The sequence below is a fragment of the Panthera leo genome, chromosome A1 (assembly GCF_018350215.1).
Source record: "Panthera leo isolate Ple1 chromosome A1, P.leo_Ple1_pat1.1, whole genome shotgun sequence".
Taxonomy (NCBI): domain Eukaryota; kingdom Metazoa; phylum Chordata; class Mammalia; order Carnivora; family Felidae; genus Panthera; species Panthera leo.
This window is the reverse complement of record NC_056679.1, coordinates 160,841,134-160,985,312: the sequence shown is the minus strand read 5'-3', so window position 1 is coordinate 160,985,312 and position 144,179 is coordinate 160,841,134. Positions and strand designations below refer to the sequence as shown.

Here is a 144,179-nt window from a genome sequence, read left to right as displayed (position 1 = left end):
ATATTCTGTTAGTAATTTCACAGTTTAATTGAGCTGTATCCAGAGGATAAAGTTTTAGTTCAAGAAAGTTTTATTACCACAATCTTTAGTCATTTAGTACCCAGGCCCCCCCTTTTTTTTTTTTTTTTTTTTTTTTTTTTTAGAAATATGAGCACAAAGGGTACCTTAGTCTTTTGAGCTGAAAATGTTGGTCTTGGTGTTTTTTGGAAAAAAATATATGATAGTATTGCTGTTATGATTCCTTTGGGTGAGATAATCTGCAAATGGTGGCAAATGCTGTTAAATTTCTCCTATAACTGCAGGGTTTGGATTCAGTAATCGCTGCATAGAAGTTGCCTTAAATCAAAATAAGTGGTTGTTTGGCAACAGTGTCTGGCCAAGAAGTTTGTTCTGGCCCTTTTGCCAGTAAGTTATTTTAATAAATGCTTCTGATTTTCTAATCAAAAACTAAAAAAAATGAAAAAAAATAGAGTTTAAAGGAATGATTGGAGTTAATACAATGAGTGTGTAAACTCAGGATAATTAAGAGAAATTAAGTAGAAAAATTCCAGTTTTTCTACTTCAGCTTATTTTAATGAAAAAGATAGATAGGTAGACAATAAATCATTAACTGGTTTTTGATCTATAGAAATATTAAGAAAACCTTATAATTGATAATGGGGATAAAACATGTAAGCATAAAACAAATTAGGATTTAATAATTTATGTAAAAGATGCATTAAGTACCAGTAGTCACAGGAAAAAAACAAAAACAAAAACTTCAACTGGGTATCATGGAAAGCTTCAAGAAGAACAAATTATTTGTGGAAGTAAATAATTGGTAGGATTAAGTCATTTGTAATGTATGAAAGGTAGGTCAATGGACTTCAAAAGATCAAGTGTGATGATATTCACAATCTTGTTAATTTAATCCCTTGTAGTTTGCTCCATTTCTGTATCAGTGATTATTGCAGAACTAAGGATCTGGGCTGTGTATAGATGATGATCTTTATTTTTGCATCCATAAACATGGTGGCTCAGTAGGTTAAGCATCCAACTCTTGATTTCGGCTCAGGTCATTATCTCACAGTCATGGGATCAAGCCCCCAGTCTGGCTCAGCACAGAGCACAGAGTGCAGAGCTTGCTTGGGATTGTCTCCCTCTCTGCCTCTCTCTCTGCCCCTTCCTGGCTGGTTCTCTCTCCCTTTCTCTCAAAATAAAAAGCTGAAAAAAATAGAAGGAGTACACCAAAAATGTGATGCAGTAAAGCAATTGCATTTTAGGAAAATATCTAGTATTTAGGTAACCCTATATTTTGGGATCAAATTGATATCCAAGTGAATTTACTGTATGCAATCTCTAATATATAAAGAAAACTTTTCTCCTGTAATCAAAGAGAAACAGATTGGCACTGGTCAGAAAATCACTGCTGCCCTCATACCAGATAGAAATCTTTCACATTTTAATTCTTTACCACTAATTAATTTTATTTTTTAAATAATAATAAACATAATTTAATGCAATATACTGTTATCATACATGTTATTGATGAAGGCAAGGAGGAATGAATTTGTGGATAATGAATAAGTTCCACATTTAGGTATCTAAACGTTTTTAAGATTTTTAATGGTCTTATTTGGCATTCAGGTGAGTAATTCTGAGTCATATTTGACAGTTTCTCCCTAATTTAGTTGATGGTTTGAACTTTCTTCAGAAGCATTGTTTTCCTGGGAATGTTTATCTTCAAAATTATTTCACGAATCATGAAGCAAAATTCTGTGCATTTCATAGTTATTAGGTGAAGCAAAATGTGACCACTGATACAAGAATCAGTCACAGACACAGAAAAGAGGCTGTCTCAAAACTCAGACTTCAAGGCATCTTCAATAGTCCTGTGGATGTCAACCACATTTATTAGCAATTAGTTACCATATCTAGACATGGCAGATGGCAAATTGTTCTTCAAACAGCAAATAGAAAAATAATTTTAAAAGTTGGTGCACATTAATAGGAATAGAAACAGTCTTTAGAGAAGTTTTCCAAGCCAGCTGAATTCGCTTTTGGTTTTGAGAGGCCCATTTCATGAAGACCAGATTAACTATAATCATATGCATCCACAAAAGACATTGTGATATTGAATGTTACTATATTGTAGGGACTTTGCCTTTTTTATATATTATTTCAGCTAGGTTTACACAATCACTGAAGTTGATATTTAATTTATAAACTTGGTTTGCTGATATGAAGAAAAGTAAATTCATTAATGCCATAAGACAAGAATGCTAATTTCACATGGTGTTTGTTTAATTCCATAGGCAATATATGGTGTTTTAATAGTTAGAAAACCAATACATAGCATATTAGAAAACCAGTACACTTAGAAAATTAAAAAAAAATGATTTGGAAAGGAATTAATTATAGTCAGGTGGCCCACTCTTATTTCATCTAGTTGTTTTTCACAAAACAAAAACATGTATAATTTATTAGAATCCGTTGTTTTCTTCAAATATTCATTCTCAAATGAAATCAGAGTGAATGATTTTAAAATAGTGGATCTGCTTTAATCTGGTACAACATTATTACAAATAATAAAGGAAATACTCCTCATGTTGTAAAACCTCTCTGTGAGATTTTTATTTCATGGAACACATCTGAACCTAAATTAGCCTGTATAGTGTACAACGTCTTCAGATGTACTAGCCTCTGAAGACGTTGTACACTATCTCGTTTTTGTTTCTATTAAAAGTTTATCAGAGGACACGACTACTTTGGAAATTAAGGAAGGGTCTAGAAAAATAATACAGGTTTTCAGTTCAGAGAACTACATCACTGAAAATAATAACTTTGGAGGTGAGGTCACACAACTGAGCTCTTTGGAACTACACCTCAAGAATGGTACTCCTGATACAGCAGAATTATTTCCTTTAAAATAATAGAACAATAGATAGAAGGCAAGCAGCACAGGGAAGATGCTATAGCTATGCACTGGTGCATAAAAATGGGGCTGGAAGGAGAGATTCCAGGGGCCGTCCGAACAAAGTCTGGCCTAGAGAGTGACAGCCACTTAGCACTGCACCTCCCGATTGTAGAAACCTTATGAAAGCCCTTCTGCACCTGCACATGTAGCCACAGAATGTGGATTCATATCCTGGCTCTGGTCCTGAGGTGCACACTTCTGTGGGATGCCCACTCCCATAGCCTTCTGTTTCCTTGTCTGTACTTTATCACAAATCCTAGATAACAAAACCTAAATCATACAGTGGCATTATAGAACAACATTCCGTGCTCTGGGTTGGAGCCACAAATTTCACAGCTGAATCTCAGTCCCACCATTTTAAAATTTGCAACTGCAGTCAACTCGTTTTGTTTTTCCAAACCTAAGTTATTTCATTGGTAAAAGGAATATCGTAAGCTGTGATACTGAGTATTTGTGAGAATCAGATGAAATAAACAATACAAAGTGTTTAGCAGAAAATACACACCCAACGAATGAAAAATAAATGTCAGTTTTCAGTGCAAATATTTCTGAATGATTTCCACTTCTGCTGCATGACTATCTCATATATAATAGAAATTTAGAAGAACCATTTCAGAAAGTGAAATACTGACATAATGTAGATATAATTATCTTTTATATGTTAGAGACAGAGCTAGATGCATTTTACTATGCTTTTCACTTCTTTTGAGCATATTTGTGCACTGCAAACTCTCATGTCTCTGACACTTTATTTTCTCCTTGATAACTCATTAATGCAAGAAAAGGGCCTCTCCTAATATAAAGCAAACTTAATTTCTTACACACTCTGTTGATCCTCTTTCCGACGCTACCTTTTCTTGGCCTAAACTTCTAAATCGGTTCTCAATCAGTCCCCTTCTTTAGGCCCTTGTTCCTAGCCTGGATTTTTTTTTTTTTTTTTTTGCACTTTCTTATGAATTAACATTGGATAGCTTTTATTAATTATGTTATCAAAGAATATCCCCCACCCTTCATATTTGGTAAAATTCTGGCTACTTGCTTGATGGCTCTCATTGTAACTGCAATGTGTCTTTCTTCTCATAGTTTAGGAAGTGTGTTTACTGTGTTGGTGTGTGAGTGTGTGTGTGTGTGTGCGTGTGAGAGAGAGAAGAGAGAGAGAGAGAGAGAGAGAGAGAGGCAGTTATACAGAAGGGTTTTTCCTTATTACCTTACTAATATTGTTTTATTATGATCACACAAATTATTTTCCCATTAGGCAAACAGTAGCACTTATATTGAAATACTACATCAGATATTAGAGACAGTGGTGATAGTTTAATTTTTAACTATTTAATATTCAGTATAATTTAGAGAGCCCAAATTGCAGTTTAGAAGAACAATTTTTATTATAGCACTTAGAAACTATTGATTATTATGATCACTATTGTTATTTTGCTCTTGGGTGATTCTAATTCACATTCATGATCACGTTATCAGTTTCCACAGTAAATATGGGAAAACACAACATCAATCATAAATATTAAGAGGTCTGTGCAACATGAATGCAGAAATAGAACATGAAGAATTGTTGAGACAAATTAACATAAGCTGTTTCTGAAACTAAAGTAGAATAAGACATTATTAATAAAAATATTTACTTTTTTCTCTCCATACTTATTTTCTTCCTTTTTGCCAAACTTAATGTTATATTTATTTTGCATTACAATTGAAGAATAAAGTAGCAATTTAATTAGGAGGAGAAAAGTAATGTCACTTCAACATAATACATTCATCATCAGAATTGCCATGTAACAGAATAAACTCTCAAGATCAACTGTGGATGGCACATTAATACATGACTTCTCTGATTTATTAAGTCTATTACCAAATGAAATTTCTCAATTGTTCAGTCAACTGAGTGTGAAGAAAATTCTAAATAGTTCATATAGGTAAAATACAGGTTTTAAGTTGGTACTTTAAGTATAGAGCAGTATAGATTCATCTCAACACATTGTAATCTGTAAAAATTATCCCAGAAACATTTTAAACAAAAGGAAAAGGTAACACACATAAAATTATACTGTATGGATGCATTATGTATTGAATTATAACTAGTAATATAGTAATTTCAAAGATATCTATTTATTTATACCTACATTCAAATAAATATAGTTCCTATCATAATTTCAATTATATATGCATATGTATAATATATACTGTATTGAAATCTGGGGTTTATGAAGAGTATGTCAACTGTATCTTTGAGGAATGGCAACACAGAGAGACTAAATGATTTATTCCTAATATTTTAGCAGTCAGAGGTACAGTTGGGACACAAATTTCAGTCTCTTACTCTAAATCCTGTATTCTTCCATTATGGAATGGCACGTGTGTAATTGAATCAAAGACCTTGAAAGGGTCCTTTGAGATCATCTGAGTTAGACTTGTGCCTTCATGCAAATCTAACTATTCATAACTGATAGCTTCAAGAAGATATCTATGACCTTCCTTATGCTTCCTCTCCCAGCAGAAATCTCCCTTCTTTCAGTTCCAATTCATTTACTTATCTATGACTCCCAGTGGCCATGATGAACAAAAAGAGAGAAGGAGAGAGGGCAAACACTTCTAGGTGTATACTCCCTAATTGGTTTTGTTCCCTTTGTTCTTTTCCCAGGATCTAACTATTTTAAAGACCAGTCAAAATGTTAAAAATATTGGTATGTTGATTTTTTCTGATCATTGGCTATTAGGCTTTTGACTTTTAAAATTATGTCAATTCTTAGACCTATTTTTATCAAATATAATCAAATATAATTTCTAGCTTGTAGGTTGTCTTATTTAGTTGCTCAGACTTTGTTATACTTTTCTCATCATGAGTAAGCATTATTAATTCTTTTTCATAGGATTATCAGTTATATTTTCTCTAATAAATTACTTTGTTTTGTGCAATACTAATTTTATAGTTTTTCTTCCAAAATATTCAGTATATTTATTTTGTCAGTGCAATAAAAAAAATAATATGATGAGTTCTCAGCAAAAAATTGTATTGGGACACTAATTAGTACCTTTCTACTTAAATTATGAGAAACAGGTGAGATGACCTAAGTGATTTTCAGCTAATATTTCAAGCATTTTATTTGATTGGCATTTTAACAAATATATTTAATAGAAAAATTGTTAGATTTTGCTGAAATGTGACCTTTATTTTTCCTTCGTTCCTTGTTTATCCAAGAGTTAACAGTGACAGCATTTGAGGGGTACCTGGGTGGCTCAGTAGATTAAGCATCCAACTCTTGATTTCGGCTCAGGTCATGATCTCATGGTTCGTGAGGTCGAGCCCTGCATCTGGTTCTGCACTGATAGCGTGGAGCCTGCTTGGGATTCTCTCTCTTGCCCCTCCCCTGCTCTCTCTCTCTCTTTCTCTTTCTCTGTCTCTCTGAAAGTAAATAAATAAACTTAAAAAATAAACAGTAACAGCATTTGAGAGGTTTATTTTTTTATATATATTCACATAAACTTTTCAGATACTCAAAGTTACATTTTACATTGCTGATTAAATTTTTTTCTTCCTATTAGTTGCTAATTGCAAAGGAAAAAATCATTACAGTGAAGATATCTGTCTTTATCTGTGTAAATGCAATTGGCTCTTTTAATAATGGGACACTTTATTCACCTATGTTATGATGAGAATAAAGTACACAGGCTCATGTATGATTTATTTCTTTTAAAACACAGATATAACTTCTAGAGTATAGGAAATAAAAGGATAGAGGAACAAAATAAATTATGTTAGAAGAATACCATTATATAACACTAAAATGTGGAGCAATTTAAATGATAACTGGCAGGGACCCTTCAAAAAGTTCATTTTATCACTTCTTGGCTCCCACAGAGAAATGGCGATCACATTTTTGTGAAAGGCAAATGTCAACAAGAGGAGCAGATAGCATCACCTATTTCCCACAACTTTCCACACAACTGGAGTGCAGAAACTATCACAAACTTTAAAGAACATGCAGTGAATGGGTGAAGAAACCAGAGAGTAAATTTCTAAACTTAAACCCTTTCAAAGAATTACTTTAGAACAGATATAACAGAGGAGATGCTGACAAGGCCTTCATAAAGAAAACACAGATCAGGGGCTCCTGGGTGGCTCAGTACATTAAGCGTCCGACTTCAGCTCAAGTCATGATCTCTCTGTTCACGAGTTCGAGCCTGAGTTCGAGCCCTGCATCGGGCTCTTTGCTGACATCTCAGAGCCTGAAGCCTGCTTCAGATTCTGTGCCTCCCTCTCTCTTTGCCCCTCCCCCACTCATACTCTGTTTGTCTGTCTCTGTCTCTCTCTCTGTCAATCTCTCTCAAAAATAAATAAAAACATTAAAAAAAACCACGCAAATCATATCAACTGGGATTTACACGGGAGGGGGAATATCCTATCTGAATTAGAACTTGTTGGTAACAGGTCTGAACTTTGGAGCATCACAGCACTGGCTGTGGAGGAGACAAAGTAAAAGGACTTGGAAAATGTGTAGAAAGAAGAGCCACGGTTTGGGGTGTATCCACAAAGGCATATTGTATTAGTAGCCATCCTTTAGATGACTGTTGGAGACAGAGAGAGGGTAAGCCCTACGGGATCTTGGCAAGTGTCAGAGGAAAGGGAGGTACTGCTAACTGATTTCATTAAAGGTTTAATTTATGTAAAAACACAATTTAATTGGAAAAAAGTAAAGAATACGCGTTTAAGCTATAAAACAGAATAAACAATGGGATGTTAAAAGGTTTAGGGTAATGACAACCATACATTGTTAAATTGGGTAGAAACACTTTTGACTTCCGTCTTCTGATCCATTGTCCTTAACTATGCTATGCGTTTTATGTTATGCAGTCACAAAAAACTAAATACGAAATCTGAACTCTTTTTAGGGTCTTTTTCACCAATAAAAAAATAACTAAATCGTATCTTCCAAAAAACTGGATTTTTTCCCACTAATTCTCCCAGGTTTATTAAACTTCTCCTTTAATATTCAATCCTTGTTTTTGGATGGGAAACTCATAACACAGAATAGTGGCTAAGGAGACAAAGGTCAAAAGTGCCTTTACCCACTTTGAATTGAATGCTATCTTCAATAAGTCTTTTAACGTGCCTTCTTTGTTTTTTTTTTTTTTCTTCCATTAAGAAGTGTGTTGGAGAATATGTTTAGCACCTTAATTGTTGTGATGATATCATGGGTGTATGCATAAACATTCAGATTGATCAAGATATATACATTTAATTGTGCAATTTTTCATATGTCAATTATACCTCAATAAAGTCTTCTATGACATTCACTCTGTCCTATAATTTAGGGTTGATATTCTGTTGATCACACTAAACTATAAACGTCTTGGTAAGAATCTTTTAATTCTTTAAAAGCTTTTAAGGCAATTTGTAAGTGTATTATACTGTGGAAGTCACTCCTCCTGGTATTCTTACCAATTGCTTCATAAGAATTATTTTTAGAGAAAAGGACAGGATTATAACAGAGCTTTTACTTGTTTAAAATAACATTATTTTGGGATACTGGTAGTTTTTGTGAATATAATACACAATTTATTCTGAATTTTTGTACAGCTGAACATGCATTAATTATTCTTTGTGCTTCATCAGAATGAAATGATTATGGGCTCTTAAAATAATTCTAGAAGAATGTTTTTAAAAGAGCTAAAATTTTATGCCAAAATCTTCTTTAAAGAGATTTATAATCAGTATTTAAATTAGTGCTTATCAATTTTTTAAATGTCAGAATTTTATAACATTTTATGTTCTCTGTAATTATTTGAAAATGTAATGAATTTTCCTTATGGTACCTTCATTAGGAGACGTGGTTGTTACTATATAATCATAGATGAACTTCACATTTGTAAAGCTGTGTTTTATTACTTCATCTATGTTACAGTTAGCTCAGTAAACCTTATTCGGGCCCTAAGATTATTATTCCTACATTATGCTAAGCATGGTTCTTGAATAACTGAGTTGTGAATTTCTGAATTCAAGTATTTGAAATGCAAAAAATCTTTCAGATCATTTAATTCTCTATTCAAACTTTTAGATAGTTTGGGAACTATCTGGAAAAATACTATCTATTCCACATAATGAAGGAATTATGAGAATTTTGGTCATTTCTAAAATAAAATACAATAAAGTCCTTGTGAACCTTATCTCAAATTTCCTTGTCTTTCTGACTTACTGATTTATGCTGAATATAAAAGCAGTGCAATATTAGGCAATGACTGAGCCTCATAGCATTTTTATTTATTCTTGAAAGTATTTAAGAATCATGGTTTCTTTTTTTATCTCCAAAACACTATTTTTCTGGGGTGTGTGTGTGTGTGTGTGTGTGTGTTGTATACATGTACCCAGTACACTCAAGTGTGTGTTTACTTTTTTTGTGCACATTGTTCTTCTTGCACCTTAGATCCTTAGATAATGGTGATGATAATGACGATTTCTCTTCCTCTTTGTCATTGTCGTCTGCTGCTGCTGCTTTTTCTTTTTCTTCTTCTTCTTCTTCAACATACTTCAACTGTTGCTCTAATAGGAATCTTTTAATTTGAAAGTCTAGGTACTTGCTTATGTGAAGACTTCTGTCTTAAAACGTATTTTTGAAGAAGTCATTTCTGCCAAGCTACTATTTAGAGCTTCCCTTAATCTCCAATATTCCAAAATTTCACAACAATATGTCTGGATATGGATTTGCTGTGCCTTATAGCATGATTGGAATATGCTGGGTTATCTCTTCTCTGTAAAATACTACATCTTTTCAGAAATCAAACATTCCTTAAGACGTCTCATTGTATTTTTAATGTTTCATAACCATCTATGTCAAATGTGATGTCTTCTTGTCTCACGTTCAGCAAAACCATCTTTCAGTCAGTTCATTTTCTAGTCTTCTGTATCTAGCCCATTGTTTACCACATTCATTGAACTTCTAATTATTTTCCCTCTTTTGTTTCTTTGGAAATGTTAAGTGTTGTTACTTTATATCCCATAGTTGCTACCCTTAGTATCTGTTAAATTTATTTTTTCTAGTGATTCTGGCTCATAGTGTCTCGTTTCCATGAGTTTATATCTGTGTTTGTATGAGATGAAGAGGGAAAAAGGGGAGAATAGAGATTCTTGTTTTTGCATTTTATAGGAATATAATGAGGCCTGGATTAAAAGTCATTGCTAGATAGATACTTTGCATTTGTTTCCATAAATATTTACCTGAGGAAATCAGTTTAGTCTAAGTCCTTGGCCCAAAGTAAGGGCAGGAGTTTAACATCACACAGATCTTAGGAATTTTAGGCATGTGCCCATTTGAAGGCTGGTTTTGATGATAGATTCTGAGGACATTCTCTTGTGTTCCTATCCTGCAAGTATGATGGCCACAATAGACATATTTTATCACCTTCCTCCCTGTTTCTGTGAGCTTTCTTCTAGTTGCTGCAATCAATTTTCTGGGAGAACCCACCTTTATGAAGATTCTCTTGGTTTTGATTTCTCGGTTTGTTTGGGCCCCACTTGTGCCGCCTCCTTTCTGTGTTTTGTTACAAAGGAAAATCTAGGCAAGTGGGATTTAATACATGTTCCTTGGTGGCCACCACCTGCACATGCTTGATTTCTTCCCTGTTTGCATGTGATTTTGGCTTCTGGATATTTCTCTCAATTGTTGCTATTGTACAGGATAACTACATGGCATGTGGCCAAAAACTGAAGGCTCCATTGTGATCTTACATTTATGTTGTTAGAAGATAAGTTCAGAGAAAATGGGTGAAAAAAAGCCATAGCAATTATAGCATCTGATTCAATATTTATGTTTACTAACTTAACAGCTTAAGTGAAGTTTGTTATTTCTCCCTGCTTTTAAAACTAGCTGTGAAAGAAAATACCTTTAATTTTATTTTTTTAAATCCAAAGTTACTACCATCATTGAGAGTTAAGCACGAAGAAGTGATAAACTTCAATTTCCACCTTATTTAAGTTTCCTTCCTTAGATCATTTTTAAAAAGAAAGTTTAGAACAAAATGGAACAGAGCTATGACTACAGTCATTTAGTTGGTGTTGATCACATAATGTACAGCTATTTGAACTGTTTTCTGAAATTGCAAAAATAAAAGCAGTTTTCTGTTACTTGTTGAGTTTTTAGCCTGTATAATTTTGCATATTTTATGTTACAAACAGATGAATAAACTTAAATGTTTGAATGGCTACAAAATACTTCTTATAGAAGAAAATATGTTTTCATTTAGGGAATGAAAGTGTTAATTTAATTAATGAGGCCCTTTCTTTTCCTATATTTAATTTTCACATTAATAAAAAGATTCTGAATTTATCTCCTAAAGTTTTCCAATTCTCACACACATCTTCGTTTATGTGAACATATTTACCCAGTTCTTAAAAAATGAAATTATCAGGCAGTTGAATGGGCTTGGGTTTGCTTCATATTTCACTAGTGTCCCATTGTCACAGATTTAGGTAAGTTCTACACAGACACCTAACCAGACAATGGTAACAATTAGCATTTAAACTGAGTCTTCTTACCTTAAAAGGGAAAAGAATACTGTAATCTCCAAACCATAAGTTTGCCGACTATAATACATCATCAACTTCTTGAATCTATCTAATTGGTACTCAAAATGTTTACCACGACAAATGACTATATTCATTGGCTGTCTTTATTTTCATTATGTTAATGTTTAATTCACTGTTGATGTTTAATTTTTTTATGTAACATCAAGTTGTTAACTATGGAAAGTCAGGCCCAAATTCCTAGAATTCAGCAAAGAAGCAGAAAGTGTTTCAAGAACAATGTAGGGAGAGACTCTAGATTAGAATTAACTGAACATCAGGGAAGAATAATTAAACTTCACTGCTTCTGAGGCAGTTGGAAAAGCACAGAGAAAAAACTCTTTATTTAACTTTACTGAATATTTAAAAGCAGGTCATTTGTCATATAGTTTGAAACATTTTGGTATATTTGTGAAGTTTGATGGAATGTACACATTCATCATTAGTATAATTGTTATTTTAATGCTACTGTTTTCCCTCTTTGTGGGATCTTGTACTTTGCTGAGGAAAACGCTTCTGAATTCAATCATTAGTCTTCATCCTGCTTTATTATTAGAACAAAACAGAGACTAAATTTAGGAATAACTCAAATCCAAGCTTCTTGTTATTAGAGATCTCTATACCTATATTATATTTGTATCTATACCTTTATCTATATCTATATTCTATCTACATCTATGAGATAAGTGGACTCCCACTATGACATTCTACATTGTGACCTTGACTGGCACATACCCTGACTTGTCACTCTGAATTAGCTATATTGTGTTTTTTTTTTTCTTATCATATTATAAGGTATCATGTGATCAAGTTTTGGACTCCAGATCCAGACTACCCAAATTTGAAATCTGAAACTGCCACCAACAAATTTCACTCTCCTGTATCTCCCTGTTGTCATCAGTGGCAGTGACCATGATAGTAGCTATCTTATAGTTTGTTAGGACAATTAAAGGAGTAAAGCTCTTTGACTAAAACTGTGTCTGTGGTAACTGCTATTTGTGTCGTTTGTTAAATAAATGAACATAAAAATCCTTGGGACTCTTGGCCTAGTTTCAGCGTGAATGGCATATTCCCATTTTTAAATGTATGTATAAAAATGTATAAATATTTTAAGGGAATATTCAAAAATACTCAAGAAGCATGGAAAATGAGATTAAAATGAAGTTTCACGGGGCGCCTGGGTGGCTCAGTCAGTTAAGCGTCCGACTTCAGCTCAGGTCACGATCTCATGGTTCGTGAGTTCGAGCCCCGCGTCAGGCTCTGGGCTGATGGCTCAGAGCCTGGAGCCTGCTTCCGATTCTGTGTCTCCCTCTCTCTCTGCCCCTCCCCCATTCATGCTCTGTCTCTCTCTGTCTCAAAAATAAATAAACATTAAAAAAAAAAAATTTTAAATGAAATTTCACTTCAGAAATTATACCGAATAATTCAGAAATTATTCAGAATAATAACCAATATCAGTTGTGGGTATTTTAATACAAATAAGATTTATATTATTTTTTCATGTACTACAGACATCTAGAAGTACTTTTTGAATTTACGGAAATGTGTTTTCCCAATTCTGCATACTATTCTGTCATATGGGTATATTTTAAGTTATTTAATCTTACCCTGTGTTAAATTAGATATATATACATCAAGTTGTATAAAGTTTATATATATAAAACTGTAAAATCAGGAAGAAATGTTCACTTTGAAAGGCAAACAGCTATTCCACTCTATGGATCACTGCAACTCGGTTCAGGAGAGAGGAATGTGCTTTTAATGGGAGAAGAAGTCTCCTTATGGGGCTGAGTACCAACTTAGGCTGGCCAAGCTAGTACTCCAATAGGTCCAAGCTAGTACTCCAAGCTAGTACAACCAATAGGTTGTGAAGTTCAACAAATTTTTATATATTTATTTTGTGTCATTTCTAGTGGGAGTTTTTTCAGCTGTTTTATTGAATACTAAGTTATTTTAAAATCAAAAGGAATGTTGGGGCACCTGGGTGGCTCAGTCGGTTAAGCACCCCACTCTTAATCTCAGCTCAGGTCATGATCTCACAGTTTTGTGAGGTCGAGCCCCATGTCGGGCTCTGTGCTGACAGTGCGGAGCCTGTTTGGGATTCTCTCTCTCGTCTCCCTTGGCCCCTCCCCCACCACGCCATTTCTGTTGCTCTCTCTCAAAATAAACATTAAAAAAAATTAAAAGACTTTAAAAAAATCAAAAGGAGTTTCATTTAGAGAATGTCATAGATGTCAACTTTTTGAACCAGACTTAAAATAGAAACATAGTTAAGAAGTAGAGAAAGAAAAAGGAAATGAAAGTTTGTCACCCCATTATGTTCAATTTATTGTATCTTTCCAGTTTGTTATAAGAAATAATATGCTTTTAATGAAGGGATTTAGAAAGGATGATTTTGGTGCTAGGTGTACCATCATAAGCCTAATTGATCACAAGGCAATTATTCATGTTTATTCCAAAGTTTTATGCTATCTCCTATATTTGACTTTTTAGTAACCTACATACATCACGGTATAAAGAAACTATTTATTACCTATAGACTGAAACTAATTTATGAAACTTTGCAGCCTTAAAATTTTCTTTATGATAAACACATCACATTTATATGTAAGTACACATTACCAATAGCATCACATATTATTATTACCAATAAGATGTTACTGCCACATAAGATTTTAATAAATATCAAATATTTTTGTACAATTAAATAAATTATAATAAATTAGACATAGGTAAAATATTTTCTATGTGAATGAATTCAAAATGAAAACATAAATTAAGAAATTAAGTCCAGACAACAGTTCTTATGTTTGCTATCAAAATAGTACAATCATGACAGCAGGCATAGGTGGGGAGGGGAAAATGACAGAAAGAAATCTATATGTTGAGTGTCTGTGGTTCATATTTGATGTTAAGAAAAGTATTCAAAACTCAAAAGACAAATCAGGGCATATATTGAATTTTGTGGTAAAAACCAAGTGGTTTCCCTAATAAAATTTTACAAATTATAATTACCGTAAGCCCAATATTTCAGTATGTCTTAAAAATCTAGCCCTAAATTGTACAAGAAATTATTCACTATTGAATTCACTTACACATTACATATGCATTATACATTAATGATCACTTAGGTGTTGAGGAATTCTCTTTCTCTCTTTCATTTTTTTCCCCTAGACTGAAAAAAGTCTAGATGAAGCAACAGTCTTAACAACAACTGTCATTTTGAATAAAGATATATTTGTTTAACTTGGAAAATAGTAAGTAAAATAAGAATTAGCTGAGGATAGTTGAATTCATGTTACTGAATGAAAATTATTGTTGGTTTACTAAACATTTAAATTTAGAGATGAAAAAATATATAAAAACTAATAGTTTCCTTTAAGGTTTTATATTACCTTTGAATCCTTTCTAAGCAACTGATTAAATTTCATGACCAAATGTATACCTAAGAGAATTGCCTTGTCTATTTCTGCTCAGATTTGGTCTTCCTTTCCTGCTTTGATGTATGTGATGCTGTTTTTAATCACACACTAGTCTAATTATTTTATTTGTTCCATAATGCATAAACATTCTGATCAAGAATATTCCTCTAGTCTACCACAGCACCTAGTGAATCTGATCACATTCCTAGAATTCCTAATATTAATTGCTTATTTAAATTTGTGGCATTTGTCAAGAATTTTCTGTAAGTTTATATAAAATTAGTTTCTCAAGATTTCAGAATGTTCTTAACTGATTAGGTACACAATTATTGATCACTTATTATTCAACAGACACTATTAATTTATGGTATAGTAGCTATAGAGTCCCTGCTTTCAATGAGGTCACTATTTAGTAATCTATCGGAATGTGATATCCACTGGCTGTTCTGCAAGCAGAGGATAAAGACGGTTTAGACAGTAACTGAGCCGATTTGATGCAGGATTAGCAGGGCTGTAGTGAGGACTTTCTGAGCAAAACAGAGAAACTGAAGTTAGTCCAGCAATGTTGAAGAGAAGGCTATATGTAAGCATGTCTCAAGCAGCAATGTAGAGGTGATTCAGGAAAGTTCTATTGTATTGACCTCGCTTTGACAGATGAAGAGAAATAAATCAGATGGCTGCCTGTGCAAGTGGAATTATCCAAAAAGTATTATTTTATTTTATTTTATTTTATTTTATTTTATTTTATTTTATTTTATTTTATTTTATTTTTAAAAAATTTTTTTAACATTTATTTATTTTTGAGACAGAGAGAGACAGAACATGAATGGGGGAGGGTCAGAGAGAGGGAGACACAGAATCTGAAACAGCCTCCAGGCTCTGAGCTGTCAGCACAGAGCCCGACGCGGGGCTCGAACTCACAGACCGTGAGATCATGACCTGAGCCAAAGTAGGCCGCTTAACCGACTGAGCCACCCAGGCGCCCCCAAAAAGTATTATTTTAAATAGAGACTAGTCACATATGTAGTGAACAATTAAGCAATAGCATGTCTCATGAAATCTGTGAAGGAAATGAACAGGGTGCTGTAATAGAAGATAATAGGTTAGAGGGAGATTAAGAGGTATAGCTTTCAAAGAATTGGGGCTGTGGCTGTGGGAGTTGAGTATAGTCCTAGGGAAAAAGGTAAGTAAAATTGCTTTCTGGTGGAAAGAGTGCTTGTCACAGTCTAGGAGCTGCTAGAATGTTGCTAGAGAGTTGGAGTCAGATGAGTTTAGAAGAAAAGTTACATGACTTGGAATTGCTTATAAACATTGGGACTGGAGGAAACAGGAGAAAGTGCAGGGTAAGGAGTTGGATGTGATTAAGTGCAGTTGTCTGATAAGTGGATGAAAATATGCTCAAACTTATTAGAGGCTATCAGGGTAAAGCTCCGCGTGTTCTTAAGAAAGTAACAAAGTTCATTGTTATTAAAACTGTGATATATATGTCCTTTCTTGTATCCAGTTAGTGTGCATGTAATTGATATTTGGAGGAAAATTCTTGTAGTTATCAAATGCACATTTCTCTTGACCCAGTTTTAAAAACTCATGGAAACTAACTAGGAAAAACTTACAACTTCTCTATTTAACCTATTAATATTACTGAGAAAATTTGTCTTAATCTATTCACATGTATGGAAATATATTTATAATCCATTTATCTTTGTTTAATTTATATTATTTCCCTACATAAAGACTATCATTTGACTTTGTTTTAAAAAGTATATATTTCTGTTGGATGACTATATCGTATACCTGAAATTAATATAACAGTGTATATTAACTAACTGGAGTTAAAATAGAAACTTAAAATTTTTTTAAATTAAAAATTAGATTTCTTCATGTCGCCAAATAATATAAATAGTATCTTAAGAAAATATTCACAGTTAGCTTAAAATGTGTTTTGCTACTATAATACATCATATTGATTTAGTTTCTTTAAAATAGTAGCCTGACAAGAGCAATATTAAGACATTTCTCATGTGTTGATTAGTTTATATTTCTTGTATGCTATGTTTATTTCTCCTTGTGGTTTTCTAACTTTTCATCAGACATGAGTTTATGATATAATAAATTATTATCCTTATTTTCCAGAACTGAAAGCATCAGATTAGAAAAATGGGAATTGACTCAGTGTCATAAGATTTAAGGATTCTTTGGATGGTGGGACAAAACATCGTGGCGCTCTGATAAATGAAGGGCAGAACTCTTTGTTTCTTAAAGTTTCAAACCAGAGACTGCTGCCAGACAGGGCCACACACAGAAACAGGGTATAACAGAAAACTGGAACTTCAGAAGTAACTTATATATGACAAGGGGTTGGGTTAGCAAAGTTTCCCAGGCTTCCTGGTAAATAGCTAATTTGAATAATTTTGCAGGCTCCTGGGGATAAGGATAAGTCCTTCCTTGTCTGATACCTGGCCCCGGGCACATAGGACTGGTGAATAATGGCTCTTTGAGTATAAGAGCCTGATAAGGGAGGTGTTTAGAGTGTAAACTTAGTTGCTTAAGACCAAGAACTGACCAGCTTGCAGGCAAGACAACATAAAAAACAAAAACAAGGGGAGCCTGGGTGGCTCAGTCGGTTGAGCGCCCAACTTCGGCTCAGGTCATGATCTCACAGTTCTTGAGTTCGAGCCCCGCGTTGGGCTCTGTGCTGACAGCTCAGAGCCTGGAGCTTGCTTCGGATTCTGCGTCTCCCTCTCTCTGCCCCTTCCCCGCTCATGCTCTGTCTCTCTCTGTCTCTCAAAAATGAATAAACATTAAAAAAATTTAAAAAAAAACAAAAACAAAACATAAAACACAAGAATAACATTATTTGCTGAGTTTAACCTACCTACAGACTATGTATTCCTGAAGAAATGGGGTTCTATCTTTCTTTTCTTTTGGAATCAGCTATGGGTGATCCATCTAAACTACAAGAGGGAAGGTTCTCTGGTGAAATATAGTCATTACTCGTGAAGAAACACTGTAATTATTAAGCCTCAGAGAATTACACTCAACTGCTCTACGGCTTATCTTGAGGCTTTATGGAAACATGGATTGATTCATCAGGCAAGAAAATTGTGAATAAAATTGGATAAAACACCAACTGGAGACTATAGGGACAAAGGGTGGATTTCTTCTTGTCCTGATTCTTAACAGTTACTCTCTCTTACTAATAATTTTTTCAGAAGGAAAGAATCTAGAAGCTTACTTAATTGTTTCCATAAAAGATAGTTTATTTCCATCATTTTTAGAAGAAATCATCTTTCTAACAGTTTCATTCAAGTCATGTGTTTGTTTTGTAATGATACATATAGCTTCATAAGTCTTTTAGAGGTAACAAATCTCCTACTTATTTATGGGAAAACTCAGCATAAACAATGAATTAGAGTTGAGTCTGACATATAGAAGATGGAGTCATGCGCTGTATGGATGTAGTAAGTAGAAATCTTCATAGAGGGACTTTATGTAGGACAACTGCCCTGACTTCTTTTTTTTATTTTTTTTTATTTTTTATTTATTTTTATTTTTTCCTGACTTCTTTATCAAATTGACCGTAAGGAAAAAAAATAGATAGACAGTAGAAAAATACAGATTAAAATAAATATAAGATATAAGTAAATCAATCATAACATGTAAAATCATTTAGATCATGATTCAAGCAAACTGTGAAAAAAAACAATAACAATGGGACTTCCTTTGGAATTGGATAGTTGAGCCCATTAATACTTTATCTTTTTTTAAGTTTATTTATTTATTTTGAGAAAGAGAGAGAGAGTGGGGAAGCGACAGAGAGAGAGAGAGAGAGAGAGAGAGAGAGTGAGAGAGAATCCCAAGCAGGCTCCACACTCTCATCATTGAGCCCAAAGCAGAGCTCAAACTCACAAACCATAAGATCATGACCTGAGCCAAAATCAAGAATCAGATGCTTAACTGACTGAGCCACCCAGGTGCCCCTATTATTTGATAATATTAAGTCTTACGTGTGTATTGAAATGATTGTCTTGTCATGTTGAAAAAAGTCCTTATCTTTTGGTGATATTTGAAATATTTGAAGGTTAACTGGTAATGATATCTAAGACTTACTTCAGATAATGGCTACACATACAGTACAAGTAGGTAATAGTGACTGTATCTGAGTGATGGGGTTTCATTATGCCAATAGATCTACATGATATATGCAGTTGAAATTCACCATAATAAAAGTATTCATTGCATTTCTAGTGCAAAAGATCAGCATAGATGGCAAAATAATCTGATAGGAGGAAGAAGTGAGGAATGAAGCATTGATAAGTGAACCATAACTGACTAGTTAGAAGCCAGCCCCAAACCTCAAATATAGCCATACTGAATAGCCAGGGAGACTCTAAAAGGAAGTGAAATTTATTTCCTTTCTATGGGGAATTTTATAATTAGTTCAGCTTTAAAAGGACAAAGCTTAGATCTAAATGTCCATCAGGTAATTTTCTTTTGAAGAACTTGAACAGAATTGCTAGTTATCTAAGAGCCCCCAAAGTGTGTGGGAGATAGTATAATGCCTTCCTAGCACCTGTGACATTACCCTATCTTTGTGTACCATTCTGAGGTTTGGAATGTTTAATTAGGCTCTTGGGATGTTAGTTACATATTCTGACTCTACTGCTGTTGTGTGAGAGTTTAAAAATTTTCAATAAAGAGTTTTATTAAAATAATGTAAGGCCTGAAATAGAAGACAGGTTATACAAAATAACTTTATTTAAAAAATAAATGTATTAAATTGTTTCAGTTTAGAATAAAATTCTGGTCTAGCCTGTCAGTAGCTAAAGGTTAATGCATTTTTCTACTACGAATGTTCATTGTATTTTGAGAAACTTCTGCCAGCCATCAGTGTTACCTGTGCACTAACAGCACACTGTTCTGCCTGGTATCATTAAATCAACAATCCAAAATAGTGTCTATCTTTAGTAAAATCAACGCTTTCACTTACCCTTCTCTAATTGTAGGTTTTAATCTATGACTATGGTCTGACTGATTGTGGGTCCTTGGTAACTTACAAAGAAGTTTTAAACCTTCTAGAAGATCAGTGTGAATTTTGTATGGAATTTTCACCTTATTACAATACCATATTATCCACATCCCTATTAATATTAGCAAAAATATAAGTCCTTAATTTTCATAAGATGTCTATTTCAAATAAGACTAAAATGAACGATTGTTATTCAGAAGAAGAATTAGGGAAAATTGTTATTTTTCAGGATAAGTGTTAAGATTCTAGCTTCTGCTTTTTTAGTAGAGTAAGATGCTTTCAAAATAAACACAGATGAGGGGCGCCTGGGTGGCTCAGTCGGTTGAGTGTCTGACTTTGGCTCAGGTCATGATCTCGCCGTCTGTGAGTCGAGCCCCGCACTGGGCTCTGTGCTGACAGCTCGGAGCCTGGAGCCTGCTTCAGGTTCTGTGTCTCCCTCTCTCTCTTCCCCTCCCCTGCTCATGCTCTGTCTCTCTCTCTGTCTCAGAAATAAATAAACATTAAAAAAATAAAATAAACACAGATAAGAATACACTCCACCTTATTTCTGGAGAAAAATGTGGAGGATAAGAAAAATAAGGTGTGTAGTAGAAAGTTGGCATGGCAACCTTCCATCACAAATCTTCGCAGACCAATATGGGTCCAGTTGCATGGGCTCCTCCTGCATCTTGGTACCATGAAATCAGCAGCAGATGATTTTAAAGTGCAGCAGCATCACGGCCTATTCAACAGCTACCTTTATACAGTCACCTTCTTGAGTTAAAGTGTCATGTACTACGTAACTCTTATGGACTTGACATCAAACAACTCAAAATCTTGTTCATGGGGTGCCTGGGTAGGTCAGTCAATAAAGCATCTGACTCTTGGTTTTGGCTCAGGTCATGATCTCAAGGTTAATGAGTTCAAGCCCTGTGCTGATGGAGGACCTGCCTAGGAGTCTCTTTCCCTCTCTCTGTCCCTCCCCCACTCACACTGTCTCTCTCTCTCTCTCAAAATAAATAAATAAACTTAAAAAAAAAAACCCACAAAATCCCGTTCACTATTGTAAGGGCAAATGCAAATTAAAAATAAGAGGTTAATTCTCCCTGTTGAAAATAACAGAAGAAATTCCAGATTTCTCCCTTTTCCTAGAGTATTACATTAGAAAATATTCTTTCTCTGTCTCATTGAAATGTATGTAAGTCTTTTTAGAGCTCAGTAAGCCTTTTGTCAGAATTATGATCCTCGAATGTCTTTCTCAAGAGCTTGGGAACTATATCTTTAAAACATAATCGTTAAGAAAGTTGGAGTCCCTAACTGCCACTTTCTGTTGGAGGGTCGGAGCCTAACTTCTTCGGTCGCCTTTCTCCGAATTGCAAAACTACCTCTCATAGTAAAAATAGGAGTAGTTTATTTTTATTTTGGGTAAGGGCTCTTGGCTAACAGATAGTCACTTCAACTACTAAGTGAACTGAGAATGAATAACATATGACAAACCATGCTGTCAAGTCTTCTTATTTAAGGACTAGTTATTTACTTTGAGACAATGTATAGAATAGGTTATATCCGCTTGGCTGTGTAAAAGGGTGAGATTTTTTTTTTTTTTTCTATCTCTGCAGTCTCTTACTGCACATCATGTTCTGGTTTAATACTTAATAATTGTTTCTTTACCACTACCTTTGTAGAGAGGTTTTCTAGGTTGGGAGATTTTGTTTTTAATTGTATTTCTCTGAACACCATAGATTTCTTTTTGATTACTTTACTTCACTACATCTTTTGTCCATGCTTCATTCTGATCTCTTTTGTGTTAATATCCTATCTTTCCTTCAATCCATATCTAATTTTCTTCTGGATTCTAGTGACAGTGATTCTTAATTATTTGAACACACAGTCGGAGTAGAGGTAGAAAGAACTCAAATCCAGATTGTCTGGCACGGTGGGGTGATTAGATCCTGATGCCTTCATGCCCACTCCCTAGCACTCAAGGTTCCAGCCAGATATGGTGCAGGGATACTCTAACCATGAACTCTGTCATGGGTTGTTCATTGCAAACATAAAAAATTATAGGGAAACATTTTTGCTGCAGTTTTATTCGTGTCCTTTGTTTCCCTTTTGTTCTTTCTTATCTACATCTAATTTACATTTTCTTATATTTTATAATTTATTTAAACCACTTTAGTGCTCGCTTCGGCAGCACATATACTAAACCACTTTACATGCTTCTGGGGAACAACATAGTTTATAGATAAATGAGGAAGAAATAAAATGTTCTGTAATGAGAATTAAGTCCCCCAAAAACTTTGGCTGAGCTCCATACATTCTGAAATACAAATTTTGAGAGGTTTCTAAATAAAATATGTATTAACAGATTTTACATAAAAATCTTCATTGTTCAGTCCACTTATGTGTCAAAACTAAATGGCCAAAGTAGATATTAAAGCTGTAAGATGGATTGTATGTAAGTTATATACTATATGACCATTCTTAAAATATTTCTTAGCAATCACATTATTTTCAATAACCAGAGATTTAAAAGCAAATGGCCCTTTTTTGTTTCACCAATATTTAATATATCAAGTCCTCAATCTTATAAATGTGCTAGTTATTTAAATGTATTAAAATGCAGATACCATAAAATCTTAATCTGGAAAGATTCAGTAACTCTGTGTTTCCCAAAAACCCACATCCTAAAATTAAGGTCCCCTTTGCTCTAAATTGATTTTATTATATATGCATAACATTTCGTTTTTAACACTATGTCATGTACTCTTCTATGTTCTTTCCATATATCTATTTTCATTTAATTTTTGCTACGACCCTATGAAGTAGTTATTAAATTATGCTCAATTTTGCAGAAAACAGAAGTGACAAGCAGGCTACTGTAAGGAATGTGAGAAGGTCAAATAAGCAAAATGTGTCAGGACCAGAATTCATACCCAGCCTATCTAGCTTTGGTACCTTTTCTTTATGCTTTAAAACACCTAGGCACTTTATAGTAATTGCTAAATATGTCCTAAGACATGGAAGTAATGATGAAGCATCATATAGGATTTAGGCTCTTACAAAATTCTTAATTATAAGTAATATTTACACTGGTGAGGCTTAGCATAGTATAGAAGTCATATAACTTTTAAATATGCATAGTCACTTCTATTTATACTTTATCTAGGTCTAAAAATGGAGACAAATATAGAATATCCCCAGGGGATAATAAGCAGTTTTATAAAGAATATGAATTTTCTAATTACTGCACCAATTAATATATTGACTTTTAAGGAGTGGCTCTTACACGGTGGTCCATGGATCCTCCAGTGTTACTAAGGTCATTCTAGGGGAGTGCAAGGTCGAATTATTTTCAGGACAATCCTAGGATACAATTTGCCTTTTGTAGTGTATTGACATTGCACTGTTGGCACAAAAATGATGGTGGGTAAAACCGTTGGTGTCTCAGCACTAATAATGCCAGCAGCATCACACTGTATTTGTGGTCATTGTATTCTTCACTTGTACACAGTGCAGTTTAAAAAAGAAAAAGAAGAAATATTATCAAATTGTAAAAGAGAGCTAAAAATTCTACATAGAAGATACCCCTGGTGAATTAGTATAGGTTACTAATTTCACTGAATATTAGGATTTGGATGTACATCATTTTAATTTTCTATGTGGTAAGTTGAGAAGTAGTATTACATCATCTCTGCTGCATATTGGGGGTGTGATGATTGCTTGAGGAGAAATCACATAGGTGGTAGATTTGTGAGCTAAATTAGCTGAGTTTTCATGGAGTGCTACTTTCACTTAAAAAAAAGAACCTGGCAAATTAATGTTACTTAAAGTTGCATATTGGGGTGATATGTTTTTGTAAACAAACAAAGGAAACTTCCACTTCGAGAAAACCCACTGATAGCATTTGTGGCCAATAATAAAATCAAAGCTTTCAAGCAGAATTTAGGTAATATTTTATTCACCACAGAACTTTACTACTCCGAGTATTCAGACTTTTTGAATGAGATGGTGATGTTAGAGAGTTTGATATTTTGATAACGTATAGTGAAATGTATCAGCATGTTGAAGAAATGATCACTGAATAGGAAAATTCCAAATAACTAATGTATGATGTTATGTAGTATGTGTAAGTGAAAAATTCATTCAAAGTGAAAAATGGGTGAAGGTAAAGGAGTAATAAAGAAAAGTTTATTTTAAATGTTTAGATATCACATTGCAACTAAGCTTTAAGAATCTTCCACTTGTTGAGTTTGGGTGGAGTATCAAAGAACATCCACAATTACATCTGAAAAGGTTGTTGAAATACTCTTCCATTCTCCAACCATATATTTCTTTAAGCTGTATTTTCTTCTTATACTTCAACAAAAAACAACATGTCACAGAAACCTGAATGTAAAAACAGATATAATAGCTGTTTCCTATTAAACCAGACATCAATATTTTAACATATTTAAAACAATGCCTCTCTTTTGAATATTTTTTTACTGGTCTTTTATAATGTCTAATTTTTCAGATTAGAGTTTTCTTTCTCTTCCTGCAAACCTTCCACTTTGTTGAGAAACATGGTGAATCATTTAAAATAGGAATAGTAAATATGAAATCATTCATTTGCAATACATATTATTTTTCCATACATTTTTCAGTTTCAAAATTTTAGTGATTGTGACTCTCAACCTCATGGGACAACCTGGAGACTTGTTCGCTCCTTCCTTCCTTGTTTCCTTCCTTCCTTCCTACCTTCCTTCCTTCTTTTGCCTTTCTTTCTTTTTCCTTTATTGAAATATAATAGACATACATCAAGGTATAAGATGATTAAACATATATCTTGTGAAAAGATTACCACAATAAGCTTAATAAAAACCCATTTTTTTCATATAGATGCAAAAAAAAGAGAAGAAAAAAATGCTTTTTCCCTTGTGATGAGAACTGTTATGATGTGTTCTCTTAACAACCTTCATCTGTACCATATAGCGGCATTAACTGTAGTCATCGCACTGTACATTACATCCCTAGTATTTATATTTCTTATAACTGAGAGTTTGTACCTTTTGACCACTTAGATCTAATTTCTTCTTCATCTATCTTCCACCTCTGGTAACCACAAATTTGATCTCATTTTCTATAGTTTTTTTTTTTTTTTTGTAAGATTTCACATATAAGTGAAATCATATAATAGTTGTTTCTTTGTCTTATTTCAGTTAGTAGAGTGCTATCTAGGTTCATCCATGTTGTGGAAAATGACAAGATTTCTTTTTTACAGCTGCGTAATGTTCATATCAGATATGACAGATATGACTGTGTATATATACCATATTTCTTTATCCATTCGTCCATTGATGATACTTGTTTCCCTGTATTGGCTATTGTAAATAATCCTGCTAAGAACACAAGGGTGCAGATATCTCTTCAACATAGTGTGTTTGTTTCCTTTGGGTATATAACCAAAATGAAATTGTCAAATCATAATGTAATTTTTTGAAGAACCTCCATACTGTTTTCCACAGTGGCTGTACCAATGTACATTGCCACCAAGAGTGTACAAGGTCCACACTTTCTCCACATCCACCACAGCATTTATCATTTATCTCTTCTCTTTTTGATGATAGCCATTCTAACAAGTATGAGGTGATACCTCACTATGGTTTTGATTTGCATTTTTCTAATGATTAATGATTTTAAGCATCTTTTCATGTACTTTTAGGCCATTCATATATCTTCTTTGGAAAATGTTCATATCCTTTGCTCATTTTATAATTGAACTGTTTGGTTTTTTGTTAATGAGTTGCACGCATTTTTATATATTTTGAATATTGATCCCTTACAAATTGTTTGCAAATAACTTTCCCATTATAGGTTGTCTTTTCATTTTGTTTCTTTTGCTGTGAAGAAGCTTTTTGTTTGATGTGGTCCCTCTTGTTTATTTTTTATTTCATTGCTTGTGCTTTAAGTATTATATCCTAGAGGCTTCTTTCTTGATGTTTGTAGTAGTTTCTGTTTTATCTGGAACCTTATACTACGGTACAATAGTATGCCTCAGAGTTATGTAGGTGCCAGCTAGAGTGCTTTATAAATTTTGTTTTGTATATTTGTTTTTATTTAAAGAAATATTTTTTTTAAAAGATGCTATCTACTTTGTTGGTAGGTAGTAAGCCTTTTTTTTTTTTTTTTTTTTTTTTTTTTTTTTTTTTTTTTTTTTTACAAATTGTAACAATACTCAACAGAGATAAAGAGATGCTGGCAAGAGTGGTTACTCTTCTAAGTTCTTTAAAAAGTATTTTTAGTACTTCTAAAATGATTCTATTTCATTTTGGAGGGAATAAGACTAATTTATATTTCATAAGGTATATAAAGATTCCTATGTGAGCAACTGAATTATGCAACATACATGTCTAATTTATTGTAGGGCCTTGGCTGGCCAGCTCTATTACCTAACTCTATTGCTTTGTAGCAAATGGAGATTTACTGTTTCATGTTTATTGTTCAAATTCCACTCTCATACTTTTCCATCTTGGTACAAACATAAAAACTCTATAATAATTCTGATCTATAGTCAAGTAAATATTACTTTGGAAAGAAAGATAATATTCAACTCATTTAATTCTTGATATGTTTTATTAATAGTAGATATTGAGACATCATTCAAATATTAGCTTTTTTCAAGTAAAATGATAAACTTGGTAACATGGCTTTTCAGTGACAAAGAAAAAAATATTTGACAATAGGATACTGTCACTTACATTGTAAAAATTTCTATTAAGTCAGATTTTCTAATGACAACATTTTGAGTACAGTAACATGAACGAAAAGCTATATATTTTAACTCTGATATAAATGTTGCCAAAATGTTATTAAAGATAAAGTTTTATTCAGAAGTATATGTAGACATTTAACCTTCTTTCATAAACTCTGTATCAGCTCAATGAATTCTTTTTTGATGAATAATTATGCAAAATAAAATGTATAGGATAATGAATATATAAAACAGATGGTCCTGCCTGTCTTCTGATATTTTATATCTTTAAATGGCTTCATGCACTATCAATCCATTTAAAGCACGGAGAGGGGTAACCATTAAACAGTTTTCCATTCTTCTTCACTAATGATACTTAAAGACATTTAATAACATTTGCTAATTGTGTAATGCCAATCCTCCAAAAATAATGTATCAGTAGGGAGTATTTCTGCCTCATTCCTTTTGTTTCCAGACAGCATCTAATGAACTGGAATGATCATAATTGGCAGAGTACAACACAATGGAAAACATGTTGCCAGGGGAATTCTTTAAATGTCAAAAAATTTACCTTCTGCCTGGGGAAATCAAGTAAGTCCTTAGAACTTGTATTAAAATTGAAATAGTTAAAACATTATGTAGACTTGCTTTTGCCACATTGTGCAAAACATAATAGCCTTGTCAGGATGATAAGATTTTGTATTTGCACTGTTATGTAACTATTGGTGTTATGTCCAATAATCAGAGGGATATTTTATTAGACAAAACAATATTCATCATTTATAAAGGTTAAATTGAAAAATTTTTGAACCAATAATTTAAATTTCCTTTCATGACAAAAAAGGCCAATAATAAAGACATTAAAAAATTGAGAGTATTGAGGTGCCTTTTAATAATCAAAGTGAGGGACACCTGGGTGACCAGTCAGTTAAGTGTCCGACTTCAGCTCAGGTCATGATCGCACAGTTTGTGAGTGCGAGCCCTGCATTGGGCTGTGTGCTGACAGCTCAGAGCCTGGAACCTGCTTCAGATTCTGTGTCTCCCTTTCTCTCTGACCTTCCCCTGCTCATGCTCTGTCTCTCTCTGTCCCAAAAATAAATAAAAACATTTAAAAAAATAAATAATCAAAGTGATAAATATAATATTGTTATAAACTACTACTCCGCACTTAGGCTATGTTTCTATATTTTGTTTCAGTAAAAAATTAGAAAACCACATTTAAAAAAATTCTACAATAGAGTAACTATAAAAATCTTTGTGATTAACATTTTAAATACTGTTTGACAAAATGTTCCCAAGAATTTTTCATTTTCATATAATAAAAATTCAGTCGTAATTCATATTGGTGAAATAATTAAAACGTTTTTGGCAAAAAGAAATCTCTGGACAAAATTACAACTTTCTGTTTTTGATATTTATTTTTGTCAAATGTTAAAGCACATCAAGTACCTGTTACCTTTGTGAGTAAAAGCATCACCCAGTGAGGTCATAGGCATCTATTGAATAGTCTTCTTATTTTAGCATATCTGTCATTAGCAGAATCATTCTTTAACATTCTTGATGTACAACTAGTAGTAATCATTTATCCAGTACTTGCTTCCATAGTAATACCCTTCTAAAAGAATAGCTATCTTGAACTAAAATGTAAATAAACAAACATACAAAATGTATGTCACTGATGACCACATTGGTTTTGCTTTCTCAGATTTTAGATGGTTCATTAGATTTAGGTTTGCACAAAATGTTTCATTACAAGTGAAAAAATACAAAAACTTGTGAAAGTTACATAAATGGTTTGAGGCATTTAATTAACAATTATTTTTAGGAGCATATGTTAGATGAGATACACAATTTTATATAGACCTGCATACGCATACAGTCTCGCTCACATGCAGTTACTTCATAGTTTAAAATCACTTTAAGTGATAAAGAGATCTCAAAAAAAATTAAACAAGGTAGGTTAGTTTTCAGTCTCTATGTAGGACATCTTCATAACCACAGCAGCTGGAAACAACACACATTTATTGTGTCACAGTTTTCAGTTACAGCTTAGCTCAGTCTTCTGGTCAGGTCTCAGGAGACAACAGTGAAGGTATCATCTGGGCCACATTCATTTCTGAAGGCCAGGATCCTCCTCTTTCAGACTCTCGTGATTGTTGGTAGAATGCAATCCCTTGCAATTTTAAAACTAGGTTTCTTATTTGTTTGTGGCTGTCAGTTGCAAGTTGTTCTAAGGGCTATTTGTGATTTCTTGCCACATGTTCCTCTTCCTCTGGGAACTCTCTTACAACATGGCAGCTCGCTTCTAGAAGCCCAGCAGGAGAATCTCTCCCTCAGTAGGCTAAGATGGAGTCTTACATAGTGTAACTTAATCAGGGACTCCCTATCCTATCACCTTTACTGTAGTCCACTGGCTAGATGCAATTGACAGATGATGCTTATAGCGAAGGGGAAAGTATTATGGAAGCCTGTGACACAGTGAAGTTGACTTTCAATTGCATCCTCTACATAAAGTAATGGATATATTTACTAAGTAAATGGTAAGCATTGACTATTTGAAATGAATTAATTTACACATGTATTACTGATGGGTATTGACTTCTGCATCATTAGTGTGATTATAGTTGTAAGTTTTCCTTTCTTTTGATCCAGATAATTGTCAGTTTTATTATAATTTAAATGCTACTCAGTGAGTATTCATGGTAGAAGAAAACAAACTTTCATTTTGTTCTACAGTGTTTAGAAATAAAGGAGAAAAAGTTAATATAAAGTGCATTTAAAGATTTATGATGAACTTGTTAAAAATATTATACATGTTACATAGGGGATAAGTGTCAATAAAAATTTATTTCCTTAAAAATAATTCATTTTATTAACTTTATGCATCAATTTAAATTAAATTTGAATTATTTTTAATATGTTTGAGTATTCCTTTTTAAAGCAAAATTTGAAAATAACTACAATTGTCTCTAAGCAAGACAAAGAATCTACCTTTATCTTTACATTTGAAAAGATGAAGCTTGATGAAATGTGGTTTAAGTGCAAGATCTCTGATGGCTTTTCAACATACAAGCAACATCTCATGTAGTCCTCTATTGATCCCAAATAAGTAGTGGCTGTGTGGTATGAACTGAAAGAATGTGTTTCCCCAAATGTATTTCATAGGTTGAAATCTAATCCTCAATGTGATGGTGTTTGGAAGTAGGGCCTTTGGGAAGTGTTTGGATCATGAAGACAAAGTCCTCTTGAATAGGATTAGTGCCCTTATAAAAGATGCCCTTGAAAAATCCCTTCCCCTTCTGCCATGTGAGGTTATAATGAGAAGACCCAGTCAATGAGAAAGCAGGATCTTACCAGAAATAGAATTCGCCTGTGCATGATCTTGGACTACCCATCCTCCAGAATTGTGAGGTATAAATGTTTGTTTTTAAGCCACCCATTCTTTGGTATTTTTGTTTTAGCAGCCCAGACGGACTAATACATTGTTTGAAACCATTTGATGTATATCAATTCATGAACACATCTATGGTAGTTCTCTGAGAAATTGCAATAACTGCACATAAATCCTCTCATTAGAAAGGAGGACACCATGCATTGTCACATAGTTGCACTGATTGATTTATGTGAGACAAGGCACAGACTCTTGTCAGGAAGCTCACAGAAAATAATACAGGGGTATTTCTTTGATAAAGCAGATTTAAAGTGACAGTTATGTATAGGTGTGGGAAAATTATTTCTCCTGATTGATTTTGCTCTTCACTTTTCTAAAAAATTGAGCACTTTCCAAACTGTGGGTTTATCTTAATAATATATAGTGACTCTGAGTTCCTGTTTATTTCACAGGTCAGTTTTTCTCAAACAAGAATATAGTTGCAAAGCATTCCCAACCCACTCATGATAAAATTTGATATGCCTAAGGAAAACAAGTATATTCTGATATGCGAGACATGGTTGAAATCCTCCAACCACCCATAAACAACACATAGTAACTGTGTAGTGAAAATAACTTTTCAAATATTTAAAGTGACAGGTGACACTGATAAGGAGGAAAAGAAGTAAAAATAGTTGTGATTTATATTTCTTGTAAAAGCTCTCGGTATGATGATGGAGAATGTAATGAAAGATTATAGTGAGGTATTTAGATTACTATTTTTATTTAATCTTCAGAATCTTTCTTGAATCAATAATGGAATTTTGGTTATAGTATTAAACTTATCATCCCTTCCATGGAAGTATGTTATTATAAATTCTATTCTATTTCAATTCTATTCAAAATTGAGTAGTGTTCTTTTTTTTAAAGTTTATTTATTGTGAAAGAGAACAATTGGGGGAGGGACTGAGAGAGAGGGAGAGAGAGAGAATCCCAAGCAGTCTCCATGCCCAACATGGAGCCCATTGGTGGGGCTCAATTTCATGACCTCAAGATCAAAAGTCAGACACTCAACTGACTAAGCCACCCAGACACCCCAAAATTGAGTAGCATTCTTATTTTCACTGGATATATCCTTTGATTCAATGAGTCTAAGAATAAGAAAATTCTAATTGCAATAAAAAGTAATAGGATTTTGTTCAAATCATTTTGTGCATTATAAGAGGAAATTTTAAACCAACTAATAAGCAAAACCAGAAATAGTTTGATTGAAATATTGTGAGAAAGCTGCTTTAATATATTTTCTCAAACACTATATGAAAATTATAAATAGCTTGAATTTTAAAATTTTACCACTTAAATCTGATCACCTGAAGAAGTTCTGTGTCATACAACTTTAAAAAGTCAAGGGCTTTGCCAAAGAAATACTCTAACAATTGTGTTATTGGCTTTTCAACAACACAAGATTTGTTTTTACTCCTTTAGTGGTTACATGAACTCTAGGTAAAGGAAAAGAGCTTTGTTTTGCTACAAAATCAGTGTTGACTTCACCCCTCCAACAATAAGAATATAGTATGTTGGTGTAATTAACAGAAATGTATGAAAATAATGAAGCATGATACTACTTCAGAGTAGAAAATAGTCCAGGAAAGGGAAACACTCCTAGAGGCCCTTACACCAGATAAGAAGGCCAAATTCACTGTTTCCCCTCTGTGGTAGGCCAAAACTTAGCTCCCCTAAAAGATGTCCACATCAAATCTCTGAAAAGAGTGAATATATTTCGCATAGCAAAAAACATGATTAAATTATATATATATATTTATGTGTGTTTGTGTGTGTGTGTGTGTGTGTATGTACATGTATGCATATATATATATATGTGTGTATATAAATATATAAATTAAGGACATTGAGAGGAGAAATTAGGGTTATCAAGTGATATGTAAATGAATCACATGTATCCTTAGAGGCAGAGAGAGTTTTGAGAGAGACACCAGGAGAGGAGGTGATGTAGATGGAGGTAAGAGATTGGAGTGATGTGGTCTCAGGTCAACAAATACTCACCAGCCATAGAAATTGGAAGAGGCAAGTAGCAGAATCTCCCCTATAGTGCCCAACAGCCTGATGTTGATATTCTGCCCTCCAGAACTGTGAGAGAATAAATTTCTGTTGTTTTAAGCCACAGGGTATGTGGCAGTTTGTTACTGCAACCACAGAAAATGAATATTACCCTATATTCGGTCTAAGAAGACCTACTGAATATCACTTGTGTAACTAGTATTCTATATCACTAGATAATACGTGTGAGGTTTCACATTTAACATGTTTTATTATAATATGAGAAGGTGATAAAACAATGACAATAACATTTACAAACATTGTGTAATTTTATGTACTCCAGAAAATTTAAGGGACAGAAGTATAAATAAAAGATTGGTATCTTTAGTTTTTTTTTAAATTTTTTTTTAATGTTTATTTAGTTTTGAGACAGAGACAGAGCATGAGCAGGGAAGGGTCAGAGAGAGAGGGAGACACAGAATGTGAAGCAGGCCCCAGGCTCTGAGCTGTCAGCACAGAGCCCGACGCAGGGCTCGAACTCACGGACTGTGAGATCATGACCTGAGCCGAAGTCGGATGCTTAACCAACTGAGCCACCCAAGCGCCCCCTTTAGTTTTGACAGTAATTCACTGCATATTTTCTAAGTTTTTGGAAGCTATTTAAAAGACAATAAATTTTAATATATTTTTGAAATATTTATTTACTGAGAGGGGGGAAGGGGCAGAGAGAGAGAGGGTGAGACAGAATCCCAAGCGGGTTCCAGGTTGAGTGGAGAGCCCAACACAGGGCTCAATCTCACCACTATGAGGTCATGACCTGAGCTGAAATCAAATCAGACACATAACTGACTGAGCCACCCTGGGGTCCCTAAAAAGGTGATAAATTTAAAAAATGGAAGATGTTACCTAAAAAGATAAAAATGGGCCAATGCTCAAAAATTAAAATCAATATTTAGTGAACATCCTTCTAGATCTTTTCCTATAAAATAAATTTGTATAAACCAGATAGAAAATGATGTTTAGCAACCATTTATGATGGAAATCCCTTCCATTTAGGTCGTGTGAATTTCACATCAATTAATATAGATGCATGCCATTTCTTTTTCCTTTTGTCAATAATATCTTTGGTATGGGTATAAATTATTTATTTTATCAATATGTTATTGGTTTAGTTTTAGATACTTTCTGAGATTCTGCTCTAAAGTAACACTGCAGAGTGCATTTTTACATGTAAAATATTTAGGCTCCAGATTGGCTCTGTAGCCAAAGAAAGCATGCAGACTGGTCTATGCAATGGAAAACTCACAGCAAGTAGGTTGAGATGTTACAGATTACCTGCACCTGGCCTTAAGGAGTATTCATGTCATTCTGGCAGATGATAATGATAATAGAAAAGTGAACACATGTAAGTTACCCTGCAGGTACTGTTGAGCATGTGAGGAATGAAACAGTAGACGACTGAAATTTCCTTCCAAATGACATTTTGGAAAGCAAGACCCTTGTGATTTCTTAATTAAAGGAAATTATTTATCTTTTTAAAAAGTACGTTGTTTTGGTGTTGTTGCTGTTTCATTATTGGCTGGTGGAGTTGGAGCCTAGCAGTGCCCATAAATCTGGAATAAATCTGTTGAGTCTGGTACAGAATGGCAGTTAGGCAAAGCACAGTGATGTTCCTGGAGGGTTTGCCAGTTGGAAGTCGTTCTCACAGATGGAATCATCACAGTGCTGGGAGTAGTAATTGAATATTGAATCCCCTGGACTTGCTCGGTATTTACCCCTTTTATTCCTATGCAGTAGGTCTTTCGGTTTTTTACTTTTCTTTCTAAGAAACTTCCTCTTCTGCTGATTTTTTTTTTTATTTTTCAATTTTTATTTTTATTTTTTGCATTTCTGCTCTGTTGATTGATATTTCCAAAAACTCTTTTTAGGGTTAACATGTTTCACCCCTTCGCTCTTTGTAAATCCTGACAAAGCAAAACCTTTGAATATTCAGTTTTGTTTTCTAATATGGTAAGTATATTCTGCAGCTTTCAAACACACCATGTTTTTAGAAAGTAAACAATCAATAAGAGATAAAAAATGTGGTTCATATAGTAGAAAACCCAAACGTTGCGAGTTTAACTTCCTCCCCTGGTTCAGGAGTTAAATTCTTCAGTTGAAAAGCCAAGTGATTGAAATGCAATATAATATTCTAGTTCTAATTCAAGAACCATGGTTGAAGAGCGATGGAGAAAATGAAGAAAGGGAAAACTGACATTTTTTTCTTACTTCCCAAAGGTATTTTATAAGCCTAACAGCTACAGATAATCTAAAGTTTAATATTTCTGACTAAAGACTTAAAAATGTAATTACTTGTTTTGCTCTGTTCTTCCTAAGAATTGTTTTGGCAATCCACATTTTCTTCAATACTACAAGTTTTGCATTAACCTTTAGGGCAACAGACTGGAATTGTTACAGGTTTTGCAATTAGCTGTGGTTGTAAAGTCAGACATTCAGAAGCAGAACTCAGTGTCAGAGTGAGCATCTGATGAAAGTACTAATGTACGTGGAGAATAAATCTGTTGCTGTAGCAACCAGTCCTCATTCTCTACCAAAGGGTAAAAACAAAAAGAAAACAAGTAAAATCCCTCAAGTTTCAATTTAAAAAGATAGCTATTCCATATGGAATTATGAATAGAATCTTTAAATTCAACATTTTAACCAATAATAAATGACAGCAACTGTTATACTTTTAATTCAATCCATCAGAAAATAACTTGTAAGCCTCGGAAAGTATACATTTTGGGCCAAAAGAAATTTGCTTCCTTTTGACAATGGGCTTATTTTGTTTTAATTTAAAAATGTACTGAAAATTCTTATGGAAGCATTTTTCTGTGAGAATATCTGTGGCTTTCCTGGAGGTTCAGAAACAATCTTCACTGATGTAGCAGGCTGATAGATTTTCTTCTACACTGAAAGACTTTTCATGAGCACCTTCTTGAGAACTAGACAGAGATGGACATTTGTTGAGTTATAGACAAGTTTCCTGGCTTCTAGTAACCCAGTAAAAATAAGGAAGAGAACATCATACAAACACAATATATTTAAAAGCCATATATATCTATATCTATATCTATATCTATATCTATATCTATATCTATATCTATATCTATCTATATCTATATCTATATCTATCTATCTATCTATCTATCTATCTATCTATCTATATGACACAAATACAGAGACAGTAAAATAAGCTTTATGTCAAAGTATGTTTTAGAGGAGAGGAACTAAAAAAGCACTTAATCGAAATGAAGTGACAAGGGAACTGCTATGTGAAATCTTTTTCCAAACAAAATGGTTTACAGGTAGCAGATGTCTGTTTTCTGGTTAAACTAGGAAATGTCCAGAATGATAAGAAATTTGGGTACGTCTGATAAAATAGTAACAGCATGGTGGAAGGAGAAAATAGGTGTTTCCAAGCATATTATCTGGTTTTGCAAAGGACTTGAAGGTGAGAATAGAAAAATTACTGGGTAGATATTTGAACAAGGATATTTGTTGAGAGGCTGGAGTAGATAGGAGAGATCACAGCAGCCTGTCAGTTGAAAGCTTCCCAGTGAACAAATGTGAGACCTTATTTTCTTTATAATGTGAGTGCCTTATTTTCTTTACACAATTAGCCACCTTTTCTAATTTTCCAAGTATCTGTTATTTCTAATTTTCCAAGAATCTGTTATTGCTGTATATGCATATAGTGCTGTTAATCTGAAATTGTTTTGAGAATTCACAATTCATAAAAAATAACTTTTAAATGGCTGTGGCAGAATTTAACAGAGGGAAAAAGTCATAATGTAAACATTCCCAGTTTGTAGTAGCTATTATCACTGTTTCAATACCTTTTAGCCAGATATACCTAACAGAATAACATTTAATTTTTTGTATCATAATGCATTTTTTCTTAGTGCAGCTTGGTTACTTATGAAAATGAGAAGATACTATTTACTCACATGGAAAGAAATATAAGTGGAAATTTCAAATGTTTGTATCTACTTGGATTTCTTTAATGCACATACATGTTCTCTATTGGGGTGATCATAGCACCTTTTGGCACTAGTCTATGTTAAAACGTATCTATTTTCTTTTATGATTGGAATTTAGTTAAATTGGGATGCATGTACTACTCCAGATTTTGTTTTCTAGATTCTATGTAATCTTTTTGTTCATCAAATCTGTTGGAGTGAACATCAAGGAAGACACTCATGACTGAACAAAATGAGGGAATATTTAAATCCAGGGATGAGTTCAGGTGCTGATTGTGTAAGGCTGCCTACCCCAGCCCTAAGAGTACATATGCACGTGTGTGTATACACACACACACACACACACACACACACACACACACACACGTGATCACTGGGTAGAAGATCACAGAATAAAACCATTACATTTAAAGTGAAGAACCACTGCAAACTGGTTCTGCTAATCTTTCCTAATAATTCCTAAACCTCTTTTTGTGATGACGTGGTTGAGACAATTTGAGGCATTTGAAATGAGGATTCAGTGTGGAAATAGGTGTAGTTATATGATCTTTCTGAAAATATCCTTAGTTGAGTCATGAAATCAGTAAACTCTCGTGAGTTCCTGTGAAAGTATTGGTCTGTGGTTTCTCTGTTTTGGCGTAGTTTGTCTAGAAAAGCTATAACGACTAAGCAGGATCTTATTCGATCATGGAATAAAAATTCACATCTATATACATTTTATATATTAAATTGGTAGTAACTGGTTGATTGCATTTGAAGTGTTCTGTCCTAGGGCTAACATCTGAAAAATTCTGTTCTATATATTTTCTTTATTTTTTAAGTTGTTTTAAGTGAGAGGGTAATATGGTTGCTGTTACCCTATCAAGTCCAGCAGCAGAAGCTCCATTACAAAGTTCATAGAGCTATACATTGCAAAGTCCCAGATTTATGTCTTTAAACTTGATCACATACACATACACCTGTGTCACAATTGCTTTAGTATGCTCCAGTGGAATTCTCAGGCTACTGGTAGTGTGAGGTTTTTTTAGGTTCTACCTACCAACATAAAAGCAAATAAAAAAAATGAGGATTAATAAGCATGGCATAGGGGCTCTTCTAAGGTCCTGCAAGGGTGAAAAATATCACACATTTTAAGATTGGTCAGCATGGTTCACAGACCAACTTTTTAAACTCCTCTGAGTTTTATAAATCCCCTGAGACTTAAAAAAATAAGGCTGTAAACTTTACCCACCCAAAGCCAAGCATTCTTATATTATTAAGTCACATTCATTTTCTTTTCTGGATTGCACTAAAAATAAAGGCATTGTAAAATAAGAAAAAAAATGGGAGGCGGCTGGGTGGCTCCGTCAGTTGGGCTTCCTTCTTCAGCTTAGGTCATGGTCTCAACGGTCTGTGGGTTCGAGCCCCGCGTTGGGCTCTGTGCTGACAGCTTGGAGCCTGGAGCCTGCTTCAGATTCTGTGTCTCCCTCTCTCTCTCTGACCCTCCTGGATTGCACTCTGTCTTTCTCTCAAAAATAAATAAATATTAAAGAATTTCAAAAAAAGAAATAAGAAATGGTTAATAAGCATTTTAATTAAAGAATTGAAAGTAAAATATTCTTAAATTATTGTGGTCGAGATTCTTTTAAAACACATGAAAGATGTTATTTTTGATTACAGGATTACAAAACCAAATGAAAATTTATTTCTACTATGACAACAGATGTGCAGGTTCAGACACTGGTACAAAATTTATGTTTTTATTTTCCAAATGAATGCCAGTGAATTTAACTGTACTCACATAAGTGACTTTAAGAGCTGTTAATACAGATATTTGGCAACTATGTCCCTAACATAAGAAACCTGCAACCTATAATTTATCAAAAAACTATTCAATATACATTTATTGAATGTCTACTCTGTTAAAAGTCTCAAAAAGATAGAAAAGTAATGTGAATCATGGATATTTCTATTAAAGAAGTTACAATCTATTTAAAAATGATGAATATGTATACAATATAGTAAATAAGTAGTAATACGAGAAACAAGGGAGAAATACACTTCTCAGAGACTATCATATTTGTTGTGTTAAGAAAGATGTGTTGATAAAGATGGGTGTGTTAAAGATGGGATAGAAAGAAAAAGTGAAGTGTAAAGTAAGATGGTGAGATAGTAACAGGAGAAGGCCTTCAACAGTTGTAGGAAAGAGGCAAAGCTTATTCTGGGAGTAAGGGGTTGCACAATTTGCCTAAAAATAAGGCACAAAAAAGTGGAGAAACATAGTACTTTAGTTGAGTCAGGGCCATCATGCATAGGGCCATCTTGATCCCTAGGTGACTGTGCCCTTGTGATGAAATTAATTCATACCCGTGTCTCCTTAAAGAGTTCACTGTTAGGTACTAGATACAAAATAACAATAATTATCAAAATACCAGCTTTATCACCAATTAACAAGGCCAGGGATATAAGCTAGTCATATAGTTCAAATTGTCTCCTTAATACTCTGTGAATGTATCTAAAAATGGGAGCCTTATGAGCTAACTAATGGAGGGCTGGATGTAAGGAAAGTTACCCAAATACCTACTTAGAAGACACCCTATCATGTGGATGCATTGTCAAGAAAGGGGGGTGACATATGAGCATGGCTTTTGACGAATATAAACATGACTTTTAACACATGTGACTATGACTTTTAACACTTGACCTTAGTCACACTTAGTAAACGGCCTACATTTTGCGAAGCTTCAAGAATACACACACCTTCATTAACCTTCTTTTATTTTAATTAGGTAGCTTTATAGAGACATATAAATTAAAGTCTCTGAAGTTTAAGCTTGATTAGCATCAAAGGAAATCCCCCTCTGTCACACACACAAAATTAGTCTGGGTGGTCTTTGAGGTGTAATGCTCTAGAAATAATTTACATACTCTGTTTTGACATGAGGTAATTCTCTGCATTTGATTTAATATTTTTCTCTTTAAAAATCACCTTTTTTTCTCAAAAGCATCTATAGGGAGAATTTCTTTTTATATGTATTTGATATTTTTCCTTCCTTTATCTTTCTTAATATAATTTCTGAACCCTTGAGCTATAATCTTTATAAGGTAAAACCTGACCATAAATATCAACAAATAAACTCTTGCTTGACTGCAATTACTCATTTCATGAAAATTTCACTGTTTTGTTTCAAGTTTTCATTTAAATCCTGGTTAGTTAACATATAATTTAATATTTGTTTCAGGAGTAGAATTTAGTGATTCATCACACACATATAACACCCAATGTTCATCACAGCAAGTGCCCTCCTTAATACCCATCACCAATCTACCCCCCATCCACCACCCTCCATCAACCCACAGTTTGTACTCTATAGTTAAGAGTCTCTTAAGGTTTGCCTCCTTCTCTTTTCCCACTTCCCCTATGTTCATCTGTTTTGTTTCTTAAATTCCACATATGACTGAAATCATATGGTATTTCTCTGACTTGTTTCACTTAGCTGAATACACTCTAACTCCATCCATGTTGTTGGAAATGTCAAGATTTCATTCTTTTTGATGGCTGAGTAATATCCCACTACACACACACACACACACACACACACACACACGCACACACACACACACATGCATAAACCAGATCTTCCTTACCATTCATCAGTCAATGGGCATTTGGGCTCTTTCCATAATTTGGCTATTGTTGATAATGCTGCTATAAACATTGGGGTGCATGTGTCTCTTCAATTCAGTGTTTTTGTATCCTTTGGGTAAATAGCTACTAGTGCAATGGCTGGGTCATAGGGAAGTTCTATTATTAACTTTCTGAGGAACTTCCATACTGTCTTCCAGAGTGACTGTGCCAGTTTATATTCCCACCAACAATATAAGAGAGTTCCACTTTCTCTGCATCCTCACCAACATCTCTTATTTCCTGTCTTGTTAATTTCAGCCATTCTGAAAGTTGTGAGGTGACATCTCATTGTAGTTTCAATTTGTATTTCCCTGATGATGAGTGATGTTGAGCATCTTTCCATGTGTCTGTAAGCCATCTGGATGTCTTCTTTGGAAAAATGTCTATTCATATCTCCTGCCCATTTCTTAACTGGATTATTTGTTTTTGGGTGTTGAGTTTGATAAGTAAGCTCTTTATAGATTTTGAATACTTACCCTTTATCAGGTATGTCTTTTGTGACTATCTTCTCCCATTCTGTAGGTTGACTTTTAGTTTTGTTGATTATTTCCTTTGCTATGTAGAAGGTTTTTTTATCTTGATAAAGTCCAATAGTTCATTATTTCTTTTATTTCTCTTGCTTCTGGAGACATGTCTCGTAGGAAGTTACTATGGCCAGTGTCAAAGAGGTTGCTGCCTGTGTTCTCCTATAGGATTTTGATGGTTTCCTGTCTCACATTTAGGTATTTCATCCAATTCGTATTTATTTTTGTGTAGGGTGTAGGAGAGTGGTGCAGTTTCATTCTTCTCCAGGTCACTGTCCAGTTTACCTAATGGCATTTGTTGAAGAAACTGTCTTTTTTTCACTGGCTCTTCTTTCCTACTTCATCAAAGATTAGTTGACCATATAGTTATAGGTCCACTTATGGGTTTTCTATTCTGACCCATTGTTCTGTGTGTCTGGTTTTGTTCCAGTACCAGACTTGATGACTACAGCTTTGTAATATAGCTTGAAGTGCAAAATTGTGATGCCCCAAGTTTGCTTTTCTTTCTCAAGATTGCTTTGGCTATTTAGGATATTTTTTGGTTCCCTACAGATTTTAGTACTGTTTTAGCTCTGTGAAAAATTCTGGTGGTATTTTGATAGGGATTGTATTAAATGTGTAAATTCCTTTGGGTAGTGTAGATTTTATAACAATATTTGTCCTTCCAATCCATGAGCATGGAATGTTTTTCCATTTCTTTGTGCCATTTTCAATTTCTTTCACAAATATTCTATAGTTTTCAGAGTACAGATACTTTACCTCTGTGGTTAGGTTTATTCCGAGTATCTTAGGGTTTTTGGTGCAATTGGAAATCCGGTTGATTCCTAGATTTCTCTTTCTGCAGCTTCATTATTGGTGAATAGAAATGCAACAGATTTCTCTATGTTGATTTTGTATCCTGTGACTTTGTTGAATTTATGTATTAGTTCTAGAAATTTCTTGGTGGAGTCTTTTGAGTTTTCAACAGAGGTTCATGGCATCTGTGAATGGTGAATGCTTGACTTCTTCCTTGACGATTTAGATGTCTTTTACTTCTCTTTATTGTCTAACTGCTGAAACTGGGACTTCCAGTACTATATTAAATAACAATGGTGAGAGTGGACATCACTATTTTTTTCCTGACCATAAAGGAAAAGCTCCCATTTCTCCATTGAGGATGATATTACCTGTGGGTCTTTCATATATGGCCTTTATGATATTGAGGTATGTTCCCTCTATCCCTACTTTGTTGAGGGTTTTATCAAGAAAGGATGCTGTATTTTGTCAAATGCTTTGTCTGTATCTATTGAGAGGATATTGCTTCTTATCCTTTCTTTTATTAATGTGTTTTTATTAATATCACCATTGATTGATTTGTGAATATTGAACTGCCTTCACAGACCTGGAATAAATCATGGTGAATAATTATTTTATGGTGAGTAATTATTTTAATGAACTGTTGGATTTGATTTGCTAGTATCTTGTTGAGAATTTGTTCATCCATCTTCATCAAGGATATTGTCCTGTAATTCTTAGCGAGGTCTAAACAGATATAGTCAAAACATTTCACCCTAAAGAAGCAGAATACACATTATTTTTGAGTGTACATGAAACATTCTCCAGAAAGGATCACATACTGTGTCAAAAATCGGGCCTCAACCAGTACAAAAAGATTGAGATTATACCATGCATATTTTCAGACAACAATGCTATAAAACTTGAAGTCAACCATAAGAAATATTTGGAAAGAGCACAAATACTTGGCAGTTAAAGAACATTCCACCAAAGAATAAATGGGTTAACCAGGCAACTGAAGAAGAAATTTTAAAACTACGTGGAAGCAAATTAAAATGTATTCACAATAATCCAAAACCTTTGGGATGTAGCAAAGCGATCATAAGAGGAAAGTATGTAGCAATACAGGCCTATAACAAGAAGCAAGAAAAGTCTCAAATGCAATCTAACCTTACACCTAAAGGAGCTAGAAAAGGAACAGCAGATAAATCCTAAATCTAGCAGAAGAAGGAAATAATAAAGATTACAGCAGAAATAAATGATATAGAAACAAACAAATAAAATGAACAGATCAATGAAACTAGGAGTTGGTTCTTTGAAAGAATTAATAAAGTTGATAAATCCCTAGATAGACTTAGCTAAAAGAAGAAAGAACCCAAGTTAATAAAATCATGCAGGAAAGAGGAGAGATTACAACCAACACCATAGAAATATAATGATAACATAATTTAATGAAAAATTATATGCCAATAAATTTGGGCAATCTGGAAAAAGTGGATAAATTCCTAGAAGCATATAAACTACCAAAGCTAAAACAGGAAGAAATAAAAAATTTGAACATATGCATAACCAGCAAAGAAATTGAATCAGTATAATCAAAAATTTCCTAACAAACAAAAGTCCAGGGCCAGATGGCTTCCCAGGGGAATTCTAAATTCAAACGTTTATAGAAGAGTTAATACTCCTCTCAAATTGTTTCAAAAAATAGAATTGGAAGGAAAACTTCCAAACTCATTCTACAAGGCCAGCATTACCTTGATTCCAAAACCAGATGACACCCTGCTAAAAAGGAAAATTTCACTTTTATCTATATTTCTTTGTTGTAATCCCAAATTTATATATGAAAAGGAACTTTATAGGCTATGTAGTTCAAAAAAAGATGTTGAATGTTGTGTATGATAGCTTTTCTAGTTTCTTTAGCCAGTACTTGTTTACCTCTTCTGAAGGAACTACTCATTTCCTTCTGAGGTAACCCATCACACATTACCACATTTTATTGTAACACAGTGAGTCTACAGACGTTCTCAATCTTTGACAAGACTACCTTCTACTTTAACATGATTTGAATGGTTGTTCTGTGGTCAATGTATATTCAGTTTGCTTATTTAGGGCTGGCTAGATAATTTTCATATGAATCCACTTATCATAAATTTTTACTTTGCATGCTATGCTATAATATTATATGTAATTCCTTTCTGTCTTCTGCAAGTCCTCACTCACCAAATCCTTTCTAATTAATTTCCATCCACCATTTTTCCTTCTCCATTTTTAATCATGTGTGGGAATATTTTGTATAGAATAGCAATATTGATTGATGCAAATAATATACGTTTTATTCACCATGGTCTATACACATTGTTATGAGCCTATATCCTTCTAAGTGTATGATTTATAAACAAGACCCTGTAAGGGAAGTGATCTTATTGTCACCATTTTCTAGTTAAGAAAGCAGATGTATAGGGGTGCCTGGGTAGCTCAGTCGGTTAAGCATCCCACTTCAGCTCAGGTCATGATCTCACGGTTCCAGAGTTCAATCCCCGCATCAGGCTCTGTGCTGACAACTTGGAGCCTGGAGCCTGCTTTGGATTCTGTGTTCTTCTCCCTGTTCCTCCCTGGCTCACACTCTGTCTCTCAAAAATAAATAAAGATTAATTTTTTTTTATATTAGAGTTCCTCTTTAAAAATAAAAGAAAGCAGAGGTATAATTGAGGTTCATGAGATTTCCATATTCCATAGCATCAGCTAATAAGTAGCAGAAACATGATTTGAAATCATGCATGTTGGGGGATGCCTTTTTTTCCTAAATATAATTTTTCAGATTCTTTTTTAAATTTACATGCAAATTAGTTAGCATATAGTGCAACAATGATTTCAGGAGTAGATTCCTTAGTGCCCCTTACCCATTTAGCCCATATCCCCTCCCACAACCCTTCCCATAACCCTCAGTTTCTTCTCCATATGTATGAGTCTCTTCTGTTTTGTCCCCCTCCCTGTTTTTATATTATTTTTTCCCTTCCTTTACGCTCATCTGTTTTGTCTCTTAAAGTCCTCATATGAGTGAAGTCATATGATTTTTGTCTTCTCTGACTAATTTCATTTAGCATAATACTGTCCAATTCCATCCACGTAGTTGCAAATGGCAAGATTTCATTCTTTTTGATTGCTGAGTAATACTCCATTGTATATATATTTTATATAATTTTCTTTATGAATTCATTCATCGATGGACATTTGGGCTCTTTCCATACCTTGGCTATTGTTGATAGTGCTGCTATAAACATGGGGTACATGTGTCCCTTCAAAACAGCACACCTGTATCCCATGGATAAATGCCTGGTAGTGCAATTGCTGGGTCATAGGGTAGTTCTGTTTATAGTTTTTTGAGGAACATCAATACTGTTTTCCAGTGTGGCTGTACCAGCTTGCATTCCCACCAACAATGCAAAAGAGATCCTCTTTCTCCACATCCTCGCCAACATCTGTTGTTGCCTGAGTTGTTAATGTGAACCATTCTGACAGATGTGAGGTGGGATCTCATTGTGGTTTTGATTTGTATTTCCCTGATGATGAGTGATGTTGAGCATTTTTTCGTGTGTCGGTTGGCCATCTGGATGTCTTCTTCAGAGAAGTGTGTATTAATGTCTTCTGCCCATTTCTTCACTGGATTATTTGTTTTTTGGGTGTTGACTTTGATAAATTCTTTATAGATTTTTGATACTACCCCTTTATCTGATATGTCATTTGCAAATATCATCTCCCATTCCTTCGGTTGCCTTTTAGTTTTTCTGATTGTTTCCTTCGCTGTGCAGAAGCATTTTATTTTGATGAGGTCCCAGTAGTTGATTTTTACTTTTGTGTCCCTTGCTTCTGGAGATGTGTTGAGTAAGAAGTTTCTGTGGCCAAGATCAAAGAGGTTTTTGCCTGCTTTCTCCTTGAGGATTTGGATGGCTTCCTGTCTTACATTGAGGTCTTTCATCCACTTTGAGTTTATGTTTGTATATGGTGTAAGAAAGTGATCCAGCTTCATTCTTCCAGTTTTCGCAGCACCACTTGCTGAAAACTCTGTCTTTATTCCATTGGATATTCTTTCCTGCTTTGTCAAAGATTAGTTGGCCATACACTTGTGGGTCCATTTCTGGGTTCTCTATACTGTTCCTTTGATCTGAATATCTGTTCTTGTGCCAGTACCATACTGTCTTGATGATTACAGCTTTGTAGTATAGCTTGAAGTCCAGGATTGTGATGCCTCCTGCTTTGGTTTTCTTTTTCAAGATTGCTTGGGATATTTGGGGTTTTTTTCTGGTTCCATTAAAATTTTAAGATTCTTTGTTCTAGGTCTGTGAAGAATGCTGGTGTTATTTTGATAGGGATTGCATTAAATATGTAGATTGCTTTGGGTTGTATGAACATTTTAATAATACTTGTTCTTCCTATCCAGGAGCATGGAATCTTTTGCCATTTTTTTGTGTCTTCTTCAATTTCTTTAATAAGCTTTCTATAGTTTTCAGTGTATAGATTTTTAACCTCTTTGGCTAAATTTATTCCTAGGTATTTCATGGTTTTTGGTTCAACTGTAAATGGGATCAATTCCTTGATTTCTCTTTCTGTCACTTCATTGTTGGTGTATAGGAATGCAACTGATTTCTGTGCATTGATCTTATATCCTGCAACTTTGCTGAATTCATGAATCAATTCTAGCAGTTTTTTGGTGGAATCTTTTGGGTTTTCCATATAGAGTATGATGTCATCTTCGAAGAGTGGATGTTTGACCTCCTCCTGGCCGATTTGGATGCCTTTTATTTCTTTGTGTTGCCTAATTGCTGAGGCTAAGACTTCCAATACTATGTTGAATAACAGGGGCAAGAGTGAACATCCCTGTCTTGTTCCTGACCTTAGGGGGAAAGCTCTCAGTTTTTCCCCATTGAGGATGATATTAGCATTGGGTTGTTCATATATGGCTTTTATGATCTTGAGGTATGCTCCTTCTATCCCTACTTTCTTGAGGGTTTTTATCAAGAAAGGATGCTGTATCTTGTCAAATGCTTTCTCTGCATCTGTTGATAGGATCATATGGTTCTTGTCCTTTCTTTTATTGATGTGATTAATCACGTTAATTGTTTTGCAGATATTGAACCAGCCCTGTATCCCAGGTATAAATCCCACTTGGTCATGGTGAATAATTTTTATATTGTTGGATCTGGTTGGCTAGTATTTTGTTGAGGATTTTGCATCTATGTTCATCAGGGAAATTCGTCTATAGTTCTTTTTAGTGTGGTCTCTGGTTTTGGAATCAAGGTGATGCTGGCTTCATAGAAAGGGTTTGGAAGTTTTCCGTGCATTTCTATTTCTTTGGAACAGCTTGAAGAGAATAGGTGTTAACTCTTCCTTAAGGAATGTTTAAGGTGTTAACATTCCTTAAATGTTTGGTAGAATTCCCCTGTAAAGCCATCTGGCCCTGGATTCTTGTTATTTGGCAGATTTTTGATTACTAATTTGATTTACTTACTGGTTATGGGTCTGTTCAAATTTTATATTTCTTCTTGTTTCAGTTTTGGTAGTGTATATGTATCTAGGAATTTGTCCATTTCTTCCAGATTACCCATTTTATTGGCATATGATTGCTCCTAATATTCTCTTATTATTGTTTTTACCTGTTGTGTTGGTTGTGATCTCTCCTCTTTCATTCTTGATTTTGTTTATTTGGGTCTTTTCCTTTTTCTTTTTGATCAAACTGGCTAGTGGTTTATCAATTTTGTTAATTCTTTCAAAGAACATGTTTCTGGTTTCATTGATCTGTTCTACTGTGTTTTTGGTTTCAATAGCATTAATTTCTGCTCTAATCTTTATTATTTCCTGTCTTCTGCTGTTTTGGGGTTTTATTTGCTGTTCTTTTCCAGCTCCTTAAGGCGTAAGATTAGGATTGTATCTGAGATCTTTCTTCCTTCTTTAGGAAGGCCTGGATTGTTATATACTTTCCTCATGACCGCCTTTACTGCATCCCACAGGTTTTGGGCTGTGGTGTTATCATTTTCATTGACTTCCATATACTTTTTAATTTCCTCTTTAACTGTTTGGTTAGCCCATTCATTCTTTAGTAGGATGTTCTTCAGTCTCCAAGTATTTGTTACCTTTCCAAATTTTTTCTTGTGGTTGATTTTAAATTTCATAGTGTTGTGGTCTGAAAATATGCACGGTGTGATCTTGATCTTTTTGTACTTACTTAGGGCTGATTTGTGTCCCATTATATGGTCTATTCTGGAGAATGTTCCATGTACGCTGGAGAAGAATGCATATTCTGCTGCTTTAGGATGAAATGTTCTGAATGTATCTGTTAAGTGCATCTGGTCCAGTGTGTCACTGAAAGCCATTTTTTCCTTGTTGATTTTTTGATTAGATGATCTTTCCATTGCTGTTGGGAGGGGGGAAGTGTTGAAGTCTCCTACTGTTATGTATTACTATTGATGAGTTTCTTTATGATTGTGATTAATCGATTTATATATTTGGGTGCTTTCACATTTGGCACATAAATGTTTACAATTGTTAGGTCTTCTTGGTGGATAGACCCCTTAATTATGCTATAATGCCCATCTTCGTCTCGCTAGAGTCTTTATTTTAAAGTCTAGATTGTCTGATATAAGGTTACTCCAGGTTTTTTGTTGTTGACCATTAGCATGATAGATGGTTCTCCATCCCCTTATTTTCAATCTGAAGGTGTCTTTAGGTCTAAAGTGGATCTCTTGTAAACAGCATATAGATGGGTCTTGTTTTCTTATCCATTCTGTTATCCTACATCTTTTGATTGGAGCATTGAGTCCATTGACGTTTAGAGTGAGTACTGAAAGACATGAATTTATTGCCATTATGATGCTTGTAGACTTGGAGTTTCTGGTGGTGTTCTCTGGTGCTTTCTAATCTTTATTGTTTTGGATATATATATATATATATATATATATATATATATATATTTCATCTTTTCTCCCCTCATAGAGTCCCCCTTAAAATTTCTTTCAGGGCTGGGTTATTGGTACAAATTCCTTTAATATTTGTTTGTCTGAGAAACTTTTTATCTCTCCTTCTATTTTGAATGACAGCCTTGCTGGATAAAGAATTTTTTGTTGCATATTTTTCTGATTCAGTACACTGAATATATCCTGCCACTCCTTTCTGGCCTGCCAAGTTTCTGTGGCTAGGTCTGCTGCAAACCTGAACTGTCTTCCCTTGTATGTTAGGAACCTTTTTTTCCCTTGCTGCTTTCATGATTCTCTCCTTGCCTGAGTGTTTTGTGAATTTGACTATGATATGCCTTGTTGATGGTCGGTTTTTGTTGAATCTATTGGGGGTCTTCTGTGCTTCCTGGATTTTGATGTCTCTGTCTTTCCCCAGGTTAGGAAAGTTTTCTGCTATGATTTGCTCACATAACCCTTCTACCCCAATTTCTCTCTCTTCGTCTTCTGGGACCCTATGATTCTGATGTTGTTCCTTTTTAATGAGTCACTGATATCTCTAATTATTAAATTGTGCTCCTTTGACTTAATCTCCCTCTTTTTTTTCCTACTTCATTATTCTCTATAAGTTTGTCCTCTATATCGCTGATCTCTGTTCTGCCTCATCCATCCTTCCCACCACTGCATCCATCCATGATTACAGCTCAGTTATAGCATTTTTAATTTCATTCAGGCTATTTGTTACTTCTTTTATCTCTGCAGAAAGGGATTCTTATCTATTTTTGACTCCAGCTAGTATTCTTATTATCATGATTCTAAAATCTGGTTCAGACATCTTGCTTGTATCTGTGTTGGTTAAATCCCTGGCTGTCGTTTCTTCATGTTCTTTCTTTTGGGGTGAATTCCTTCGTTTGTCATTTTAAAGGGAGAAAAGGAATTAATGAGGTAGAAAAATTGAATTTAAAAAAATATTAAAATTAAAAAAATATTAAAATTAAAAATTAAAAACACACACACACAAAAATTGAATAGATGATGCTAGATCCTGGGTGTGTTTTGGTCTGAGTTTTGAAGCGTTTTGACAGATTAGAGAAAAGGGAGGTAGAAAAGAAAAGAAAAAATAATGAAATTGTTTGAGAATTTGAAAAAATGAATACACTGAAGTAGACTAAAATGAGATGATGGGGGTAAAATAGAATTTCAAAAAAATATACACAAAAGTAAAGAATATAGTAGAAAAAATTAAAGAAAAATATTTTTAAAAAAATTAAAAATAAATATGATTTTTTTCTTTTTCTGTAGTCAAGAAAAAAGAAAGGAAACAAAAAAGAGAAAAAAGTTTTAAAAAAGAAGGGGAAAAAAAGGAAATTGTTTGAAAATTTGAAAAAGTGAATACACTGTAGTAGACTAAAATAAAATAATGGAAGTCAAATAGAATTTGAAAAATTTACATAAAAGCAAAAAATGTAAAAAAATAAGTAAAAATATTTTAATAGAAGTTGAAAGTAAAAATGAAGTTTTTCTCTTTCTGCATTCAAGAAAAGAAACAAAAAAGAGAAAAAAAGAAAAAGAAAAATAATAAAAAGGAAATTGTTTGAAAGTTTGAAAAGGTGAATACACTGAAATAGACTAAAATAAAATGATGGAAGTAATATAGAATTTGAAAAAATTTACATGAAGATAAAAACTTTAGTAATAAAAATTAAAGAAAAATATTTTAATAAAAATTGAAAATAAAAATGAATTTTTTCTCTTTCTGTACTCAAGAAAAAGTGTAAAAGAGAAAAAGGAAAAGCAAGAAAGAAAGAAAACTGAATAGATAAACCTGCTAACAGATTGAAGTAGGACTAAAATCATGCATGTTGGGGGAGGCCTTTTGGGCTCAGTCAGTTAAGTGTCCAACTTGATTTTGGCTCAGATCATGATCTCATGGTTCATTAGTTTGAGCTCCATGTTGGGCTCTGCATTGACAGCATGGGGCCTGCTTGGGATTTTCTCCGTTCTTTACTCTGCCCCTCCCCAACTCTGTCTCTCTCAAAAATAAGCAAACATTTAAAACAAATAAAAAAGTAAATTTATGCATGTTGGGTGCCTGGGTGGCTCAATTGTTTGAGCGACTTACTTTTGATTTTGGCTCAGTTCATGATCTCCTGGTTTGTGAAATCAAGCCCTGCATCAGGCACAGAGCCTGCTTAGGATTCTCGTTACTTCTCTCTCTGTGCCTCCCCTGCTTATGTTCTCTCTCTCTCTCTCTCTCCCTTTCAAAATGCATAAATAAACATTAAAAAAAATAAGATAAAATCATGCATGTTTGTCTTCACATCTCCTTCTTTAGCTCCTATCCCATGCTACCTCTCATAGGCAAATCTGTTTTAAATGAAAAATATGAGCTGTAGTTACTATGGATATGAACCAACATTCTTTCCTCTGTAGATCCAACTACATAATTTGTGGGACTCAATCAAAAAAGAAAAAAATCTTGAATCCCTTTGTTCATATAGTAGCACATAGCAAACAGTAATAATAGCAAGTAGTTAAGTAATTGCTGCTAAAAATACCAAAATATACAGCATTTTCCTTTGTGTGCTCTTTAATTGTTATGTTGTCTTTTATTTGGTATTTAATGCCATTCTAAGAAAAGAAAAACTGAAATTTTAAGTCATTATCAGCATCTTTTAGTTTTCATCTATATTTTAGTGTTCATCTATATTTTACAATGAGAGTTTCAATACAAATATAAGAGTTTTTAATTCATAAGCAGCATCACTAAAAATAATTTTTTAGCTTGCCAAACATGTATATGTTTTGTTGTTACTAGAATATTGGAACTGCAAATCTAACAGGACTTTTTATTTTACTTCTGATATAAGGTAGTATATTTTACTAGTACTCTACCTTCAACTTACTGATGAGTAAGGAAGTACTGAAAAGGAAGGTAATTCTGAGTTGCCTTATCTTTCTCTACTTTTCATTCTGTGTCCTCATTTTCAGTTAAAATGGTTATTTAGCTAATACAGGCAAATAACACAAAGAATATGATAATTTCTCTTGACTCTATGTGTTTCTTTTTTCTTTTTTTAGTTTTTTTTAACATTTATTTATTTTTGAGACAGAGAGAGAGCATGAACAGGGAGGGTCAGAGAAAGAGGGAGACACAGAATCTGAAACAGGCTTCAGGCTCTGAGCTCTCAGCACAGAGCCCGACGCGGGGCTCGAACCCACTGACCGTGAGATCATGACCTGAGCCGAAGTCGGACGCTCAACAGACTGAGCCACCCAGGAGCCCCTGACTCTTTGTGTTTCTTAGAAATCCTTTGCCTTCTTTTTCTTTGTTCAGAGTAAGTTATTGTTGGAATGGAAATCATGACCTCTTGGGGCTCTTAGTGTCTCCATTTGCTTAGTTGTAGACATAACACACTTCATTTATCCTTATTTTGAGCCTAGCTCTACCCCACACATCACAGGTGCACCACATTTATGCGTTCATTCTTGTAGGGCACTGGGAATGCTATGTGTGTGTGAATTGGTGGCAAGAAATGGCAGGAAAACATATTGCATACATCTCCTCTGCTTACCCTCTCTTTCCATTTTCTTACCTGACGTCATTTTCAAAACACATGTTCCAAGATAAAATTGTCAGTAAATTCCAGGAGGTAACAGCAAAAAATTAAACTTAATGTGAGGTCCTATATGATCGCATGATTTATGCCCACAAAGCTGGGTCAGATCTTCTGTAAACTGTTTCATTTGAGGGTGTCACTTCTTGCATATTGTATATATTATTATAATTTGTATGTATAATTTCCAAATCATAGTATACATACAGACTTACATATTAAATTTTTAATAGTGAATATATTTTGAGGTGATGGAGATGTCAGGTGTTTGTTTATATGTGTGATCATATATATGTACATAGATACATACAGATATATGCATATATATGTATATATGTACATATGTATATGCACACCCACAGTTTTATATCTTACAGATATGGGTTTGATCATTTGTTTGTTGTTGATAATAAGCGCCTACTTCTAAAACACTTTGATATACAGCCTTCAAAAACAGATTTTAAGCAACAGCAATAAAAGTATTTTTCCAAGTTTCCAAATATCTACACATCCATTAAGATCCAACTTATGTATAGTCTTAAGGTTGATGCTGCTTATTCTGTCATTCAAGTACTTATTATTTTAATTTTTTGGCACAATAGCTACCTGACCATATTCAAATGTACTATTATGTCAAAAATTTAATTAATTACCAGCTCTTTCTAAGTTAGTCTGTGTACTCAATGAGACAGATTCTTCTTATTTATGGTTCAACTGGTGGAACCTAATATACTTGCTATCCCTAATATATAAGTACTATAGTTTAATATTGAATTAATGAGTTTAGTAAAAGTAAACCCTAATTTTTAGATTTCCTCTTAAATACTATGATAGATATGTTCATGTTCCATGTTATATACCTGGGTTTCAAGAAATGTTAACTAAGAATTTTTCAGAAAAACAGCAGCCAGAGAGTACTCAGAATATTTCTTCTCTGTTGGAAATAGACAGAGTTAGACATCTGTAAGTCCTCAGGCCAATGTAAAGGAAACATCTGTGAACCACACATTAAATTGTTTTCCAGGGAAACCAACCCACACACAAAATCTACATGTTTGAGCCAGAAGGGAAAACAAAATAAATTTACGAAGTCAGAAAATTCCAGAAATGGAGTTGTGATTTATTGATCTACTCCCACCATTGATGTCATGATGATATCATTGGCCAAGTTAATTTATCAAAGTGGATTGCTTAACAAGACAAAAGTGCAAATTGGGCTATTTACCAGAATTTCAAGGTTTGCCAATTTTGTATCAAACTTCAATCAGTTAAATAAATGCAACCTTGAATAGATTAATTCAGAAGCCTATACAGTCTCCTGTGTAAAAATAGCAACACTTCAGAAAGCACTAAGAACAATTTGTTTTTTTTTTTTAATGTTTGTTTATTTTGAGTGTGAGAGAGAGAATGTGCACAAGTGGGAGAGGGACAGAGGTTAGGGAGGGAGGGAGGAAGACAGAGAATCGTAAGCAGGTTCCATGAATGCTCAACCAACTGTCCCGGAAAAATTTGTTTTTGTTTGTTTGTTTTTTTAACTTATAGTCCAAAATCTGGCCATCTCTGTTGTGGCAAGGATAGTGAGATCAGCAAAGGCAATACTGATTCAAAACAGATCACACCCCATCTGAACTTCCATAACCCAATCTGGTCTATTTTTTTAAATTTTTTTAGATGTTTATTTATTTTTGAGAGAGACAGAGACAAAATGCGAGTGGGTTAGGGGCAGAGAGAGAGGCAGACACAAAATCTGAAACAGGCTCCAGGCTCTGAACTGTCAGCACAGAGCCCAACGCCAGGCTCGAACTCGCGAGCCACAAGATCATGACCTGAGCTGAAGTCCGCCGTCCTACCAACGGAGCCACCCAGGCGCCCCTGGTCTATTTTTGTTTTAAATAAATTTTTTTCAATTGAATTATAGCTGACACACTACGTTATATTATTTAAGATGTATAACATAGTGGTTCCACATAATATATGTACATTACTTTTAGCAAACCTTTTGTTTGGAATATTTTAAAGACATATTGTTAACATAGTACAGAAAATTCCCATTCACCTTTCACCCAGTTCTCCTAATGTTAACAAGACAACGGTACTCTTGTCAAAGTTAATACATTAACATTGGTACATTACTATTATTAAATTACAACTTTACTCATATTTTATCAGTTTCCACAACTGTAATTTATCTGTTCTTGGGTCCAAACTAGGATATCACTTTGGCCATAGTCGCTGTATTTACTTAGTCTCTTCTGACTTGTGACAATTTTTTATGCTTATTTTTCGTGACCTTAAGAGTTTTGAAGAGTATTGGTCAGGTACTCAGTTGGGTTTGTTTGATGTTTTCCTCAAAATTACAATGGAGGTATGGAGCTTTGGAAAAAGTCCTGTAGAGATAAACTGTATTTCTCATTTCATCATATCAGAAGGTGCATGCTGTTAGCATGACTTATCACTGTGACATTAAACTTGATCATTTGGTTGAGATCTTCCAAGTTCCTTTACTGTAGAAAACTGTTTTTATTTTTACACTCTATATTCTATGGAAGCAAGTCACCAAGTCTAGAAAACACTAAAGAGGAGGATATTTAATCTCTATTCAAGGAAGGCAATTTTCTTTAAAGATTGTAATTTGTCTGTAAGAAAAATTGGTCATTTTTGCCTCATTCAATAATTTATTTATATAAGTATAAACTTCTGTACAGTTATTTCATACTTCATGTCGTACTCTACCATTTCATTACTTGTTGCTCAAGTTTCTTCAGCTCTCGCTGTTGGGTTGGATGCCCTTCCAGGTTGGCTCTTGGTTAGCTTTGGTAAGTCACCATACTTTCCTTAACACTGTAAAATGTAGATTCATACTAGATTTCTCTCACTCAAACCTGGGGATCAGTTATTTTCTGAAGTGTTTTCATTCCTTTTACTGAAGGAAGGGTATTAGACACTGAAAGATGGTATTAAACACTCCAACCTGTACTCCATGTATGGTTGATGCTATTAGAATATAACTGCTTCTAAGTTATCTCAGCAGGCAGGGCTAAAAATACAAGCATATGTACTAATCCATTTATTCACACATACCCATAATTATCTCTGTGTAAACATATATATGACTTTATATTGATATCTCAGATTCTAATCCAGCATGATGGGGTCATTGTGATTTATTTACAATTTCCTAATCTGAGAGTGAGAAATTTGTCTCCCATTAACTACAACTTAATTATTTTGTTCGGACCTTAATAGTTATAACATAGTTTCAGAATGGATAAACCATACCCTGAGGAGAAATTACCAAATAGAGCAGTGTTTATGTACAATTACTTTGGTCTTTAGTCTTACAGCTGTTTCTCAAAGCAAAATCCTTCAAACTTGCTTATGTCAGCTCTTGTTTTTCCCACTGCTTCAAATAAGATTGTGTCATCTATTTGCAATATAGTTATGTTCATTTTCCCTACCCTACATTCCATCCCTGGACTCCCAAATCTAGTTTAATTTGGGATTTTTTGCATGTATTAAATTTTGCTCTGGATGTGCAGTTGATAAGGGTTTTGATAAGCATACCATCCCGTGTCCATCACTCCAGTAGCACACAGAGCAGTTGTGACATTACCCTAAAGTTTTCTCTGCACAGCCCATTTGCCGTCACTGCTGCCTCCTCTATCCCAAACACTAGCAACTATTGATCTATTTTCCGAGTATGGTTCCCTGTCCCTCTTGAATCTGGCTTCTTTCACTTACTAAAATGGGCTTAAGATTTATTTATGTCTCTGTATGACTCAGCAGTTTGCTTTCTTTCATTGCTAAGTATTCCACTGCACAACTGAAAAACAGTTTGCTTATTCATTTATCTGTTAAAAGACACTTCGTTGTTTACAGTTTTAAGTTAATAGGAATAAAGCTCCTATAAGCTATAAATATGCACATAAAACTGAGAACGTGTATTTTCCATTTACTTGGGTAAAGACAAATTAGTGGAATTGTTAGGTTAAAAACCATGTGTAGGTTCAAGTGTATAAGAAACTTCTACACTGTCCTAAAAGTGATTTAACTGTCATGTATTCCCACCAGCAATCGATGAGAGTTCCTTTTGCTTACCAGCATTTGGTAGGTACTAGTGTTTTGGATTGTAGACATTTGAATAGGTGTATGATGGTATCTCATTTTCATTTTAATTTCCATTTTCCTAATGACAAATAATGCTAGGAAATGTTTAAATATATGCTTAGTTGCCTTCTGTTTATTTCCTTACTGAAATGTTTGTTAATATCTCATATATTTTCAAAGTTTTGAGTTTTACTCCATTTTACTTTTAACTATAACATTCCAGAAATTATATTTTTTAGTATCAGAATAGATTGGGATGATACATTTTTGGGAATGTGCAGTTTTCCCCCTTCTTCTTTGACTCATTAATTAATTTTTTCCCCTTACTCAAACCCCCTTTCTGCCATATATCATCTCTTAGAAATCCTTATTATTATCATTCTCCCTTGAAACTCCTCCATCTATGTGAAACTCAGAATTGTCAGCTAAAACATAAGGAAACTAAACTAAATCATCTATAAGATCTTTTCTAACCAGAATTTTATTATTTTGTGGCGATCTCCAATTTTTGAATGTAGATACACAGATATCATCTACATCTTCTTTCCAAATTCCTGTTAAAGGGAGAAAATACCCCCTCACCCTATCTCACATACAGAATGTGTATAACTCATATTTTTTATGCATGTGGGGTGTGTGTGCAAGTGTGTGCACAGGTATACATATATTTCTAGGTCAGAGAAATTTTTAAATTATTTGAGAGTTTAGACCTTTAGTTTTAACTATACACAGTAAATTTTTTACTTATAGATAATTAATAAAGAGGAAATTAGATACTATTATTTGACATAGAATAGAATCAAATCAAGATTGATAGGATTTTAAGTTTTCCTAGCATAGTCATGCTTTAATAGAAATAATTTATTTGTCTTAAGATCTGTCAGTTGAGAGAAAAGGAATAGCAAATGCTCAAAGGAATATACATCTAAATAGTATAAAATTTGTGAACTAAGAAACAGGGCCATGTCTATTGCAGCACTGTTTTTAATAGCCAAAATGTAGAAATAACCTAAATATACACCAGTAGATGAATAAACAAAATGTGTGTGTGGGGAGGGCATGCACGCAATACTATTTAGAACTGAAAAGGAAGGAAAATTATTTGATTTGCAATAAGGATGAAACTTGAGGACATTATGCTAGATGAAATAATCCAGTCACAGAAAGGCAAATAACTGCCTGTTTCCATTTGTATGAAGTATCTAAAATAGTTGAATTTGTAGAATCAAATCGTAGAATGGTTGTTGCTGGGAGGGGGAAATGGGAAATTACTAATTGATGGCCATAAGTTTCAGTTAAGCGAGATGGATAAAATGAATCTATTGTGCAACATCGTACCTATGGTGAATGATAAGGTGTTACACACTTAAAATTGGTACAAGGGTAGATGTCTAATGTGGTTACCAAAAGAAATGAAAAACAAAAAGAAATAAGGAAAAAGGAGTATGAGATTCTGGATATAGGAAAACATTCCAAAATTATACAGAATTGCTTGATACTTTGTTTTGGCACCTTTTCTTAGGCAATGCTCGTAGACATACTTTTTAGGATTATACTTAACTTCGTTATTTCTAAATCCATAATTACCAAAATTTTAATGGGTTTATCATTACTTCCTTTAATGCCTCTGTCATTCTATTGTCCAAAAGCATGTATTGAAATAATATTCTATGTCTGTTGTTAGTCTTTTGTGGGTATAGAGCAGAGAAGTCTAATAGAATACATAACTAAAAAAGAATAATGTCATTTTGTCTAGTGGCATGTGCGTGTGTTTGGTTGTTTGCTTGGTTTGTAGAGGTGAATACAATTAGACAAAGATAAACTATCCCTACAGTGTGGTGTCTGGCTTATACTGAAGTAAAGTCTCAGACCTAATTCTGCCTTGCCCACAGACATTTATTAAAAGCCAGACACAGTTTTAAAACACTTTTTTTTTAAAGTTTATTTATTTATTTTTGAGAGAGAGAGCAAGCGGGGTAGAGGAGAGAGAGAGGGCAGAGAGAGAATCCCAAGCAGGCTCTGCACGGGCAGTGCAGAGGCCAATGCGGGACATGAACTCACAAACCATGAGATCATGACCTGAGCTGAAATCAAGAGTTGGATGCATAACCAACTGAGCCACCCAGGCGTCCCCAGGCACAGTTTTTAAAACCTGTTTTATAAATCTGTTATATCCTCAACCCTCTGTCATATATATATATTTTTTTGTTTTAAAGGAACCTTTAGTGAAAGCTTTGTGAGAGTATCCAGTGGCCACACTCAAACATCTATCAGAATAAGGTGAAAAACAATCTTCCAAACCAGTGCTGTGACACAAGCTATTTGGGGATCATTGGTAATATGTGAAGGTCCCTTTAGATTTTTATGCCATGTTCATACAAAGGTAGATATCCACAATAAATATTTTAACCTATCTTTAATGCTGTGATATCATAGTTTTTAAAATTAAAACTCCTTTCTAACATTCATTATTTCAATTAACAAACGTTGTAGTGATAGAATGAAATATGAAAGCTGAACATTTTGTAGCATAATATTTTTAGAGTGTAAATAAATGCTAGGAGATCATTCTTAAAGTAGGAATTCCTTTAAAAGGCCACCGACTATCCCTGGTGTATACTTAAACTAACTGAAGACAAATATGATACTGCCTGTGTTGAAATATTTCAAATCAAATTACATATATCATAATAAAAGCTTATTATAATTTTGATTCTAACATGGAAGAATTGAATGATACACATATGTCTTATAAAAACAATGTAAGTACATTTCACAATCTAGAGATCACATAGCCTACATACAAAAATTTGTTTATTTTGGGGTGACTTACTGTTCCTGAAGATCTCTAGTATTGACTCTTTTTCCCCCCAGAAGATTTCTATTTAGTAATCTTAGCTGATAAATTTTATCGCTAATTGACATTTTTACCTGTTAATTGGCTGTTTCACAGAATAACATATAAATTTCTTAAACACAATAATCTTGTCTGGTGTATCATTTAATACCCACTGCCTTTCACAGTTTCTGGACTCTAATTGTCATTCAGTAAGTATGCCACAAATCAGTACTTTTCAGAATCCAATTTACTCTCTTTGCACATTGTCATCTGGCTCTTTTCCTATTTTATGTTACTAAGAATGTACAGTTGCTAAATATTTGCATTTGAAATGTGTCCAACATCCCACAAGCAATTTGTCTGAACCTAGAAATGGGAAGTCACTTAACATGGCCAACTGCTCTCTTACTATCTCTTCACCTAAAACTAATAAAATAGTTGACTAGTTGGAACAGAAGCTGTTATTTAACAACAGGTATGGCCACAGGAGGATATACCAGTTGAACATCTGCCCTGATTTTATTTTTAATGATCAAAGGCTATTTACATCTTTACTTTGATTACACTTACATAATGGAGAAAGTAGAAATAATTAATTAACTCACTGATTTATTTTCACAAAGTTAAAAAAATCCTATTGTCATTTGAATTTTATACTAACATCCATTCATTTTGCTATTTGCTCTCCTGAGATTATTGTCCTGAATTTCTTTAAAATACATGTGTCCTGGGGCACCTGGGTGGCTCAATCAGTTAAGGGTTCAGCTCAGGTCATGTTCTCACAGTTTGTGAGCTCGAGCCCCACATTGGGCTCTGTGCCAACAACATGGAGCCTGCTTAAGATTCTCTCTCTCTCTCTCTCTCTCTCTCTCCCTCTCCCTCTCCCTCTCCCTCTCCCTCTCCCTCTCCCTCTCCCTCTCTCCCTCTCTCTCTCTCCCTCCCCCCCTCTCTCTCTCTCTCACACACAAAATAAATAAATCAACCTTGAAAAATTGTACTCATCCCAGGCATTGCTCTGTGTTGTTGGTATATATCAACTCATTTTCCTTAACAGTTATTCTATGAATTAAGTGCTATTTAAATTCTAGTTTTGCAAAAGGAAAAACTGAGGCAAAGACAATTTGGATAACTTGCCTGGGGTGACAAAGAAAATAGAAGAACTAGTTTTCATAGTTAAGCAGCTGGCTCCATATCTAGTGACTGTGGCCTCGGCCTCTCCGTCCCTATTTTGTAAATGCTCTTTCATGTTCATCCAACTACATTTACAAGAATACTCATAGCAGCTTTTAAGATAACCAAAAACTCAAAATGCTTTTAATGTCCATCAGCAATACAATGGATAAATAGTTGTGGTATGCTAATACAGTGTCCATACTCATTGATAAAAAATGAAATTAGTAACACACTTAAAAATAGATAAATCTCGCTGATATTATGACCAGAAGTCTGGCATTAGGGTGTATACTGTGAGACTCCATTCATATGGAGTTCAAAAACAGGCATCTTTGACTACAATTGAAGTCATACGCTTTTCCTATTTGGGAAAGAGACATTGACTTAAATGGATCACATGCACACACACAAACTCTGATGTAATGGGAAGTTCTATTTCTTGCTCTAGGTGGTGCAGAAATGTTAGCCAAAATACCCACTTAAAATGTTACACTTCATGTCCTTTGCTGTATTTGCTGTATAACTCTATTAAAAGATGATTAGCCATTTCTTCTAAGTGAAAAACTGCCCAACTCTTCTGTCATCATCTTTACACTGAGGAATTACTGGAGTATCTCCCCAAAGGTTAAGGCATAGATCTAAATATAATAATCATTCCCTAGTAAAATTACAAGTGCATTTTAAACTTTTCTGACACTTTCTCATCACCAACCAATCAATTCCTACATGTTAGAACAGTACGTGGCTCCTCTCACTGTCTACTCGGGCTTCTAAGAGAGAAAATTGTCAACACTCAAATAAACAGTGCAGCCACTGTTCTCTTAGGACCGAAATGTAAATTAGAATTCATCTGTATTATTTTTCACCATACCTGGTTTCCTTCGAAATACTCAGATTTATCAATCACAGAAATGTCATCCCTTTATTAGAAATCACTAATGAGAAAAAAAAAATAATGCTTATCATCTATCTAGTCTGCTAATCACATTCACTAGAACTGTCTATTCCTATGTCACGCTTTTGCACTGACACAAGTTTTGCAAACACAGTCTTCCAATCTAACATTTTAGTTTCAAATTGGAGATTTCTTTGGCCATATCAATCTTTTCTAGCTTTAATAACAGCAGTCAGTGTGAGTTGTTACATTTTCCCAAAATTTCTAGTTAGGAACATACTCAGGGAAAGTAGTCAAGTTGGCTCTAAGATTACTTCCATAGCACTCTCAGCTTAAAATCAGCAACTGAGGTCTCCTGGAGGGCTCATTCTAAGCATCCGACTTCAGCTCAGGTCATGATCTCATAGTTTGTGAGTTTGTGAGTTCAGGTCCACATTGGTTGAGCATGAGCCCCTCTTCGGGTAAAAACATGATCCCTGCTTCAGGTGAGCCCCGCTTCTCTCTCTGTCTCTCCCTCACACTCCCTCTCTCTCCCTCACTCTCTCCCTCACTCTCTCCCTCTCACTCCCACCCTCTCAAAAAAAAGTCAGCAACTGAAATTATATATTTGTTCTTTCTGTGTTTTGTAACATAATTTTTTTCATCTTCTAGCATAAGTAAGTCATTTTTATTTGTCCATGGTAGAATGACACTGCTTTAACAGAAAGTCCAAGTTTGTCCTCTTAGCTGTTGAATAATTACTGATCTTAGATGACATTTATATGATTTTGCTTTCATTATTTACTTCTTTGTAACTCTTGGATTTTTAATCTTCTCAAAAATATCCCTGCCAGCTGAATTATCCTTTTGAATTATTTCTTCATCAGTAATAGTTCAGAGACACAGCAGCACCTGAAGTTCTTCCTCTTTAGGCATTGCTCTACAAAGGCCACACCATTGGCAAAATAGCTTGGTAACAGAAATACGTAATGGCTCCTGGAGCTTGTTAGAAAGTTTTCCTCAGTAAGTGTCTTTTGTGGATCTCATATTAACTAGTATTTTGGAGTAATTAATGAGTCTGTCTTTGTCATACCTGCTCAATGTTAGATTCTTTGTCCTTAAATCATTTTCTCCCTATTTATTTAAAAAAATGTTGTAGGGTCGCCTGGGTGGCTCAGTCAGTTAAGAATCTGACCTCGGCTCAGGTCATGATCTCATGGTCAGTGAGTTCAAGCCTCGCGTTGGGCTCTGTGCTGACAGCTCAGAGCCTGGAGCCTGCTTTGGATTCTGCCTCCCTCTCTCTCTTCCCCTCCCCAGCTCACGCTCTGTTCTGTCTTTCTAAAATGAATAAACATCAAAAAAAAATTTAAAGTTGTAGCATAAATAGACAATTTACTATGCAGGCATATGCCATTTCAAATGCTCCTTGATGGAGCTCATAGATTGCTTCTGTCTGGAAAAAAAAAAGTTAATATGGGTTTATATGCACACAAAAATATTTGTATGTATATAGACTATCTGCAAATATACAACTATGAAATGATGTACATACATTTTAGGTCTTTTTAGGATGAATACTATGCTTGTTTAGATGAATGACTTGGTTATTGCTTAACATAGAAAATGAGACCCAACAGTACTGGAGAGAAGCTCATCTTCATTACAGCAAGAAAAGAAATTGGAGCTCTGGAAAACAAACTAGGAAGGTGAAGGGAGAAGTAAAGATTAAAGAGATGTGGAATAAGAGAGCCAATTAAGATTCTTGGATGTCACAAATATTTATTAAGAATCTGCTATGTTTCTGGCATTATTCCAGTGACTGCACAGAGTGACATTTCTAATTCTCAGTGGTCTGACATTCTAGTAGGCAATAAAAGACAACAAACAAGTGATTGAACAGAAACATTTCAGAAGGTAACAGGGACATTGCATAAAATAAAATAGGGCAGTGCAGTGGAGAATGAAAGTAGGAATCTCTTTAGAACAGGTGGGTCAAGATGTATCTCTATGGAGGCATCCTGGGAAGCAGTGAGAAGAGTGTCAGAGAAGGACTAGCTCTGTACTGTGCACAAAAGTCCAGACTGAGACACTCCAGCCTGCATGAGGCTCTGTGCTGACACCTTGGAGCCTGGAGCCTGCTTCAGATTCTGTGTCTCCCTCTCTCTTTGCTCCTCCCCCACTCATGCTTCATCTCTCTCCTCTCTCAAAAATAAACAAACATTAAAAAAATTTAAGAATGAAGTATTTTAATCTAATAATACAAATATCAAATATTCTTAAAAACACTAAAAAAACTTATCATAGTAATTATGATATATAAAATATGCCAAACAGTAATGTGTGATGTGGGTATGTGTCTGTGTGTCTGTGTGTGTATACCTCAGAGTTTTGTCTAGAGCTAAGGAAAATAAAATTGGGAGGGTGATAGATACAAAAACTAATGAAATAAAGGAAGGATACTGGCCTTGATGCCTGAATTACTCCACTACTTGGTAGCTCTGTAACAGCTGTGAAATAAGTTAATATGGTAGTTTCCTCATGTCTAAAATAGATCTAAATAAGTTACATAGGGTTTAGTAAAAAATATATGAAATTATATAGTAAAAGTTGTAACAAAGATAAAGAGAACCACTAAAATACTGTGTTGTTATTTAGAACATATAGTTTGGGTGGGAGTTTCAACTTTTCCACTTAGTAGTTTTGCTGCTTATGAACCTTGAGGAAGTCACATAACTTCTCCAAAATTCAGGGTTTTCAGACTTAACAGGAGGTGATCTTAATAGATCCTATACTTCTATAGGGAGCATGTATTCATTATTTCTTTAAAAGCATGAATTGGAGCCAACCTACTCTTATCAAGGTGATGTTAGTTTATTAGTTGAGTTTATTATTCTCCCTTTTGCCACATCTTTTTTTGAATATTTGATTTTAAAACGTCATTGGGAGAATAAGGAGTTTAAATTCATTTATTTTTTTTTCACTAGCTTTTATAAATTTATTATCAAAGTTTGTCACTTGGGGACAAATTGAATTTCAAAGATTTTCTGAAATTTTTAACCTTCTTAAAAAATCTTCTTTTTGATGCCAAGTAAACTGGCCTTATTACATTTCCTTTATTTTCACAATCTTAGGAAATAAATAGAAAGTTTGCAGAAGTAGCCATAAAGAAAAATATTTCCATAGTTCAAATGTTGACATTCTCTGCCTGTCCAAATCTTTCATCTGTTTTATTTTTTTTTTAATTTTTCCCTTTTTTTAATTTAAATTCTAGTTAGTTAACATGTAGGGAAATATTAGTTTCAGGAGTAGAATTCAGTGACTCATAAATTTCATACAATACCCAGTGCTCATCACAACAAAAACCTTCCTTAATACCCATCGCCCATCTAGCCTATCTCCCACTCACCTCCCTCTATCAGCCCATAGTTGTTCTCTATCATTAGAAGTCTCTTGTGGTTTCCCTCACTTCTCTCTTTCCCCCCTTCCCATATGTTCATCTATTTTGTTTCTTAAATTCCACATGAGTGAAATCATATGGTATTTGTCTTTCTCTGATTGACTAATTTCACTTAGCATAATACATTCTAGTTCCATCCATATCATTTCAAATGGCAAGATTTCATTCTTTTTGATGTCTGGGTAGTATTCCATTGTATAGTGGGGGGGGGTGTGTTTATCATATCTGCTTTAGCCATTCATCAGAAGATGGACTTTTGGGCTCTCACCATGGTTGGCTATTGTTGATAATACTGCTATAAACAAATCCTTTATCTGTTTTAAATGGAGAGGTTAAATGTCTGGTTTCTTTCACGAACTGTAGCCGGAATAGCCAGGGACAGAGCTGTGTAGGACTGCCACCTCTTCTTGGAGAAACCATTCATGTCTGTTAAATGCTTTACTCTTATCTGTTCTTATCAGGGCCTGTTGTTACTCTATTCCAGTGGGCTCCACTATCTGAAATTACAGGAAAAAGATCTTTCTCTTAGCAACATCCTATTCCATTAGGAAATCACCTGGTAGCACACCTTGCACTTTTGAGTTTGCATAGAGAACATAGGAGCACACCTGGAGGCTCCCTTACGGTGAAATACTTTGTTCTTAAAACTCTAACATTGACTGGAGAACTAATCCAGAGGCGCCTGAAGAAGGACATCTTAATGCCAATTGCTGTACTAAATCAAATTCAGTATTCAGTACTAAATATGTACTAAATCATATTTCATTATGATATCAAAGAGCATGCAGTCCCCCGTGTGTATTCCAGCTAATAGTTTACTGGGTAACTGTTGTTTACCAGTAGCTTAGTGCATCTCCCAATATATAAGTGCTCGTATCAAAATGGGAGGGTAATAGTTTTATCTTTGTCTAATATTCTCATCTGAGCTTTTTGTAGCATGATATAACTGAATTTACAAAGAAGACACAGCTGAAGACACCAGTGAAATCTCTATTATACAAATATTAAATTCTATACGCAGTTATTTGTGCAGGATTTGGATATATATTATACACATAAACATTTCCATCTTAGCCATTGTAATATAAATAAAACGGCAAAATGGTCTAAATCCCAGAAATCATCTTAGTAAATTTAACATTCAAAGTACAATCTGGAATTGTATCCCTGAATACAAACATGGGAGAAACATGCATTATTTGCTCCCTGTAAGAAGAGACTGTGTAATGAGCAGTGTCAGTAGCTATGTGTTATGTAAAAGGTTAGAAGATAATGCTCTTATTTAAACCTCATTGCCATCCCAAGTGAAAACAGGATGTATTAAACTATGTATTTTGAGTTTGAATTATGATATACTTGTGTGGCGTGCATGATTGAGGGAAGGAAATAATTAAACTATTAAATCCCATTTTGTTGCATTAACAAAACCCATTTAAGAGCATACACGGAAAATACAGTATCATGTTTCTGTGTTTGAGGAAAAACTTCTGAGGCAACAAATAATTCTTGAAAAAAAGGAGCAAACCAGTTCATGATATAACTGTGCTCACAAGAGAGAGTGGATCATGAGATTGGAGTATGTAAAACCTATGCAGATTCAGAAAATAACAATTCTTAATTGTTCTAATTCTAAATCTACACATAAATTAAAAATTAAGTGGCAATACAAATTAACTGGAAAGGATTCTATTATTTATTTATTTGAAGTTAATTTATTTATTTTGAAAGAGAGAGCACGTGCGCAGGTGGAGGAGGGGCAGAGGGAGAGAGAGAATCCCAAGCAGGCTCCGTGCTGCCAGCACAGAGTCCAACATGGTGCTCGAACCCATGAAACCACGAGATCATGAAAGTAGTAACCAAAGAGCCAAAACCAAGAGTCTGACTTTTAACTAATGAGCCATCCAGGTGGCCCAAGGATTCTATTTAATATCACACTTTGAAAAATCTAGAAGAGAAGCAAAAGTGATACAGTTTGTAATAAATTGCTCAAACACACTCAAGTGACCATATTATTATCTTTTTTTATTTAAAAAAAATTGTTTTTAACATTTATTTATTTTCGAGACAGAGAGAGACAGAGCATGAATGGGGGAGGGGCAGAGAGAGAGGGAGACACAGAATCGGAAGCAGGCTCCAGGCTCTGAGCCATCAGCCCAGAGCCCGACGCAGGGCTCGAGCTCACGGACCGTGAGACCGTGACCTGAGTTGAAGCCGGAGACTTAACCGACTGAGCCACCCAGGCGCCCCAAAGTGACCATATTATTATACAATGATGTAGCGTACCAGAAAAAGATTAGTAAAACCTCATAATAAAAGTCCAGGAATCCCAAAAAAATTTATGTAGTACTATCAAGTAAAATAGCAATTGACTTAGAGTTAACTACTATTTAGAGAATAATAAGTAGATATAAATACCTTTGATATTTATAGAGTTTATATATGGTTTACATTCTGGTAAATTTAAATAATTTTAAATCTAAAATATGGCAACTGTAAATTATTTTGTTGTCTATAAAATTTCAAGTTACATTACCTCTCAAATTGTTGCAAGATTGGTATTAAAATAGAAGAGTTCTTCTGTACTTGTGTGTAAAAAAGTGTTCAGACTAAGTGACTGAGGAAATACACCTTCCAGAGAGAAAGAGATCATTATAGACCTATTTCAAACTATATTTTTATCCTAAAATTGTAATGTTTGCAGCTTATAGCATATTTGTGTTCACTGTGGGCAAATGGGTTCTCTCTTAAAAAAAAAAATAGCACAGATTCCTGACCACCCTTGAAAACTTTTGGTTCATACATTTAAGAAATAAATTTTATGATGGCATTTTTATAGCAGCTAAAATCAAGTCTTATTTATCATATCTTAGCATTTATTTTTATAAAACGAAGGATGAATTAATACTGTTCTCTGATTATTTTTAGAAAACATAATTTGCAAAATTTGTACAAAATGAAACATTGCACCTGTGTGCTTACCAAGCTATATTCCTGAGGGAAAGGGGTCTTATTGTTGGCATACCAGTAAAAAATTAAATCAACATTATATTTTGATTCAAATGTTAATTTTCAGCAGTGCATTTTATATATTTATAGTAGAACAGGGAGTTGCTTTAAATATGTTCTGTTCAACTTGTTTTCAGTCTCAGTGGGTAGTAAAACAAAATAGTAATTTTATGGGAAGAAAATAGAAATCAGTTGGATTCATTAACTATCCTGTACGCTGTGAATTGAAAGACTTGCTTGAAATAATGTGCTTTTCACAATGCTATCTGGTTTTGAGGTTCACTCTTCCTTTACGTGGTCATTTAAAAGAAAACTTTAGTTATATACATGTATTGAAAGGGTGAATGCTATTTATTTAGGTGCAGTATACTAATCTCAAGATAAATCTAAATCCAATTTAAAGATGATTTGATGTTTATAGACATCTGGGTAAGAGAAACAGATAAATCATTATTTATACCAGTTCAGTTGTCATGGAAATCAGCAGATGAAAATAAGTATTTTGCTCATGAACTGATTTTTGGTCCAGTTATCAGTTCTGATGATCTGTACTCAGTGTCTATAGGAAATGGGCTTCATGTGGCGCTTTCATACATTTTTATGGTTTAAAGTGGTCATACCAACAAATATAATCACCATTCTTACATTCAATCAAAAGATGTCTTCTCATATGGCTATCTTATGTATTAGATGTGATTAAATGCTTTAAATCAGAGAAAAAATCTAAAGTATAGGAAGGCAGACAAAATTGGCTTTGGTCATTTCACATGACATCTTAGTGTTTGCTGTATACACACTGAAAAATATATTTAGGCTCAGAAGAAAAAAAAAAAGAAATGGCAAGCATAGTCTTTTTCTGAAAGCAAATTTGCTTTTTTTCAGTACATTTAGGAATAATATTCCATTTACCTAGAGCAGATTACTTCCTTTGATATTCCATTCAGAATTTGGGTATCTGGGTAGATTGTACAGGATTCTAAGCCATGAATTGATTTGGCTATTTCCATAACCATAAACAGAAAAATTACACAGTATAAGTATCCAGAATGTTCTATGACAATGGTTAAGTTTATGATTTCCAAAAAGGGAGGTCTAGTTAAGCCCCAGAATACAAAGAAAAAGAAGAGAGGTGCCTGGGTAGTTCAGTCAGTTAAGCATCCAACTTCAGTTCAGGTCATGATCTTGTGGTTCATGAGTTTGAGCCCTGGGGGCTCTGTGCTGACAGCTCAGAGCCAGGAGCCTCCTCCAGATTCTAGGTCTCCCTCTCCCTCTGCCCCTCCCCCACTCACACTCGTCTCTGTCTCTCAAAAATGAATAAACGTAAAAGAAAAGGAAAAGAAGAGAACTTACATTCTTCATAAAGCAATTTTAAATACATAAAAATGCTGTTTTAAGAACATATTGTAGGGAGACAAGTGAATAGTCAGGCCTAAAGGCAGAGAAAATAGATTTGAATTGGAGAAAATGACTATGGGTTATGAAGCAGGAATGGTAGTTATATTTCGGAAATAAATGAAATTATTTAGAAGCAGTTGTTTCCAAATGAAATGATAAACAGTAATTATATGACAAGAAGAATAATTTGTTGGATGTAGTAAATTAACAGCCGGCACCTACTCAGCTGTAAAATGTACTGAATACTCGGTTGGAAACTCACAGTGATTATCTCAGTCCTCACAGCCACTCTTTAGGAGGTATTTATTCCCATTTTATTGACAAGGATGTTGAATCCCTTTATACCACATTGTCATCGTGTCATGAATCATACTGCATGTATGTGTGAATCTATTCCTGGACTTTTTATTATTTCCCATTAATCAATTTGTCTACCTTTATGCCAATACTACACAGTCAACTATTCTAGCTTCGTAAGTATTACATTTAATAATCTAAGTCTTACAAAGCTGCTTCCTTTTCCCTCTCCTTCTTAAATAATTTAATTAAATTTAAGTAAATAATTTGATTAAATGAATTTAAGTAAATAATTCCTTCTTAAAGAATTATTTTCAGTGCTTTAGAGTTGAATATTCCATATAAATTTAGATTGAGCTTGTCAATTTGAGATAAAAATCTTTCAAGCAATTTCATTTATTTTCCTGTAAATTAAAAAATTACCATTGAGGAAATGGATATCTTTAAACATTTTCCTCCAATCTGTAAATGTAATGTATTTTCCTCTTTATTTAGGGGTTTACTAATTTCTCTTTCTCTCCTCTTTTTTAGTTTTACTGTGGCTATCTTAATATACTTTGTTAGATTTATTATGATATATTTAAATTTGATGCTACTGTACATGACATTTTAAACTTGTTTTAGAGATATATAGAGAGAGAGCAAACGGGAAAGGGGCAGAAGAAGGACAGGAGAGAGAGAGAGAGAGAGGGAGAGAGAGAGAGAGAGAGAGAGAGAGAGAGAATCTTAAGCAGGCTCCATAATCAGCACAGAACCCAACACGGGGCTGGATCCAATGAGAAATACAAATATCATATGATTTAACTCATGTGTGGAATTTAAGATACAAAACAGATGAACATAAGGGAAGGGAAGCAAAATAATATAAAAATAGAATGGGTGACAAACCACAAGAGACTCTTAAATACAGAGAACAAAGTGAGGGTTCTGGTGGGTGTTGGGTGGGGGGGAAGAGCAAAGGGGTGAGGTGTATTAAGGAGGACACTTGTTGAGATGAGCACTGTGTGTTATACATAAGTGATGAATCACTAAATTCTATTCCTGAAATCATTATTACACTACATATTAGCTAACTTGGATTTAAATTAAAAAAAATAAAAATTTAAAAAATCAGCACAATTACCAGTTTAAGTTTTCAGAAAAGCATAAGCAACAAATAGCAGAAATAATATTCATTGAAATCCTGCCACTCAAAGAAAATAATTGCTAATGTCTTGGTAAATATTTTTAATATTAAGGTAAACACGTATAACTTTGCAAATGTAGTATAACATTTTAATTTAACAAGGTCTTATATTTATGGACCCTGCATTTTTCAATGAACAATATGTATTCCTTTCCACGTGAATAGTTTAAATGTGCATTGCCATTTTAATGGCTGCCTAGAATTCTATTATATAAGTGTATTTTAATTTATTAATCCACTCCCCTAATTATGGTTTTTAGGCAAATTTCATTTTTCACCATTGCACTGTATAAATGATAGTATAATAGATAACCATGGGGAGAGAAGCCAGCTGACATGTACAATTAACTCCCTAGTAAAAATTTCTTTCTCCTAAAAAATATTTTTTCATATGAATATAGCTGACACACAATGTTACATTAGTTTTAGGTATACACCATAGTGACTCAAATTTTCTATATGTTATGCTATGCTCATCACAAGTCTGCTTACCATCTGTCACCATGTAATGTTATACAAAATCATTGTTTATATTCCCTGTGCTGTTCCTTTTGTTCTTATGTTCTATTCATTCCGTAACTGGAAACCTGTCTCTCTCATTCCCTTTCACCCATTTTGTTCATCATCCCCTTCCTCAATATAAATTTCTATTTGAAAGACAGGTAGGACAAATGATATACAAGTTTTAGATGATATACATTGTTAAATTGCCCTTCAGAAGCTTGGGAACAATTTACAGTTTTATAAATTGGGCTTCAAACATGTATTTTTTCCATTTTACCAAGTATGGGTTTGTCATTGTTAATAATTTTTAAAAATGCAATAAATCAAAAGATTATATTTTTAAATTGAGAGTTACTAGTAAAGCTGAACATATTCCACATTTTTATTTTTAATGTAGGATTTGTTTTTTCATTAACTTTGCCCATGTTCCTAATGAAGGACTAGTCTACATGAATTGGTAGAAAGTTTTAGAGAATTAGCAATATATGTTCCTGTCACTTTTTTTTTTACCCAGTTTATCATTTGTCTTTGGAACTTGTTTATATTTTGTTTATAGTTCATCTTTAGCATCTCTTTGCCATGCTGATTATGTTTTTTTTTCAAGATCACACCTGTCAGTCATTTTTTTTATTCCATATTTGATTCGGTGTTTTTTTGGCTATATTTACATGTATCTTTTCTACCCCAAGAAAAATATAATTACAAATTATAAATAAATGCAGATAACATTCCAACAGCTTTACATTTTTATCAATTTTCTTATTATATTATTTAATAAAACATCACACATTGCTGTCAAATGATAATTAGTTTAAGCCATTTGAAATATTATATATTTGAGCTTAAAGGCAAAACATGCTATACCAGGAAGATGTGAAGACATGGTTATAGGGAGAAATATGTAAGTATTAAATGCTAAATGCCTAGAAAACTTACTTATTAAATCTCAGTTTTAAATGTGATTCATTTGTATACTATACATAAGAAATAAAATATTTTATAAAAACAAATTATATAATATTAATATCCTTATTTAATTTCTAATAGGATAGTATAATAAAAATTTCAAATTAATAAAATCCATACAGATAAGGGTTAAATATTAAAAGATATGATATAAATATATTAACATACATATCTTCTGTGTATTTTTTTTTTTCTTCTGTGTATTTTTTAAGAAACTTACCATCAGATTTAAAAAGCAGTTGAGGAACTCAAATATTGGAGTATGCAAGTAGGCATGCTTCGCTTTTCAGAAAAAAGTTAAGTATGTTTTATATAAATATAAAGCATATATATATAAACTAGGAAAAGATCATAGTTTAAATTTAATAAAGTCATTATTAATAACAATATAATAACATACATAGAAATATAGCAACAACATGCAAATAACAAAAAACTGTTTTTGTTCTGTTTATTAAAATTATACATTAAAATTATGTAATATTTGACATATTTCTTCAAGATTTCTTTAAGGTACACATATATAAACTATTTTCCAGGTCAAAACTTATCAAATAGAAATGTGAGGAAAAGAGAACATTTACATTGTGTTTGAAGATAACTACATATCGATGTTTGGGAATTAAAAAAAAAATCAGACTTGGAGACTCAGAGAAGGAATTAGTTTCCTTACTAAACTTTAGGCAAGTATTAGAAATGAAATGGCTTATAATTAAGCATATTACAATTTCTCGATTTATAATAATGGATTCCAGAAAAAGTAAAATATTAGCATTAGGGAAGAAATCAGCTGTTTAAAGAAAAAAATTAGTTCTCTGGCTTTCTCCTCCTTATACCTAAGCCTTCATAACCTAAATATAGCTTGACTTTCTTTACATTTTTTGAAAGTGCTTTTATATTCCTCTGTGTCAATTTAATACAAGGAAAATTTATACCTGAAGCTAAATGTTCTAGAAGAAAATTAATGTAGTTTCACATGCTTTTAAAAGCAACCGTTTTTACTTTTTTTCTAACGAGAGCAATGAGTTTGGAAATGAATCTAAATAAAATAAATTTTGTGTTATTTTTAAAGAGAAGGTAAAAGTCTTTATGTAAAAATATGTTTTTTTAGTCTTGTGGTTGATTGGTTTGGAAAAATAATTTTTGTAAGATTTTTAATTTGAAAGTTATATACAATGACCCAAATAATAACTTCCCCATTACCCCAGGGAGTTTATGTAGCATAAACTAAATGAGGTCTCTTGTCATTACTGTCCCTAGGACAGAGACATTTAATGCATGCTGTTTAATCCATGTCAACTTCATTTTTTATGTTTTTCATTTATTATGAAATTATGATCTATAAAATATATACATAAGCGATGCAAACTAAAAGTTAACAAAGTAATTTATATAAAATGCATATATATGTACAGATATGCAGATATACACATTACATATTATGTACAATCTAATAAATAACGTGAACTCTCTTCATCTACCACAGAATACGTAATTAAACATCTAGTCCATTGGTTACCTTCATTTTTTTAAATGTTTATTTATTTATTTTGCAAGAGAAAGAGTACGTGTGAACAGGGGAGGGGGAGACACAGAGGGAGAGAGAGAATCCCAAACAGGCTCCACACTGTCAGCGCAGAGCCCAACACGGGGCTCAAACCCACAAACTGAGATCATGACCTGAGCCGAAGTCAAGAATCATATGCTTAACTGACTGAGTCACTCAGGCACTCCTGGAGTGAACTTATTTTTTAGATAAATAAAAATTTGCACTACGTTCTATTATTTACCACTTATTTTTGTTGACTTGATGATGTGTCTAGTTGTCATCAATGCCAGTTTTTGCAAAACCAAATGGTATGAGCACAGAGACATATTTAATGGCCTTTTTGAAAAGCTCAAATCAGCATAGAGTAAAAATCCAATATTATTGCTTTCATTCCTGTTTAGTTACACCTGCTTCCTCCAGTTATTTCAGCATTATCAAATTAGATAAATGACAGTATGATGAAAAAGAAAGATAAGTGTTATATATTTATTTTCATCATTATGATCATGTAGATTAAAATATTTTTATTGTAGCAAATAAACGAAACAATTATCCACAGAAATGCTACCGAGCAGAATTTATGCAAAAAAATAGGCTAAGCAGTTATCATATTGACAGTAAAAGCTTAATAAATTCTTTCTTATGCCTTTATACAGCTGTCCAGAAAGTGCCGTGTTTTTGTTTACCAGTTTACTGCCTGTTGGAGAAACAGCTGTCTAAACCCATAGGCAGGCCAAAAGAAAACAATAGCATCTTTCAATTATGCAAAGTTCAGGTGAACAATTCCACAGAACAACCTTGACCAGACTGAAAACCTGCCATAAAGAAGCTGTTAAAGGCACCATAGAAATCAGACAATATTTTTTTGAATTTAGTCCTAAAAAGAAGCTTTGTGCTGCCAAACTTTTTAGGATAATCTACCAATCTCGTGTTCTATCATGTATCTATCTATCTATCTATCTATCTATCATCTTTAAAGAAAAGGCCTGGGGCAAAATGTTCCCAAATTGGGAACCTTGTCTTCTTCTAGTTAGAGTTACTTTATTAATAATTATTTGGGGAGTAATAAGCCCTTCTGATTAAGAATGGCAGTTTGGCAAACACGTTAAGAGAAAACACAGATACTAAAGACCTATATCCTAGGGTAGTTTGATAGAATCATCATTTAGCACACCTTGGAACACTTCCCTTTTATTCCTATAGTAAGCATCTTTGCCACACAGTGTTCTCTAGAAATATTTTACTCACAGGGATGTTGTTGATTTGTATTTCATTGTTTTCTTTTAGAAAAAATAAGTCTATTTTGAGAGAGAGAGCAAGAGGGAGAGGGGCAGAGAGAGAGAGGGGGGGGAAGAGAGAGACAGTCCCAAGCAGGCTCCCCACAGTGCAGAGTCTGATGAAGGGCTGGAACCCAAGAACTGCAAGATCATGACCTCACTGAAATCAGATGCTTAACTGACTAGGCCACCCAGGTACCCCTGTATTTCATTGTTGAGGATGTGATTTATTTAATACTATAGCATGAGTATTGATTTTGTTTTTTAAAAATAAAAACAAAACAAAACAAAAAAACCTTACCAAGGATAAGAACAATAAAATAGCAAATAGAGAAAGGATTAGCCAAGCAACTGGGAAATGAAATTTCTAATAAAATAAATAGACCCCTTTACATTTTTTATAAAGTCTTTAAAACTGTCTGGAAGTTCTCTTTTTTATTCACTGTATCAAACCAGGATGAAGTAGAATAGAATAAAAACAAAATGTATTTCTGATTTCCTGTGATAAAGAAAACGATGGTTCAGTAATTCTAAGTATCCCTACACTTGCTAAAATACACTGAAATGTCAAATATTATAAAAACTCTTCCTGACAGTGGTGAAAGATAAGATAATGAAAACCACATATTTTAATTTGCATGGGAGAACTCATTAGCTCAGTGGTAACAAAATTAGTATTCTTAAATAAAGACCTAATGACATGTGGTAAGCAGGCACAGTAATAATAACAGAAAGATACTGCTTTATTTTTTTATGAAATTTGTAGAACAAATTCCATCTTTAATTAATAATCTCATTGTATTCAATTTTACTAATCAAGCTACACTTTAATATGGCATAAATTTAATCATGCCAAAGCACCCCTAAAGCCTCTGCAGATTGCCTGAGAGTGTGCAATAGTGATAAAGAGAAAAAAAGAAGAAAAACAACACATTTTAAAAAATAATTCCGTTCTATTTTAATGAGGGGAACCTTGCTTTTTATTGATGACATATTTATCCTTTCAATAAATTTGAGATTGTTTTAAACAGCTGTAAACGGATTTGCCACTAGACACATCTCCAAAATGAAAGATATGCTAAAATTATGGAAATTTATTATTCTCATAGTATGTAGGTTAAAGAAAAACTTACTTTACAATTAAAGCTAATCCATCAACAATTGCAATAAAATTAACCTACATTTAAAATTCAGCATTCCACAACTAAATGAATACGTTGAATATGGGGGAATATTTTTGTAATAGTATTTTCATCATCATAAATTGATGACCCAAATTTTAATATTTGAAAGACCTTGGTAGATAGATGCCATTTAAATAATGGGATGAATTAGATTGCTTCAGAGAAAAAGTAGAGGAGAAAAGAAGGTCCAGGACCAGTGCTGCAGACAGCCTTCATTTATAGGTGGAACATAGGATAAGACTTAAGGAGATTGAGTAATAGCAGAAAATGAGGCTGGAGAAAAAAAATACCCTCCATTCCACCCCAGTAATGGACTCGTCAATATTTTGCACAGTGCTAACTGGCAGAGTGATATGAGGATAGTCAAGTGACCACTGTACATCTGGCAATATGGAAAGTGAGAGTGCCAGGCCACAGCACTATCAAGTAGTCGAAGGGAATAAATCAAATTAGACTGGTCTGAAGTGAGGATGGGAGATGAAGAATCAATCCTTTAAAATACACCTGGTATATTGTAGTAATTATCTTTGTTCTCCCCTGAAAAATAAAGTAAAAATAATTATACGATTTAATCGCTGGGCAATGGCATCTCTGAGATATGAGAAACAACCTTTATAATACATTTTAACACTATCACTAGCCCTAGATTGTTACATATCTCTAGTAAACAGGAATAGAATAATGGCATGCTTATATATACTAACCAGCTAAAACTATGAAATATGTAGTTCACTTACCTTCCTTCTTAATTCAAATCAATGGTAGGTAAAAAGGAGAATTGGTCTGATTTAATGCAAAATACAAAGAATATTTCCCCAGATAATTCGAATTTTTATTGTTTCTATGAATTCCTGTTAGCTGTATATGCTAAGAAAGTTTCATTGGATGTCCTTTCCATGTATGTAGACTATATGTATCCTAATATGGTCACAAGTAGGAATACATTGGATAGCTACAAAGAAAGTATTGGAGGAAATCATGGAAAGTGTAAAGATGGTGAACCAAAACAGAGTTTGTCTTTGCTCTTGTCATATGGCAATTTAGCTATAGCTCAAGTTTGTTGGAAACTCATTCAAACTTCAGATACCTTCCTTCTTTTACAGATTGTGGGTAAGAAATTGAGGTAATAAATCGTTTATTTATTATAATAATAATGATAATAAAAATAACCACTACCTAAGCAATCTGCAAATATTGTCACATATAATCCTTATTCTAATAATCTGACTCCATATATCTGTGTTGACAGCTGTCACTTTTAAATCTCATCCCTCCCTCTTCCCCTTTTGCCCCACATTTGGACAAGATGGTAAGAAAGCCAGGGTGCCCCTTCCTTTGTCACTGGTTTGAAGCTCAAGCCATGAGTAGGAACCTTCACCCCAGCCCCATCCCAAATGAACACACCAAGCCAGTTTCCTTTCTCTGTTCTCTCATGCCCTTTTTAGACATGGTTGGGAACATATTGGTTTTCCACAGGATGTATCATTATATGAGTGATGAAATTTTTCATACGCTCTGGGTGTGTGAGTGTGTATAATAAGTCTCAACATCATGCCAAATTTTTGGTGTGTGTAAGAGGTTTTCCTGGATCTGCAGTATAATTATAATAATTTAATAGTTGGGCAAAATAATATATATTATTTCATTATTACAGAAAAATAAATTGAAATATGGAGCAGTTGAATTACTTGCCTTTTCAGTGTCTAGGCTGTAGGGTCTGAATTAGGCTACGATTGCAGGTCTGCTAATTAATTATAGATCTGATACTGAAATCTTACTATTTTTGATATAATTCTTATTTAATTCATATACTTAATCAATTTTCCTCATCTTATTATTTTTGATATAATTCTTATTATTTAATTCATATAATTAATGTAATAATCCATTTTTCCTCATAAAATAAACCTTGGTTACCTAATTTTGAATTAACCAAGCTAAAATCAATGAGAGCCACCATCTTTCCAAGAAAGCAGCATCAAAAATCACCATATACCAAACATCAAAAAATAAAAAAATAAACACCAAAAAACTACAAACTTAAAACTACAGTTCTGAACTTATGTAGGCCAGTATTTCTGACAACAATATAAATAAAGCCGAAAATTAATAATAAAGATTAATTCTCTTTTCCTCAGAAATCTCAAATTTATTTTTTTAAATGCCATATTTTATTCCACCAGTGAAAACTACTATATATAAAAAAATTCAACTCTACAAATGGATGAAATAAATAGTTGCAACATAATGTCCCAGGAAAAGATAAAGAAAAAAATAAATTCAGCATCAAAATGTATCGCTGGTACAAAGAAAACTTTAAACTTTCTAATAAATAGGAATAAAATTAAAAAGAATGTCATATAAGCATTAAAAAGAGAAGTAGAGAGATGCCTGAGTGGCTCAATCAGTTGAGTGTCAAACTCTTGATTTCAGCTCAGGTTATGATCTCACCATTGATGATTTCAAGCCCCACGTTGGGCCCTGCTCTGACAGTGTAGAGCCTGCTTGGGATTCTCTCCCTCTCTCTCTGCCCCTCCCCTGCTCTTGTGCTCTCTCTAACTCTCAAAATAAATAAATAAACTTTTTATTTTAAGTAGAAATTCAAAGATAAAAAAAGGAATAAAATGAAAACAACCTTTGGTAAATAAGCAGAATTGAAAGTATAAGATCAAGAGAAATAAAAAGATAAATTGCTGGCAGTCATCAGTGGGATGAGCACATCTGTGCTAATATTACAGACATAATGAGAGAAGACTTGTGACCATAGATAATGAGGTTCTGTGGCGTCACTTATTAAAAGTATTGCCTAAAAACAAGTATGGCTCAAAGTCAGGTTACGAAGGGAGGAGGAATTTTTTTTATTAAAACATATTTGACACACATGCAACAGTGTGTCTAGCAAGTTCATTTGATATAGTTATTTATCATAATATGATTGCTATTGTAGCTTTAATTAGCACTTCTGTCACCTTATGTAATTATCATTTCTTTTTAGTGGATGGAATAATGAAGTTCCAGTCTCATAGCAAGTTTCATGGTTATAATACAGTATTGTCTATATTCATCATAGTGTGCATTAGATCTCTAAGGTTTATTTACTACTCTTAGCAAGTTTTACCCTTAAGCAACCTCACTATATTATCTACTACCACACCATCTCCTTGTAACCACCATTTTCTTCTCTGTTTTTGTGACTTTGGCTTTTTAAAATTGTACATATAACTGATACCATATAATACCTGTCTTTTCTGACTTCTCTTGCTCAGCATAATGTGCTGAAGGTCCATCCATGTCATGGTAAATGGCAGGATGTCTTTCTTCCTCATAGCTAAATAATATCCCACCTCATCTTTATCTATTTATCCCTTGAATGGGCATGGATTTTTCCTATTTATGCTGCAATAAACATGAGATTCCATATATGTCTTTGATGTTCTCTTTTCATTTCCTTTGGGTATATACCTAGGACCATTGGACCATATGGCAGAACCTGGAACTGTTGGATCATATGGTGGTTCTATTTTTAATTTTTTGAGGAATCTCCCTACTGTTTCCCATAGTGGGTGAACCAAATTATGGTCGTACTAACAGTGTATAAAATTTCCTTTTCTCCACATCCTCGCTAATGCTTGATATCTCTTGTCTCCTTCATGATAGCCATTCTAACAAATGTGAGGTAGTATCTCCTTGTGGTTTTGATTTCAATTTCCCAGATGATTAGTGATATTGAGCATATTTCAGTGTACCTGTTGGCCATTTGCATGTTTTCTTTGGAAAAAAAAAACGTGCATTTAGTTTCTCTGCTCATTTTTTAATCAAATTGTTTGTTCCTTGTTATTGAGTAGTTGGAGTTCTTTATATATTTTAGATATTAACCCTATATTTGATACATAGTTTGTGTATAAGTGTCCTCCCATTTTTTAGACTGCAATTTTATTTTATTTATTTTGCTGTGCAGAAGATTTTAAGTTTGATGTAATCTCATCTGTTGATTTTTGCTTTTGTTGTTTGTGCTTTTAGTGTCTTATCCAAAAACTCATTCCAAGAGCAATGTCAAGAAGCTTCTTTTCTACATTTTCTTCAGGAGTTTTATGGTATCTGGTCTTATGTTTAATTATTTGATCCATTTCAAGTTAATTTCTGCAAGTGGTGAAAGATAGGGGTCCAATTTCATTGTTCTGCATGTGTTTTCCAGTTTTCTAAGCACCATTTGTTTAGGATACTATCCTCTCCCCATTGGGTGTTTTTGGCTCCCTTGTCAAATATTAGTAAACCAAATATGTAGGGGTTTTAGTTCTGGGCTCTCTATTCTGTTCCATTGGCTATGGGTCTATTATTTTGTCAGTACTGATACTCTTTCTATTACTATAGATTTGTAATATAGCTTGAAATCAGGAAGTATGATATCTCTTGTTTTTCCTCCTCAGGCTTGCTTTGTCTATTTGGGTCTTTTGTGGTTCCACACAAATTTTAGGGATTGTTTTTCTGTTTCTATGAAGAATACCTTTGGAATTTTGATATAAATTGTGTTGATTCCACAGATGGCTTTCGAAATTTTTAATATACCTATTAAATACTTAAATATGTTTAAACCCAAGATTTTGTATTTGAAGATGGTTTTGAAACTACAAACTCTGGTCTAGTCCTAGGGCATAACATATATGCATTATTTCACCACTGAAATTATAGACTGGGAAAAGAGAAAGCTGTGTTCTCCTGGCACCAGGAATGAAGTGGCTGAGATTACCAGCATTTTAGGCAGCTCTTGCATTTTAACAGAAGGAAAGTATCTGCCCAGAGAGTAAAGTAGAGGAAGGAATTCTTACCAGAGCTTAATGGAAAATAGCAATAGCAATTCATAATAATTATGTTGATACCAAGACTGGAAAGAAAACTTTCCCATAAGACTTGATAGTGTAAAATAAATAGCCTGTCTTTATCAATTTTCACACATTATGTAAAGTAAAAGACGTGAATTTTTTTCCTACTGTAGGCTGTTGACATATGGTCAAAGTAAAAACACAAAACATTTTTTAGGACTAAATACAGCACATTTCAAACATGCACATGTATGATAGTCCAATGTAAAATATAAAAGTTAACTACATAAAATTTTAACAATATTTAAATTATGGACATTATCTCCTTCATAATTTTTTATTTATGTTATAATAATTTATAATTTTTTATTGTTAATGTACCCTCAGGGCATCTCTTACATTTTGAAGAGGAAGACAAAGTATATAAAATAGTCTGATGATATCATGGTAGTCTTTATGACAGATCAACTTTTTTTTCTTTTTAGGAGAGAAAGAGAGCTAGCAGGGAAGAGGGGCAGAGAGAGGGAGGGAGATAGAATCCCAAGCAGGCTCCAAGCTCAGTGGGGAACCTGATGCAGGACTTGATCCCATGACCCAAGGATCATGACCTAAGGCAGAATCAAGAGTTCTGGAATCAAGAGTCTGGGTGGCTCAACTGACTGAGTCACCCAGGTGCCCTGACAGCTCAGACTTTTTACAGCTTGATCCATCTAGTAACGTATCCATTCATAGTCAGAGCTAATGAGAAGAGTGAAAGTGAATTAATGATCTCCTAAGACTAATGCACTCAAAAAATTAAGAAAAGCAATATGGAGTAACAAATAACATTGGTGCTATGATTACCTATATAGGTAACATTTTCCTTAAACATATCTCAAATTTACCATGTGAAATTTAGAAAAATGCATTTGACAAAATATTTTTCTCTTCAATTGAGATAACAATGTTTACAGGTACTACTCCTCAATAAGAATGGACTGATATGGCACCTGCCTTCAAGTTGTCCATATCCATTGTGACTTTGTCGACAATTGACTACCTGGTGTCTTGTGCATGGGAACTGAACTGCTGTTAGCAGTGGTAATGAATATTATGAGTCTTGGTTGTACTTCTAAATTACCCCCAGCTTTTTTCTCTCATTTTCAAACAATAAAATATGAGGTGTAGAAGTGTTCTTAGAAATCACCTAGCTTATCAACCTACAGATGTTAAGTTAGGCAGATCATGTTTGTCTGCTTAAATAAGATACTTAGAGATGAGGTAAGACAAGAGGTAACTATGCCTCTTTTTAAATTAAAAAAAAAAACTTTAATGTTTTTTTATTTTTGAGAGAGAGACCGAGCACAAGCAAGGGAGGGGCAGAGAGAGAGAGGGATACACAGAATCTGAAGCAGGCTCTAGGCTCTGAGCTGTCAGCATGGAGCCCAATGCAGGGCTCGAACTCAGGAACTGTTAGATCATGAACTGAGCTGAAGTTGGATGCTTAACCAACTGAGCCACCCAAGCGCCCCAAGGTAACTATGCTTCTTGATCTCGTAAGTGTAATCCATAGGAAAACTTAAACGTTATATTTGAAGTGTTTGAAAAGAGAAACAGTAGAATGAATCCATTATTTTAAAAAAGATCACTCTGGCTGCTCTATAAAGAAAATACTGAAAATAGCCAGGAGTGGAAGGAAGAAACCAATTGTGTATGCAAATGAAGTCATACAGATTAGATGAGATGGTACCTTGGACTAGGGTAATAGTAGCACAGGTAGTGGAAAGTAATGAGATGTTGGATCTTTCCAAAGTGCCAATGATAAGACATACCGATAGATTCCATTTAGGGTATGATACAATAGAGACATCTAAAAGAACTGTATGAAACAGGAAGGATAGAAATAGCATGAGATATGGAATGCTGGAAAAGGGTCTGATTTGTGGGGGCAATTAATAATTCATTTATAGACCTATTAAGTTTGAGATACCTACTTGATCTGTAAGTGGTAATAAAATATAGATAAATATAGTAATATAAGATACACTTTTGGTCTGGGTATAAAGTCCTGACCCATCAGAGTATACATGTTATATATAACCTGGTAGAGAGAATAAATTAACTAGAAAATGAGATTAGAAGAGAAAATGCATAAAGACTGAACTTTAATCACTCAAAAGTATCTCTTTTTCCAGCAAGAGCTTTACTGTTAATATTGAACATTCAAAATTATTCCTCATTTGGGTAAGGGAGGTAGGCTTTTATACCCAATATTGACTAGATAGGAAATACAAGTTTCTCTTAGAGAGGAGGAATGACCTTGGGTGAAGCCGCTTTCCACAGCTAAGGTAAGTCTCAGAAAGAGATTCAGCTAAGAGCTATAAATCACTAAAACCCCCAGCAGCCAAAGTAACGACTGCTTCTGTGCTGAAGGGGTTATCTGGGTTGTTCACCATAAAATCTACCACAGTCCGTCTCTTAAGGCACTCGGATGCACTCGATTCACATAATGTTATGAAGATTGCTTCTTCAGATTCTGTTGGGCCTCATTTCCTGGGACAAAGTTGTAAGAGGAAGGTTAGTCTGGTAAAGTACAAACCCTGACTTTGAAGCGTCTCTTGTTGGCATAACTGTATATCATCACCATCTCCTCTTCGATCCTTTTTAGATTCTCTGTATAATCAACTAGCAGAGAACTTTCTCTTTCTTGGGTGGAATTAGTTTATTTTTCCAGTCACAGTCAAAATTAGTCAAGGGAATACCAAAGGACAATAAGGTGAATCACCTGGTTTTCCTACATATTCTTCTCTATCCTCCCCATTCTGTAACAAAAGCCTTACCTCCTTCTGATGATCAGGGCCAATTTCCCCTTGCCAGGATTGACTCTTATCCTAGCCTACTGGTCTTGAGAAGTACAATGTGATTGGAAGGTTACTGTATTTGGAGGTTTGATGGGAATATTGTTCTGTATTCTTCCTATGAAGCACTGGGCCACTGAAGCCAAAGAGCCCAGAGTTACAGGGGTGGAAAGCACACATTTCCTAAGAAGGTTACTAGGAGGCAGGATAAACAGAGCTACTGCTAATTTCATTCCTTGATTCTCAAACTAATGCAACTGACCAGTTGGAGATAACTCACAATATAATGCTGATTGGTTTATGGTGTTTGGGAGGATTGCTCCCCATAATCTCAAGGAATCATTTTCAAAATGATACTTCATGTATATCTTCCATAGGCCATTACATTACTCTGTCAAGCTTGCAACTTCAAGGTGGCATAATATGCAGAAGCACCAATGGATCCTATAATCAAGGGCTCACTATTGCCACATATCTTTTACTCTTATGTTTGTCCCACGGTCTGATGCAATTATCAGCAGATCAAATACTCTGTAATTCCTTAGATACTGTTGCTATGTAAAACATTACAAGCAGGAAAGGCACCCCCATACAAAAACATGGGTCTATCCCAGTAATGATAAAATGTTTCCCTTGTCCAGGTGAAAAAAAGCCCACTGTTATTAGTTTGCCACCAAATGACTTGTTAGTTTCTTCAATAAATGGTGCTGTATCAAAGGCTGTGGGGTGGTCTCTGTTGCTGTAAGACTGAGCAATAGACAGAAGCAATAGTTAGATCAATTCTGGTGAGCTACATAGCTTCTCTCCTTGTCACAGTAGCAACTATTGTGCCATTACTGGAGAGGCCATGAAAGTGCCTGTTAACGTCAACTGTTTGGTTTATTCTGTGTATTTCATTATTTAGTATGGTTTCTCTAATTTCCCATTTCCATATTTCCTTGAACATAACTAGGATGCAGATCTTCATGTCTCCAATCTTTCATTTTCTGTCCTTCCAAACTTTTCTTTTTCAACTAGTCAAGTTATTTTCCATTTATATTAGTTTGTTAGGGCAGCTAGAGCAAAATTCCACAGACTGAGTTGCTTAAACAATAGAAATTTATTTTCTTACTATTCTTATAGTCCAAGATCAAGATTTTGATGCGTTTAGTTTCTTCTGAGACCGCTTTTCTTGTTTTGAAGATGGTCGCCTTCTTACCATGTTGTGACATGACCTTTTATCTGTGTGTTCATCTCTGGTGTATCTTTCTTTTCTTATAAGGACACAAGTCCTATTAAGTCATATTGGATTAGGCCCCCTCCTGATGGCCTCATTTGAACTTATTCACATTTTCAAAGAACTTATCTCCCAGTATGGTTTCATTCTAAGGTCCTGGGGGTGGGAGTTTCACTACATGCATTTTGTGGGGTGACATAATTCAGCCCATCACACCATTGTCTGTGAGTTCATATATATTCTAACCACAAGCCACTTGTATTTTCACACAAAGTGGATGACAAAATTCTACCCATTAGGACAACATTTCTTTACCAGTCTCTTTTAGGCTACTCTTAAATGGTGCCATTGCACAGCCATTAACCATTTTCAGCCTGCACTTACGTATTGACCTGACCCTACCTTCAACAAAGCCTGAACTTTTACCCCCTTTTAATCAGCTATTCACATGGCATTCTCATGGTTATACCTGTGAGCTGAAGAAGTTATGATAAAACATTTGTTGATGGCATGGGATCTGGGCCATCTGTATGAGCAGCTTGCATTAATCTTTTAGTTTGCTCCTTTTTTTCTGTTTTTATTTAAATTCAAGTTAGTTAACACATTGTGTAGTATTGGTTTCAGGAGTAGAATGTAGTGATTCATCACTTACATATAACACCCAGTCCCTTTTGGTTTATTCCTAATCCCATATGTATACCCCATCTTATGACAGATTGCTATTGGGTTTACCCAAATTTATTATTTGGTGGGTCTGACACTACCTAGTTCACATGATGGGCAATTATGGCCACATAGTCACCTGATGTTCCATGGTTAGAGAATTATTCCTAACAAGTTTATTCAAAGTCACTTATCTTTCATACTGTTCTCAGCCAGTTCAGTTTTCTGTTTTCTTGTGGTTCATGATGCCTGTGACCGTTTCTCTCAACACACTCATTACTTGAAACAAGTCTGCTCCCTTGGGGTTAATTCACCTTTTAAACATGCTGGAAAAGGCCATGACTTGTTTTCTTTTGCTTTCATCCAGAAATGACTTACAAAATGACTTATACAACTTTAAAAGCTAAAGTAATGTTATGTTTTCCTAAGGTTACTCTCTAATTTGTTGAGTCTGCATCTGTCATGAATTTATGATTGATTTACTTGTTATATTATGAGAAAATGGCAAGGATCCTCTTAAGTTATTGAGTCACAAATAAACTGTATAACTCTGCCGTGATTGCAGGGCTAAATCAACCTCAGGTTGATTCATTAGACTATGAAGCTAAGAATCCTTGTATGAGGAAATAAACTGAACAGCTGCTTGGTGTTGACTTACAACCTTGTTGTAAATAGCTGAATAGATGTTGTCCTCTTGGGAGATTAGTGTTTAATCTTTAACAGGAAATTTCAATGCATTTATCCCTCAGGACAAGTCCACAGCTGTAAAATATGAATGGTGGAGTGCCTCTCATGGATAGATAGTCCTGATAAGGAGCATTTTTCCTACTGAGACTTTTATCATTTGAATGTATTTGCCTGATTATACTGCATCAGTGTCTGTCTCAAGCAGGGCAATGAAAGTTGAGATCAACTGAGTTACAGAGATGGTTGGATTAAAGTGCCAGCAACAAGATTGGATTGAATTCAATTACCAAGGAAAGATTCTTAAAATAAAGCAAAGTTTGTTTCATACTTGAGTAAAAGACATTTTTAGTCTTTCAGAAAAGAGTTAATTTGTCATGGAGGACCAATGAGCACTCAATCTGACCAGTGGTAAATCAGTTAAACTATGCTTCAGAATAATAAAATCAGACAGAAAGAAGAAAGAGAGCGATCTCTTAGACTTGGAGAGAAAGGTTCCCAGTTTTGGGACTTCATGTCCACAACATTTAACTTTGAAAGTTAGAACCAAGATACTGCCAGTTCTGAGTACACATTTCCAGCACTATAAAAATAGAAATTATTTCTTATTCTCATATTGCAATGTCCATTTATTTAATGTTTATTTATTTTTGAGAGAGAGAGCGTGCAGGCTGGATAGGTGCAGAGAGAGAGGTGAAGCAAGCTCTGTGCTGAGAGCCCCTGCAATATCCTTTTGAATGACAATAACTACAAAGGAACATCATTTTCACTATGCACCTTTTCTTATCTAAGTCTAGAATCTCAAAATTGGTAAGGAAAACTTGAAGGAAGGAAACAGCTGCAACCCTGTGAATACATGGAATACAGACCACTTACTTTGAAAGAGAGATGTAGAAAACTATCATTAGACACAAACACTAATGTTCCAATGTTCCAACAAAAAAAGAATAGGGAAAAGATACAGTAAGTATCTTTAGCAGAATCTGTTCATGGTTCTAGTTTTTTTTTCATCATTTTGTGGACAATGTAATCCTGGAAATATGTGATATTTAATATGCAAAAGTCAACCAATATATGCATCAAAGGAGAGGTTATTAATACCAAAAAATCCTAAAAATATAAAGTGTTTAGATTTCATTTTCCCTGATGGACACAATAATAGATGATTTATTTCTAGGATTTTTAATATAATTTATTTTGTTCTTTTTGTTTATAATTGTATGCACCTCTAATAGACATGCATCTAATGTGCATTCAATGATTTGATACCATTAGCAGGTCTTATTATTTCCAACATTCTCTTAATTATGCTAAATGTTTGAGACATGTGCACATAACTATTTTCATCATTGTAACTGTTTTATAACATGAAATAAAAAGTAATTTTGAAATTTTAATAATTATATCAATCATTATTATGCAGACAAAAGGTCATGCTCATGAAAACAAACTCTGATCTGGCAAACAGAACCAGATATGACAGCTATAAATATTTGCTGATCAGTTGAATTAGGGATGTCTAAATTCAGCAGGTGGATTGATATCATGTATATGAGAGGACATAGGAGTTCGCAAAGCATGGGAATATGACACCTAAATGACAATAGTAATCTCTAGCTCATGTTCTTAAAGGAGAATTCAAAATGTTAGAAAAAGTAAAATTAAAAACTCAACTCAATAGCAACTAAGTATAGCTATCTATAAGCGAAATTCTCCAATATAAAAAATACACTAAATTATATTCACAGAGGTGATGAATATTTATGCAGGAAACAGAACAAAAATTGATATATACTACCCTGCAACATATTTACACTTTCAAGAATTTCTTTTAATGAATTCAGGTATAAAAAAATAAAGCAATCTGGAAGAGTTAATTCAGGAATTAACTTACAATGTCACTTGAGAGGTTTAAACATCATTTTAAATGGTAAAGACTAGGCCATATTTTGCAAGAAAATTAAGTAGCTTTTTTGAAGCTGGGGATCTCCAAAAATATAAAGAAAGGAAAAAGCATCTCAAAGGAATGAGAGTACATCATGTTTAAATCAAGCAATAAAACAAATCAAGTAAAACTACTCCAAAACAGGGAGAGAAGTCAATACATTTCTAATAATAGAAAAAGAAATGCAGAGCATGAATAATTGGCATTCTTAATAAAGAGACAACATGGTGAACAAAAATATTTTTGAATAACATTACTTAAAAAGAATGGACGAAAATAAAATATTGAGAAGCCTCCATGCATCCAAATCCATAAAGTGTACTTCAGATTTAAATTTAATCAACAAAGTATTCTACCAAAAAAAAAAAAAAAAAAAAGTAAACAGAAAATAAACAAAAATAAAATAACAACCTGGTCTCCTACTTTGGTTCCACACATTCAAATAATGAAGGCAGTGAACATATAACATTTTTAACTTGTAAATTCCATACTTATCCATATTAAGTTTTTATTTATTAGCTATTTAAATGAACTTTTACTGTAAAAAGTTGAACACATAAACTGGTAAAACAAGTTAAATGAAGAAAATATTTACATACTAACAAATATAGTTATAAAACAATGTATTGTAGTTCTTTAAAAAATATAGAAACATAATTTAAAAACTATCAATTCAACAAGAAATAGAGATGTTAGCAATTTCAGTTAAGAAATCATAAGTGAAAATAAAAAACAAACTTAGAGATAAAAACTAAATAGAAATGTTGAATAGCAAAAAAAAAAAAAAGTTTTCTGATACAATAAAATGATGAAATAGACTGATTTCTTGAAATCTTCTTAAAGCCAGAGCCAAAAGCAAAACTATACTAGAAATATTCTACCTAAGTGGTTAAGACTATAAACTCTACAATGACTATATAACCTTGGCTTAGTTACTTAACCCCTATGTGCCTCGATTTTCTCATCTGTAAAATATAGTCATTATATCTACTTCATAAGGATGTTTTTCCCTCTTAAATTAAATCAGTTTCTTTAGTTTAAATGAGTTAAATAAATAGAACACATCACTCCTAAGAATCAAAGAAATCATGATAAATTTTAAAATAAAGTATAAAAGATACTGACTTTTAGAATCAGAAAATCTAACAGCTCAGTAATTAATATACCAAGTAGAAAAAATGGAAGAAATCACTACCCCCAAAACAAGAACATTTTTCAGAGTCAAGGAAAATCAAGTGAGATAATAATAATAATAAGCCTACAAAACATCAAAAACACTTAGTTTAAAAGAATTTATGTCAATAGACTGCCAGGCCATAATACTTTCTAAAAAGCCTGATCTAAATATTCCTTAGTAAAGTCAGTTATGAAAAAATACATGCAATGTAATAATTTACAATATGATTCAGATCTAAGTGATTTAGAATAGAAGCATCTACAATGTGCTTTTGAATGAGGAAAAGTAAATTAACAGTAACTGTTACGAATGTAATTATAAATGTAAATATGTGTGATATTTGAATCTACAAATGGGAAGAAAATAACCAAAAACATTTCATTCAAAAGCAAGTTTTCTTGCGTACTATGTTAAGTGGGAAGAGAAAAAGGAGACTGTTAGCAATATTGGTAAGATAGATACAGCAAAAAAAAAAAAAAAAAAAAAACACCTGTGGATTAGAACATTATCTTTAATCATGAGAATCACTTTCTCATTATGAACAAGTCCTTTTGAGGCTGATTTTTAAAACTTACCTCTTTGATAGTTGCATTTATAATAAGCAATTATCCTTGAAGATTTCTCATTTAAAGGACTGTCCTCTAAGAAACAACTTGTGTTAGAAGATGAACAGACAGCTGACTTTGCCCTGTTCATGGCTTTCCAGATATGAGTCCTTGAAGCAAAAACAAAGGGAAAATGTTGTAAGTGCAAACACTGCTGGTAGGCAATAGGAAAAAGAAACCACATATGTGACATCAAGAAGGTACATAGGAGATTTTGCTGATTGTGTAAGAAGATAGTCTTAGAAACCAGATGGACTATTCAGCCCAGGGGTACTTACCCTAGTGTTTCAATAAAACTGATTTAAGCCGGGGGCGCCTGGGTGGCTCAGTCGGTTGAGCATCCGACTTCAGCTCAGGTCACGATCTCGCGGTCCATGAGTTTGAGCCCCACATCGGGCTCTGGGCTGATGGCTCGGAGCCTGGAACCTGCTTCTGATTCTGTGTCTCCCTCTCTCTCTGCCCCTCCCCCATTCATGCTCTGTCTCTCTCTGTCTGAAAAATAAATAAACGTTAAAAAAAATTAAAAAAAAAAAAGTGATTTAAGCCGGATGACATACAAAAACAGGGCAATAGTTGTGTTTCCATGTGCAAAACAAACACCATCAGAGTTAAAGTAGATGGGTCAAACAAAGGGCATATATGCCCAGTAGCTTGGCCCAGCCAGCTCAGAATTGACAGAGGAGGGTCTATGAACAAAGTATCTAGCTTCAAAATGGAGGTTCAAGTAAAGACTTTTATCTTACTACCATGACAGAATATCAAGATATAAATGCAGAGGCTCTGGTGAAAGAAAAAGAATGTTTCTAGTTTAAGTCTAAAATGCATATTGCGTGGGGTGCCTACTGGCTCAGTAGATTAAGCATCTGAGCCTTGATTTCAGCTCAGGTCATGATCTCAAGGTTTGTGAGATCAAGCACTGCATTGGGTTCTTTGTTGACAGTGTAGAGACTGCTTGGGATTCTCTCTGCCTCTCCCCCATTCTCTTTCCTTTAAATAAATAAATAAAATAAATTTAAAAAACAAATTGGTTTAATGAGAACATTTTTAAAGAAACTAAGAATTCTATACCTCTAATATTCTTTTTTTTAAATGTTTATTTATTTTGAGAGAGAGTGAGAGAGAGCACACACACACATACACATGACCAGGGGAGGGGCAGAGAGAGAGGGAGAGAGAATCCCAAACAGGCTTCATGCTGTCAGCACAGAGCCTAATGTAGGTCCAATCTTATGAACCATGAGATCACTATCTGAGCCAAAATCAAAAGTCAGATGCTTAACTAACTGAACCACTCAGGCGCCCCTCATATTTTTAAACAATAAAATTTCATTAATGTGCATATTGTTGTAGAATACGTAACTCTTTTTCTCTAAATTAAGCTTTTCTGTTCTTCCCGTTTCAACATATGTTAGTCCTCATTGTGGCCATTTCCTCCCTTACAGGTACTAGGAGCATAGGTATAATGCTGGGCTCTTTTTTTTTTTTTTAAGTTTTTAAATTTAAATTTCAGTTAGGTAACATACACTATAATATTAGTTTCAGGTGTACAATATAGCGATTTGACACTTCCATACAACCCGGTGTTCATCAGGACATGTGTCCTCTTTAATCCCCATCACCTACTTAACCCATCACCTCACCCTGTTCACCTCTGGCAATTATCAGGTTGTTTTCAATAATTAAGAATCTGTTTCTTCGTTTGTTTCTCTCTATTTCCTTTTTTTAGAAAAAAAAATTATTTCCTAAATTCCATGTATGAGTGAAATCATATGATATTTGTCTTTCTCTGATTTATTTTGCTTAGCATTATACTCTCTAGCTCCATCCATGTCATTGCAAATAGTAATATTTTTCTTTTTATGGCTGAGTTATATTCCATTATATATATATATACATATATATATATATGTATATATATATATACATATATGTATATATATACATAATCCTATAATATATATAGTTCAATATTCTATATCAAATATTATATACACACACACATACACACACACACACACACACACACACACACACCACTCTTCTGTATCCATTCATCAGTCCATGGACACTTGGGCTGGTTCTATAATTTGGCTATTGTATATAATGCTGCTACAAACATTGGGGTACATGTATCCTTTGGAATTAGTATTTTTGTATCCTTTGGATAAATACCTAGTAGTGCAATTACTGGATCATAAGGTAGTTCTATTTTTAATTTTTTGAGTAACATCCATACTATTTTCCACAGTGGCTGCACCAGTTTGCATTCCTACCAACAGTGCAAAAGGGTTCCCTTCTCTCCACATCCTTGCCAACACCTGTTGTTTCCTGTGTTGTTGATTTTAGCCATTCTGACCAGTGTGACTTGATACCTCATTGTAGTTTTGATTTGCATACCCCTCATAGTTAGTGATGTTGAACATCTTTTCATCTGTCTATTGACTATCCATATGTCTTCTTTGGAAAGATGTCTACTTCTGTCTTCTGCCCATTTTTTGATTCATTTTTTTGGGGTGTTGAGTCTTCTAAATTCTTTATGTACTTTGGATACAGATGTCATTTGAAATTATCTTCTGTTTAGGAGGTTGCCTTTTAGTTTTGCTGATTGTTTCCTTTGTTATGTAGAAGGTTTTTATTCTCAATAAAATAAAATTATTTTGATGTAGAAGAGTTTATTTTTGTTTTGTTTCCTTTGACTCAGGAGACATATCTAGAAAGAAGGTATTATGGCTAATGTCAAAGAGGTTATGGCTGTGTTCTTCTCTAGGAGTTTTATGATTTCAGGTCTCACATTTAGGTCTTTAATCCATTTTGAATTTATTTTAGTGTATGGTGTAACAAAGTGGTCCAGTTTCATTCTTTTGCATATTGCTGTCCACTTTTCCCAAAGAGACATTATTTTACCCGTTGGATAGTCTTTTCTGCTTTGTCAAAGATTAATTGACTATAAGTTGTCATATTGTTGGGGATTTAACCATGCTACCTAAAATCTTCTGAGCCATGGACTTCTTTAAAATCAGATGAAAGTGATATAGTCAGGTCTCCATAAACAATGCACATTCATGCATAAAATATGCAAACGGTATCAGAGTATTGCCAGGCCCCTGCAGTCAGCTTAATATCTGTTCTAGAGAAGATATATTTAAACATGTCCTTGCTATTTCTGGAGTAAAATTTGCATACACTACAGCAGAATAGAGTAGCTTAATGACTAAGTGACCAGTAAGTAGTGTATGAGCAGCTTCTTGACTAGAAGGAAACCATCATACAGGAATTTTTTTCTCTTTGGTTTCTGTTAGGCCTCAGAGAAGAAAAAAAAAAAATCAAGCAGATTCCAGGATGTTATGCCCTGAGACTAGAACACTACAGACAAAATTGAAAAGGGTGAAAAAAAGCTAATATTTGGTAAACAAAATGAAATCCATGGGCCAAATATAGCTCACTACTTATTTCTGTATGTTCCACAAGAATTTCTTTCATATTTAATTTTTTTAATGTTTATTGATTTTTGAAAAATAGGAGTGAAAAAGAGGAGTGAAAAAGAGGAGTGCAAATAGGGGAGGGGCAAAGAGTGAGATGGAGAGAGAGAATCCTAAGCAGGCTCCACACTATCAGCACAGAGCCTGACATGGGGCTCAATCTCATGAACCGTGATCATGACCTGAGCTGAGACTGAGAGTAGGATGCTTAACTGACTAAGCCACCCAGGCCCCCCTGTGTTTTAAATATTTAAATGTTTAAAAGATTTTTAAAAATATATTTAAATATATGTGAAATTATATGCAATTCAAATTTCAGTGTCAAAAGTTTTATTAAAACACTTGTAAGCTCATTTGTTTACATGTTATTCCTGGGCGTTAATGCTCTATGACAGCAGAGTTGAGTAGTTGTGACAAAGACCATGTGGACTAGGAAGCCTAAACTATTTACCATCCAGCTCTTTACAGAAAAAGTTTGCTGAACTCTGACTTTGAGCATGTGAACAATTATATAATAGCAGTATCCAAATTAGGACAGTAGCTGTTCACAAAAAAGGCTAACACAAAATATACCCTTATTTTAAAGCCTACACTCCCTTTAAAACATGTGGAATGATAGCCTTGCTTCTGCCCATAGACCTTAAGAAATAGTTTATATTTTTTATTTCATATGGAAGAATATGATGCCTGAATTTATTCTATTTTTGGAATGCAAATGGTTATCTTAGAAAGTTTCTGTGCTCCTTAGTTACTCCACTGAATACATTATGAGGGTTCTATATTGATGTCCTTCTATTAAATGAAATGTGAGGCCCTTTTATAATAAACATTTTTGAAATAATTCGTATACATATGGAAAAGAGTACAATGAATAAGTCAGTGAATTTTTACAAAGTGAATACATTCAGATAACTGTCATCCAAACCTACAAAAATTTAACACTCAGAAAACCGCTACTATCTTTTCTAGTTACTATTTCCACCTCCTGACCAAAGTGGGTTCTACCATGACTTCTAACACTATAGACAGGTTTTTGTCCTTTTTATATTATCCTCTGATTCTTGCTTTTTTTTTCACTCAACATTATGTTTATGCAACTTATCTAAGTTGTATCTAGATGTAATTCACTTATTTGCATTGATCTGAAGTACCCATTGTAAGCATAGTAGTAAGAACATCTATTGCCATTTATGATCTACAGTTCTTGGAATTTTTTTTATATCAAGTTGAAGTTGACTCCTATTATGTAGAAGTAGAATTTCTAGGCTATAAGACAATGCATATTTATATTCCTAGAAGTTATTTTCATAGAATTTTCTAAAATATTGGACAAATTTACAGTGCTACAAACAAGTATAATAAATCCACTTACCACAGATTCTCACTGATATTTAAAATTGATGAATAAAAAAATCCTAGATATTTGAGTTGTGTGGAGGAATGAAGTTGTAATTTTAATTTATATTTATCTAATGAAAACCATAGTGAGAGAATTTTGTACTACCCGGCTTCAAATATCATTACAGAGCTATAGTAATCATAACGATGCAGTATTGTATGGATAGGCATAGATCAATAAATCAAAACACAAAGCCTAAAATTAAACCCTCACATGTGTGGTCTATTAATTTTTAAGAACTATGTAAATGAAATAATGTAAGAAAAATAATGTTTATTAATAAGTAGTGCTGGAACATTGGGAATTTGAAGTCAATAAACCTTCACTGTTACTTTAAGTATATACAAAAAATTAACTCAAGATGGATCATAGGCTTCAATAAGTAAAAAAAAAAAAAAAAAAAAAAAAAAAAAACAAAACCCTGGAAGAAAACATAAGAAATAAAGCTTTGTGACCTTGGGTTAGGCAAAATTTCTTAGGTTGTAAAAAGCACAAATATTAAAGGGAAAATGTATGCACTGAAGTTTATTAAAATTTAAAATTTCTCTTTGGATGACACTTAGTAAAATGAAATACAAGACATAGACCAAAAGAAAATATTTGCAAACACTTACCTGATAAAAAGCTTGAATGCAGAATATGGAGAATTTCCCTGAAGTTCAACAATAAGGTAACAATATAATAAAAGAAATGGGGCAATATTTTTTATTTAAAAATGAACAAAGAACTTCACCAAGGCATATATATGAATTGCACTGTGCCCATGACACAATGTTCAAAATTATTAATTAGGGAAATGCAAATTTAAACCATAATGGATACTAGCACATGCCTATGAGAATAGTTAATATTAGAAAGACAAGAGGGGCGCCTGGGTGGCTCAGTCGGTTAAGCGTCCGACTTCAGCTCAGGTCACGATCTCTCGGTCCAAGAGTTCGAGCCCCGCGTCAGGCTGTGGGCTGATGGCTCAGAGCCTGGAGCCTGCTTCCGATTCTGTGTCTCCCTCTCTCTCTGCCCCTCCCCCATTCATGCCCTGTCTCTCTCTGTCTCAAAAATAAATAAACGTTAAAAAAAATTAAAAAAAAAAAAAAAGAAAGACAAGACACTCCAAAGTACCTGAGAAGATGAGGAAAAACTGGGTTTTGAAGTGACTGAGGAGATAAGCAGAAAGCTGGTCAAATGAATAGCCATTTTGGAAAATAGTTTGGTAGTTTCTTAAGAGCTCAAAAATATACTACATAAGCCAATAATCCCCCTTAGGTATTTACCCAAGAGAAATGAGAATAAATGTCTACACTAAGGCCTGTATACAAATACATTTAAGGGCTATTTCAATAATAGCCACCACCACCCCCCAAAAAAACAAGTGCCCATCAACTGCAATTAAATACATTAAATAAATAAGTAAATAAATATTTCGTTAACACACCCATATGTTAATAAAAAGGAACAGACTGCTGAGACATACATCCCTATGCATCTACATGGATGTATCTCAAAAGTGTTGAACCACATGAAACAAGCCACACTCTAAGCCTACAAATGTACAAATCTGTTCATATTCCATTCAGGAAGAGGCAAACATTTCAGATGGGTGTGGATGTTTGAGAAATAGTTACTTTTTTTAAGTTGTTTTGTCATTGGTGAATTATTTTGTTTTGATGTTTTCTCTTTGCTATACAACATCCATACTGTTTGTTTGGAAAGCAAATACTTGGGTAATTAGAATTACCTGTATTGCTGAATTTACTTAGTGTAACTTGAGTAAATGTAAATCACCCATGATCTAAGCAACCTGTATGCATTAGCATAGACAGAAAATAATGGTAATTGTGGTGCTTGGATAGCTCAATAAGTTAAGTGTCAGGCTCTTGGTTTCCACTCAGGTTATGAAGTCACTGTACATGGATTTAAACTTGCATCTGGCTTCATACTGACAAATGAAGAGCCCGATTAGGATTCTCTCTCCCTTTCGGCCCCTCACCCGTTTGCGTGCTTGCATGCTCTCTTTCAAAATAAATAAACAAACAAAAAGAATGGTAATTTATGTCCTGTGTGTATAAATAGATTCTTGTTTTATATTAGATGAAGGTGAGCATTTGGCTTTTTTTTTCTGTCCAAATGTGTATTTAAATTCCACTTAATTAACATACAGTGTAATGTTAGTTTCAGGTATAGAGTTTAGTGATTCATCACTTACATACAATACCTGGTGATCATCACAAGTGCTCTCCTTAACACCCATCACCTCTTTAACCCATCCCTCAACCCCCCTCTCCTACAGGAACCATCAGTTTGTCCTCTATAGTTAAGAGTCTGTTTCTTGGTTGATTCTGAAGTTTTTATTTGAGCTTTTTCTTTTGATAAAATAATAGATCTTGAGCAGAAATATAAATCACTAAGATTGTTTGTGGATCTTGAGCACATTTTCTATATTTGCATGATTCCAATTCTTACAGAAAAGAAGTGAGGACTTCAGCTATAAATTATTTCCCAAGGTGAGATATCTCCAGTGTTTTATGCAAGTGCCAGCATATTTGGAGGAAAGACATTTTGAATTTGTTTTTCCTTTAATACCTAGTAAATGTTATTGAAATGTTTACCTCCCTTTTCACAGCATCCCTCCTCCATTTTCCACCTAATCCTCCTGGTTTCCAATATTTCAGTGTAATATACATTTGGTGCTTTATGTGAATTCCTAACAGAAGAAGGTTTTCATATCAGAAGGTAATTTTAATGATTTTATTAATCACATATTATAATATAATAATTAAATTGACACACTTGAAAAGTCAATAAATGCCATTCCTGTTCTAAACTTACTAAAAAACTTACTAAACTTACTAAAAATCATTTGTTGTTTTGTTGTTTTGTGGTCTATTTTTCAGGTGTACACCCATATTTAAGTACTTAGGAACATTTAGAAAATGTTGTTATCAAGTAGGAGATGAGGGAAATAGCACATAGATCAGCTACCATTTGCTGGGGTGTGATGAAACTCTAATAATTATGAACAAATGGAGTGAGATGGGTGAGGAGGTGACATTTGAAAGAATCTTTGGGTAGAAAGTATGGGAAAATTTGAAACATTAGCATAAGACCTGGCAAAGGGCATAACAAAAGCTTATTTTTAAGGCCACCTATTACTACAAAACAACTTTTAACCTTCAATTATAGACCACCATACATTTTAAAACACATTCAGGAGATTTTAATATATTTACCTAATTATAAACTTTAAGTAAAAAACTTTGTCATATTTAATGTCATGGTGGCTATCAGTATCAGCTTTTATAGGCTCATGAAAGTGATTGTATTTATTCCTTCCTAACTCCTCATTTAGTGACCTCACATGAGGAGCACAAAAATTGTCCTTGATGGGACAGTTTACATCAGAGAAATTGTCAAATGCTACAAATCAGTTCCTGTCCTCTCTGGAGAGCCTGTTAACAGCTACAAGCACATTGCTGCATTAAACACACACACACACACACACACACACACACACACACCTTTTTTTTTTTCTTCTAGGTGTGCAAAATAGATATTAAGTAATCTAAACAAGAAGAATTTTGAATCAACTCTCAGTATAATACAAATCATTCTTTAAATTATATTTCTTTCAGTATAGTTAACATACAGTGTTATACTAGTTTCGGATGTATTGTATAGTAATTCAGCAGTCCAATACAACAACTGGTGCTCTTCCAAGTGTGCGCCTTAATTTCTGTCACCTGTTTAACCCATTTGCCCATCTACCTCTACTCTAGTTTCTTCCTATAGTTAAGAAGCTGTTTCTTGATTTCTCTTTTTACTTTGCTTATTTGTTTGGTTTCTTAAGTTCCACCTATGAGTGAAATCATATTGTACTTGTCTTTTTCTGACTGATTTATTTCGCTTACCATTATACTCTTGAGTTCCATTCATGTTACTGCAAATGTCAAGGTTTCATTGCTTTTTGCAAGTAAATAATAAAGTATTTAGTCATAATACTTTATGACAAATATTAACAAATAATTTTATGACTAAAAAATATTACTAAATAATTGGACATTTGCAAATGGCAAGATTTCATTCTTTTTATAAGTGTAATAAATTATTTAATCATAATATTTTATGACTAATATTAACATAAACAATATTATTTATGATTAGATAATATGACTAAATAATTGTTGGACATTTGGGCTGCTTCTGTAATTTGGCTAAGGTACATCTGATATAAACATAGGGGTGCATATATCCCTTTGAATTAGTGTTTGTGTATTTGGGGATGAATGCCCAGGAGTGCAATTACTGGATTATAGGGTAGTTCTATTTTTAATTTTTTGAGGAAACTCCATTCTGTTTTCCACAGTGATTGCCCCAGTTTGCATTCCCCTCAATACTGCATGAGTGGTGATCTTGGGGTGTGAGTTCAAGCCCCATGTTGTGTATAGAGACCAATTAAAAATGAAATAAAATTTTTAAAAATGCAACAGATTTCTGCATATTGATCTTTTTTTATCCTGTGACTTTGCTGAATTTATTAGTTTTAGTAGCTTTTTGTTGGAGTCTGTATGGTTTTCTATATATAGTATTATGTTATCTGCAAATATTGAAAGTTTTACTTGTTTATTACTGATTTGGTCTTCTCTTAGTTCTTTTTGCTGTCTGATTTCTGTGCCTAGGACTTCCAGTACAATGTTTAATAAAAGTGGTGAGAATGGACATCACTATCTTGCTCCTGGCCTTAGGGGGAAAGCTCTCGTTTTCTCCATTGTGTATGATGTTCATTGTGGTTTTTTCATATATGGCCTTTATTATTTTGAGGTATGTCCCCTCTAAACCTACTTTGTTGAGGGATTTTATATCATGAATGGATGTTCTACTTTGTCAAATGCTTTTTCTGTATCTCTTAAAATGGTCTTACGGTTTTCATCCTTTCTCTTACTGATGTGATGTATCATGTTGATTGATTTGTAAATAATGAACCATCCTTACATCCCAAGAATAAATCCCACTTGATTGTGGTGAGTGACATTTTTAATGTATTGCTGGATTTGGTTTTCTAGTATTTTCTTGAAGATTTCTGAGCCTGTGTTCATCAGAGATACTGGCCTATAGTTATCTTTTTTGAGGTGTCTTTATCTGGTTTTGGCATCAGGATGATACTGGCCTCACAGAATGAATTTGGAAGTTTTCTTCATTTTTTGGGAGAGTTTGGGAAGAATAGATATTAACTCTTCTTTAAATCTTTTGGTAGAAGTCCCCTCTTAAGCCATTTGCTCTTGGACTTCTGCTTGTTGGGAACATTTTTTGATTACTGATTCAATCTCCTTGCTGGTAATCGGTCCATTAAATTTTTCTATTTCTTACTACTTCAGTTTTGGTGGGTTATATGTTTCTAGGAATCTATCCATTTCTTTTAGGTGGTCTAAGTTATTGGCATATAGTTTTTCATAATATCAAATCAATTTTTGAATATCAACTATCTGTGAGATTAATGAATATCATTTATAAGCCTTTGGTAAATAAGCTAATGGCATCAGATTTCACTTCATTGAAAATAAAAGACAAAGATATCTGATAAGAAATCTTGATAGAGTTTCACCCAGTTATCTTATAAGAAACAAATACATTGTACTGAATCTCTCATTACATTTATTTATTCAGTAATTAAGGCAGTTGGTAATTGGCAAGATCTCCTAGAAAGAGCATTTATATATAAACAAAAGAAGGTCACTGAAATTATAGATTAAGCTAAATATTATAGTGAAATAAACAGAAGTATAAAATAACTGTTCATAATAATTTAAACAAACCAATATATTAAATATCAGAAAAATACAGCAAATAATCCGAATACTAATGGAACAGAAAATTATATTTCTATAGTATCATTGCAGTGATTGATTGCTAAGCTCTTGAGCTGTTTATTCATTTCCAAAGAGAGTCATTCGTTTAGCAAATTTTATTCTTGATATGATTTTCAAGAGCTATTATTTTTCAGATAGATTTTTAAGAATGACAATGAAGAACTGAAATTACAACATTGAGTAGGCTTTGCCATGAATCACAATTATTTTAATACTAATAAGTAATATATATCAAATGACTTGTTCAGTAATTTCCATTTGTCAGATGGGATGGCTAGTCTTATAAAAATATTATATTCTTTGTTCAAGCTGTAATGTATAATTATGGATAAAATCTGGCCATTTAAAAAACCTTAAATAAAACTGTTACTGCATAATGGTCAGGCTGTTGCTTTGCCCATAAAACTTAGTAAAAGAACTGTTAAGAGTTCATGGTATTCTTTCATCCCACTGTCACTGGATAACCCCATAACTGGAGATAAAATTAAAGTGTTTGTAATGAGAAATCTCAGATATAAGGCAGTTAATAAATTCAAGACTACAAAGGATTTATTGGTATTTTTTCAACCCAGAAGTTAGTTTCCAGTATGTTTGAATGCAAATCCAGAATTTAAGATCCAATGTTGATTAAATCATAGTTAGCAGAATTTTCCTGTCTTAGCAGCAGACTAGTAGTTCTTGCTTCACTGGTTCTCAATTTATAAATAGGCACACATGATGATGCTTAAAACTACCATATTGACATCAGTCTCATTTTAAATTCAAGGCCCTGGAAATGAAATGACAGTGACTTAGCTGCACTACAAATGTTCCTTACTTAAAACAATGTTGGTGGCTTTTGAGGTGCCAGGGTAGCTCAGTCAGGTAAGTGTCCAACTTTGGCCCAGGTCATGATTTTGCAGTTTGTGGGTTTGAGCCCTGCATGGGGCTCTGTGCTGACAGCTCAGAGCCTGGAGCCTGCTTCAGATTCTGTCTCTCTGCCCCTACCCCTCTCGCACTCTGTCTCTCTTTGTCTTTCAAAAATAAATAAAGATTTAGGGGCGCCTGGGTGGCTCAGTCGGTTAAGCGTCCGACTTCAGCTCAGGTCATGATCTCGAGGTCCATGAGTTAGAGTCCCACGTCGGGCTCTGTGCTGACAGCTCAGAGCCGGGAGCCTGTTTCAGATTCTGTGTCTCCCTCTCTCTCTGACCCTCCCCCGTTCATGCTCTGTCTCTCTCTGTCTCAAAAATAAATAAACGTTAAAAAAAAATTATAAAATAAAAAAATAAATAAAGATTTAAAAAATTAAAAAAAACAATGCTGATGACTTTTTTTATGTGTATTATTTTTGAGAGAAAGTGTGAGTGGGGAAGTGGAAATCCAAAGTGGGCTCCATGCTGAAAGTGGAGAACCTGAACCCGGCCTTGAACTCATGAACTGTGAGATTATGACCTGAGCCAAAGTCAGATGCTCAACTGACTGAGATACCCAGGCACCACAAACTATGTTGGTGACTTTTTAAAATGTAGTAAAAAGGTTTTGTCTGCCACATTTTCTATAATCTATAGATTTTTAGAGGCCATTTTTATACAAGTGTTATACTACAGAAATCCTGCTAATCACCACTTCAAACAGATTCTTTGTTTCCATTCCCATTCAATAATTTAAACTCCTGGTATACAATATGAGTATGGCTAGAGAGGGACCTGTTAGGGAAATCATTACACTTTTGGATACAGAAATATTAGATAACTAAGCCATGTAGTTCTGAAAGACATTAAGAGCTTTATGATCAAGGCCTGTTAAGATAGTCAATTTTTATGTGTAATTTGTGTATAAACAAGGGTTTTACATCTTTAAAATGAGCAGAAAGTGAACCCAACCACCAACCGGAACAATTTCAGTAGAAGCTAGGATCAGCCTTAGGAACTTGAATTTCAGTGATGCACATGCTTATCAATGACTAGTTACTTGATTTGTGAACAGGTTTTTTTCTTTTGTTTTGTTTTGTTTTTTCCAGTAAATCAAGAGAAAATGAGAACATCCCTTGCAGCTTACGGTGGATACTGGTTCTTCCTAGAACCCTCTTTGTTGAAGGATGAATAAATAGAAACAAAATCCCAATCCAAAAAAATGATCTGAAACAGCTGGAAAACAGAGCATAATTTTAAATATTGAAGAAAATTCTATAAGAAAAGTAATTGTTAAAATAAATATTTTATAATGTATCTAATTTGTATTCTTTTTTTTTTTTTAATGTTTATTTATTTTTGAGACAGAGAGAGACAGAGCATGAACGGGGGAGGGCCAGAGAGAGAGGGAGACACAGAATCGGAAGCAGGCTCCAGGCTCTGAGCCATCAGCCCAGAGCCCGACGCGGGGCTCGAACTCACGGACCGTGAGATCGTGACCTGAACTGAAGTCAGACGCTTAACCAACTGAGCCACCCAGGCGCCCCTCTGATTTGTATTCTTAAAAAAATTTTTAATATGAAATTTATTGTCAAATTTGTTTCCATACAACACCCAGCACTCCTTCCAACAGGTGCCCTCCTCAGTGCCCATCATCCACCCTCCCGTCCCTCCCACTCCTCCTCAACCCTCAGTTTGTTCTCAGTTTTTAAGAGTCTCTTATGGTTTGGCTCTCTCCCTAACTTTTTTTTCCTTCCCCTCCCCTATGGTCTTCTGTTAAGTTTCTCAGGATCCACATATGTGTGAAAACATATGGTATCTGTCTTTCTCTGTATGACTTATTTCACTTAGCATAACACTCTCCAGTTCTATCCACGTTGCTACAAAGGGCCATATTTCATTCTTTCTCATTGCCACATAGTACTCCATTGTGTATATAAACCACAATTTCTTTATCCATCCATTAATTGATGGAAATCCCATAATTTGGCTATTGTTGAAAATGCTGCTATAAACGTTGGCGTACAAGTGCCCCTGTACATCAGCAATCCTGTATCTCTTGGATAAATTCCTAGCAGTGCTATTGCTGGGTCATAGGGTAGGTCTATTTTTAATTTTTTGAGGAACCTCCACACTGTTTTTCAGAGTGGCTGCACCAGTTTGCATTCCCACCAACAGTGCAAGAGGGTTCCCGATTCTCCACATGCTGTCCAGCATCTATAGTATCCTGATATGTCCATTTTAGCCACTCTGACTGGCATGAGGTGGGATCTCATTGTGGCTTTGATTTGTATTTCCCTGATGATGAGTGACGTTGAGCATCATTTCATGTGTCTGATGGCCATCTGGATGCCTTCTTTGGAAAAGTGTCTATTCATGTCTTCTGCCCATTTCTTCACTGGGTTATTTGTTTTTTGGGTGTGGAGTTTGGTGAGTTCTTTATAGATTTTGGATACTAGCCCTTTGATATGTTATTTGCAAATATCTTTTCCCATTCCCTCGGTTGCCTTTTAGTTTTGTTGATTGTTCCTTTGCAGTGTAGAAGCTTTTTATCTTCATGAGGTCCCAATAGTTCATTTTTGCTTTTAATTCCCTTGCCTTTGCAGATGTGTTGAGTAAGAAATCACTGCAGCTTAGGTTATACATTTCTCCTCTAGAGTTTTGATGGTTTCCTGTACATATTCAGATCCTTATTCATTTTGAGTTTATTTTTGTGTATGGTGTAAGAAAGTAGTCTAGTTTCATTCTTCTGCATGTTGCTGTCCAGTTCTCCCAGCACCATTTGTTAAAGAGACTGTCATTTTTCCATTGGCTATTCTTTCCTGCTTTGTCAAAGATTAGTTGGCCATACTTCTGTGGGTCCAATTCTAGAGTCTCTATTCTATTCCATTGGTCTATGTGTCTGTTTTTGTGCCAATATCACGTGGTCTTGAAGATTACAGTTTTGTAGTAGAGGCTAAGGTCTGGGATTGTGATGCCTCCCACTTTGGTCTTCTTCAATATTACTTTGGCTATTCAGGGTCTTTTGTGGTTCCATACAAATTTTAGAACTGCTTGTTCTAGCTTCAAGAAGAATGCTGGTGCAATTTTGATTGGGATTGCATTGAATGTGTAGATAGCTTTGGGTAGTATTGACATTTTAACAATATTTATTCTTCCAATCCATGAGCAGGGAATGTCTTTCCATTTCTTTATATCTTCTTCAATTACCTTCATAAGCTTTCTATAGTTTTCAGCATACAGATCTTTTACATCTTTGGTTAGATTTATTCCTAGGTATTTTATGCTTCTTGGTGCAATTGTGAATGGGATCAGTTTCGTTATTTGTCTTTCTGTTGCTTCATTGTTAGTGTATAAGAATGCAACTGATTTCTGCACATTGATTTTGTATCCTGCAACTTTGCTGAATTCATGTATCAGTTCTAGCAGACTTTTGGTGGAGTCTATCGGATTTTCCATGTATAATATCATGTCATCTGCAAAAAGCGAAAGCTTGACTTCATCTTTGCCAATTTTGATGCCTTTGATTTCCTTTTGTTGTCTGATTGCTGATGCTAGAACTTCCAGCACTATGTTAAACAACAGCGGTGAGAGTGGGCATCCCTGTCGTGTTCCTGATCTCAGGGAAAATCTCTCAGTTTTTCCCCATGGAGGATGATAGTAGCTATGGGCTTTTCATAAATGGCTTTTATGATGTTTAAGTATATTCCTTATATCCTGACATTCTCAAGGGTTTTTATTAAGAAACGATGCTGAATTTTGTCAAAGGCTTTTTCTGCATCGATTGACAGGATCAAATGGTTCTTTTCTTTTCTTTTATTAATGTGATGTATCACATTGATTGATTTGCGAATGTTGAACCAGCCCTGCATCCCAGGAATGAATCCCACTTGATCATGGTGTATAATTCTTTTTATATGCTGTTGAGTTCGATTTGCTAGTATCTTGTTGAGAATTTTTGCATCCGTATTCATCAGGGATATTGGCCTGTAGTTCTCTTTTTCTGCTGGGTGTTTGGTTTAAGAATCAAAGTAATGCTGACTTCATAGAATGAGTCTGGAAGTTTTCCTTCCCTTTCTATTTTTTGGAACAGCTTGAGAAGGATAGGTATTATCTCTGCTTTAAATGTCTGGTAGAATTCCCCAGGGAAGCCATCTGGTCCTGGACTCTTATTTGTTGGGAGATTTTTGATAACCGATTCAATTTCTTCGCTGGTTATGGGTCTGTTCAAGTTTTCTATTTCTTCCTGTTTGACTTTTGGAAGCGTGTGGGTGTTTAGGAATTTGTCCATTTCTTCCAGGTGGTCCAGTTTGTTGGCATATAATTTTTCGTAGTATTCCCTGATAATTGCTTGTATCTCTGAGGGATTGGTTGTAATAATTCCTTTTTCATTCATGATTTTATCTATTTGGGTCGTCTCCCTTTTCTTTTTGAGAAGCCTGGCTACAGTTTATCAAATTTGTTTATTTTTTCAAAAAACCAACTCTTGGTTTCATTGATCTGCTCTACAGTTTTTTAGATTCTATATTGTTTATTTCTGCTCTGATCTTTATTATTTCTCTTCTTCTGCTGGGTTTAGGGTGTCTTTGTTGTTCTTCTCCTAGTTCCTTTAGGTGTGCTGTTAGATTTTGTATTTGGGATTTTTCTTGTTTCTTGAGATAGGCCTGGATTGCAATGTATTTTCCTCTCAGGACTGCCTTCACTGTATCCCAAAGCATTTGGATTGTTGTATTTTCATTTTCATTTGTTTCCATATATTTTTAAATTTCTTCTCTAATTGCCTGGTTGACCCTTTCATTCTTTAGTAGGGTGTTCTTTAACCTCCATGCTTTTGGAGGTTTTCCACACATTTTCCTGTGGTTGACTTCAAGTTGCATAGCATTGTCATCTGGAAGTGTGCATGGTATGATCTCATTTTTTTTCTACTTACAAAGGGCTGTTTTGTGACCCAGTATGTAATCTATCTTGAAGAATGTTCCATGTGTACTCAAGAAGAAAGTATATTCTGTTGCTTTGGGATGCAGAGTTCTAAACATATCTGTCAAGTCCATCTGATCCAATGTATCAATAGGGGTCTTGTGTCTTTATTGATTCTGTGTCTAGATGATCTATCCATTGTTGTAGTAGGGTATTAAATTCCCTGAAAGTACCACATTCTTATCAATAAGGTTACTTATGTTTGTGATTGTTTTATATATTTGGGGGCTCCTGTATTTGGCGCATAGACATTTATAATTGTTAGCTCTTCCTGATAGATAGACCCTGTAATTATTATACAATGCTCTTCTTCATCTCTTGTTACAGACTTTAACTTAAAGTCTAGTTTGTCTGAAATAAGTAAGGCTACTCCAGCTTTCTTTTGACTTCCAGTAGGATGGCAGATAGCTCTCCATCCCCTCACTTTCAATCTGAAGGTGTTCTCAGGTCTAAATTGGGTTTCTTTTAGACAGCAAATACATGGATCTTGTCTTTTAATCCATTCTGATACCCTATATCTTTTGATTGGAGCATTTAGTCCATTTACATTCAGTGTTATTGAAAGATGTGGGTTTGGAATCATTGTGATGTCTGTAGGTTTCATGCTTGTAGTGATGTCTCTGGTACTTTGTGGTCCTTGCAACATTTCACTCACAGAATCCCCCTTAGGATCTCTTGTAGGGCTGGTTGAGTGGTGATGAATTCCTTCAGTTTTTGTTTGTTTGGGAAAACCTTTATCTCCCCTTCTATTCTGAATGACAGACTTGCTGGATAAAGGATTCTTGGCTGCATATTTTTTCTGTTCATCACAATGAAAATTTCCTGCCATTTCTTTCTGGCCTGCCAAGTTTCAGTAGATACGTCTGTCACTACTCTTATGGATCTCCCTTTGTGAGTTAGACATGTTTATCCCTAGCTGCTTTCAGAATTTTCTCTTTATCCTTGTATTTGCCAGTTTCACTATGATATGTCATGCAGAAGATCGATTCAAGTTACATCTGAAGGTAGTTCTCTGTGCCTCTTGGAGTTTAACGCCTGTTTCCTTCTCCAGATCAGGGAAGTTCTCAGCTATGATTTGTTCATGTACACCTTCAGCCCCTTGCTCTCTTTCTTCTTTCTTCTTTCTTCTGGAATTCCTATGATACGGATATTGTTCCATTTGATTGCATCACTTAGTTCTCTAATTCTCCCTTCATACTCCTGGATTTTTTTATTTCTCTTTTTCTCATTTTCCTCTTTTCCCATTATTTTATTTTCTAATTCACCTATTCTCTCCTCTGCCTCTTCAATTTGTGCTATGGCTGCCTCCGTTTTATTTTGCACCTCATTTATAGCATTTTTTAGCTCCTCATGACCATTTCTTAGTCCCTTGATCTCTGCAGCAATAGATTCTCTGCTGTCCTCTCTGGTTTTTCAATCCCAGCGGTTAAATTATGACTATTATTCTAAATTCTTGTTCTGTTATATTGCTTAAATCGTTTTTGATCAATTCGTTAGTTGTAGCTACTTCCTGGAGTTTCTTCTGAGGAGAATTCTTCCGTTTTGTCATTTTTGGTAGTCCTTGTGCTGGCTCCAAGCTGCAGGGCACTTCTGCTGTGCTGTCTGTAGTAACTTGTGTTGGTGGGTGGGTCCGCAGTCAGACCCAATGTCTGCCCCCAGCCCACCGCTCTGGCCACCGTCACATTGGACTGTACCTTATCTTCCCCTCTCTTAAGGGCAGTACTCACTGTGGAGTGGTGTGACCTCTGTCTGGGCTACTTGCACAGTGCCATGCTTGTGGTGCTGCCTCAATGGGATCTGGCCAAGGGCGTATTAGCTGGGGTGGATCCACAAGTTGCACAGGGGTGGGAGGGGTAGGCTTAGCTTGCTTTGGGGTCAGTGGTCCCCTGTGGGAGGGGCCCTGCAGCACTGGGATGGAGGCAGACTCATTGGAGGGATGGATCCACAGAAGCACAATGTTGGGCGTTTGCCTGGTGCAAGCAAGTTCGGTGATGGGAACAGCTTCCCTTTGGAATTTTGGCTGGGGGATAGGAGAGGGATATGGCACTTGCCAGCACTTCCCCCCACCCACCCCCCCAAGCTGAGCTGAACTCTTTCTTCCAGGGCTCAACAAATCTCCCTCCCAGTGTCCTCTCACCCTCCCTGCTCTCCGAGAGCAGTGCTGTTGACTTTTAACATTCCAGATGATAAGTCCTGCTGGCTGTCAGAACTCACACAGTCCGGCCCTTGTGCTTTTTGCAAGCCAGACTTTGGGGGCTCTGCCTTGCTGGGCAGGCTACCCCCCCCCCCACCGCCCTGGCTCCCTCCCGCCAGTCTTTGTAGCATGCACTGACTCTCTGCCCTTTCTACCCTCTTCCATGGGCCTCTTGTCTATGCTTGGTTCCATAGAATCCATTCTGGTAATCTTCTGATGGTTTTCTGGGTTATTTAGGCAGATGTGGGTGGAATCTAAGCAGTCAGCAGGACGAGGTAAGCCCAGCATCCCCTCTCACCACCATCTTCCCTGTATTCTTAAATAATTTTAAGAAGAAGATATTTAGAAAACATGACAAAATCATACACATTGATTAAAAGAAAGTATGATGATACATGGAACAAAGGAAAGGAACCAAAAACTTAATGTAGAATAAAATTTTTTTTGTTACTGTTGTAAAAAAGAAAACCATATAAACAAAGATCAATATTATAGAGAGGACAAATCCACCAACTCTTTATGAATGTATGGCTGGAGTAATAAGAGATGAAAACAAGTGATGAAAGACTTCACATTAAAAACACAAGGAATGAGTTTTCCAGAAAGGTATAAGAAAAATTCACCCAGAACAAAATGCAGTGGTGCAATAGATAAAATTATTCTTAACTTTAAAAAAGATATGAATGTACAATCGAATTAAATTACGATGTTTCAGAATTGACTAAAAAAAAAACCAAAATGTAAAAATTTTGAGCATCAGTGTTAAATCACATATTTTTTTTCTAAGTGTAGAGATGTTTAGGAACATCTTTAAAAAAAGTTTATTGTATGAGAGAGAGAGAGAGAGAGAGAGAAGAAGGGGCAGAGAGAGAGGAGAGAGATTCCAAGCAGGTTCCACATTGTCAGCACAGAGCCTGATGCAGAACTGGAACTCATGAAACTGAGATCATGACCTAAGCCAAAATCAAGAGTAGGAGGCTTCATTGACTGAGCCACCCAGGCATCCCAGAGATGTTTAGGAACATCTTAGCCAATTTATTTCACTTATACTTTCCCTATTACATATGGCTAGGATTTATAGATGATAAGAATATGACTAAATTAAGTCCAAAGGAGCTCTTTTAATAAGTTAAAAATAAAAATTCTAAGTGGTAAGAAGCATAGTACCATAGTTTAACTAACAATATTAAATCACGTATTTTAAGTTTAAAATATGCCAAAGGAGGTTCCTATAAATTCAGGAATAGAGCTTGCCAGATATATGTTTTCATAATAATAGCTATTGCATACAAATTATAGAAACTGATATTGTTAATTAAAATGGAGAAGGAATGTATTAGAAAAAATCAGGTAGTTTTTTGACTTTAATATCTTAGAAAAAGCCTGCATTTTGATACTATTTAGGTAGTAGGAAGTATTCCTAGCAAAATTCTCTTATTCTGTTCATCAAAGTAGAAATACATCTTTTTTGAATAAAAGGAAAAGATCTCAACTGAAGGAGATCTTGGAAAAGATCTTGAAGGAAATCACTGGAAAGTCTCCCTACCTAATGGATTCTTAATATTTTCTCCTTAAATTACCTAAAGTAAAATATTTCTCTAATGGATACCACATTAAAATAAGCAAACATGCAAACAACAATTCGCAGGATTTGTTCATTTGCTTTTTAAAAAAAAAATCAATTTAAGAAATTTTTGCAGTACAGCCATGACCTGATTAAGCTATAAACCCAAAGATATTATAGTGTTTATATATTTCTATAATAAAGTAGTATCCAACTCATATTTAATATTTTAACATTAAGAACAATGACTCGTTTTCATAAAAGTTGACATGTGTAGCTGTTTTAAAATAATATTGTTGATTTCCATCAAGAGTTAACAGTGTAACATTATTTACCTGGATATTGTAGTTACTAAATTTTTCATTCTGTATGACAACTGAATAGTATGAATCCAGGGTCAAGCGTTTTTACTTCAAGTTCTTTTCATACATAAATATAAACCATAGCTCTAAGTTTCATCAAAATACAGGTGGGAAAAATCACAAAGTTCTTGTATCACAGAGTAAAAAAAAAAAAAAAGTGTCATCTTAAAAAAATGATTCTAGTATTCCTAACTATAATAATACAAATACAATTGTATAAATAGACTCATACCTGCATTATTAGGTCAGAATTAAAAATTGGTCTAGCATCTTTTACATATACATTTAAATAATGAATATAAATTTATTTCTAATAACTTTTGATAGACATTACATCATAAGTATGATGAGAATACCATTTAGTTTCCAGGAGCCCTTGCCAAGAGATATCATTTGTGCTGTCCATGGTGGCAGATACCTTTGGCTCTCACATCATATCTCCTCTGTTTATATATGGTTTCACAAGGCAGCTGTAGGAAGGCTCATTCTGCATTCTGGAATGCACTGGCTGCATTCCATCTCAAATGTGTGCCACTCAATTTTCCACTTTCTGCCTCAGGGTCCCTTTGGCGCTGAGACAATCTAATTTGACCACATTCATGTACAACATAAAATGTGAGATTGTTAATGCCTGTAAGAGTGCCTCTGAAGCCAGTGAGGGGAGGGGGAGTCACTGGATAAATGCACTGGCTTCTTTTCATTCAGGTTGGCATCACTGGAGGACATTTTTACTTCTTAGAGGTCACAGCTAAGTCTTTCCTGTGGCATTAATCACTCTTATACTCATTTTCCATCTTCCCTGACTCTTCCTCTTTCCACTCCTTCACTTGTGCTTGCTGGTAGCACCTCACAATAACCTAGTTTTATCCAAGTCTAACCTCATGCTCCGCTTGCAGTGAAGCACATGATGGTCTCTCTGCCCTAGAAAGCAGACGTTCAGTAGGAGATTCTGGAACACAATAGCGTTAGCATTTGTAAACCTATCCTGTGTGACAGATTAGTGAACTAGAAAAGGTGGCATTGGGGAATGCACTAAGTCTAGCATTAAAATAGTATAAGCTCAATTGTAGTGGTAAGAAATGTAAAATTGTCTTCTTTTGGTTAGCTGCCTTAAAGCCATAAAGAAAGAATGAAAGATTCATGTCAACAAACATCACTCAAAACACACTGGAAAAGTCATGGCCATGTTTAACGTGAGTATCATTTATGGAAGCCTGGCAGTCACAAGGCAAACATTAATAAAACTCAGGGTCAAAATTCAATCATAAGTGTGACAAGGCAGACTTAAACAATCCATTTAAGTCTTCCTATTTAATAGTTTGCTAGAAAAGCTTTGGAAGAATCTTAAGGAATAACTCCAGAAGCTCAAGGATTAGGGAATTTTAGAATGGATTTATTACGAGACCCACAGCTGAAAATATTCTGTAATAAATGCTTAAAAATATTCCTTTCATTAAAGTAATAAGGAATACTCCAGTCAAGGGGTCACCATTACTTTTTAGAGGCTTAGTTGTGACCCTTTGCTCTAGATCAGGGTTGGCAGTGGAGAGGCCGTCATGTACCTGGGTTCTAGTCCTTAGAGTTCATGGGAATGATAGAATTCCAGAATAGTAGAAGACAAGTGTCAGTACTAACAAGACAAAGGAAAGACAAGGATAGTTATCACATTGGCTAGCGATACCATAAGATATATTACCTTAGCCCACAAAGATCTGTGGTAATGGCTCAGAGACATGATATTCTTAGGAAATCACAAGACCTGGTGAGAAAAAGATGAACATCAGCTCTACAGTAGAAAACAGTGATACCTAACTTAGTTTCCATGTCTGTACCATTCAGATTCAGAGCTCATTGATTGAAGGAGAAGCAGATGCCCTTGAGAAAGATTCTGAAATGTTATTATATGATTATGCAATAAGATACAATCTAAATTCTCATATTCTCCTCTTAAAAATGTGTATGTGTAAAAATTTGTGTAATAAACAGTATTCTTTGATTTAGTATCTATAAAAATGAAATCTCAGTAAAAAATACCTACGTATCTTTCAAGAAGGAGTTACTTTAAAATATTTGTCTTATCTATATTTTGGACTGCTATGCAACTATTTAGGAAAAAGGAGAACCAAGCTTTCAGTGCTGATATTAAAAGATCTATAGGACATATGGTTAATAGGACAGTAGAAATGCTTCCATATAATTTATGTAATAAAACAACTATATGCTTATATATACATAGGTAATAGTTTAAATTCATTTTTAATGAATAGAAAAATGTCTAAAAAGCATGGTCACAGAAAAGTTTAGTGCTAAGAGGGAAGTTAAGAGACTTACACTTTATAATCTACTTTCAATGCAGTGCTTGAATCATTTGACAAAGGTGATGCATCCATGTCATATTTGTATAACTTTTTTTCAAAATAAGAGAAATGAGGAATTAAAAGTATCTTTTACCTGTGTGCCCCTCCTCCTTCACATTCTTCTTGTTCCTCTTAGAGGTAACTATAATGAAGGGTTTTGTATTTATCATTCACTCATTCTCTTTTTAAAAATAATATTACACACCGGTAGTCCTAAGCAAGCATTTGACATGTGTTATGTTAATACATTATGTATGTATTCTCTGACTTACAGGTTCACTACCACTGTATTAATGAAAGTCATGTGGTTTATTTCAATTTTGGTCCATTGCAACCATATACCAGGATAGGAACATAACACAATTTATATCTAAAATAAGACTGTCTTGTCTGTATTTTTAAAAATATACATCAATAAATTATACCCTTTCTTCTTTCTCATATTGGTTTTTATGCTATAAAAATCTTTCTGTATACCACATAAATTTAATCCTAGTAATTGGATATATAAATTATTTTTTCAGTTCTGGGTAGCATTGTCAATTGCTACTTTGATTTCTTTTTGATTCATTAGTGTATTTTTAATATATAAATATATGGAGGGTCATTTATTTTATTTATTTATTTATCTATCTATTTATTTATGTATTTATAGAGCAGGTGTCCAAAGATGCGTGATTTGGTAAGGGGCAGAAGCAGAGGAAGAGGGAGTGAGAGAATCTTAAACAGGCTCCATGCCCAGTGTGGAGCCTCATGGGAGGCTAGATCTCAGAACCCTGACACCATGACCTGAGCCAAAATCAAGAGTCAGACACTTAGACATCTGAGCCACCCAGGTCCCACTATTTTTCCATTTTTTATTAAAAACTACATAGTCAGAAAAAAAATAGTTTTAAAGTCACCTATTCTTTGAAATTCATTGAAACATGACTTTATGATCTTGTAAGTGGTGAGTTTAGTAAATATTTTCTATATATTGAAAAAGAATGCATACGCTTCGATTTTTAGTTCAATATTCTTTTTATATTCATTGGATTAAGCTTAATTTTGTGTTATTAAATCTATATTATAACTTCTTTTGGAGAAAGTTATGTTAAAACCTCCAATTATTTGGCAGTCTTGTCAATTTTTAAAAATGTTAATTTTATTTTCACTATTTTATTTTATTATTTTTTGGGGGAGGCTGTTTTTTCATGGTTTATTTATTTTTCAATTTAATTAATTATTTTTTTTTAATTTACATCCAAGTTAGTTAGTATATAGTACAACAGTGATTTCAGGACTAGATTCCTTAATGTTCTTTACCCATTTAGCCCATCCCCCCTTCACACAACCCCTCCAGCAACCCTCTGTTTGTCCTCCATATTTAAGAGTCTCTTATGTTTTGTCTGCCTCCCTGTTTTTATATTATTTTTGCTTCCCTTCCCTTATGTTCATCTGTTTTGTATCTTAAAGTCCTCATATGGGTGAAGTCATATGATATTTGTCTTTATTTGACTAATTTCGCATAGCATAATACCCTTTGGTTCTATGCAGGTAGATGCAAATGGTAAGATTTCATTCTTTTTGATTGCCAAGTAATACTCCATTGTATATACATATCACATCTTCTTTATCCATTATCAATCGATGGGCATTTGGGCTCTTTCTATACCTTGGATATTGTGGATAGTGCTGCTAAACATTGGGGGTTCTTGTGCCCCTTTGAAATAGCATGCCTGTATCCCTTGGAGAAATAAAAGTAGTGCAATTGCTGGGTCATAGAGTAGTTCTATTTTTAATTTTTTGAGGAACTTCCATACTGTTTTCCAGAGTGGCTTCACCAGTTTGCATTCCCATCAGCAGTGCAAAAGAGATCCTCTTTCTCTGCATCCTTGCCAACATCTGTTGTTGCCTGAGTTGTTAATGTTAGCCATTCTAACAGGTGTGAGGTGGTATCCCATTGTGGTTTTAATTTGTATTTCCCTGATTATGAGTGATGTGGAGCATTTTTTCATGTATCTGTTGGCCATATGGATGTCTTCTTTGGAGAAGTGTCTATTCATGTCTTTTGCCCATTTCCTCACTGAATTATTTATTTTTTGGGTATTGAGTTTGGTCAATTCTTTATAGATTTTGGATACTAACCCTTTATCTGATAGGTCATTTGCAAATATCTTCCCCCATTCTGTCAGTTGCCTTTTTAGTTTTGCTGATTGTTTCCTTTGCTGTGCAGAAGCTTTTTGTTTTAATGAGTTCATTTTTGCTTTTGTTTCCCTTGCCTCTGGAGACATGTTGAGTAAGAAGTTGTTGCAGCCAAGGTCAAAGAGGTTTTTGCCTGCTTTCTCCTCAAGGATTTTGATGGGGTCCTGTCTTACATTTAGGTCTTTCATCCATTGGCTAATATCTTGTTGAGGATTTTTGCATCCATGTTCATCAGGGAAATTGGTCTATAGTTCCCCTTTTTAGTGTCGTCTCTGTCTGGTTTTGGAATCAAGGTAATGCTTCATAGAAAGAGTTTGGAAGTTTTTCTTCCATTTCTGTTTTTTGGAACAGCTTCAAGAAAATAGGTGTTAACTCTTCTTTAAATTTTTGGTAGAATTCCCCTGGAAAGCCATTTTTGGCAGATTTTTGATTACTAATTTGATTTCCTTACTGGTTATGGGTCTGTTCAAATTTTCTATTTCTTCCTGTTTCAGTTTTGGTAGTGTATATGTATCTAGGAATTTGTCTATTTCTTCCAGATTGCCCATTTTATTGGTGTATAATTGTTCATAATATTCTCTAATTGTTGTTTTTATTTCTGCTGTGTTGGTTGTGATCTCTTATTTCATTCTTGATTTTATTTATTTGGGTCCTTTTTCTTTTAGATCAAACTGACTAGTGGTTTATCAATTTTGTTAATTCTTTCAAAAAATAAGCTTCTGGTTTCATTAATCTGTTCTACTGTTTTTTGTTTGTTTCAATAGCATTGATTTCTGCCCTAATCTTTATTCTTTCCTGTTTTCTGCTGTTCTTGGGGTTTATTTGCTGTTCTTTTTCCAGCTCTTTAAGGTGTAAGGTTAGGCTGTATAACTGAGAACTTTCTTCCTTCTTTTGGAAGGCCTGGAGTGCTATATACTTTCCTCTTAGGACTGTCTTGGCTGCGTCCAGAGATTTAGGGCTATGGTGTTATCATTTTCATTGGCTTTCATGTACTTTTTAATTTCCTCTTTAACTGCTTGGTTATCCCATTCATTCTTTAGTATGGTATTCTTTAGTCTCCAGGTATTTCTTACCTTTCCAAAATTTTTCATGTGGTTGATTTCGAGTTTCATAGCGTTGTGATCTGAAAATATGCACGGTATGATCTCAATCTTTTTGTACTTGCTGAGGGCTGGTTTGTGTCCCAGTATGTGATCTTTTCTGGAGAACGTTCCATTTGCACTGGAGAAAAATGTGTATTCTGCTGCTTTAGGATGAAACGTTCTGAATATATCTGTTAAGTCCATCTGGTCCAGTGTGTTATTCAAAGCCATTGTTTCCTTGTTGATTTTCTGCTTAGATGATCTGTCCAATGTTGTAAGTGGGGTGTTGAAGTCCCTACTATTATGGTATTATTATCAATGAGTTTCTTTATGATTGTGATTAACTGATTTATATATTTGGGTGCCACCACATTTGAAGCATAAATGTTTACAATTGTCAGGTCTTCTTGATAGATAGACCCCTTAATTATGATATAATTCCCTTCTTCATCTCTTGTTAGAGTCTTTATTTTAAGGTATAGATTGTCTGATAAAAGTATGGCTACTCTGGCTTTCTTTGCTGACCATTAGCATGATAGATGGTTCTCCATCCCCTTACTTTCAATCAGAAGGTGTCTTTAGGTCTAAAGTGGTTCTCTTGTAAACAATAAATAGTGGATCTTGTTTTCTTACCCATTCTGTTACCCTATGTCTTTTGATTGGAGCGTTTAAACCATTGATGTTTAGAGTAAGTACTGAAATATATGAATTTATTGCCATGATGTTGCCTGTAGAGTTCGGAGTTTCTGGTACTGTTCTGTGGTCCTTTCTATTTTTGTTGCTTTTGGTCTTTTTTTCCCCCCATCTTCTCTCCCCTCATTTCCCCTTAAAATTCATTGCAGGGCTGGTTTAGTGGTCATGAACTCCTTTAATTTTTGTTTGTCTGGGAAACTTTATTTCTCCTTCTGTTTTGAATGAGAGCCTTGCTGGATAAATAATTCTTGGCTGAATGTTTTTCCAGTTCAGCACATTGAATATGTCCTGCCACTCCTTTCTGGCCTGCCAAGTTTCTGTGGATAGGTCTGCAGCAAACCTGCTCTGTCTTCCCTTGTAGGTTAAGGACTTGTTTCCCCTTGCTTCTTTCATGATTTTTCCCGGCCTGAGTATTTTGTGAATTTGACTGTGATATGCTTTGTTGGTGGTCAGTTTTGTTGAATCTAATGGGAGTCCTCTGTGCTGCCTGGATTTTGATGTCTGTGTCTTTCCCCAGGTTAGGAAAGTTTTCAGCCATGATGCTCACATAACACTTCTACCCCTACTTCTCTCTCTTCCTCTTCTGAGACCCCTTGATTCTGATGTTGTTCCTTTTTCATGAGTCACTAATTTCTCTAATTCTTAAATCTTGCTCTTTTGCCTTAGTCTCGCTGTATTTCTGCATCATTATTCTCCATAAGGTTGTCCTCTCTATTGCTGATTCGCTGCTGTGCCTCATCCATCCTTGCTGCCATGGCATCCATTTGAGATTGTACTTCAGTTATAACATTTTTAATTTCATTCTGGCTATTTTTTACTTCTTTTATCTCCGCAAATCACTTTTGAAGGGGATTCAAATCTATTTTCGACCCCAGCTAGTATTCTTATTATCGTGATTCAAATTCTGGTTCAGACATCTTGCTTTTATTTGAGTTAAGTTCCTGGCTGTCTTTCTTTCCTGTTCTTTCTTTTGGGGTGAATTCCTTCATTTCATCATTTTGAAGGAAGAAAAGGATATATAAGGCAAAAATAATTAAAATTAAAAACCACACACACACACACACGCACACACACACGCACACACAGACACAAATCAATAAATGATGCTAGATCCTAGGTGTGTTCTGGTCTGGGTGTTGAAAAGAGCTTTATAAATTAGAGAAAAAAGGGGGAAAAAAAGGAAAATGTTTGAAAATTTGAAAGAAGGAATACAATGAAATAGAATAAAATGAAATGATGGAAGTAAAATAGAATTTTTACTTTTACAAAAAAGCAAAGCATATAGTAGAAAAAAATTAGATGCAAACCTTTTTAATAAAAATTGAAAATAAAATTTTTCTCTTTGTGTATTCAAGAAAAGAAAAGAAATGAAAAAGAAAAAAAAAAGGAGTGAATAGATGGACCAGTGAACAGACTGAAATACGATTAAAATTACGTTGTTTTCCCCTATAAGTCAAACTCTGAAGCACTTTATTGTCCGTAAACTAAGCAGGCAGAGAGACTTGTGGTATTCCTGAAGAGAGAGGTTGGCCCAGTGGGGCGGTGCTTAGTGTAACGCTCTATTCTCCACTAGATGGCGCTGCTTAGTTTACTTGGGTGGATTGTTGTGGCTCTTATATGTGTGTATGCACATGCATAGGAGTGGCTAAAATGGCATCACCCAGTCTCTAGTATCAGAACTCTGCTCTCCGTGGTCATCCTTTGTCTCTGACTTCTGTCCACTCCCCACTTTTACATTGTCTGTGTACAAGTCGTCACTTTGCCAGGTGGCATCTCCCTCCTGAGTTTAATCTCAGATGTGGCTGTGTGTCCCCACCCCTCACTTCTGAGGGACTGTGGTTTTGACCTGCTCAGAACTTCTGGGGAAGGGTCTCACCAAGCAATGGCCAGGTGCTGGCCACACCCAGGTATGTTTGCAGGACCGTGTTGCTGCCGATGCCCAGTGACTGTGGCTGGGTACCAGACCACCACAGAAAAAGTTCACATGATTGTGTAGCAGCAGAGTTTCAGGGATTATGGAAAATCATAACATACATCTGGCACCAAGCTTCACCCTTAATAGCCTTGTTCCAGTACCAGTGACTGTTGATTGTTCTTTGGGGTCTGCTGGGACTTTTGCCTGTGGGGTGGCCACACATCCTCTACCAAATATCCTCTCAGCAGGTGAACTGTTTCTCCCTGTGTGGCCTGAGGATCCCCAGACCTCACTTGGCTCCTCAGGATTCGCCCTCCTCACCAGAGCACCGCCAGGTATTGAGCTGCAGAGTTTCAGACTCTTCCCTTTCCATGTTTATATAGAGTCTTAATGGAATTTAAACCATCTCCTTTCTCCTTTCCCCCTTTTTGTTCAGTCCCCGTGGCTGTTTCCACTTCTCCACTTTCTCTCCAGAGGCTCTTGGGGGGGATGCTTTTCCCATACTCTCCCCCTCTATCTCTTTCCTCTCTCTGTAAGCAAAAGCAGCTCCCTTCCCTCTGCAGCTTCTCTCTCCCCCATTTCACCTCTTGGTGCCATGTACATGCTGAGTTCTGTGGTTCAACTTTTTAAGATTGTTGTATTAATCCTCAAATCAATTTTCTAGGAACGCAGGATGGTTTAGTGTTGATCTGGCTGTATTTCATGGATGCAAGACACAAAAGAAACTTTCATGCTGTTTTGCCATTTTCTTACTTTCACTATTTTAAAACTAATTACAACCTAAACACAATATCAGAATTTTCACATCTCATGGGTTGACTGAATATTTTACTATGGTATTGTGACCTTTTTTATTTCTAGTAAAGCTTCTTTGCCTTAAAATCAATTATGCTGCATGCGTGTAGCTGTGAATTGTAGTATTTTCTATTGAATTATAACTCTTACTGAAAAGTATACATATAGATATCAATGAATCACTTCTAAGTATACATACCTACAAGATCAAGAAATCCAACATTGGCAGCACCTCAGAATACTAAATGTAATTTTTCCTGTTTTTGAACTTTTATAAATAGGATCATAAAATGTGTATTCAGTGTTAGGACTTTTCTTACTCACTTTAGCTGTAGTTTGTTCATCTAAAGTACTTTATAGTATTTCATTCTGTGAATATACTATAGTTTCTTTATCATTCTACCAATGATAGAGTTGTATCAAGTGTAGAACTCTGACAAATAATACTGCTATGAACATTACTATAATTTTCTTTTGGTGCCCATACGCATTTTTTCTCTTACATATTTACCAAGAAATAGAGTTGTCAGATAAAATACAAGATACCCAGGTCAATGTAAATTTTAGATAAGCCACACAAAATATTTTAGTACATGTATCTTCTAAGTATTGCATGTATGCAATTATATGAAAAAAAGATTTTTCAGTGCTTATATGAAATCTACATTTAACTAGGGGTCATGGAGTTTTGTTTGCTAAATATGGTAAACATATATAGAAAGGAAAATAAAGTAAAAATTAAAAATAAACCTCTCTTTAGTGAAGAATGTATTTACTAATTTTTAGAATCTTTTTTTCTTAGGCCTTTAACTTTTACATGTGTATCTTCTTGGATTAGAATTTTGTTTGAACTTTGAAGTTTGATTTGTCAGTTTTTTTTTTTTCCTAGGTAGTCCCACTTTGAGTTTAATCAAACCTGACTAACATATGTAGGATTTTTAAGTGGGATGACATTATATCTATAGATAAATTTTGGAAGAAAATACACCTTTAATATTTTTAGTGTTCAAACTGTGAACATGGTATAGGACTCCACTAATTTCGGACCTTATTTTTTCTGAATATATTTTAGTGTTTTATGTCTAGATCTTGAATATGTTTTGTTAGATTTATTCCAAAACATGGATATTTTTGTGTCTATTTAAGTACAGTTGTGTGAAAATTTCCATAATTAAAATCGAACTATGTACTAATATTCACCACTCTTTACATGTACTTTTAACAGTTGTGGGTTTTGTTATTGAAGTTACTCCGTCATTTGACTGTAAATTTTTTAAGGCAAGAATCATAAATAGTTGTATTCACCATTATATACACAGTGCCTAGCTCAATGTATGGCATATAGTAGGCAGTGATTTGGAAATTGGTTGTTAGTTCCATTTACCTAGAATATTTGGTTCATAAGCATGCTTTAGAAACACAAACGCCAACCTTCACCATTTTCATAGTTATCTTCAAACTATTCATTTATGCTAGAAAAACGTGTGACTAGTTCATTTCAATTTAGAAGATAAGGAAGAGAAAGTGAGGAAATAATTATGAACATGACAAGATAGGGGGAAATTGGTAAAATGATCTTTAGATTTCACTCTCAAGTATTTAAAATATGGGGACATATGAGTACAGAAAAATTACGAAGATTGGGTCTGCATTATCAGAATCCAGAATAAAGGATTGAGGGGGCACCTGGGTGGCTCAGTAGGTTAAGTGTCCAACTTCATCTCAGGTCATGATCTTGGGTCTATGAGTTCAAGCCCTGCCTGGGGCTCTGTGCTGACAGCTCAGAGCCTGAAGCCTGCTTCCAATTCTGTGTCTCCCTCTTTCTCTGACCCTCCCCTGCTCGTGCACTCTCTTTCTCCCTCTCAACTTAAAAAAAAAATCCAGAAGAAAGGATCAATCCATGTTCATGTTTATTTATTTTTGAGACAGAGAGAGACAGAGCATGAACAGAGGAGGAGCAGAGATAGGGAGACAGAATCAGAAGCAGGCTCCAGGCTTCCAGCTGTCAGCACAGAGCCCAATGTGGGGCTTGAACTCACAAACCACGAGATCATGACCAGGGCCGAAGTCAGACGCTTAACCGACTGAGCCACCCAGGTGCTCCAGGATAGATCCATTTTATAGACTTCGTAAGACCCTACATTGCATTTACTTCAGAAATCCAGATTTTTATGAGGAACAAGAGTTAAAATACTTGTAAGGAAAGCAAACTAGATATGAAACCTCTAAAGAAACTATGAAAGTTTTTTAAATCAAAGGAATATACATACTCTCAAATGAGCTGATAATATCTGTCTTACTCTATTCTAATGGATTTTTCTGACAATGAAAAGGACCTAACACTCTATCAAAGATGAATTTTACCCCCCTTGTCTGATCATGCCTGCAGTCTATAAGCATTTTTGTCATTCTTCCAATTATCAGTCTTCTCTAACATAAGCAATTAGAAAGGTATGATATTCTTTAGTCTCCTTGGTGACTAATGTCCTTTAAAAAACAATCAGTAAATTGGGGCATCTGAGTGGCTTAGTCAGTTAAGCATCTGACTCTTGGTTTTGGTTTAGGTCATGATCTTATGATTTATGAGATAAAGCCCTGCATCAGACTCTGTGCTGGCAGTACGTAGCCTGCTTGGATTCTCTATTTCTCTCTCTATCTGCCCCTCCCCTGCTTGTGCTTTCTCTTGCTCTCTTTCAATATGAATAAACAAATAAATAAATAAATAAATAAATAAATAAATAAATAAATAAATAAATGTTTTCGGAAGAAAAATAAAAAACAATCAGTAAAAGAAGGATTATTTTTATTTTTTTATTACTTTTTATTTTTTTCACGTTCATTTTTGAGAGACAGAGCGTGAGTGGGGAATGGGCAGAGAGAGGGGAGGCACAGAATCTGAAACAGGCTCCAGGCTCTGAGCTGTCAGCACAGAGCCCAACGCGGGGCTGAACTCAGGGACTGTGAGGTCATGACCTAAGCTGAAGTCAGATGCTCAACCCACTGAGCCACCTAGCCACCACATAACATTTATTTTTATATAACACTATATGATAACTATACTGAAATTAAATTAAAAATTTAATAAACAGCTATTTTTATAATGTGAAGAAGTTATATAATCTTTGTGTTTAGAGTGTATGAAGAAGACATTATATATACTCTAATATATAACATATTTTGTATCTTTTTTTAGGAGGGGTATGTTTCATTAAAATGAACAAACAGATGAAAATAATGTGGTTGGTACATGAACCAAAGAGAATTAAGTATATGGAATAAAAAGATACTTTGTTGTTTCTAATAAACATTTAAGAGAATATTCATTACCTTTTTTAAAGTTTTATTTATTTACTTTGAGAGAGAGAGAGCCAAAACAGAAAAGGGGCAGAGAAAGGAGAAAGGGAGAACCCCAAGCAGGCTCCATGCTGCCAGCACAGAGCCTGATGCGGGCCTTGAACCCACAAACCATGAGATCATGACCTGAGCCAAAACCAAGCATTGGACACTTAACTCACTGAGTGATGCCCCTATTCATGATCTTTTTAATAATTTTCTTTAATGATATGGCATAAGTTATGTTTTCAAATAATATTTAATTTAAAAAAAATAGAGCAACAGAGGGGAGCCTGGCTGGTTCAGGCAGTTGAGCATCCGACTTGGGCTCAGGTCATGATTTTGCAGTTTGTGAGTTCCAGCCCCGCGTCGGGCTCTGTGCTGACAGCTCATAGCTTGGAGCCTGCTTCACATTCTGTGTCTCCCTCTCTCTCTCTCTCTGCCCCTCCCCCATTCACACTCTGTCTCTCTCTCCTTCAAAAATACACATTAAAATTTTTTTTAATTAAAAAAAATAGAGCAACAGAAATAACTGCTCCTAATGTCGCCTGCCCCCTTTTTGTTATTTGCAGGCATAAAGTCATACATCAGTAGCCTTGTGGGTAGATGCAGATACAAGTAATGTAATGCACCATTTTAATTTAAATGCAAAATATTTATTGCTCTTACATAAAGTCAATAACATCCATACTAGTGAATAAGTGCTTCTGATCCAAATCAATTTTTTAAATTACATAAAAATTTATTATAGCTCATAACTTTATATTTCTCTAGATACCGTGTAAATCTTTGAAAACAATTAGCAAATCCAAAAGCACTTTGTACATCTATGAATTTTTAATGCTCCTTTACATGCCATCTTTCTTCCAAGTTGGAAAAAATAATTCCTTTAAATGTCCCATCTCTCTCCAAACCTTTTAACTTCCTGCAGTAAAGGCAGCCATGTAGAACATAAATAATATTAATTTTCATGGCCTATGAATCAGATAACAATATGAATGGATTTTCAACTGTTTAAAAGGCCTCCCAGTCACATCTGCCTCCTATACAGCCATTGGCTCTATATATGTATAAAACAAACTTCGTAGATGACATGAAGGCCTGTGAAGAAATGGCACATCATACCGACTCTAAAGTGTTAATCATTAAAAAATAAGGGAAGAGTTTAAATACTTGATGGAAGCAGAACATGGTGGTAATGAAACCTTTGCTTCATATGGTCAAAAAGTGTATATGTTCTTCAGATTCAAATTATACATTTTGCTACGAAGTGTCTTCACCAGAGCCCAGCTTGTTAGCAAGACTTTACAGCACGAGTTCAGTTGTTTCAGGGCAGAGTTGTAAATGCAGATTTAGCGCTAGTTAAGGAACATGATGAATACCAACTCCATCAAATAACCAATGATTAATATTCACTTTTGACCATTATTGAATAGTTGCTTTGTTTTTATTTTTAGTAGAGACTTTTCGTGAACCTCTCAGAGAAAATTGTGCTCAACTATTGTTTGTAACAATAAAAGAGCAGAATTCTGTGTGTGCACTTCAGGGGAATTTGACATGCTGGTTATATCTGATGAATTGCTGAGCTTGAGATGTAGATGAATCATAGCTTTTGCATCTTCATTCTCACTTGATTTTGGCTGGAGGAAGTACACATGTGACTTAATAGGGTTTTACAGGTTAGAAATGGCAATGAATGATAGAATGGTTTGGGTCCCAAATGTTGCAATAAAATAGAGTTTGAATCATATGAAAAGGAGAGGGTTCAGACTTTTTTTTTCCTAAAGAACTTTCTGTTGGCACATTTCCTGAGAGAGGGTGACCCAAAGCTACCCAGAGTGGGGAAGAAGGGCCAAGAGCACAAGCCTCAACCAGAATGATGGTCACGATGGAGAATATAGACAATATCATTTCTTTGATTTCCAGGTTTGAGAGCATTGAGTGACATCATCAAATCCAAATGAGAACTCTCCCAGTGAGCATAGTCAGGACTTTGAGACAGTCTCTCAGAAAAAGATAACTTTGTGGAGGTTTTCTTGAAGAAGAATAAGGTAGGTACTTCTATAATGTTGTGTTTTAGTTTTAGTTTTGTATTTTGTGGTAATTTTAGATTTACAGAAAAATTGGAAAGATAGAATTCTCTATCTTATCTCATACACTCTTCATCTAGATTTTTTGCCAATTATAAAATTTTACAGCATGATGATATATTTTTATAAAACTGAGAACCAACATTTGTGTACTACCATCAGCTAAACTCCAAACTTGATTCACATTTCCTCATATTTTTTCCAATAGTGCTCTTTGTCTGCTCCAGGCTCCATCCACAATAGCACATTATATTTAATTATTAATTATAATTTCTCCTTTGTTTCTTCCAATCTGTGACTGTATTTAAGTCTTGTTTGTTTTATTATGACCTTGACAATTTTGAAAAATATTTAAAAATTTAAGGTTTATTGTCTTTATACACATATTACAAAAAGACATTTGAATTATGATCTATCCTTCCATTTCGTCAGACAATCTGTAGCTAAGCGAGAACTAGGGAAGTCTAGCAGTAACTGAAGAAGATAGAAATAGTGCCTCGCTGTGGATGTCAACAGGACAAAGAAAATTTTTAAACAAAAGATAAACTGTAGGCATTGTATATGGGTCCAATTATTGGGACATGAGAAGAAAATCACAGAAGTTACAAAAAAAAAAGAAATAGAAAGTGAATGAGGTCAACAAGATACATATATGTGGTTTAGATTATAAATAATTTTATACTAGAATTTTGCAATATAATTCTGTCATTCTGAATTTAGTACTGCTCCTTTTTAATTTCTTTGATTTCACATCATATTGAGAGTTCTGGTAAATTGTGCATCTCTTCTATTTATTAGATATATTGCAAAAATGGTAGCAATAAAATAGAGCAGATGGTAGAGAATAGACTTGTTTAGAGAAGAAAACTGAAGATTATATAGTAGTGAAGGAATGGTAAGTCTTGTACTTCTTCATTTCTGTATGCAACAATATTCTCCCTTTATTTCTAGAAATAGTTCTTCAAGGCAGTGTTCATTGAAATTGATCTTATGAAATAGTTCAAACTCCCATGCATATAAGTTATTAATGTAGAATTTTGTATTATCTGTCCAGTACTGATTGACAATGAAATATGTGTTTCAGATTCATCTGTTTCCTCCATATTGTTTTCATTCTTTAAGTCACTTGCCTCAGTTCAAATGCTATTACTTATTCTTTTATCTGTTTAGAATTATTGATGGAGATGGATGGCACTGTCAAAGACAAAATTCCTCAGACAATTAAGAGATGATTTTATTGGGCCACTGCAATAAGCAGAACAGGCTATATCTGAAAATCGAAGTGTCTCAGAAGAGTATTTTTTGCCTTAGCAACTTTTATAGTGAGGGGAAGAAAGCTATAGTCAGGGTGCTTTACACTCAGAGTTATTTTGTATGTAGGGGGAGTGTCAGTCACTTATTTGAATGGGAAATGTTTATCTCTGTGTCGAGCTAGTTTCTGGGGGACACAGCATTCTAATTCTAATTACTCCTGGGACAAAAAACATGACAGGAAGGATGAAAGGGGAAGGAACTGTGTCTGGCTTTGTCATTAGGTATAGGTAAAGGGAAAGGTCTGTTTTTGATCTTGTTTATACCTTTCATAAAAAAATATTCACATGGCTTTATTTTTTCCACTAAATATTCTATCATTACCTGTGCTGTGCAATACCATATTTAAGACTAACTGTCTCATGCATAATCGTATTTTTAAATTCTGCCAGGTATATGAGGACAGTCTAGATTGTCAAGTATCTTCACAAATGAAGCAAAGATGACTGACTACCTGTCAGAAAAAAAAAAAAAAGATCTCTCTTTTCTAGAAAAATGAATAATATGAGGTCCATAGAGTTTTGGGATTTGTATTTTAGGATTTCATATTGTTCAAATATAAAAATAACTTCAATTTTCTGGGAATATGTAGTAGCAAGTGTGCTATTTGGAAATATTCGTTTCTGATAATCAGAGCATTTGCTATGTCTAGTACTACTGTCTGTATCTTGTTGATATTTTACTTTTCAGGTATTTCTTTCCAAAGTTATCTTTTCCTAAATTTTCAATTCAACCTATAATTCCTGACTTTTCCATTTTGCCTGTGGAGTTTCCTACTAGCATCTTAAAAGGTTTTAAAGCAATAGTTTTCCATAGTAATTATTGAAATTAGCCTTACTTTATTTTATGGATAGTTTCCATCTCTGTGACTCACTTATTTTATAATTGGAAGTTTGTACCTCTTAATCCCCTTTGTTTTACCCATTCTCTTACCCTCTGGCAACCACCAGGTGGTTCTCTGTATTTAAGAGTATATGTTTCCTTTATTCATTTGCTTTGTGTTTTAGATTCCACATAGAAGTGAAATCATATGGCATTTGTCTTTCTGTGGCTTGGTTCACTTAGCATAGTACCTTCTATGTCCATCCATGTTGTTGCAAATGGCAAGAGTAATGCCATTTGTATGGCTGAGTAATGTTACATTGTGTGTATACATGCGTGTGTGCATGTGTGTGTACACCACTTCTTTGTCCATTCATGTACTAACAGACCCTTAGGTTGCTTCCATACCTTGGCTATTGTAAGTAATGCTACAGTAAACATAAGGGTGCATATATCTTTTTTAATTAGTGTTTTTATTTTCTTTGGATAAAAACCCAGGAGTGGAATTACTGGATCATATGGTATTTCTGTTTTTAATTTTTTGAGAAACCTCCATACCTATTTGAACAGTGGAAGCACAGTTTACATTCCCACAAACAGTGAACGAGTGTTTTCTTTTTCCACTTGTTATTTCTTGTCTTTTTTTTAAATTTTTTTAATGTTTGTTTATTTTTGACAGAGAGAGAGAGAGAGAGTGAGCATGAGTTGGGGAGGGGCAGAGAGAGAGGGAGACACAGAATCTGAAACAGGCTCCAGGCTCTCAGCCATCAGCACAGAGCCCAATGTGGAGCTTGAACTTACGGACAGCGAGATCATGACCTGAGTGGAAGTCGGTCCCTCAACCGACTGAGCCACCCAGGTGCCCCACTTGTCTTTTTGATATTAGCCAGTTGGACTGGTATGAGTTGACTATATATCTATATCTATAACTATTTATCTGTAACTATATATATATATTTTTTTTTTTTTTTTAAGTGTCTGTTCAGGTCTGCTCATTTTTAAATCAGATTTTGTTTTTTTGGTGTTGAGTGGTCTAAGTTCTTTATGTGTTGTGTATATTAACCTTCTATGAAGTATATCATTTACAAGTATCTTCTCTCCTTTAGTAGGTTGCCTTTTTGTTTTGTTGATGGCTTCCTTTAACTGTGGAAAAGCTTTTTAATTTGGTATTATCCCAATAGTTTATATTTGCGTTTGTTTCCCTTGCTTTTGGAGACATATCCATAAATATGTTGGTAAGGGATTAGCCATAGTTTATAAGATTTACATATGTATGCTGAAGGATTGTATATAAAGTGTTGAGTACATTTATAAGTGTTGAAACTACCCATAGTGTGAGTCCAGATTACATTACTAAACAGATCAGGTTTGAATTTTAGAAATGGCTTTGGTGATTCTGCTTTGCATAAAGCTGTGTCCTGGAGGGGATATGCCCAAAGAATAACGCATCTGTTACTTTGGATATAGGGGGAGAGAAAATGTTCCCTCCAAATCATCCTTTCTTGGTTATAAGGGAAATATTAGAAGCACTAGTAGATGAAGGAAGTTGTCTTTTCTAGAACTTCACAAATGCTAGATCCTATTTTAGTTTGGATCCTAGGAATTTCATCTAAACACAAATAGAGTTGACCTTGGATATAGTCTATGAGTATGAATAATTTATTGAGAATTTGAATAAAAAAATAGGAATGACTTCCAAACCACCAAATAGTGCCCCTGCCTTCCTCCCCCCAACAAGAAATGTATTTGGTGTTATATAAAGTATCATTTACTTTGGAAAAAAAAATTTTCACTCTTAGGCATTTTGGCAATTTAGAAGAAACAGTTTTACTAAAAAGTAAACAAGTGTTAGTATCTAGTATTTAATTTGTGTGGAGAAGACTGTCTGGTTTAGACAATATTTTATCTTAATCCAATAATATAGTGAATAATGATGACTATCAGATAATAACTGATGCTTAAAAAGGCAGATGAGACCTGTGTAAATCTATATTTAGATATAATCTCTGTATGGTGAATAATTTGAAAACTTTTTCTGTGACAGGTAAAGAAATCCATATCACATATATATTCATAAATATAACATGGGAAATATTAAGGCATATATACTTATTCAGATAATTCTGCATTCTCTCTACATAGTTCTGTTTCCATTGTCATTTGATATGGAGAAGTAGAGAAAAGTGGAATAATCGAGGAAAAGCATATTTGGTTTACGTTAAAAGGAAATTAAATCTGTTTATCAGAGAATAGCTAATATCTGCAAAGTGAAAGGAAAGAATTACAGACAGATGACAACTCAAGTTTTAATTTGGGGTAGACACCAAATTTGAAGGAGCAGCCCTTGAGATGATAAGAACTTTGAGCGAAAAACTGTCCAAAGACGAATTTTAGAACAGTAGTGCCTTGTTTAAGGATGGAATGTTACAGTTTCCAAGCTTCCTTTTCAAGCACATTGCATCAATGTTACATCATTTTAAAGTCTTTTGGAGCTGAATGTATGCTCCTTTAGAATGTGACACACTGTTAAATGGGGCTTACCAAGAAAATAAGAAGAGAAGAATAAGTTACAAAAATGAAGCAATTATTAAGAACTGCCCCCACCCCCACCCCCACCAGTACCACAAAGGTGTAAGAAAGTTCCTTGTGTTTGCGTCTCTCCCACAGCACACCCTTGCCACACTGTGGAATTCATGCTCGTGTAGAATGTGCATGTAGGTGGGAAGACTCCATTGTGGGCCTATCAAAGAGAATAATTCAGTTCTTCCTTTACCTGCATCACTTTATCCAAAAATATAAACTTGAACTGAAGTAATTAAAACTGAAAAATGGAAGAAATTGAAGAAAGATGCTCTATTCCCTGATAAAACCCAGCCAGGATCTGGGAGATGCCACTGGAGAGACCATTAGTGGCATTGATGCTGCCGGTTACATGTCACAAGGATGTCCAGGAGCCTAAAGAGAAAAGTTACATAAAATGCAGTGTTGAATTTGAAACAGAGGATGATATTTTGCCTTCAATATTTGGAGACTAAATGATGATTTAGTTTTGATGCAAAAATATTTTGGGGTGTTGGAGAGCAAAATGAACACATGTGCTGCAGTATACCTGGGGAATTTCTCAAAAGCCTACCAGAATACAGTAAATAAAAGGAGATAAATGCTCTAACTCAGCATTCTTAGTGAAGAATTTAACAATAAATCTGATTCCTATAAATGGGGAAAAATACATAGTTAGAAAAGTATGACTAAAAAAGTGAAGCCAAACTTCTCAGTGAAAGTGGAAAAACGTGAATGCTTTTTAACTACAATGGTATCTACTCCAACTATATTAAAATTGACATGTGAGCTAAAATGAAAACAGTTTCTTCAGAGCACTTTAGGAAGAAATTATATAGTTATTTAAATACAAACAGGAAGGCAGAATTGGGTTATACCAGAGTTATCAGGAAATAAAAAATGCAGAGAAGAAATAGGCAAGAAACTCAGTGAGACAGAAGAACAATATGGAAATAGACCCAAAGAATAGGAATTTTGTTGACAAAAATTAGTGGTGAAAAAATTTTATTAAAAAATTATATAAAAATTTTTGTTTAAATATTTTATTTAAAATTTTTTATTAAAAAATATAATGTTAATAAAAATGCTTAACTCTTTGGGAGAAAAATGAAGCTGGATCCCAAAATCATTCAAATAGATAAATTAGCCATTCAAATGACTAAAGTGCACAATTTCTAGAACAGTGCTTCTAATGTGAGAGCTGCTAATTTCATATGGCTTTTGAGAACTTCAAATATGGATGGTGTAACTGGCAACTCAAGTTTTAATTTTATTTAATTTATATTTGAATTAAAAACTGATATTTGATTCAGTTATTAGAAAATATTTACACATGATTGGAAAAACTTGAAATGTCATCTAAATTTTAAACTGTAAATTGTATAAAATTAAAATACACATCACTAAATTCCACACCCGAAACCAATACTACACTTTATGTTAACTAATGTGAATTTAAATAAAATCTTGGAAAGAAAAAAAAAGAAAACAAAAAAAAAAATGAAAAGTAAAATACAGATCAAGTATTTCCAATGAAAACTTTACAATTTGTCATGTAAGTCTAAAATATGCCAATCATAAAATACTACAGGATATCTCATTAATAACTGTTACATTGATTACATGTTAAAATAATAATTAGGATATTTGAAATAAAATATATTATCAGATTAATTTTACTTGTTTTACTTTTTTTAATGTGACTACTAGAACATTTTAAATTATATATCTGGCTCACAACATACTTTCAGTTAATGCTATTCTAGATAAAAAACACAGTTTTAATATGTTTATGATCCTAAGGTGGAGAAATCCTTTCAACCAGAAATGAGAAATGATTTAATCAGAAATTATTTTTCAATGCTTTTAATGAAAAGCTACAAAGTGGAACAAAATACTTTTGTTTTGCAAAATAATGACAGAAAAGAAAGGGAGAAATAAAAGTAATAAAACCAAAGTATTTTTGAAAACAACTCTATTAATGTAAAAAAGCCTCAACCAAGATTTAGAAAATAGGCCAATTATGAAAGGATATAAGTCAGCAATTGAGAGTAAAATAGCAGCAATTAGAAATATTAGTATATACACAGAAAGACATATAGCATCACCTGTAAATTAAAAAAAATACAAATGAGATAGCAGTTTTTAAGCTATGAGATACCTGATAATTGAGAGAAAATGAGAGACAGAGGAAAAAAAAAAGAGATAAGTTAGGGAGTAGATTCATGGCAACTCAACACCTTTAGGGTCAAAACTGACAGCTATACAAAATAAATTATAAACAATAGATTCTAGATGTAGAAATATGTCATAGGGTTATACTTAAAAAATATGCTTATATACAATAGGATACGTTTTGCAAAACTGCATATAATAGCAAAGTAAGTATAACTGAAGTTTAATAAGCAGAAATTATTTAAATACATTCTGGGGTGTGTGTGTGTGTGTGTGCACATTTATATTTATATACAAAAACAAGTTATGTCTTTACTATGCTGATTTGAAAATATACCCAAAATATACTGTGGCAAAAGGCAATAGATGGAAGGTTTATAGTACAATGTATATATACTAAAAGAAAAAAGTTGTATAAAAAATCTATTTGTTGCTATCAAAAGATAGGAACTTACATGCATTTACTTATTTATCTAGCTGTCTGTTTCTTATTGTGGAATGCAAAAAACATGTGACAGTAGGTACACATATAAGAATAGGGAAATGTGGGAGGGAGTATGGAATTTTCCTTTTCATTTTATACATTTGAATTTTAAACATACCCATTTATATTTTCAAACTCATCAATACTGATTGATTATATGAGGAGTGGGGACTTTTTCCTCTTTAGAGTTCTGTATTTAAAAGACCTTAATAGTATAAATAGTTATAAAACTTGCTGTGATTTTAATTGGTGAAAATTACTTTATGAGTTTATTAACAACCTCATGATTTATCTTTGATCTCCTTGAGAAATATCATTACTTCCTTGTATCATGCAAAATATGTTTATTTTATACAGGCCTTGCATTCTCATTATATTTTCTTACTTTTCACAAAATCCAATGTCACTCACTTCCTGCTAGCCTACTTATACATTATTTAAAAGACAATAAATATTCACCACTCTCATGTTCTTCAAATCTGGTGATATTTTAAAAATATATTTTTCTGATGAAGCAGAATTTTTAGGATATATTGCAAAGATTGTTTCAGTGTACAAAGAAAAATAGGTTTGTAAATCTTACTCCATACATTTCAAATTGTTGTGAGAGTGCCTCCAGTTAAAGATAACTAAATGCACATGGTTTTGTTTTGTTTTTTTAATTATTTATATATTTAACTAATCTCTACCCACATGGGGCTCGAACTCACAGCCTCAAAATTAAGAGTCACATGCTCTCCAGACTGAGCCAGCCAGGCACCATGCTAAATGAATATTATAAAGAATATTCATAATATAACCATATAATGTTTATGACATTTCAAACCCAATTATTTGAAAAGATTTATAAATAGATGAGAAAACATTAAACATTTATGAAAAAATATAATATTTTCAGTTTATTCAGTAGTGTAGGTATTAGCAGATATTCCCTAGATTATTAATTTAAATAATATGTACTAATGACATTATTGCAACCTGAAACGTAGAAAATTGTTCAAAGGCAGTTGTTTTCATAATAGTCCATAAAAATAAAATAACTTTAATATTGAAATGGATATTGGAACCTTAATAGAATGAGTTCTAAAAATTAGACCAAATATAAATAGAGAAGAGAATTTAAATAGAAATCTGTTTAAGACTAGGATTGAAGCAACAGCTAAATGATCAAATCCCTGAAAGTAAGCGGACTTAGAGTAAAGGGGAGGACAATACCATTTCATTAATCAATATTAATGAAAAAAAAAACAATAGAATCTATCAAAAGAGCAGGATCATAGATTCTTTACAATACACTAAAATAGCTTTGCAGCAATATTAGATAGGAAACAATTTATTTTCTAATAGGATAGGAATATAATAAGTACAGTATAGAAGAAGAAATGGGCCATCCAAATTTAATAACCTGGATAGTAATATTGGTGATACAATAATACTGAATCATACTAGTTTCTGCCTTTATTATCATTAGTCACAGGTATCTTGAATGTGTTGTGAATTCAGGGAAGTTTTATTCTTATCTAGACTCTAAAGAAAACATTAAGAATTATAAAAGGCTTGTTTCCCAAGTTTAATCATGCTTAATTTGATACTTCCCTTTTTTCATTACACTTATTAACAGCTGAATCCAACCAGATGATATGTATTTATAAATCCATTCATCAAAATATACCTTTCTGTGCACAATAAAAACAGTGTAGTCCACTGTGCAGCTAAATTGCTGTATGAAAAAAAGAACTGGTACTTGTATATACATTTTCTTTCCTTCTACCTTAGAAGCCAGATCAAAGCCTTTTATGTTATGTGATGCTGCTGCCCCTCAGGGCAGAGCAATGAACTCCTTAAAATTTCATACCTGCTAAGTTAGTGATATAAATGTCAATTTAGTTTAGCTGAAACAGACTTTTGTAACCAAAAGCAAGGATTACTGTCAGTAAAAAGTATGTCCTGCTAGTTCTTGCAAGTAAGTGGTTAGTTATGGAAAACATTAAGTGAATTGAATGAATCATTCTCAAAATGTGGTCAGTGAAATTCTATAATTTCTTATTGACTGCTTTCCAGTTGGTATTTCTGATATTAAATTATAAAATGTAGAGTCTGTTCGCAACTTCTGTTATGTTAGATTATCTACCCTCAACCAAAATCTCAATTTTCCTGGCTTGAATGTTGCCATTTACTCATAGTCATCTTAGGAGAAGAAAAAATAAATGAAAAAAACACATAAGCAGACATGATTTAGGATCCAGGCCATCAAACGTATTCTGTGCATGCATGTGACTATCAAACTGTGAATTCTATAGTATAGCTTGGACAAAACCTTCTATGACTATGTAATTTTAAATCTGTCAAAGAATGTACATTTCAGGAAAGAGATTAGCAAAAATTGACTTTTAAAGGTATTGAAACAATATTAGAGGTACTTAAAGACAAGATTTCTAGGAAATATAGAAATATAGTAATGTGCAAGGTTAATTACAACTCTTGCATACTTTATTTCATTTTACTGGTGAAAATTTTTTGTTGTAGTTTTCCTTGGTGTTTTTGTTTTGTTTTGTTTTTTGCATTTTCATTATTGAGGCAACTGACCTACAGAAATACCAGGGGATCTAAGCTATCGGTGGAAATTCTATGTGGTAAAAGTAAGGGAACAGTCAGTGCTACAATGGCCTGTCTGAATAATTCAGGACCTTTGAATTCTCAAGAGAGGATTGTTGACTGATTATTTCTCAGTGTAGGAAGGTGATTGCATGGAAGCAACAGTTTTATCTCTTCCTAAAATTCCCTACCATTTACTTTTTTTGAGCTTTTTCTCCATGTGAGGTTAAGAACAGATTCAATCTGGACATACAGTTGATTGAACAATTTTTATGTATTAAACACTAAATAGATGCAGAAAACATATATTCCATTTGCAGTCCTCCAGGAACTACACTCCAATTTCAGTCTGGATTCAGCCAGGAAAACACAAGCCACTCTACATTGAATATAGAATGAAGCCTTTACCTGACTTTGCAGTTGCTTGAGGAGTGAAATTTAGGGAAATTTTCCACCAGTTTTTCGGGGTTATGCCACAGAAGTTCACAAAAAGTTGACATTGAGGTTTTTCTTACCTGAGGAACTAAACCAGAGTTCCTCAAGTGTCTGCCCACAAGCTGCTACATTCCTTGAGGACTTTTGAGAGGCTCCCACAAAATGTTAAGTCTGTTCCAGAGAAGAGGGTGGTTTTCAAGAACTTGTCAGAGTGCTATGGTGAACTTCATCTTTGCCTGGGAATAATTGCTTCCCCTTCACCCCAGCCTTCCCTCTCATAGGGAAATCTTATCCAATAATCATATAGTGAAGAGGATTCTGGGAAATGTAGTTTCTATTTCGCAGGTGAAAATGGTGCCTAATTGACCCCAGATGGTCCTGTATTATGCACATATTTGTGAAATTACCATCTATGCACACCCATTTTATGCATATTTAACACCTGACCAAAAGTAATAGTATAATGTTTTGCATAACTTGTCAGAACTGTCCGTGTATAGTCAAAGGGATAATCATCTTCCAACAAAGGGAAATAGAAAATCCCATATGCCATTTTATTTATTAATCTCTGGATAATGTTCATTTCTTTTCCAGCTCAGTCACTATCCCTCTTTGGTATCTTGAAACTTAAAAAGTAAAATATAAATTCAATCTCTAGTGATACCATGTACATTAGATAATATGAGAACCACAGGGAGAAAGATGAAAAAATGGATTTGTTATTATTTACAAAGTTACATGTACATAAATACAAAGAAAAAAATATGCATAATCACTACAGTCCTTCCCTTTGCAAAAAGTTGCATTGTCCTAGTTGGCAATTAAAACTTCCCTTTTCACTGCTGTCCACATTCCCTCCTCTTCAGCTAGCACAATAGCCAATCATAATTCTTTGCCTGGTGCATCCTCAAATTAATTGCCAAAAGATCATGTGCCCTAAGTAGTGTTCCTTGTGGGAAGTAGTTCCATTTTTTCATTACTTTTTTTTTTAACCAGAAAACACAGATGTAGTAAGAGAATCTCCTAGATTCCAGGCCTATTTCTCTCTGCCTCCATTGAATAATAGAACTCCAATTAAGACGAATCAACTCAGTTAATAGAGTAAATCTCTTCTCTTTACCTAATGTTCAAGTGACAGAAGGAAAATAAAATGTGTAGCTTCTGGTTAAATGGAATCAATCTTGAGTCCCTTAGTTCAAATAACCTTCCTCTTTAGTAACCATGACTCCAGATCATCATAGCCTAATGTTGTGAAGATAGGATACAAAACTTCTGCTGATGGGAAATTAAGTTTGTGATATGAACAATTGCTGAGATAAAGAACACTATCCTACTGATCGCTGGTACAGAGCATATAACACATCCAAGAGGACACTGCCCAGTCACGCTAAGTGTTTATCCTGCTGATTCTCTTCTTCAAATATCCCTCAGCTCTTTAGTATCTTTAAGGTTGTTGTGTATATGACAGGGCTTAGAGTAAATGATGGTATGTGATCATGAATAGGGCATTAGATAAGGCAGGAAAAGCAGGTCTCTACCCAGAATGAATATTTGTTCTGAGGGAATGCAGATGCTGTTATTTCTAACATGAAAGTATACAAGATAATCAACTTCCTATGGAAGTTAATAGACCTGGTATCAAGTGACAGGTTTGTCCCAGGGAAATGGTGTCATGTTAGGAGCTTATAGCTAATGACAACTACTGGCAAGTGAGCTCTAGTTAAGTTAACTCTCAGATAAAGGAAGTACTATGTTTTAAAGTCTACAACTAACTTCCTGTCACCATGGCCACTTTATTCAAGAGGCCACTGAGAAACCAAAGAGGCTTCTGGGAAGAGAGGCTATCAAACATTCATCTTTTCTATCTGGATATTTATAGCTTCTCTGTTGTGGTTATGATTTCTGTCTATACTAAGATGTCCTTTTGCTTATCTCCTCCCCTAAACTCTTATCACTAATTTATGAATTGTGTTGTTTCCTACTCTATGGCATCCAACCAGCAAATGGGTAGTGGCTTATGGATCATTGTAGATGATTATGGCCATCTGTTTTGAACTTTTGTCTACTGAGATTCTCCTTCAGCACTAGTGTTTAAGGATGTCTTTCTATTTTGTTGCTATTTTCTACCTGTAGGTGGGGAAAAGTTCAACTTTGTTTTCCTTTAGTCTACTGATTATAGGGAGTTCCTCATGAGATCATGCATGTGGGCTAAAAAGGGAGCTATTAATCAGAAGTAGAAGCCATGAGAGCAAGACTTATTAGGACTTGGAATGTAATGACACTTACTTATTCCTCATGGGGTTCCTTGAGCTTGATCTTATGTATCAGACTTTGATTTGATTATGGAATAGTTCTTAAGTTGTAATATTATGTACACATAGGGAATTATATTTGAGGTCAGTGGTTTGTGCTGTTTAAATATTTTAATTTTGACACAGTTTTGCAAAGGTATTTCATTCTTTTCTACTTATGTAGATAATACAACAGAACTATGATTAGAAAAAGTCAAGAATTTGAAGAATAATTGCTGCTATCTTTCAAGAAAACATTACCTTAAGGGTACTGGTAGTCCAAGTAATTGTGAGATTAGAAAAACAAATCCAGATACATAGAAAAATTTAAAAAATACAGAAAGAAAGCATTCCACTACTCTGCCAGCAAATTAATGATAAAATTGATCAGAATAAAAGGGGGGAATAATAAAGATGAATTAATTAAGAGGCAGTAAAACATAAAACCAATGAAGACCAGTGAAACAAACATATTCTGTCAATAGGGTTTTCAAGAGGAAGCAAATAGCACCATCAGATGTGAGTAAAGTTGAAAAGGGTGACTAATGGAGAAAAGTGTACCATGAGAAAAGCTGTGACCTTGAGGTGACTGATGCAGTTAGCCTGAAGTGACTCCACATAGAGGATCTGGCAAAATAATCAGCATCATTCTCTTCCTTCCTGAGATCCAGTTCTAAGGAGCCTGGTGCTTGGGAAAAACAAAACAAAACAAAAAAGAGAAAAGGGTGCTCATTGATTTATTCTGTCCTGGTTTGCTTCTTATAGAGAGAAGAGTATAAAGTAGTAGGGAATGGATCTAATGGGGCAAATGGAAAATACCTTTGGAAAGGAATCTCTAGTGAATATCAAATGATTTATCTGTTTCCATACCTCTCTGCCTGAGGGGAACACAGCTTAGATGAAGCAAATTCATATCTTGAACATAGAGGCTAGGCCTGTGTCACAGGTCAGAGCAACAAAAGAACCTCATCATCTTGTCAATTGATTATTTCATAAGTTGAGGTGAAGCCCACGCTGAGAAAATCTTCCTATACATGGTGTGTCTGAGCTGTCAGGAAAGATAGATTCCTAAGAAGGATGTTAGACTCTGAGACTACTGAGGTGTAAGTTAGTAGTCAGATCACTCAACAAGTAGTGAGATCATCCTTGAAGAATGAAACTAAACAAAGACTACTGGAGTCAAGAAAGAGGAAAGAATCAAAGGCCTGAGACTAATTTAAGTCGATAGGTCCATTCATGATTGAAGCTTGCTGTAACCACAAATCTCTTAGTTGCCAGTTGTGTGAAGTAATATATTCACATTTCTTGGTTAAGGTAGTTTAATTTGGGTTTTGCTCACAGAAATTGATATTTGAAAATAGAATATATCAAGGGAAGGACCTTAAATGTGAAGTTGTCTTAGTTGACATTGGAGACAGAGCAATGAGAATTCCTTCATCTTCACTTGGGATGTCTATAGTCCTTAATGCAAAACAATTGAATTGTTGCCTGATGTGTATTTGGAAATCAGGGAGTATACTACTGAGAGTAAAGTGTAGAAAAACGTCTTTCATAAATATTTGTAAGCTATTTCTTATGTTTTTCAGTAAAGTTTTATAAAAATTGAAACATTTTCTGTCCGTGTTAACCACCTGTAATCTGAAAAGGAATAAGATCTGGGTTTTTATAAGAGGTCCTTTCAGCCTGTGGTCAATAATATACATTAAGTGATTAATCATGTTATCTTTACTAAGAAAAGCAAGTCCTTTACTACCAAATAAAATTCTTTCCTTTTCAGTACCAGCCAGGCATCAAGCTTTCTTTATCATTTCCTCAACTAGTGAGCAGTGTTTATTTGGTGAATTTATTTCTGGCACTTGAGTATTGTCCTTTGTTGTTGTTGTTTTTTTAACTTTTGAAATGTTTTAGTTATTTTTGAAGGAGAGAGAGACAGAGCATGAGTAGGGGAAGAGCAAAGAGAGGGAAACACAGAATTCGAAGCAGGCTCCAGGCTCTGAGCTGTCAGCACAGAGCCCGATGTGGGGCTCGAACTCACGAACTGTGAGATCATGACCTGAGCCGAATTGGATGCTCAACCGACTGAGCCACCCAGGCACCCCTTGAGTATTGTCTTTTGAGCTTTGATGTATTTTTTAAAATTTTAATCTCATTTAAATAAAAACTTAAAAAAATAAATAAAATTTTAATCTCATTACCTTTCTATGTTCAGCAGCAAAAATGAGTCCACACAATCACAACTATCACATTACCAAAGATGATTGTTTTATTTTGTTGAATATTCTATTTTGCTCTATTTCTACCTATTAACTGCATCAAATGCTTTTAGAGGTAGGGGTGAGAGAAATATAAATAAGTATATTACAGTATTTTCTTTATACGAGTCACATAATCAGCAGTGTTCTGCTTACAAACTTATTTTGACATCATTAATTAAAAAACATTAGAAAACCTCTCATTATAAATTGGCTTGTTACTTCTCCCTAAGAATTTAAACATGTGTAAGTGTATGTGGGAATACTTTCATTTTACTCTGAATAAATATAAAATGTGATTTAAAAAAAAAAAAAACATTGATATAAAGAAGAGACTGCTTCAATATGAATATCAGATAAAGTTGTCAGATCAGATGAGTCCTAGTAACAGCCTTGGCCAATAGATTTTGGATGATGGATTCCAGAATAAGTTTAGTGGAGCCAGCCCAGGTTATCTCATCCACTGATAGCAGTAATTATAGCTTCAGTGAATACGTAAATCCTGTTGCAGAGATGAACAGATTAGACTCCCAGAACTGATGCCATTGTAAATGCATTTGATTAAAATTAATAATTTTCTGATTATGATTTGATATTCCATGTAGCTCTGCCTATTTGTATAGCTGGGTTCAGGTACTTTGGTAAAATATGGTTAGTATTCTGTTTTCATATGCCAATCTTCAGGTTCACTTATGTGAACCATTCCCCAGGTAGAAGGCCCATACTTGTTTGATGAAATTTGGTTTTTGACTCTTCAACATGAGGACCATAACTTAATTGTGGTACAATGATAAAATCACCAGGGCAAATGTGTGTTGGATGAGAGCTATTTATCACTCCCTGCTTCTCAATACAAGACTATTATGCACCACCCTCTTGCCTTCCTCCATTTAACTTCTTTTTTTTAATTTTTTTTAACGTTTATTTATTTTTGAGACAGAGACAGAGCATGAACAGGGGAGGGCCAGAGAGAGAGGGAGACACAGAATCTGAAGCAGGCTCCAGGCTCTGAGCTGTCAGCACAGAGCCCGACGCGGGGCTCGAACTCACAGAGCAGGAGATCATGACCTGAGCCAAAGTCAGATGCTTAACCGACTGAGCCACCCAGGCACCCCTCCTCCATTTAACTTCTAACCACAGCAAGGGGAAACATGTCTTGGTAACTGTAACTAGAAGAGGGATTCTTAAAAGCAAAAGATTACTTTCTCTCAAAGTGATTCAAATAAACTATGTTCACAAGCTCTTCTGCTCAAATGTTAGTTGGAAAGAAATTTGCTACAGATGTGCAAATAATTTCTCCAATTCAGTTAAATTTATAGTTGGATATAGCATATAAGCTCTATCTATAGGGTCTATAAGCAATATTTGCAAGCCTTACTCCTAGACTAATGAATAGAGTCTTTGAAAAAATAGCCATGGTTTTGGCTTTGTAAGGTACAATTTATTTGTACAATTTTAATTTATTTGTAATCAAAATCTGACAGGGTGTCAGAAAATACTAGGCATTGTTTCAACAATAACAGCCAAATTCTGTGACAGTAGATTGTATTGCAAGAAGAACTAATATATCTAATATATGATAGAACTATGTTCTAATCTACCTTTTGATAACCTTTGCAATCTTTGAAATATTCCATAAAATAATTTTTATATGAAGTACAAATTTCTATTCTTGAGAAGTATAAGCAGGGTTGTTTTGGTAAATGTTTAATAACTAGTTATGGGGTGGGGAGAAGATCCAACTTATACCATTTGAAAATTTGTGTTAATCAAATATTTCTACTGTAGCTGAATCCAAACTACTAATATATCATCAGTGAATGTGGAGTTAGGAAAAGACATGTACCCAAAGTGCTCTCATGAATCAGAGTCATTTGGCCTCAGCACATAAGTGAATAAGATAATTTTAATATGGAACTGGATATATTTTTATCAAGAAAAAAAGATCCAAGCTTAATATACCATAGAGAAGTAATAAAGACTAAAATATGGGGATTATAGGTTTACTTAAATTGAATTTTAAATAAAATGATTTGGATTGAAAGAAATATATTAGAATATTTTTCTCTGGCTCATTCATTTTTCTGCTGAAGAAAGGAAGTTCTAAGGTGTACAGAGACTGGTTAGTTGAAAAAGCTTGAACTATGGCTAATTTTTCATATGCTTACAGTGAAAAAAATAGACTAAAAAAATAAATAAAGATTTAACACATCAAGTTTTAGAGAGCCCTGAAAATGTGTTATTCTGAAAATCCAAGTTCAGTGACCTCTTCCTTTTAGGACTAATGATTATACTTTTTGATAGAATAAAAATATTATGGATGAGGTGAAGAGTTCTGGTTCCACATAATGTGGAGTAAACACACTCCACCATTTCTCCTACTGTAAACAGCTATAAAACCTGGACAGAATGCATGGAACAGCTATTGGAGGGCTCTGAAAAGTAAACAGTAGCAGGTATATCGAGGAATACAATGGAAATTCAAAATATGACTGGAGAGTGTTGTTTGGCACTTTTCCCCTAGTGCTATACCCTGATTTGCACTTAGTGCAGCTTGAAACCTAGAAGTGAGCATGGAGTCTGAGCAAGTGTGGTCAAAGATAAACCCTCTAGTTTCGGTTTGAGGAAAAAGGGTCTCCTGTCATTCACAGTGAGTGGGAGGAACCCTCAAAAGTTTACTTTTTCTCTGTTCTCCTATGTGTCAGCACCCAAACAAGATTATGATGTAGAAGTAGCAGCAGCAGTGAAAGGGCAGCTGGAGTATCTGAAAATCTAAGGTAGGGAAACTTATTCCAATTAGAGGACCTGGTCCCACTAGGATAAAACAAATCTCTGTCACTATTGTGGTTTTTCCTTCTCCATCTTGTCTCTTGAATCACAGTTCATAGCAGATCCAGGAAAATAAAGGTGCAGGCTTCTGGCCAAAATGTAATGAAAAAACAAAACAAAAAACAAACAAAACACACACAAAAAAAAAAAAAAAAACAAAAAGAAGCATGAGGGTACCACAAGTAGGGGGAGGGGATTATGGACACAGACACACTTAGAAAGCAACCCCTTAGGGTTGTATATGAACTCCTGAACTCACCTCTAAGACGTGCATATGTGAATCTGATCTAAACAACATGCACAGACATTGGAAACTGAACCATGAGATAGACCACTGCCAAGATCCCAGATTAGACAGTGGGTAGGGCACAATGAGACAGCACTGAATAACCCTGCAAAGATTTGAAAACAACACTTAAAGCCATGACCCACAGAACTTAAAGTCTTAAGCAACTAGGTTGATTTTCTGTCAAAATAACAAAAATACCAACATACTCTATAGGGTTTAAACAAGACACAGTCTCATAATATACTATTCAAAATGAAAATCAGATGATCCAAAATTGCTTGGCATAAAAAGAGTCAGAAAAATAATTCACATGGAAAAAGATTACCAACAGAATCAAATTCGAGACCACAGATGTTACATTTATTTGAGAAAAACTTGAAAGCAACACTTTGTAAAAATATTCCAGTAAATAAGGACAAACACCTGTCAAATGAATGGAAAGATAGAAATTCTCAGCAATGTAATAAGTGATATAAAGAAGGGAAACATTATTTATAATTCAAATGGAAATTTTAAAAAAGAAAACTCCTTTAGTGTTTTGGGTTCAATAACAGGATGGAGATGACAAAGGTAAGAGTTGGGAACTTAAACCTAAATAAAGTATCCAATGACCAAAAGAGAAAAGATTGAAAAATATAAATAGTATGTCAGATTCCTTTAAGAGACTACCCATGATAGAAAATGAGAAAAAAATTCAATAAGAAACTAAAAATTTTTAAAAATGTCAAAAATTTTTAAAAAGCCTAGAAAAACCCCAAATTTGGCAAAATACATAAATACATAGATTCAAAAAATTAAATGAACCCTAAACAGTATACACAACTGGCAACCTGAGTTCCCAGGTCAAATCCAAAACCAGCTCCCATACACGAGAAGGGCAGAGAGTTGGAAGGAAGGGGCGGACCACTCCAGAGTGATAGGTGATAGGTTTAATAAGGAATGAAAATTACATACAAGGCTACATTACATACAGAACATAATTTTGGTCAAGACAAAAAGATCTGCCCATGAGGATCTTAAAAGTTCATAGGAAGGCCTTAAGAGGGTTCAGGTCATGTACATAGTCTAGATGGTCTCAGTAACATATTACTCTCTCAAGTTTGCATACTTAAAATGGGCTCCTATTATGGAAATGGTGGGCAGAACATACATTCCAAAGTCAGGAGTGGGGGTGAGGATCCTCTGATTGCCCAGGTCCAGCTCTGGGGTCAAATGGCAATCATGTCCTCTCATGACCTCCTTCAATAATATACAAAGAAATTGATACTAAGACCTATCATAATCAAACTGCTAAAAATTAGAGACAAAGCAAAAATGCTGAAAGGAGCTAGTGGAAAATTTTAAAGTTAACAGCAAAGCAAATGACAGTATAGTTCTCTTGAAAGACTATAGCGGCCAGGAAAATGTAGCACAACATGTTTAAAGAGCTGAAATAAACTGTCAACCCAGAAATCCATATCCAATGAAAATATTTTTTAAGAAGGAAGGTGAATACATTCCCAGATTAAAGAAAACTAAGAGAATCCTTTGCAAGAAAACT

The 144,179-nt window shown here is 34.2% G+C and overlaps 2 long non-coding RNA genes across 2 annotated transcripts; one reads left to right on the top strand and one right to left on the bottom strand.

The window, feature by feature from the left end:
- Positions 1 to 33,804: 33,804 nt before the first annotated feature.
- Positions 33,805 to 102,294, top strand: LOC122201095. The gene is made up of 4 exons (XR_006194076.1): positions 33,805 to 33,883; positions 96,921 to 97,030; positions 100,928 to 101,025; positions 102,161 to 102,294. It is a non-coding gene; the product is annotated as an uncharacterized LOC122201095 (long non-coding RNA).
- On the bottom strand, positions 89,507 to 111,867 carry LOC122201103. Its single transcript, XR_006194078.1, has 3 exons — positions 111,845 to 111,867; positions 94,918 to 94,955; positions 89,507 to 89,535 (listed from the first exon to the last, which is right to left on the bottom strand). It is a non-coding gene; the product is annotated as an uncharacterized LOC122201103 (long non-coding RNA).
- Positions 111,868 to 144,179: the final 32,312 nt, after the last annotated feature.